The 144,179-nt window shown below is 45.1% G+C and overlaps 2 protein-coding genes and 1 pseudogene across 4 annotated transcripts in view; 1 reads left to right on the forward strand and 2 right to left on the reverse strand.

The window, feature by feature from the left end:
- Nucleotides 1-17,612: 17,612 nt before the first annotated feature.
- Nucleotides 17,613-91,822, reverse strand: LOC310781444 (hyccin 2-like; the record flags this gene model as incomplete). The annotated part of the gene is made up of 12 exons (XM_083642077.1): nt 91,747-91,822; nt 84,692-84,793; nt 64,286-64,465; nt 57,365-57,445; nt 47,076-47,191; nt 46,304-46,399; nt 39,594-39,710; nt 29,048-29,135; nt 24,538-24,694; nt 22,009-22,179; nt 18,509-18,726; nt 17,613-18,047 (listed from the first exon to the last, which is right to left on the reverse strand). Exons 1-12 carry the CDS (start codon nt 91,795-91,797, stop codon nt 17,613-17,615), a joined length of 1,812 nt encoding a protein of 603 aa, XP_083498203.1. The 5' UTR covers nt 91,798-91,822.
- On the reverse strand, nt 77,846-79,836 carry LOC310781445 (E3 ubiquitin-protein ligase TRIM39-like; annotated as a pseudogene). The gene has a single exon. The product of its transcript is annotated as an E3 ubiquitin-protein ligase TRIM39-like (transcript).
- A 44,251-nt stretch (nt 91,823-136,073) lies between the features above and the next one.
- The window catches only part of LOC310781516 (CASP8 and FADD-like apoptosis regulator), a 10,501-nt gene continuing 2,395 nt past the window's right edge, over nt 136,074-144,179 (forward strand). Inside the window, exons 1-10 of one of the 2 annotated variants that reach the window (XM_083642161.1) lie at nt 136,074-136,228; nt 136,490-136,817; nt 136,915-137,020; nt 137,547-137,682; nt 138,118-138,203; nt 138,775-138,844; nt 141,868-141,908; nt 142,023-142,101; nt 142,665-143,241; nt 143,393-144,179. The exon at nt 143,393-144,179 is cut by the window's right edge and continues 2,395 nt beyond it. In XM_083642161.1, the coding sequence (XP_083498287.1) occupies nt 136,525-136,817; nt 136,915-137,020; nt 137,547-137,682; nt 138,118-138,203; nt 138,775-138,844; nt 141,868-141,908; nt 142,023-142,101; nt 142,665-143,241; nt 143,393-143,522 (1,518 nt within the window). In that variant the 5' untranslated portion in view covers nt 136,074-136,228; nt 136,490-136,524 and the 3' untranslated portion in view covers nt 143,523-144,179. The remainder of the gene's footprint in view (nt 136,229-136,489; nt 136,818-136,914; nt 137,021-137,546; nt 137,683-138,117; nt 138,204-138,774; nt 138,845-141,867; nt 141,909-142,022; nt 142,102-142,664; nt 143,242-143,392) is intronic. The other variant, XM_083642162.1, reaches the window with a different exon arrangement.

Below are 144,179 nucleotides of genomic sequence, written 5' to 3' on the forward strand. Positions count from 1 at the left end.
CGTGGAACCAGGCCATGATGTTGCCCAGCAGGTTAGCGTTGGCCGCCGCCGCCGAGGACGGGTCGCGGCTGTCGCACGCGGTCCAGTCTGTGGTGTCGCTGGAGGACGAGAAGAGGCCCGTGGACGAGTTGCTGCCGCCCAGGGCCACCGGGATGGGCACGGAGCCGCCGTAGCTCCGCCGGTGACTCTCCGAGTGCCGAGACGCCACGGCGACACTGGCCGAGTACTGGCTGTTGATGTTGCCCAGCCTGGCCAGGTTATCTCCCAGCTCCAGCAGCTCTGAGCTGCTCAGCGAAGCTCTGGGGAGGACCTCCATGCCCAGAGCGCTCCGCTCCAGCCGGGAGGGCAGTGAGGTGCCGATGGCACCGAGCGACGCTTCGTTGGCGAGGAACTGGTGGCTGGTCCCACACGCCATCACAGAGTCCTGGAGTGATAGCTGGATGGCCAGGAGAATGTTAGGGTCATCGTCGTCTAAAGAACCAAGAGCCTGGAACAGGACAGAAAAAACCTGTTTAGCATTTATGCAACCAGGTGAAAAACAATCAAAACATCTGGAAGACTGACCGCAAAGGCGAGACCCTTTTACTTGATTATCATAGTTGTCGTTGTGCTTAGAATTGCACCAGTTTGACAACTATAGTGTCACTACTTTTTCAACCATTTTTTGTAAGGGAGGATGCCCATGGAAATGGCACTGAAAGAAACTAGGAAAGTACCTGTGCCCACACACCTAACACCCACATTCAGAGGAATCCTGTTAAGTGAGAAATGAAATGCAGACATTGCATAAAATAGGCACAGCTATGGCAACGTTTCACAGATGTTGCTCTTAAGCGGATTATCTGTAGTTTGCTGTAGCCCCATTCCCACTGTGTTTGGAACAATCAATTCAACTGTTTTTCTGTTGGCATGGTGCCCAAATAGCAGTACAAGGACATTGTTTTATAGATCTGTTAAAGAGAGAGAGAATTATGAAAATATTTCTCACCACAGCTTCCCGAGCCACTTAGTGCTGCAAGGACTTTTACAAGTGAATTCTAATTGATTTCTGAGGTGCTTTTTGTTTGACCTTATCTGAAAAGTTTTCCGATGATGTAAAGAAACGCATGCTGGAGTGGAAACTTTGGAGGCAACTCACCATCAGAGGACCTTGTCTGTGGCCATTCTGTCCATCTTTGTCAAAGAAAAGGAGAGAGAGGGGGGGGGGGAGCCCACAGTCAAAACTCCATTGTCATATTAAACAGAAGCTTTTACAGTTGCACTTGGATAGCAATTCAGCCGATTGCCAATCGCCACATTTAGGGAAATCATCCTCCTTTCAGTGAACGCTGCAGAATGAAGTATCAGCCACCTGACACAGGGGATTTTCAATGTGCCATTCAGCATTTGCCCAGAAAATACACTCAATATCTTCACCATCTGAAATTGATTCAGTTATTTTCCTGCCATCCACTAATCCTTCTTGGCACCAAAAAACCTATTACACTAGCTTGCTGGAAAACTGCAAACTCGATCTCGTCTTCCAACCCACAGCCAAAAGCAAAGTAAAGTCATGAACAGGACTTCAATAAATAACTTGACGCTGGCCTGTTGCTCATACACTTTGCCCCCGTAAAGTTTAGCTCAATAACCAAAGTTGGGTACATGTAAATGGGAAAATCAGAAATTCATTCCCAAATTATTCTGGTCTAAAGAGTGTCTTCAGAAACAGAGGAATGTTGAGATGATTACAGTAACAAAAGACTGAAAGAGAATTTTTAAACTCCATATTTCAAGCACAATTTCTCAAGTGACACCACTGATGACATCACAATCATGACTGACACCGCCACAGACACAAATTAGCCAATTTTAACTAAAGTTTTGTCTATAATTTCGTTAAAACTCCAATGCTGGGAGGGGGGGGGGCTAACGTGACTTGATTGTTGCAGCTAGCGCATTTCGCTGCAACAATCAAGTTGCAGCTTGAGTGAGTGCAGAACCTCCCAGCGTCAAAGTTTTAAGGAGCTGCAAGCTGCAACAATCAAGTCACATTAAACCGGACCTTGTACGCATAATTATTTGACAGCGGGGCATTCAAAAATAAGGTGGATAATCAAGGTTAGGTGGAAACCTAGCATATGGGCAGCGCGAAAAAACCTTGTTGAACCTGTCATTGGCAAAAGTAAATGGTAAATGGTAAATGGCCTGCATTTATATAGCGCTTTTATCCAAAGCGCTTTACAGTCAGTAGGTACATTCACCCATTCACACACCGATGGCGGCAGGTTACCACGCAGGGTGCTGGCACACCAACGGGAGCAATTTGGGGTTCAGTGTCTTGCCCAAGGACACTTTGACATGCAGACTGGAGGAGCCGGGAATTGAACCACCTAACTCTTTTATCCAAAGCGATTAGTGGACGACCCGCTCTACCTCCTGAGCTACAGCCGCCCCAAAGTATGATGAGCCCTTCTCCTAATGTCTCCCGCGGGTGGGGCTTGAGCAGAGCACACACACGCAGACACACTGACAAACATACATTTGCATAATGTCCCAAGATGCATTGTGTCATTCATAAGTTGACAAGGAAGCAACCAGATGAAGCTAAATAAGTGGTAGATGTATTTAAGAGTATTGTTAACTGGTGAGATGATGCAATGCATGTACCTGCACCTCATTAAGGCAGTGTGTTCAGTTCACTTCAGTGTGCCCCACATTTTAGTTCAGCTTGACCATGTTGCCGTTTAAACCTCCTTAGTTCGTCCTGTGTGTTCCAGTTTGTGACATTGGTTCTAGGATTGAATCCATGCTGTAAAGTGTCTGTTGTTGTTTTTATGTTAAATCTTGCCAGTTTCACCGTGTGTCTACGTGTGCTCAGCATGAGGAGAGATATTTCCGTTGCAATTGTCACAATGCTTATCTGGTAGCTAATTGACTGGAGTATTCAGTTTATTGTGATCTGTGCTTAAGTTGAAGTGTTTATTTCTGCTGCTGTAATTGTTAAGTAGATAGCATTCCTATGTATGGGGGGAATGTGTGCTCAACTCCATTGTGTGCGGACACCATTAGCAGTACCTTGTTTGGCCACAGGGCGTCGACATTGCCCTCCGTGATCTTATTAACCATACATAAGGTTAAATTGGTTTATTTCTGTTAAGAGTCGACTATAGTAACTTACTCGGCTGTATGCAGCTTTATGTTATGGTTAAAGGAGCATTACAATGCTTATTGTTATATTTTATGTTTACTGTAAATGGGTCTTGGTTTAATTTCGTAATATGGGGAAATATATAGCTTTAATTTCACTGTATTTTATATTCTGTAGCCCTGAAGATCTAAGTGCCTAATTGTGGTTTATTTGTGTTATTTCAGACTAATGATAATACTACATGTCACAACAATAAATACTGGATCGCAGTACTGTTCAACCAAGAAGTTATGTCTCCTCATCGTCATCCCATCCTGTTCACTGCTAAAACCTGAAAGAGCTAGCCCTACCTAATTAGCTCAGTAACAGTAGATAATAATGATATTTATTTTTACCACACCGTGCAATTGTGGAATATTTCAATGTTGGCCAAAATAAAAAAATACAATTTGACTATATGAATTAACACCCTAAGTCTAAAGCACATTTTTAGAAGGGGGGTATATATATATCTCACAACTAGAACGAGTTGTAAGCAGCGTTTAATACATTTTTCAAAGGAAATCATTTAAAATATTGTTATGGTGCAGCATCTCTTATCATCAGTAAATTAAAAACCATTCTTCAACAAACATCGAGTTCATGAAAGGTTAAACACTGGTGGTGAGATGTGGTGAAAAATGCAGTGAAATACCTAAGGTGCTCTCGCTAGGGTCATCAGGGTCAGGAGTGTTGCTACGCAGACTCGCCATGTCACCTCGCCTCCTTTGCCTGTGTCTCTGCCTGTACTGGAACTCTGCATACTCCTTTAAGCAACAAAATACCAAATTAAAAACAGAATTCACCAAAAACACTGATAATGGCAACTTCATAATCCTTCACTGTTGTTTTCATTGCAACAGATGGTCTTATGTCCCTTTTATTCACATTGCATAGACTTTTTTTTCTCAGGTTCAAATCTGAGTGTGTGACTTGTGCTAGCTAGCTAGAATTACGGTATATATACATATATACCATATATATATATATATATCGTAATTCTTCCAATAAGCGCCTGTATTCTAATTGCCACCGGTCTTCCATTTCCCGCCGGGGGTCCAAGTTGATTTAGCATAATACGCAGACTTGTATGTGTGCGCGCACACACACACACAGAATTCTAATCCAACCTATGTGTTGCATAACGTAATTTTGTAATCGTCTTTCCGTTTTAGACCCGGAAGTCTACGTAATAATTTTTAGACTTTCCAAAAAGCTGTTTTCAAGCAAAAGAACAAACTGTTTTAAAGTTTTAATATTTTTTCAGATGACAACGTAACATTCCAAATATGTGACCAGTTTATCAGAATAACGCCTATTTGGAAATATTTAACGAGCAGCGAGGACAGAGCGCTGGCTGTGTGACCAGTCGGACTAGCTAGTATCTGTCAACCTACTGTAAGCTACAGTAGAAAACACTGTCGACGTGCTTTTGTAACTAACGTTAAATGCCGACCGGGTACAGCCATCGGCACCTCGCAGCAGTAACGCTATGAACATGTAACTGAAGTTGGCTGCAGTGTAGCTTCTGAATGTTACCAAACTTAATTCATAGTTACATTGTTTTGAAATTGGCCGCCAACTAGCGCTGAACCAGAAGAACAAATACAATTGCGTCCAACACGGAAGAGAGAAAAAGTGGGCGTGGTGAATAAGGTGAATAGTCGAGGACAGGGGTTTTCCAAGTGTGGGAGAGTGGGCCTCCCCCCAGAGAACATACAGACAGCTGCGCCTACCCCCCCCAACCCCAATTATTATTGCCATTATTGTTGTATGCTCCTCTCGGGCATAACGACGAGTTCCAAGAATGTTGTAAACATCTTTATCAATATATGATAAAGATTTAAGATTTTAAAACTTCCTTTTTTCAATATCTTCTTTTAAACATTTTAAACATCTTTATCAACTCTGAAGGATTTTTTTAACCACATCTTTATTATAACTAGCGGGAAACCTGCCCCATGCAGTGTATCGAGTGAAATGTTGCATTCTCTGCATGTTCAACCCATTGACTATGGACTGTGTGCTGCCGGCTGGCCAGGACGAATAGCAGGGCCGTGCAGAGACCCTTAGAGGGGCAGGGGGCTCAGAATTTTAAAAAGGGCACAACACCACGGTGCGGGGCGGTTTCACTGTTGCTGATCCGCCAGTCAGTCGGAGCTGGGCAGTGGGCAGGATGGCGAAAGAATGACCCGCCCATCTCTGCCTCTGATTGGCGCAGGAGACGAGGAGAGACGCAGGATAGGATAGCCAAGCGAATGTGATTAGATCAACGTTTGATGCTATAGGCCAATCAGAGGCAGAGAAGGGCGGGTCATGCCTTCGCCATCCTGGGGAAAAAATATTGTGCACGTCACAGAGACGCAGACGATTACTTAACTTCCGGTTGAAAGGTCAACATGTGTAAACTGTCCAGACATTTTATTTATTGCTAAACTGTTATTTATTGTTATAAGTTCTTCTTGAAGGGTGCTGGGCATGCCTTCACTGTAAAAAATAAAAGGGGGGCCCTTTGGGCATAAGGGGGACAATGGGCAGGTGCTTGGGCACCCCTAGCACCTGCCTGGCGAATAGACAGTTCCCCAGTCCCATAAGGACAATCAGGCTCCATCTGGGCCCTTCTTGATCTAACTTCGTTCTCTCTCTTTCCTTATATTAAAAAAAAAAAAAAAAAAAAAACTAACCTTGTACCACTAACCTAAACTTGTACCACTGTTCCTTCAGAAGTTGTAGTTGTCATAGACTGTGCTCCATAGTTGATTGCTCTATTGCTGACAAAAAATGTGTTATTGTAAGTCGCTTTGGATAAAAGCGTCTGCCAAATGACGTAATGTAATGTAAATGTAAATAAATCTCGTAAAATTCATCGGAAAAAGCTCCCCAACAGATACAAAAACAAGAGCATGTGGTTGATGTACATACAAAGAACTGCCACGATCGGATTTGTGAAATACCCATTTAAATCTTGATTTCCTTCTCCCTGGTTTCTACTCTGACAGCATGAGCTCGCCTCAACAGAGGCAGCCAGACTGCGGGCAGTCCACCCCCAGTAGTCCAGTAGGAACAGGGCTCCCCATGCACCCCAAAGATATATTTTTCTAACAGGTTTTTGTACTCTTCAAGGTGTCTCTAATAAAACACATTTTGTTGTTACCCCGTTGAAATAGGGTCCCATGTTTGGCGGCCATCTTTGCGGGCATATTGAAATGTCTGATGAAAATGGATAAGGGGTCATAACTTTTGAACTAGACGGAGGTTGCCTGATTCCAGTAGAAGCTGGCCGGCAGCAGTGCCCAGTTGACATGCTGAATCAGTGCATCTTGGGTGGGAGGCAAGTTCTCGAGGGACTTGATACATTTGAAAAAAGCTGATGTCTGGCTTCATCTACTTGGCTGGAGCCACAGCTTTTGCTGTACATGACGACCCCAAGGTGAGGGCGATCAGGGTTTTGGGGTGAACTCCTCCTTTCTACCAAGAAGGATGTTATACTCTCCAACAGATCTGAATATGACATATAGTAAGTAACATATCTGCACTTCAGCCTTGTAACCATCCTGAAGCAGACACTACAGTAGAATGATTTATAGCACCTGGCACATGCTGCGGCCAGTAGCCATAGAAACTCAGAATCCATACGTCCGACAGTGATGTTGTAATACTTGCAATACGCTTCTTCTACACATTAGGCCTCACAGAGCACTGGATCGGCTTCACATGTGGAAAGTACATTTATGTTCACAAAATCTGCAATGTTCTTGGTCCCTAGAGATCACTGTCATTACATCTCTTCCATGTGCTAAAATGATGTGATACTACATCAGCCTTCCAGGGCTATGGGAAAAGGAGTGGATGGGCAGCTTGGGAAGCAACATCGGATCTCACTGAGACCGTGGACGCCTTCACCTTGGAGTCTGAACAGATCAACTCAGATGTCCATGTCCAAAGACTGGAAGCATTATGGTCGTCATGTACAGCAAGAGCTGTGTCTCCAGCCAAGTAGATGAAGCCAGACATCAGCTTTTCTCAAAAGTCCCTTGAGAACTTGCCTCCCACCCAAGATGCACTGATTCAGCATGTCAAATGGGCACTGCTGCAGACCAGCTTCTACTGGAATCAGGCAACCTCCGAGCAGCAAAAGATCCAGAGTTCAGTACGTGTTCACTACGGCTGTAGTGTGGCAATTTAGCCCCAACGAAGCAAAGGGGTTGAATACTAAATAGATTTCTCTGATCTTAGAATTTTTAAACTTCCACATCAATTTATAGAAATCATTTCACTTTGACATGATCAAATTATTTGCATAGAACTCAATACAAATCCTGTATATATGCATTCTAACTGGATAGCACAACAGAATATGCAGTATGAGTACTTTTCCAAGGCACTGTACATAGATACAGTATGTATTAGGGCCCGACAGATAGAACGCGCAGCCGATATTATCTGTTGATGCAGATAATAGGTGCACCATTATCGGCAGAAGTGCCGTCAATGAGGCCTCGATAGAAGTACCGTAATTTCCGTACTATAAGCCGCACCGGAGTATAAGCCGCAGCAGCAAAATTGCCTGTTTGTTACATATATAAGCCGCACCGGACTATAAGCCGCGGGTGTTTTAATGTTTTTTTTTTGTTTTTTTTATTGTGTTTTAATGTTTAATTACCATATGTAAGGGTTCGTGCACAGAGGGGATTGTCGGGAAAGAGATGGCTGTTTGAGGAAGCTCCCATTTATTAACATTTCAACAAAACAACATAACACAACACCACCTGTGTTTTTTTTTACAGTGCACACAGTGTCCGCGGTGTGGTGAAAAGAGGGCAAGAGAGGAAATTAAAACAGAAGTGGATTTATAGTTAGAAAGAGTGCTAAAGAAGAGAGAATTCCGTTTTATTTTTTATTTTTTTCTGAAAAAATCCATAGATAAGCCGCACCGTTATATAAGCCGCAGGGGCCAAAAAACGGGGGAAAAGCCGCGGCTTATAGTCCAAAATTTACGGTACTCTTTAGAAACCGCTAAATTAACGCAGAAACAGCTGTGGCAGGTCGGGACAGTAAGAGGCTGCTGGTCACTGTCAGCACTAGGGATGTTAATGATTAACCCACCAATTGCCGTTAAGATCTTCACTGATTAAAAATTTATTAATAACCGATTAAGCGAAAATGTGTTCCGTGCATCATTTCTGAGGTGGAGCTCACATACATGTAGTAGGCTATAACATTTATACCAGCAGAGGGCGTAATGTTACTTCACCCAAACTAGCGCTCACCATCCAATCCAACTTTATTTATAAAGTGCTTTCAGTGTTTCCCCTACCATTCTACAGGCCTGGGGGGCCCGCCAGCCGGCGCCAGGCCAATGGCGCCCCCGGCAGGCCAGAAAAAAGATTGTTTTGTTTTTTTAGATTTTTTTTCTGCTTCCCCCAAAATTTCAATAAACCTTTATGGCATATTATTACAATACAACAATACTGGTGTTGACAGGGGACAGTAATAGAAGATGCCAAATCATTCAAAACAATAAGCATTTTGCTTTTAGGAGCATTGTGCCAGCGTGCAGCGCTGTTCCAAAACGTGTCAACGGGTGTAATTCACATCGCATCCCATAATAGTATGAGGATACTGCGGGCCTCGGGACGATGTATGTTCTCCTCAGGACAACATTGCAAACAATTTGACGACATCTAATGTGTCATTGGCCTGTAGTCCAACAGTCGACAAAAGTGGTGAGGCAGTTCATCAGAAGATGAGCGACCTGGGAATAATGGACGAGATGCCGCCATGGGATTTTGCCACCGCCGACACTGAACTGTTCTCTAGTCCCAAGAGAGTGACCTCTGGTAGGGCAGCAGTGTTGGAGGAGCCTGCTGCTGCAATCACAGCTCAAACCTCTCCAGGTGTGGTGTCCTATATTCCTTCTTTCTACATGGTTGAGTGTTGATATGGATGCATTTTAGAGTTTATTTGCAGATATTTGATATGTAGTGATATTTTGGAGGGGGGGGGGTCACATATTTGTTGTTAGTGCTTAATTCTAAAAGGCATTTACTGTTTATTCTTTTGTGTTGTGTGTTGTAGCAGGAAGAGTCTTGGTATCACTGACCAGCACCATTACAACCCCAGTTAATGGAAGGCAAAGGACATGTGCTCAAATCAGTTACAAGGAACCGGCCATCAGCAGGTGAGGACCTCACTTAACTAGAAGTGCAGTGTGAATGGCATAGCCCTGGGCTTAGGTCACCCTGGGTTAACAAATGTCTGTGGGCTAAGAGCATGCAGTGTGAAAATCCCCAATGTAACCAACAGAGTCGTGTTGTTTTTTGTGTGTACCACCAATGATGATGCATTCATGGATTTTTTCTTTTCTTTTTTTGTAACAGTAAGCTGAGGCGTGGAGATAGGTTCACAGACACCGACTTCCTGAGGTCACCAATATACAAAGAAAAGAAGAAGAAACCAAAGGAGACCAGGCCAGACCTGCCCCCTGCTGCCTGGCCGAATTGCCAATTATTATTGTTGTTGTGTCAGTTCTTAGGGGCCTGTATGGTTGTTCTCATGTTATAATGTTCTCAAATGTGTTCTCCAGTTTTTTTTGCTTCTGCACATTGCATTTACATGTCTTTGTGTAGTCTCTATCTGTGTCTGTCAGTTCTTATTTAATTTATTTTATACCTAAATAAGTTTGGATTTGTATTTGTTGTTGTTTCTGGCTTCTGTCCTGCCCAATACTGCCATCTACTGGCCATAGAAATAGAAACATGATTGCAAAAGTGCAATTATTTTACCCCCAAGAATGGTTTAAATTAACAAACTGAAGGTCATTTCTTTTCTTAATCTTAAAGTAGGTACTGAAATGCTAGTTAACCAGACTTTGGACACAAAGCTCTCCAGTACTATCTTAAAGTTTAAGTAGGCTACTACAAATACACTGAGGAAAAACCACTAGGCCTATAATATTCCTAAAATGTCTTCTAGTGTGCCTATAGTAGTGAGTTTATGATGAGAATATCAATATTCCTATAGTATGCATACTGTGGTGATTCTAAAATGTTTTCAGATTCATTCTAATAGCCACAGTAAGGCCATGTTCAGCTAACTAGTATTAGCTAGTAACTAACTAGTATTAGCTAGCCTTAGCTAGTAACTAACTAGTATTAGCTAGCCAGTCTGTACAACACAGTATTGCATTTATGTATTGATTACCATTCACATATTTCAAGCGCTAAGCAAGCGGGTCCCTGACCTGAGCAGCTGCTTAGTTTGATATGCCTATGGCCAGGCCGGCCAGCAAGAAAACACTGCTTTCTCCCACACACTCACTCAGAAGGATCACTGACACAACACACACTTTATCCTAATACTCTTTAAGGAACTTGATTGTAAGTGCAAAGTTCAGGTGCACCAACTGAACAGTGACTTGTTTTACATTTTTACCACTAGATGTCAGAACACCACCATTTTATCCTGCAGTTATCCTCATCAATGCTGATTGTATGCCTTGCTGCAATTAATAACTCATTCTGGTATATTCAATTAGGCTGCATCTGATTGTTTTGGTTAAAGAAATGTAATAAGTGAAGGATAATGTAATCACATTTAAATAAAATATCTATCCCTCTAAATGTACATTTGAAAATGTTTGGAGGATTAGGGCCATGTGAAAAGTGTGTCTGAGTTCAGTCAAAATTCTGACTTGTAAAACTGTAAAAACCTATAAAAACCCTGTTAAAGTTGCTCAATAATGTAACAAAATTCATTAAATATTTTAACTATAACTACCGTAAATTCCGGACTATAAGCCGCGGCTTTTTTCCCGTTTTTTGGCCTTTTTTGGCCCCTGCGGCTTATATAACGGTGCGGCTTATCTATGGATTTTTTCAAAAAAAAAAAAAAAAAATCTCTCTTTTTTAGCACTCTTTCTAACTATAAATCCACTTCTGTTTTAATTTCCTCTCTTGCCCTCTTTTAACAACATAACATAACATAACACAACACAGGTAAGCAGAAAGAAAAAGACGAAGCAATCACCGCCATGAATGAGGAAATGACTCACCTGCTGGAGGCTGGAGATACACGGCTTGGGCTAAACTTTTACTCCGTGAAACACTATCGATTAAGTCCGACATCGCTCAGAGGTTTGAGCAGCTTGAAAACAAGTTTGAAAACGTGCAGAAGTCCATCCACTCACTCACTAAAGAAAATAAGGCAACCGTGAACAGAGTTTCTAATGCGGAAAAGCGCATCAGCGCACTGGAGGACAAAAACAACACAGTGAGTCCGAAAGTGGATAAAATGCAAAAACAAATCGAAACCCTGCACACGCAGGTTGATGACTTAATCAGCAGGAGTAAAAGAAATAACATTCGCCTGATCAATGTAAAAGAGGGAGCTGAGATTGGTGACATGGACGGTTTCGTGGCAAAATCCTGTGTTACATCCTGGACCTGAAGGAAGGCGAGAAACCACCAGAGGTGGACAGGGCACACCGGGCGCCTCGGCCACGTCCAGACCCCGGCCTGCCACCGAGGGCCATCTTCATCTGCCTACTCCGCTGGCCCGACCGTCAACTCATCCTCCAGGCTGCGGGGAAGAAGCCCCTCACCTGGGAGGGTACGCGCTTTTTCGTCCGGCAGGACCTCTCCGCGTTGGTGCAACAGAAACGCGCAACATACAACAGCATCATCGAAAAGGTTAAAGTCAATGGATATCGCTTTGGCGTACTGTACCCAGCGAGACTCGTCATAACCATTGATGGACAGCGGCGGAACAAGAGCTCAAAGTGAAACTGCCGAATATCTTTTGAGTTGGACTGGTCAATAGTACTGTGAGTAACTAAAATAAAAAAATAAAAAACGGAATTCTCTCTTCTTTAGCACTCTTTCTAACTATAAATCCACTTCTGTTTTAATTTCCTCTCTTGCCCTCTTTTCACCACACCGCGGACACTGTGTGCACTGTAAAAAAAAACAAAAAATACCATTAAAACACCCGCGGCTTATAGTCCGGTGCGGCTTATATAAGAAAAAAATAGTCAACTTTGAAGGTGCGGCTTATACACCGGTGCGCCTTATAGTCCGGAATTTACGGTAGTAATATGATGGTACGAGTTATTTGATTCTTTGATACTATTAACATTTGGTTAAACATTTTATTAGGCATAATTTTGAAATTGTATAGCAGAAAATGTTTCTGTCCAATTTGAGCAAAACAGTTTTTTTGTTGTGCATTGTGAAATTGAAATGCACAATCAATATATGGCGATGATGGTAAAGAAACTTCTGAGATATTTGTCTGGATATATTGGATAGTGAACATCTAGTCCTGCAGTGAAGAATGACAGCATCATATTTGTACAAATAACACAGAAGACAGGCAAACACTCATGTCCCTTACGGCACAATATTTATTCAACAATATACAGATTACTTTCTCTCTAGATGGTCATCAAGTTGTTTTTTTATATTTGTCTTGCTTTCATTCTTTTGTACATTTGTTATTTACAAGATTTAAAATAAGTCTTTCTCTCCATTTATACAACATCAACAGTACAGTGTTGTCACATCTTTCGCAGCTTCCCTCGCAGCCTCCAGATTCGATTCATCATTGATAATCGCTCTATATTTCATACACATCGACCTCTTTGAGCCACAGAGCAGCAGATAGACAGAAGGGCTCGACATGCACCATGAGTCCAGGTCTGGCTTCCTCACGGTCAGGGGCAGTCTGATGACCAATACGGAGCAGGGATATGGTCCTCGTGTGGCGGACTACCCACATGAGAGAGGTCCTTCTCTCTGCAGCACCACAACAGGGTGGACAAACAGAATCACATGGGATGCTGTTGAGGACTTGCACCTTAAAAAAAAACAGCTTCAATCCATCTGCCCCCCTCCCGCCCAACGAGGTTCAATGAAAAGCCCAAACAAAAACAACAAGAAAAAGAAACACAAACAAGTGTTGCATAGAATCAATTCTGACCTCAAAAACAGAAATGTTGGTGCTGCCATATTTAACATGTGGCTTTTTGACAGACATTAAAGTCCTGAGACCTTCCTGACCAGCTTGCCTTTGTTTTCAAAGAAAAAAAGCACTGTGTTGGATGTGACATCGCATAGAAGTACTACTTTCAAGAGACTAAAACCCTGCATTACACATTTGCACATCTCGATATATATATTTTTTCAATGACTAACTTGAGGAGAGAGGTGGATAAAGATTGGATTAAAGTGCATTATACTGTATGAAAACAAAGCCCACACTTATCACATGCAGGGCAGGAAATTCATAGTTTTTTCTTTTTGTCCACCGGCCACATGGCTGATCGATTCCAAAATTCACCAGCCAATATAATCCTTTTTTAAATATTTAGAATAGAATGGAAGAGCATGGTTGGTTGGTTAACCTGCCTAAATGGCCGGTAGACAAACTTTACCAGCCACAGTCAAAACCTACCAGCATTTGGCTGCTGGCTAGTGTTCATTTCCGCCCTGATCACATGCAATGTTAACACAAGACACTGAGGGATATTTGTCTATCCATTACACCAAGTCAACACACAGTACCAACATGGCGCTGGTAGCCTTGGTCACGGGCACTCATTAATGACACAGACACGTGACGTCACCAGTTTGAACAGCAAAAGGCGCCACTCAACTCACAGCAAAATACAGCAGACTGGGAACACGGTTCATTGTGAGCCAAACAGCATAGGGATGACGGTTATGAGACGGACCGGGTGTTACGAGACAGACCGGGGGTGAGTGTGAACTATAGCGTGGCTGCTTACCGTCAGTCACACAGAGGAGGGCCGTGTGACGGTGAGGCCACAGAACCGACAGGGCTTTTTAGGCCGTAATGTTGAAGTGCACACAGACAGGACTCACTCAGGAGGACTAGGAGCAGCAGTTGTAATGGATTCCAATATGGTGCATGAGTGCGTTTGAGGGCGTTTCACTGCAGATTGAACCGACTTTTATATACATTAAACGTCACCATTCACCCTCCTTTTATACAAGCACATGAGCTAACATCACCTGACGCCTACACACAAGCAGAATATACTCTGAATGTTTTTACACGTGAACGGGAAAGCTCTGTAATGATTGGTGAAAGTATATCGTACAACCCTATGAAGTTGCCTCATGAAAGGAATTACATACAAAAAGAAAAAAGGGCACATTTAGCCATGAATCCCTTTTCTGTCCCTTAGCTTTGATTTGAAATAAGACTAGTAAAGAGAAAAATAGGCAAAAAATAATAATAATCTGAACTTAAGACACGCATGCAAAAAGAAAAGCTTTTCATAAGTACAGGATGTGTATTGGCACAACTGGCAAAGACAACAAGACTGGGTTTGGCTTGCTGGCTGTTTCATGTTGCAGGGCGGGGAAGGTCATCTGAAACAGCAGTGCTTCGCAGGGTGCTAAACATGCAGACAAGCACGGCATGTCCAGTTCACTCAGCCTGGGGAGGGCGCACTACAGAAGGTTAGCTAGCGTTGTGCACAGATACAGGCAGCCTGGGGAGGGCGCACTACAGAAGGTTAGCTAGCGTTGTGCACAGATACAGGCAGCCTAGGGAGGGCGCACTACAGAAGGTTAGCTAGCGTTGTGCACAGATACAGACAGCCTGGGGAGGGCGCACTACAGAAGGGTTAGCTAGCGTTGTGCACAGATACAGGCAGCCATGGGGAGGGTGCACTACAGAAGGTTAGCTAGCGTTGTGCACAGATACAGGCAGCCTGGGGAGGGCGCACTACAGAAGGGTTAGCTAGCGTTGTGCACAGATACAGGCAGCCATGGGGAGGGCGCACTACAGAAGGTTAGCTAGCATTGTGCACAGATACAGGCAGCCTGGGGAGGGCGCACTACAGAAGGTTAGCTAGCGTTGTGCACAGATACAGACAGCCTGGGGAGGGCGCACTACAGAAGGGTAGCTAGCGTTGTGCACAGATACAGACAGCCTGGGGAGGGCGCACTACAGAAGGGTTAGCTAGCGTTGTGCACAGATACAGGCAGCCTGGGGAGGGCGCACTACAGAAGGGTTAGCTAGCGTTGTGCACAGATACAGACAGCCTGGGGAGGGCGCACTACAGAAGGGTTAGCTAGCGTTGTGCACAGATACAGACAGCCTGGGGAGGGCGCACTACAGAAGGGTTAGCTAGCGTTGTGTACAGATACAGGCAGCCTGGGGAGGAGGGCCTGGGGGGACTACAGAAGGTTAGCTAGCGTTGTGCACTACAGAAGGTTAGCTAGCATTGTGCACAGATACAGGCATTTAACAGCAGAAGAGATCCAAACTCAACTCCATGCACATGAGGGTAAAAAGAATTGCACTTCAAGAATCACTACATACAAAAGTAGGACATTTGAGGGAATTGTAAATAATCAGGTCATCCCACTGTTTGATGTTCACATCTGAGAGAGAAACACAAAACCTGAAGACAGATAGAGACAGAGACAGATCAGCCGTGTCACTTTGCAGCTAAATGTTGTGCATGGCGCCGGCGTGGTTCAACTGAAATGCGAGGCCAAGACCTTCAGTCACAACTCCTCACATGAACATGCACAGATTGTACAGAGTCCTTACAGCTGCAGTGTGTGAAACCACTGCTTATTCCAGACTGATCAAGTTCTCCACCTTCAGAACCACTGCTTATTCCAGACTGATCAAGTTCTCCACCTTCAGAACCAATGGGGACATTTGCCCCGCCTCTGACTGAATGGGATTGGAGACAGGTGTCTGTGTGGCAGGTGAATACACAATGAGGTAGAACAAAATGTTTCCTGTGCATCCAATCACAGCACACATGATCGTCACGGTGATGGACCGCTGAGGCGCAGTGACTACTATGAGCCTCCAGGGGGCAGTAATTCACTTGCTCAAAAACAAGGAAAATTTCACACATCCACACAGACTGTCAGACGGACGCACTAATAAGTGCTTTCAGATGGAAGAACCAATGAAATGGACCGAACCACAACCACCATCCAACTTGAAATACAGTCATCGTCCAGAAGTCCAGCATTGTCTTGAATGTTTTTTAGACAGCTCTCCTACAATATCTCCACTGGGAGCTTTAGGCTTAACATCAAGTCACTAGAGGACCTGGAAATACAGTAGATGAGATGTCATCCGGTCCTCTTATAGCTGCACCGTAGCGATGATTTGTCCATTTGAAAGAGCTCACAAGACAAAGCCTTTCCACATTCCAGTTTGACTTGACGACACCAGTGTCAAGTGGGATAATTACAGATCCAAATGAGAAAGAATCATTACAGAATTAAATGAAGCTCAAACAAAATCATTGTCACAAAGTTCAAGAAAAAAAGAGAAAAGAACAAATATTCTTTGGATTGTGATTTTTAAACAGACATTTAAAAGAAATGTGATTCATAAAACAATTTAATTTAAAATGAAGAACCGTCATTAAAAAGGAGATCGTCAGCAGGAAAGATTGCACGTGAGCCCGGGAATGAACAGGAAGGAATGAGACAAAGAACAATAATCCCCCACTCTTCTCCACATGAGCAACAGTTAAGTCTTATTGCTGATTCAATACGAAAACAGACTGATTCAGTCAGGAACTTCAACTCTCTGAAATGTCATAGATCCCCCTATAGCTTTCCCAATGCCTCCTTTTGCTCCAGCGTTTCTGTGTACTGTCACAGAGGTGGAATGCTCCGTTTGGTCAGAAGGGATGACGCAGTAACACGCTGTGGTCTTATAGACCAGCAGTGTGGTCACAGTAGTGGGGAGTTCTGTTCTATTGCCTGGCTCTTTCCATTTGTTGTTGTTCTCAGTGTCACCACCAGGGACTGCAGATGAAGACATTTTTGACTTTAGTGGAGGCTGAATTTGTGGAGAGCTAACCCTCTGAGATCTGAGATCACCACAAAGTCCCCTCCTACAGTATGCATGTGCACACACGCACGCACGCACACAGGCACGCACACACACACACACACACACACACACACACACACACACACGCACACACACGAATAGTCAACACAGATAGGTAGGCAGGAGCTGTCACGGTAGGGCTACGACGAGCCATAGAAAAAACCCAGCATGAGGAAGTGTATGTTACTGTATGAGTAGGGTTAGTAGAGTGGTGTGTGTGTGTGTGTGTGTGTGTGTGTGTGTGTGTGTGTGGGTGTGTGCGTGCATGAGTGAGTGTGTGTGTGTGCATGAGAGTGAGTGAGAGTGTGCGTGTGTGTGTGTGCATGAAAGAGAGTGAGTGAGTGTGTGTGTGTGTGCATGAGAGTGAGTGAGAGTGTGCGTGTGTGTGTGTGCATGAAAGAGAGTGAGTGTGTGTGTGTGTGTGTGCATGAGAGTGAGAGTGTGCGTGTGTGTGTGTGTGTGCATGAAAGAGAGTGAGTGAGAGTGTGTGTGTGTGTGTGTGTGTGTGTGTGTGGGCTTGTATCCTCCTCATCCCATATTACACCTGTGATATGATCTGCATGTTGAAGCTGGGGGAGCGTGACTGCCTGGTGAGGGGGGCTCCAGGAGACAGGCGGTCGTGGGCCTCCTCAGGCCTGACTAGGTGCTCCTCCTGCAGGCTGATAGTGGAGTGGCGGTGGGGGCCGCCGACCGGAAGCCCCCCTCCCCTGTCGGAGCCGCCCTCTGCTCCCCCCTTGCTGGCCCCGCCTCCGTTCAGGTTGAGGTTCATGCAGTCAAAAGACTTGCTGGACGAGGTGCTGCCAGTCCGAACCAGCGTGGGCACGACGGGGAAGCTCAGGTGCTTCTTGATGGGACTTAGCTCGATGGCGTCCAAGGCGATGCTGGCTGGGGGCGACTGCTGCCTCTGGTGGTGGTGCCTCCTCAGCGCGGCCTGGGGATCCACAGTCACATCCCGCAGCTTCTCCGCCTCCCTCTAAGGATGTAACAATACATGGCAAGGCGGTGAGAAATCCAGACAAATGTGTAAAGATTCATATTGGTGAGATTAAAAATTAATCGCAACCCCCCCCCCCACACACACACACACAGTTTTTCTTTTATAAAGAAAAGGAAATATGTATTCATTGTAAAGGTTGTGTTTTGCAGTTATACCCTGCCTCAGAAATAAAAAGGGGTTAATTAATTTGACAGACACATAAAATACAGTATTTTGTGGTTTTTGTCTGAGAAATAATTAAAGGAATCTTTTTCAGTCATAATTTATCTGCAATCGCTTTTTTCATCGTGAGAAAATCGTATTGTGAACTCAGTATCATGAATCGTGATTTGATTGTATCGTTGCATCCCTACCTCCCTCTCTCGTTCCTTCTCCCTCTCCCGTTCCTTCTCCTTCTCCCTCTCCCTCTCTCTCTCTCTCTCCCTCTCCCTCTCCCTCTCCCTCTCCCTCTCGCGCTCCTTGTCCCGGGACAGCCGGGCGGTCACGGCTTTCTTGATGCTGCTGCTGCTGCTCTTCAGGCTGCCTCCCCGCTGCCCTGCGCCCCCGCCTGTCTTGGTGCCGCTGGGCTGGCTGCTGTTGGACGCCCCCGATGAGAAGCCCTCGTCTGGGTCGTTCACGTTGAACGAATCCTCCCCACCGCTCATGCCGTCAGTGTCTGAACACGCGTGTATGCACACACACACACACACACACACACACACACACACACACACACACACACACACACACACACACATACATACACACACACACAAAAACACACACACACACACACACACACACACACAAACACAAACACACACACACACACACAAACACACACACACAAGAGAAAAACAATAACATGATAGACGAGGAGACATGTGAGAGGAGCAGAAATCGAGAGAATTCAATTTTGAATTTGAGACGAAGGTCAGAGAGTGACTGAGGGGGCTCGTCAAACATACAGTCAGGCATAATCTGAACAAGAGAGAAGTACTGTGTGGTACTGTGTGGTACTGTGTGACTATTGCAGACACTTTACCGCCAACATTGTGGACACAAAGTTGCTCAGTAATGGTGGAAAGGGTTTGTTTGTTCATTGTAATGTCAGCAGGCCTGAGACAAGCCCTGATTAAAACCAGTCATCATTTCCAAAGAGTGTTCATAAATAATGCCTCCTAGCTGCTCAGTGCTAACGCTAACGCTCATAACACATCACATCTGTTATTAGCTCTTTTCACTCATTATGTACCAACACGACTACAATCCAATATAGACTAGTGCTTTTTATAATCTGACATCTTTTGGATTGACTATTAAAGATGTCTTGCTTAATTTGTCTGGAACACATTGATCATGACCAAAAGACAATCTTTAGCCTGGTTGATAATAACAGAGAGAAGACTGTGGTTGGCAATATATATATATTCAATATATCAATGATTAGCAATATCTGGTGACTCTTTAGTAAAATTCAGGCACAAGACAGACTGACATAAATAGATCTAAACATAAAAGTTTATAATCCATCTATGGGTCCATTGTTTGAAAGCTAAAAGGGAAAACCATTATAAAAACTGAGTTAGAAAAAAAAAGAAATTATGAAATTATTGAATATTGAATTTATGCAAGGAGGAAAAGCCTGCTAAAGAGACGAGACTGTTATGTCTCAACCCTGTCTTCATCATGCTGTGTCTCAACCCTGTCTTCATCATGCAGTGTCTCAACCCTGTCTTCATCATGCTGTGTCTCAACCATGTCTTCATCATGCAGTGTCTCAACCCTGTCTTCATCATGCTGTGTCTCAACCCTGTCTTCATCATGCAGTGTCTCAACCCTGTCTTCATCATGCTGTGTCTCAACCCTGTCTTCATCATGCAGTGTCTCAACCCTGTCTTCATCATGCAGTGTTGGGACAAACTAAATGGGATGTGGGGGCTCTGCAGGCGGTTAGAGCACCAGAGAAACAAAGACAAAGAGGAAAAGGCCTGAGCTGACATGCACAAGACACGACAAGAAGACGCATGCTCTCCCGCATCATTCCTCCTTTCTCCTGCAGGTGGCGCTGGCTCAGCGGCCGCTCGCTTGGCTGGCCCCGAGGAGCCTGCCAACCTGGGGAGAGCACTGAGACCTCATAAGATCAATACTAGCACTCCAGTTAGAAGTGACAGACCAGCAGGCCAGACGGGCCTGTCTGCTAGCCAATCCCAAAGAAAGACCTGAAACTTTACACACAAGTTGAACAGGGTGACAATTAAGTTCCCATAAGTTGCAGCCATAACAATGCAGCCCCAGACTACAGTTTTATTTATGGGCAGTTAGTAACATTTCCAAAATGGAAAGACCAGTACAGTAGTTGTGCACACAGTCATACAGGAAATCAAAAGCACCACAGTTCTCTTGTAACTGGATGGCAGAGTTCTGTTCTAATGAAACTAAGCAGAGAAATATGATTTCTGCACAGAGAAAGAGCATGGGCAGAGGGTGGGATGGCAGGCGGACAAACGATGACAAGCTGATCTTCAGTCATGTCAAAGCATCTGACTGTAATGACCAATAAGCATATTATTGATACTCACAGTAAAATAGCTTTTGCACCATTGGATTTGCTCAACTATATTTCAATCTAAACTGTTGAGCAACATGAAAGTAATGTGTTCATTTGAAATGTGTCATGATGTTGAGCTTTGCATGCACATGCTTTGAGGCACGAGGAAGGGGCTGTTTCTCACTCACTGAGCTCACAGAGGACAAACATGTCACCTAGCAGAAACATTAGCGTACAAGCTAAGCTAGCTGCTGGACTGAGAAACAACAAGGACAGCCTCTCTCTGTTCAACAGCACCAGCAGATGGGCATTGCTGTCCGGATTGACCCAAAACGTATTGTGGCGCTGTCAAACACCACCAGGGGCAGTAGACAAATGCCAAGCAGTCCGGTCCTCTGAGCCACTTTTGTAAAATTGATATATTTTTCCTATTAAGACTGCAGAAAAAATAAATCCATGAAACCAATTATCCGACATGAAGAAGTGACCACCACTGCTATCTCAAAGCATCAGCTGCCAGGAGAAAGACAGAGTCAAAGGTCAAGTGGCATGCTCTGAGCAGCAGGCTCTGAGCAGCAGGCTCTGAGCAGCATGCTCCGAGCAGCATACTCCGAGCAGCATGCTCTGAGCAGCAGGCTCTGAGCAGCATGCTCTGAGCAGCAGACTCTGAGCAGCAGACTCTGAGCAGCAGGCTCTGAGCAGCATGCTCTGGGCAGCATGCTCTGAGCAGCATGCTCTGAGCAGCAGGCTCTGAGCAGCAGGCTCTGAGCAGCAGGCTCTGAGCAGCATGCTCTGAGCAGCATGCTCTGAGCAGCAGACTCTGAGCAGCAGGTTCTGAACAGCAGGCTCTGAGCAGCATGTTCTGGGCAGCATGCTCTGAGCAGCACGCTCTGAGCAGCATGCTCTGAGCAGCATGTTCTGGGCAGCAGGCTCTGAGCAGCATGCTCTGGGCAGCATGCTCTGAGCAGCATGCTCTGAGCAGCATGCTCTGCAGTAAGCATGCTCAGTGAGTGACAAGGGGAGCAACTCTAAAGTTACATGGCAAGGAGAAAGCGAGGACATGACATGATGATGATGACTGGCGCATGCAAAACGGCACACACTTCCTTCAAACCCAGAATAGTACTCTTCCACTCTTTGAGGAGAGGACAATAGTGGTGATCTGGCACTAGGGGGGGTTGTTGAGTAAGGGTCTTATAGACTGGAGGAGTTAGTATACTCTGGGGAAGCGAAGAGGCAGCCGGAACGAGAATGGCATAAGCGTCCAGTTAGCCCACCGAGTTGGGGAGGAGGGGGAGGAGGAGGAGGGGTGGGAGGATACAGGGTGAAGGGCACCTCCTCCTGAGACCCTCCCTGCTCTGACTTCCTCCCCTGTCCCCATACGGGACGTCCTCCCCTGTCCCCTACCCTCGAGTGTGATGGGGGGAACGATGCTGCCGCTGCTGCTGTGGTGGCTGTGAGCCCGCCCTCCTCTCTTCTCTTTGGCCGCCGGCTCCCAGGGAGTGTGCTGATGGTGGGTGTGGCTAGGAGGACTGACGGCGAGGCTGAACTCTGCATCGCTTGAGTAGTCAAAACAATCTGGGGGTCAACGACACAGACGGGGAAATGTGCTCCTTTAGTGGCAGCAAGCCTCAACCGATTCGGGACACTGTAGCCCAGTGTTTTCGGAGTCTGAAGCAGTCGCTAGATGAAACTCTTAAAGGGATAGTGCACTCAAATCTGAAAACTGTTTTTTGTTGGACTCTCATGTAAGTCAAACTGCAAAAGACTTAACACAGGTCAGTTGTCTATCAACTGATACCTAGATAACAAAATGCATGAAAAGGGAACTACTAACAAACAAACAAACAAACAAACAAAAGTGGGTGAACTGTCCCTTTCATCATCCATTTACTGGGTAAAATTGAGCAGTGAGTACAGTAGCAGCTAGAGGCATCATCTGTCCTGAGTTTCTCTCAAACTGGGCAACTGCAGAATTCCTTCTGAAGCGACTGTAACTAGTGATAGACAGTAGGGCTGTGGCGATTCACTTATCTCCCGATTCGATACTATCACGATTCTTGGGTGCCGATTCGATTTATATTGCGATTCTTAAGTATTGCGATTCTACGATTATTGCGATTCGATATTACGATTTATTGCGATTTTTGTTTATTTTTTTCTTTTATTTTTTCAGTTTGTTTGCTTTTTTACACTAGATTAGAACATGGGAAAAGTTGAATCATACACTAGAGACTGTATATTATATATCATGAGTAGGGCTGGGCGATATAGTTAAAAACAGGGGCGGACTGGGATCATAATTCAGGCCGGGCATTAGATACCAAGCAGGCCAGGCCGATATGGGCCAACGCGCGTGAAATTTGGTCCGTTTGAAGCCAGATTTGGGCCGTTTGAAGTCCAATTTTACAATGAGATGCACCCACTTTAACCCTGAAGTGTAATTATTACTTCAGACTAACTAATAAAGTAATAAAACCACTAGTAAACCAGTAGGCGGCGCCTGGCCTGGTGTTCAGTGAGTGGCCTGACTGCAAGCACCAAAAAAAAAAAAAAAATTTTTTTTTTTTTTTTAATTTGCGATTATCGATTCTGGAATAAAAGATCGATCCAAAAAATCGTGACATTAAAAATCGCGATACTTAGGTGAATCGATTTTTTCCCCCACCCCTAATAGACAGCACAGCACACATTCAAGAGAACAGCCAAGACAAGCAAAGAAAGAGCCGTGAGTGACACAAAGAGAGGTGACATGACCACAATTACATCTTTGACATGAAACACCATTTGGACACTGGACAGTGCTCTTGATGTGAGTGGATTCCACAAACACCACCAGATGTCTCTTACCAAATAGCCCACATTTGTGGCCTTAAAGGATAAGTTCACCCAAAAATGAAAATTCACTCGTATCATGCTCCATGCCAGTGGAAGGTCGAGTGAAGTTTTTTAGTCCACAAATCCTGGAGCTTCCCAGGGAAACAGCATTGCAGTATTCGCCTAAACAACTGAAGTGAATGCTGAATGGTGACCCAATTTCAAAATGTAATAAATAAATACAAATAAAAAGGCTCCATACTGCTCCTCACGTGTAATCCAAGTCTTCAAAAGCCCCGACATGCCAAGTTGACTTTAAAAGATGTAATTTACCTCCAACCTTTTAGCATAAATCCTGGCTGTATATCCAGGTAAGCCCAAGCCGTGTCCGTGTCCACCCCGTCTGAAGTGGGTGCACGAGCTCCAAGGTGCCTACATGCACCGCTAGAAATATTTCTGGTTTCCTTTCCTGCATTTTTGGACGTAATCCTCTTGTGAAAAGTGTTCGCTAATCGCTACACACCTGGACTGCATGGAGGGATTCAACGGAGGAGTTGAGATCCAGATGAAGAGCAAACGGGCAAACGTTTGAGCTCGTGCAAACATTTGAGACGCGGCTCGGAGCTACCTGGATACAGTGAGGAAGAGGTTGGGGTATCATCATCATCATCGTTCACCACCACCATTCCCTTCAGTTGTTAAGGAGAATACTGCAGCACTATTTCCCTGGGAAGCTCCTGGACTGTTTTGTGGACTAAAAAAAACTTCATTGACTTTCCACTGGCATCAGGGTGATTAGATGAGTGAATTTTCATTTTTGAGTGAAATTATCCTTTAAAGGAGAAAAAAAAATCAGTAAAAGCTCAGTTAGCTAATAAATATATATCGCTTAAATCATCAGTTAAAACTGTTTGGTTAAGTTTCTAGTCCAACCTGCTCAACTTAATGGGGAATACTGGGGCAAAATAAATGTACTGTATTGAATCTTATGTCTTATCAACTGAATCGTCAATCTCTCTCTCAAACACTGAGGATCGCTTCGCTGTCCATTCTGTGTTGCAGCCATGATGGGACACTCTCCCGTACGCTCCTCTGTGACACTGGGGGGCGCTGTCTTACCCTCTCTCTTCCAGCGGTGGCGCCGTATGGAGGCGGTGGTGATGGCCGAGATGGAGATGCGTCTGACGGTGGGCGTCACCTCCACCTGGAGCACCTTGCGCCCCCGCGGCTCATCGGGAGCGCTGTCTGGCAGAGAGTTCTTCATGGCATTCCCCAGCTGATAAACAAAGATGTATATTACCATACAACTCATTGTCTTAATTATATGTGCATACACTGACACATCACTCTATACAAGCCCACATAAACAAAGGCACATTGAAAGATTGTTTTTTTGAAACGTCAAAGCACACATAGTGGGGGGGGGATAGTGATAGAACATCACTATCCCCCCCTTGTGGCCAGGTGGGCTGCCTGCCACGGGCCAGCCAGAATGTCTGGTCGTCAGCACAGAGCCCCATCTACCCGCCTTCCCTCTCAACATCAATAAGCTGGACTCTGGCCCCAAACATATCAAGGCTGCTCTCCTCAATGTGAGGTCACTGTCAAACAAATCCTTGCTCGTCAGTGACTTGATTACAGACTACAATCTGGACATAATGCTTCTGACAGAGACCTGGCTGGATCAGGACACCAATATGGCTGTTCTTTCTGAATCAGCCCCACCGAACTTTAGTTTTATTGACACTCCCAGGCCTGACAAGAGGGGGGGCGGTGTAGCGATTATTTTCTCTGATAGATTCCAATGTAGGCAGGTAACATTTGGAGACTTTTCTTCCTTTGAATATCTCGCTGTCACCCTGAAGAGCTCCTCCACTGTCTTAATACTTATTATTTATCGACCACCAAAGTACTCAAGTAGCTTTTTTGACGAGTTTGCTGAACTATTGTCATTAATTTCCATAAAATATAACTGCATTTCTATTTCTGGAGATTTCAATTTTCACATTGACAATGCTAATGACAATTATGCTAAAGAACTGATCAATTTACTAGAGACATTTGAACTGTCCCAGCATGTCTCTGGCCCTACTCACAACAGAGGCCATACCCTGGACTTAGTCATCTCGAGGGGTTTTATATGTTCATCTATCTCCAAAATCGATGTTGCCCTGTCCGACCACCTCTGTATCTTCTTTGTAATGGAGATCTCCCCTGTAACCATTCCCAGATCACAAACCATCAAAAGACGTAACATTACTCCTAGCTCCAGTTCTCTGTTCATGGAAAATTTCTTCTCTCCTTTAACAACCTCCTCCTCTTCTACTCCTCCTACCTCTGTCAATGACATTCTTGTTATCTTCAATGCAACTGTCCTGAATGTTATTGATAGTGTGGCGCCTGTTAGAACAAAAATGTTATCTGGCAAGCTTAAAGCACCGTGGAGGAATGCTGCCTCTGTCAGGAATATGAAGAAAAACTGCAGGAAAGCTGAGCGTAAATGGCGCAAATCGAACCTGCATGTCCACCACACTATTTACAAAGATAGCCTTCACTCCTACAACCTTGAGCTAAAAAAATCGAGACAATCATACTTCTCTGACATCATTAACAAAAATGTAAACAATGCCCGTACCCTTTTTGCCACTGTTGATAGACTGATTAACCCCCCGCTATGTGTACCACCTGAATTCCTTTCCACTGATAAATGTAATGAGTTTGCTGCCTTTTTTAATGACAAAATCATCAAGATCAGACAAGCCATCAGTGGCTCCTCACTGAAAAATGATGCGAGTCCACCACCCCCCCCCCCGATCCTAACTAACTCAATAAGTCTGTCTCACTTTAGCGCAATTGATCCAAAAACTTTGGATGAAATTGTGCATGGCCTTAAGTCATCCACGTGTTGCCTGGACACCCTCCCAACTAGCTTTTTTAAAAGCATCTATAACTGCCTTTCATTTGACCTTGTACAAATAGTTAACTGCTCCCTCTTGACCGGCACTTTTCCTGAATCTCTCAAAACTGCAGTAATCAAACCCTTACTTAAAAAGCGTAGTCTTGACTCCTCATTACTTAATAACTATAGACCAATATCAAATCTCCCATTCATAAGCAAAATCATTGAAAAGGCTGTTTATCTTCAACTAAACAGATTTCTATCCACAAATAATCTACTAGATAAATTCCAATCAGGTTTCCGTCCCCATCACAGTACTGAGACCGCACTCACAAAGGTTCTCAACGACATTAGAATAAACTCAGATGCCGGAAAAAACTCAATTCTAGTATTATTGGACCTCAGCGCTGCGTTCGACACCGTCGATCACTCAATTCTATTAGACAGGTTAGAAAACTGGGTGGGGCTCTCTGGTACGGCCCTCCAGTGGTTTAAGACGTATCTCCAGGACAGAAAATACTTGGTATCCATTGGCAATTACACCTCCGACATAACTCAAATGATATGTGGGGTCCCTCAGGGATCCATCATGGGGCCTGTTCTATTTAACTTATACATGCTCCCTTTAGCTCTAATTATGCAAAGAAATCATATAGCCTACCATAACTATGCAGATGATACACAACTGTACATAACTCTTTCATCAGGCGATCATGCTCCCATTGACTCACTCTGTCAGTGCATTGATCAAATTAACGACTGGATGTGTAAAAACTTCCTCCAGCTAAATAAAGACAAAACTGAGGTGATCGTTTTTGGTCCGAAAGAACGACAACTTCAAATTGCAGCCTGCCTCGAGGTTCTTTCCTTTAAGCCAAAGGACCAAGTAAAAAACCTTGGAGTTACTATCGACTATCGACTATCGACTATCGACTCCGATTTCAGCTCACACATTAAGTCGGTCAGAAAATCTGCTTTTTATCATCTAAAAAATATTGCTCGGATTAGGGGCTTCATGTCCAGTCAGGACTTGGAAAAACTAATTCATGCCTTTATTTACAGTAGATTAGACTACTGTAACAGCCTTTTCTCAGGTTTGTCAAATAAAGAACTTTGACAACTCCAGCTCATTCAAAATGCTGCTGCTAGGGTCCTAACTAGGACTGGGAGGGCTAATCATATTACCCCTGTTCTTAAATCTTTACACTGGCTCCCTGTAGGTTACAGAATTAAATTTAAAATCCTTCTTTTAGCTTACAAATCACTCAACGGCCTAGGCCCACAATACTTAGCAGATCTCCTCCCTCGCTATGAACCAACTAGACCTCTCAGGTCAGCTGGGTCTGGCCTAATAGCTGTCCCAAGGATCCACTCAAACCAGGGCAGGGCCGCCTTTACACACTGTGCTGCTGTTAGCTGGAACAACCTGCCTGAGGCCCTCAGATTTTCCTCAACACTTCCGATTTTTAAAAACGGTCTAAAAACGTTTCTGTTTAGCACTGCTTTTAACTGCTGAAATGTCTATTTATCCTATTATTTTCCTGTATTGACCAAACGTGTAGCATCTTACTGCTTTTTGCTTTTTATTGTCTTTTTATCTTCTTTTATTCTCTTATGTCTGTAATGTCTTGTGAAGCACTTTGAATTGCTTTATGTATGAAATGTGCTATATAATTAAAATTGACTTGACTTGACTTGACACATCTTTAAATGTAAAAAATATTACATTTTCTGCATGAACATTTGTCAGACGATCAAGAGTGTGTGATAGTTATGCTTTTATTTTGAAGGCAAAACCTTCCTACCTCCGGTCTTGTTCTGGCTAATTATGTATAGCTTGACAAAATTGCGGATGCTACAATTGATTAGCTTATTAACCCGGAAAAACACTTTTCGCAGTGAGCAGGAAACTGATTCCACCATTGAAATCAGCGTGACCTGTCCATGTTAGTCAGCTAGAGTTTTAGTCACTCAGTGCGTTTTGAGAAATCGTTGTGATGTGAAAAGGTAGAATATACCGGTACATGGATAACAGACTTCCGGGGAGGTGTGTGCACCAGTATCCCACGCAGACTTACACACAAAAATACCCAGAAACAACTTAGATTTTGGACAATCGTCTTCATCAGTCCCTGCCTATGCCACTGCTCAATGTCCATGGTGCATGTGCACTTTCAGATCGACTGGTGAGAAGAGGTGGACCTAAATGCACAATGCTGTTGGTCTTACCAGCAGGGGCTGGGAGTAAAGTTCTTACCAGGAGGGGCTGGGAGTAAAGTTCTTACCAGGAGGGGCTGGGAGTAAAGTTCTTACCAGAGGGGCTGGGAGTAAAGTTCTTACCAGGAGGGGCTGGGAGTAAAGTTCTTACCAGGAGGGGCTGGGAGTAAAGTTCTTACCAGGAGGGGCTGGGAGTAAAGTTCTTACCAGGAGGGGCTGGGAGTAAAGTTCTTACCAGAGGGGCTGGGAGTAAAGTTCTTACCAGGAGGGGCTGGGAGTAAAGTTCTTACCAGGAGGGGCTGGGAGTAAAGTTCTTACCAGAGGGGCTGGGAGTAAAGTTCTTACCAGGAGGGGCTGGGAGTAAAGTTCTTACCAGGAGGGGCTGGGAGTAAAGTTCTTACCAGGAGGGGCTGGGAGTAGAGTTCTTACCAGGAGGGGCTGGGAGTAAAGTTCTTACCAGGAGGGGCTGGGAGTAAAGTTCTTACCAGGAGGGGCTGGGAGTAGAGTTCTTACCAGGAGGGGCTGGGAGTAGAGTTCCAGCTGGGCTCTGTACAGGACGTCCTCCAGTGCTTCGCGCCCCATCTCCCACTCTCCATTGTATCTACAACACATCACACACACACACACACACACACACACACACACGCACACACACACACACACACACACACACACATACATACATACATACATCACGAGGTCACATTGTGAGCTGGAGTAAATAGCAGTGTCTGTCTGACGAGGTGCCTTGATGCCTGAGTCACATCACCTGGACTATTATTACAGTGATGAAATAAGGCCAGGGCCTACAGGGCCTACAGGAAGTGATGAAATAAGGCCAGGGCCTACAGGGCCTACAGGAAGTGATGAAATAAGGCCAGGGCCTACAGGAAGTGATGAAATAAGACCAGGGCCTACAGGAAGTGATGAAATAAGACCCAGGGCCTACAGGAAGTGATGAAATAAGACCCAGGGCTACAGGAAGTGATGAAATAAGGCCAGGGCTACAGGAAGTGATGAAATAAGGCCAGGGCCTACAGGAAGTGATAAAATAAGGCCCATAAGACCAGGGCCTACAGGAAGTGATGAAATAAGGCCCATAAGACCAGGGCCTACAGGAAGTGATGAAATAAGACCAGGGCCTACAGGAAGTGATGAAATAAGACCCAGGGCCTACAGGAAGTGATGAAATAAGACCAGGGCCTACAGGAAGTGATGAAATAAGACCCAGGGCCTACAGGAAGTGATGAAATAAGACCCAGGGCCTACAGGAAGTGATGAAATAAGAGGCCAGGGCCTACAGGAAGTAATGAAATAAGAGGCCAGGGCCTACAGGAAGTGATGAAATAAGACCAGGGCCTACAGGAAGTGATGAAATAAGACCAGGGCCTACAGGAAGTGATGAAATAAGGCCAGGGCTACAGGAAGTGATGAAATAAGACCAGGGCCTACAGGAAGTGATGAAATAAGACCCAGGGCCTACAGGAAGTGATGAAATAAGGCCAGGGCCTACAGGAAGTGATTAAATAAGACCAGGGCCTACAGGAAGTGATGAAATAAGGCCCATAAGACCAGGGCCTACAGGAAGTGATGAAATAAGGCCAGGGCCTACAGGAAGTGATGAAATAAGACCAGGGCCTACAGGAAGTGATGAAATAAGGCCCATAAGACCAGGGCCTACAGGAAGTGATGAAATAAGGCCAGGGCCTACAGGAAGTGATGAAATAAGGCCAGGGCCTACAGGAAGTGATGAAATAAGACCCAGGGCTACAGGAAGTGATGAAATAAGACCAGGGCCTACAGGAAGTGATGAAATAAGACCAGGGCTACAGGAAGTGATGAAATAAGACCAGGGCCTACAGGAAGTGATGAAATACGACCAGGGCCTACAGGAAGTGATGAAATAAGACCCAGGGCCTACAGGAAGTGATTAAATAAGGCCAGGGCTACAGGAAGTGATGAAATAAGACCAGGGCCTACAGGAAGTGATGAAATAAGACCAGGGCCTACAGGAAGTGATGAAATAAGACCAGGGCCTACAGGAAGTGATGAAATAAGACCAGGGCCTACAGGAAGTGATGAAATAAGGCCAGGGCTACAGGAAGTGATGAAATAAGACCAGGGCCTACAGGAAGTGATGAAATAAGACCAGGGCCTACAGGAAGTGATGAAATAAGACCCAGGGCCTACAGGAAGTGATGAAATAAGACCCAGGGCTACAGGAAGTGATGAAATAAGGCCAGGGCCTACAGGAAGTGATGAAATAAGACCAGGGCCTACAGGAAGTGATGAAATAAGGCCCATAAGACCAGGGCCTACAGGAAGTGATGAAATAAGGCCAGGGCCTACAGGAAGTGATGAAATAAGACCAGGGCCTACAGGAAGTGATGAAATAAGGCCCATAAGACCAGGGCCTACAGGAAGTGATGAAATAAGGCCAGGGCCTACAGGAAGTGATGAAATAAGACCAGGGCCTACAGGAAGTGATGAAATAAGGCCCATAAGACCAGGGCCTACAGGAAGTGATGAAATAAGGCCAGGGCCTACAGGAAGTGATGAAATAAGGCCAGGGCCTACAGGAAGTGATGAAATAAGACCAGGGCCTACAGGAAGTGATGAAATAAGACCAGGGCCTACAGGAAGTGATGAAATAAGACCAGGGCTACAGGAAGTGATGAAATAAGACCAGGGCCTACAGGAAGTGATGAAATAAGACCAGGGCCTACAGGACGTGATGAAATAAGACCCAGGGCCTACAGGAAGTGATGAAATAAGGCCAGGGCTACAGGAAGTGATGAAATAAGACAAGGGCCTACAGGAAGTGATGAAATAAGACCAGGGCCTACAGGAAGTGATGAAATAAGACCCAGGGCCTACAGGAAGTGATGAAATAAGGCCAGGGCCTACAGGAAGTGATTAAATAAGACCAGGGCCTACAGGAAGTGATGAAATAAGGCCCATAAGACCAGGGCCTACAGGAAGTGATGAAATAAGGCCAGGGCCTACAGGAAGTGATGAAATAAGACCAGGGCCTACAGGAAGTGATGAAATAAGGCCCATAAGACCAGGGCCTACAGGAAGTGATGAAATAAGGCCAGGGCCTACAGGAAGTGATGAAATAAGGCCAGGGCCTACAGGAAGTGATGAAATAAGACCCAGGGCTACAGGAAGTGATGAAATAAGACCAGGGCCTACAGGAAGTGATGAAATAAGACCAGGGCTACAGGAAGTGATGAAATAAGACCAGGGCCTACAGGAAGTGATGAAATACGACCAGGGCCTACAGGAAGTGATGAAATAAGACCCAGGGCCTACAGGAAGTGATTAAATAAGGCCAGGGCTACAGGAAGTGATGAAATAAGACCAGGGCCTACAGGAAGTGATGAAATAAGACCAGGGCCTACAGGAAGTGATGAAATAAGACCAGGGCCTACAGGAAGTGATGAAATAAGACCAGGGCCTACAGGAAGTGATGAAATAAGGCCAGGGCTACAGGAAGTGATGAAATAAGACCAGGGACTACAGGAAGTGATGAAATAAGACCAGGGCCTACAGGAAGTGATGAAATAAGACCCAGGGCCTACAGGAAGTGATGAAATAAGACCCAGGGCTACAGGAAGTGATGAAATAAGGCCAGGGCCTACAGGAAGTGATGAAATAAGACCAGGGCCTACAGGAAGTGATGAAATAAGGCCCATAAGACCAGGGCCTACAGGAAGTGATGAAATAAGGCCAGGGCCTACAGGAAGTGATGAAATAAGACCAGGGCCTACAGGAAGTGATGAAATAAGGCCCATAAGACCAGGGCCTACAGGAAGTGATGAAATAAGGCCAGGGCCTACAGGAAGTGATGAAATAAGACCAGGGCCTACAGGAAGTGATGAAATAAGGCCCATAAGACCAGGGCCTACAGGAAGTGATGAAATAAGGCCAGGGCCTACAGGAAGTGATGAAATAAGGCCAGGGCCTACAGGAAGTGATGAAATAAGACCAGGGCCTACAGGAAGTGATGAAATAAGACCAGGGCCTACAGGAAGTGATGAAATAAGACCAGGGCTACAGGAAGTGATGAAATAAGACCAGGGCCTACAGGAAGTGATGAAATAAGACCAGGGCCTACAGGACGTGATGAAATAAGACCCAGGGCCTACAGGAAGTGATGAAATAAGGCCAGGGCTACAGGAAGTGATGAAATAAGACAAGGGCCTACAGGAAGTGATGAAATAAGACCAGGGCCTACAGGAAGTGATGAAATAAGACCAGGGCCTACAGGAAGTGATGAAATAAGACCAGGGCCTACAGGAAGTGATGAAATAAGACCAGGGCCTACAGGAAGTGATGAAATAAGACCCAGGGCTACAGGAAGTGATGAAATAAGGCGAGGGCTACAGGAAGTTATGAAATAAGGCCAGGGCCTACAGGAAGTGATGAAATAAGACCAGGGCCTACAGGAAGTGATGAAATAAGACCAGGGCCTACAGGAAGTGATGAAATAAGACCCAGGGCCTACAGGAAGTGATGAAATAAGACCAGGGCCTACAGGAAGTGATGAAATAAGACCCAGGGCCTACAGGAAGTGATGAAATAAGGCCAGGGCTACAGGAAGTGATGAAATAAGACCAGGGCCTACAGGAAGTGATGAAATAAGACCAGGGCCTACAGGAAGTGATGAAATAAGACCAGGGCCTACAGGAAGTGATGAAATAAGACCAGGGCCTACAGGAAGTGATGAAATAAGGCCCGGGCCTACAGGAAGTGATGAAATAAGACCAGGGCCTACAGGAAGTGATGAAATAAGACCCAGGGCCTACAGGAAGTGATGAAATAAGACCCAGGGCCTACAGGAAGTGATGAAATAAGAGGCCAGGGCCTACAGGAAGTGATGAAATAAGAGGCCAGGGCCTACAGGAAGTGATTAAATAAGACCAGGGCCTACAGGAAGTGATTAAATAAGACCAGGGCCTACAGGAAGTGATGAAATAAGGCCAGGGCTACAGGAAGTGATGAAATAAGACCAGGGCCTACAGGAAGTGATGAAATAAGACCCAGGGCCTACAGGAAGTGATGAAATAAGGCCAGGGCCTACAGGAAGTGATTAAATAAGACCAGGGCCTACAGGAAGTGATGAAATAAGGCCCATAAGACCAGGGCCTACAGGAAGTGATGAAATAAGGCCAGGGCCTACAGGAAGTGATGAAATAAGACCAGGGCCTACAGGAAGTGATGAAATAAGGCCCATAAGACCAGGGCCTACAGGAAGTGATGAAATAAGGCCAGGGCCTACAGGAAGTGATGAAATAAGGCCAGGGCCTACAGGAAGTGATGAAATAAGACCCAGGGCTACAGGAAGTGATGAAATAAGACCAGGGCCTACAGGAAGTGATGAAATAAGACCAGGGCCTACAGGAAGTGATGAAATAAGACCAGGGCTACAGGAAGTGATGAAATAAGACCAGGGCCTACAGGAAGTGATGAAATACGACCAGGGCCTACAGGAAGTGATGAAATAAGACCCAGGGCCTACAGGAAGTGATGAAATAAGGCCAGGGCTACAGGAAGTGATGAAATAAGACCAGGGCCTACAGGATAGGGTTGTAGCGGTACTAAATTTCTGTTTCGGTGCCGGTACCAATTTGTATTTCGATACTTTCGATACTTTTCGATACTTTTTGTAAAAAAAAAAAGTGAAACTGTCCAATGTCAAGATTTGGCTTTATTTTAAGAGTTTGGGAACAATTACACCAATAAATTGGTGTGGCATTTAAATGCTGAACAAAACAAACCTTTTGAGCAGTGAGAATACCGGTAAGTAAAATAAAGTAATGCCAGTGAAAATAAAATGACCATAAAACACTAGCCTATAGCAGCAAAAACTCAGAGAAACACCAATAACAACAATAAATAAATAATTGGTGGCATTTAAATTCTGTCTAACTTTTACTTGTCAAATAAGTACACACTCAGTAACATAACACAAATCTTTTGAACAGTGGGAAATGGGAATAAGTAAAATAAATAAAATAAATAATAATATAATAAAACACTATAGCAGCAGAAACTCAAATCTTTTTTTCTTCAACAAGCAGCATGGCTTCATATTCCCATTCTGTCCCCCAGCCTACTCAGCCTAAACCCTAGTTCTCCTATGGGTGGTAGACAGACTCACTGTTTGGCTGACTCTCAGTTTACTCACTCAGTCCCTCCCATCCCAATGTCTTCTTCAGGTTCCTAGCCAAGAAAACGAGGGTGTCAACATGTTCCTCGGTCAGTCTAGATCTTGTTGGACTGCAGATATTCCCAGAAGTACTGAAAACACGTTCAGATGCACAGCTTGATGCTGGAATACAGAGATATTGTCTAGCAAACTGAGCTAAGATGGGCAGGTCTGTCTGGTGTTGCTTCCACCATGCCAGGGGATCCTCTGCAGGGCTGATGTCTCTAAATTGTTTATACTCAGTAATCTCAACTTCCAGTTTAGCACTTCTTGTCATGGGTGGGGCATTCAGGCAGTATTACTCACAGTTTACATCTAACGTTATGTAGGCTACTTTCACGCATACTTCAGTCAGGGTTATCGACAGTCCATATTATTGCCTCTGCACGTTTCCCGACGCTACAGTGAGCGCTCGTTAACTAACGTTACTGCGGAGTCCGCTGTAACGTTAGTACAGCGGAGTCCGCTGTAACGTTAGTTAACGTTAGTTAACGAGCGCATTTTCTCACTGTAGCGTCGGGAAACGTGCAGAGGCAATAATATGGACTGTCGATAACCCTGACTGAAGTATGCGTGAAAGTAGCCTACATAACGTTAGATGTAAACTGTGAAAGGGCACAGCTGCTGCTACTAACTGGGCTGGGAGAGGCTTTGTGTTTAGCCATAGCCTACTTTGCTAGTTTGCTTTTAATGTGCGCGGGTCTGCTCAGTGCTCAGCTGCTTTTTTTCCTCAAACTCTTTTCCTCACCGCTTGACATGTGGATATGACGTCACTCACTCCAGCGCATTTCTTAAAGAGACAGGCTCATATTGACCATTATCAGTCATAGCAGTGGTCGGAAAAGTACCGGGTCTTTTTAAATCTTAGTATAGAACCTGTTCTACAGCAATAGTACCGCGGTTCGGGGGTAGTACCGGTAGTACCTACATCCCTACTACAGGAAGTGATGAAATAAGACCAGGGCCTACAGGAAGTGATGAAATAAGACCAGGGCCTACAGGAAGTGATGAAATAAGACCAGGGCCTACAGGAAGTGATGAAATAAGACCAGGGCCTACAGGAAGTGATGAAATAAGGCCAGGGCTACAGGAAGTGATGAAATAAGACCAGGGCCTACAGGAAGTGATGAAATAAGACCAGGGCCTACAGGAAGTGATGAAATAAGACCCAGGGCCTACAGGAAGTGATGAAATAAGACCCAGGGCTACAGGAAGTGATGAAATAAGGCCAGGGCCTACAGGAAGTGATGAAATAAGACCAGGGCCTACAGGAAGTGATGAAATAAGGCCCATAAGACCAGGGCCTACAGGAAGTGATGAAATAAGGCCAGGGCCTACAGGAAGTGATGAAATAAGACCAGGGCCTACAGGAAGTGATGAAATAAGGCCCATAAGACCAGGGCCTACAGGAAGTGATGAAATAAGGCCAGGGCCTACAGGAAGTGATGAAATAAGGCCAGGGCCTACAGGAAGTGATGAAATAAGACCAGGGCCTACAGGAAGTGATGAAATAAGACCAGGGCCTACAGGAAGTGATGAAATAAGACCAGGGCTACAGGAAGTGATGAAATAAGACCAGGGCCTACAGGAAGTGATGAAATAAGACCAGGGCCTACAGGAAGTGATGAAATAAGACCCAGGGCCTACAGGAAGTGATGAAATAAGGCCAGGGCTACAGGAAGTGATGAAATAAGACCAGGGCCTACAGGAAGTGATGAAATAAGACCAGGGCCTACAGGAAGTGATGAAATAAGACCCAGGGCCTACAGGAAGTGATGAAATAAGGCCAGGGCTACAGGAAGTGATGAAATAAGACCAGGGCCTACAAGAAGTGATGAAATAAGACCAGGGCCTACAGGAAGTGATGAAATAAGACCAGGGCCTACAGGAAGTGATGAAATAAGACCAGGGCCTACAGGAAGTGATGAAATAAGGCCAGGGCCTACAGGAAGTGATGAAATAAGGTCCAGGGCCTACAGGAAGTGATGAAATAAGGCCCATAAGGACAGGGCCTACAGGAAGTGATGAAATAAGGACAGGGCCTACAGGAAGTGATGAAATAAGACCAGGGCCTACAGGAAGTGATGAAATAAGACCAGGGCCTACAGGAAGTGATGAAATAAGACCAGGGCCTACAGGAAGTGATGAAATAAGACCAGGGCCTACAGGAAGTGATGAAATAAGGCCAGGGCCTACAGGAAGTGATGAAATAAGGCCAGGGCCTACAGGAAGTGATGAAATAAGACCAGGGCCTACAGGAAGTGATGAAATAAGACCAGGGCCTACAGGAAGTGATGAAATAAGACCAGGGCCTACAGGAAGTGATGAAATAAGGCCAGGGCCTACAGGAAGTGATGAAATAAGACCCGGGCCTACAGGAAGTGATTAAATAAGACCAGGGCCTACAGGAAGTGATGAAATAAGGCCCGGGCCTACAGGAAGTGATGAAATAAGACCAGGGCCTACAGGAAGTGATGAAATAAGACCAGGGCCTACAGGAAGTGATGAAATAAGGCCCGGGCCTACAGGAAGTGATGAAATAAGACCAGGGCCTACAGGAAGTGATGAAATAAGACCCGGGCCTACAGGAAGTGATGAAATAAGGCCAGGGGCTTAACGTGTGGCTTCACGTGTAAATGTGAGCCCTCAGGCTGCTAATGAATGATGCTGAGGTGACCTGTGGTAGGGATGACTAAAAGGCTGTTCCTCTCCCTCCCACACACACACACACACACACACACACACAGTGCCTCCTCTCCTCCAGCAGCGCTGACTCCTCCAATCTACTGAGTGCTGCCGTACTGTGTGTACCTTCATGGGGGCAATGTGACAGAGTGCATACTCACTCTCTTTGGTCCACTGGAACCTAACAGTGGTGGTTCCAGTGACGAACCAATCAGGAGATCCATCACTGAGGAGGAGGAGCTATCATCAACCCTAATCTGCTTTGCAACGACCGTCCTCATAGCGGATGAAATCACCTGCTCCCACAATGCACTGCTGATCGAATCAGTCTGTACAACGGAGAGTTTCTGTCCTCTGTAGTTTGACGGGCTAAGCTGTTCTCTGCAGTAAATCAGGCCAAACTAGAATAGAGGTTGCCCTCATTAGTGATGTTCTGAAATGGCAAAAGTTCAAAAGTTGTTTGTTATTGTGTTATTATTGTGTTATTTGTAAAAGCACCACCGCGGGAGACCCGGGTTCAATTCCCGGCCGTGGGACTTGCGGTTTGTTCAGACGTTCTTACAGACACAATTGGCTGTGTCTGCGGGTGGGGAGCCGGTGGGGGTATGAGCCCTGGTCCCTGCACTAGCGCCTCCAATGTCCTGCCGGAGAAAGTCCTCGCTGTCAGGTGGAAAGAGGCGGATGGCGACTGCACATGTATCGGAGCAAGCATGTGCTAGTCTCCAACTCTCCCCAGATCAGCAGAGTGGGTGCAGGAACGACCGGGAGAGCAGGAGGAAAAGTACAATTGGAGAGAAAATGAGAGGAAAATCCGGAAGAAAAACAACAACATTGTGTTAAAATGACTCAATGACTCAAATGTGCTCTATCACCCATTATCCTATTTTCCTATTATCTCTTTTCCCTGATTTATTTTATCCCCCATTACTGCAAATTTTAATTTATTTATCCTGGTTGCTGCTCCACCCTCTGCCGATCTGGGGAGAGCTGAAACTGGTCACGCTATTCCAACGAGTTCCCCTCCCTCCGAACAGGCGCCCTGAACGACCAGAGGAGGCACCACTTCAGCGACCAGGGTATTGCATGTTTTTGGTGAAGGGGGTTCCTATATGAAGGAAACCTCCAGGGGGCACGGGGAGAACATGCAAACTCCACACAGAAAGGCCCTTTTGACGACCCCACCCGGGCGGTGGGCACTCGAGGACATGCGGACGGGCACGCAAGGTGGCTGAACACCAGCAAGGTGGCTGAACACCAGCAAGGTGGCTGAACACCAGCAAGGTGGCTGAACACCAGCAAGGTGGCTTAACACCAGCAAGGTGGCTTAACACCAGCAAGGTGGCTTAACACCAGCGAGGTGGCTTAACACCAGCAAGGTGGCTTAACACCAGCAAGGTGGCTTAACACCAGCAAGGTGGCTTAACACCAGCAAGGTGGCTTAACACCAGCGAGGTGGCTGAACACCAGCGAGGTGGCTGAACACCAGCAAGGTGGCTGAACACCAGCGAGGTGGCTGAACACCAGCGAGGTGGCTTAACACCAGCAAGGTGGCTGAACACCAGCGAGGTGGCTTAACACCAGCAAGGTGGCTGAACACCAGCGAGGTGGCTTAACACCAGCGAGGTGGCTGAACACCAGCAAGGTGGCTTAACACCAGCAAGGTGGCTTAACACCAGCAAGGTGGCTTAACACCAGCGAGGTGGCTGAACACCAGCGAGGTGGCTGAACACCAGCGAGGTGGCTGAACACCAGCGAGGTGGCTTAACACCAGCGAGGTGGCTTAACACCACCAAGGTGGCTGAACACCAGCGAGGTGGCTGAACACCAGCAAGGTGGCTTAACACCAGCGAGGTGGCTTAACACCAGCGAGGTGGCTGAACACCAGCGAGGTGGCTGAACACCAGCAAGGTGGCTGAACACCAGCGAGGTGGCTGAACACCAGCGAGGTGGCTTAACACCAGCGAGGTGGCTTAACACCAGCAAGGTGGCTGAACACCAGCAAGGTGGCTTAACACCAGCAAGGTGGCTGAACACCAGCAAGGTGGCTGAACACCAGCAAGGTGGCTTAACACCACCAAGGTGGCTGAACACCAGCAAGGTGGCTGAACACCAGCAAGGGTGCAAAACTGACAGGGAGAGAAGGCAGCTGAAGATACGTACATGGCGTGATAGACGGCAGTCAGCATCTGGACCATGAACTCTGGGTCCAGCAGCACACGGTTACACGGCTCCCTCCAGACCTTCTGCTGCTGCCGCGGGAAGCCACATACACACAACCTGGGGGGGAACGCACACACAGAGACACACACACACACACACACACATACATACAACACACACAGACATGCACACCCAAGGTGAGTACGGTCATACTGAACTCAACAACAAAGGGCAATTTATGAGCAAACAAAGACAGAAGGTTCGGAGAGGTTTTTCGCAAGTTCCTACTACACACAGATAGTTCCTACTACACACAAGCCATTTTCCCACATGCATACCGGAAAATTACCTGTAAGTCAATATCGGACATTTCCCTTCACACTTCGGCTCGCGCATGTGGGAATCTATCAGCAAAATTGCCTGTATGTTGGGGGGCGGGGGGAGCTTGTATGTATGTAGAGAAAGCAAATGCACGAAGCGAAATGTGGAAGTAGTTTGCTTTGATGTGCGCGAATGATTAGATGATGCACTTTGAAGAAGTTGGGATCCGTGTCTGAGAAATAGTTGCTGGTTCGATGTTTATCCGTTCACCTGCGTCGCGTTGAAGCACTTTTTACAGACTGGCTTCGTTTGATGTGTCCGGGCTTGCCTTGCCTTCGGAAATCAGCACGCCCACACATGAAGCTGACATACCGCTCTTATTATCACAAGATCATTTCGCCAGTTTGCTTTAATGTGCGCAAATGATTAGATTATGCCCGCTGGAACATTAAGCAACGTGTGTAGGCTACACCTCGCCCATGAGAGAAGGACCGCTGTCGCGGAAAATGACTGGACCCGTTTCCCACTTGGTCTCCCTTAAGAGCATACCGCTCTTCTGGCTGGCTCGAAACTGGTGAAATCTCCACGACGACGGGGTCGCGCTTATACCGGCACAACGACTTTCCCACATGCAGGCATTAGACCACGTTCCGGTCATTTAGCGGTACAAAGCGCATGTGGGAAAACGATAGATGACTGAAGAGGAGGAACAACACAGGGAACATTAGTCACTTCCTGGATGACATAAACAAAGAGGAAACACGGTGAACACTGAGCAAAGGGGAGCACACATGTACATAGTATAGATCAGGGGCACTCAATTAAAATTCTAAGAGGTCCAGATAGAGAAAATGTCCTCAAGCGAAGGTCCGGAACATTGAGCTTGCGTTATGATTCAGTGCCATTGAACTTAGGCTACTTCAATGATTGCAGTAGCCTAATGGTACAATGTCTGTATGTAGTCAATGACTGACTGTTAAATCAAAATAAACATCAATAATGTTTATTTACAGTTTTCATATTTAACTGGATTAATTATAAATAACTAGCCTACACTAATAATAAATACATGTTCTTTTCTCATTTCAAGTAAAATAATGGCTGCATTTAGAAATAACACAACAGAGTGCTTTGGAAAAATTTGCATCTTAAAATATAGTGCTTTAATTTTAGAAAAATAAGTTCCCCCTTTTCTTCCTTTTCTTAACTCCATTTCACATTTTATCAGTCAGGCTCTCAGCCAACAAACCTCCTTTTCTCTTGATAGAAGTGAGCTCCCACTCTGTTTGTCTGTGCCTGCCTGCCTGCCTGCCTGTCTGTCTGTCTTTCTATCTATCGGTCGCTCGCAATGCAAACTTTGCATGCCGTTGGGCAGTGAATGTGTGTGCGCCCTGGATTTGAGTGTGTGTGTGCTCATGTGTGGCACTTCCATAGACAGCTGGTCAGGATCGCATCACACTTCACGAGACATACTGGTTTTGAACTGCTCGTGAGACCAATGAATGAACATGAGTCTGCCTGCTCTGGATTAAAACTAAAGCTTTGTTTTCACGGGCTACTCGTTTCTTTTGAGCACGCGATGTGAAATACTTCTCTCGCATTTCTCCGAGTCTCGCCTCTCCTCCGTCCGTGTGTCAACTCTCCCGCAGCAGCTAACCTCGCGTCACCAGGCTCTTCTCGGCCAGAAAGATAGCAGCAGCAGCAGCAGGCAGAATCGATTCGCTTGTTGATTGGCTGAGTAGCATCACGTGTGATGATTTACAGCGCATGCATTGGTCTGTGAGCTTCCTGACAGATAAACCAGTACCATAAAGGCTAGAAAAGCATGTGCCGGTTAAAATAGAAATGCTCCGTGAAAATGTAACTATTCAGTGATTTGTAGGTTATAGGGCTCGGTCCGGATAGGACGGCGTCTGGGTCCGGATGCGGACCGGAGTCCGGACTTTGAGGATCGCTGGTATAGATAGATAGACTGATAAAAAGGTCAGGTGGAGGGGGTGATGAAAAGGTCAGGTGGAGGGGGGTGATAAAAAGGTCAGGTGGCGGGGGTGATAAAAAGGTCAGGTGGAGGGGTGATAAAAAGGTCAGGTGGAGGGGGTGATAAAAAGGTCAGATGGAGGGGTGATAAAAAGGTCAGGTGGAGGGGGTGATAAAAAGGTCAGGTGGAGGGGTGATAAAAAGGTCAGGTGGAGGGGGTGATAAAAAGGTCAGGTGGAGGGGGTGATAAAAAGGTCAGGTGGAGGGGGTGATAAAAAGGTCAGGTGGAGGGGGGTGATAAAAAGTCAGGTGGAGGGGGTGATAAAAAAGTCAGGTGGAGGGGGTGATAAAAAGGTCAGGTGGCGGGGGTGATAAAAAGGTCAGGTGGAGGGGGTGATAAAAAGGTCAGGTGGAGAGGGTGATAAAAAGGTCAGGTGGAGGGGGTGATAAAAAGGTCAGGTGGAGGGGTGATAAAAAGGTCAGGTGGAGGGGGTGATAAAAAGATCAGGTGGAGGGGTGATAAAAAGGTCAGGTGGAGGAGGTGATAAAAAGGTCAGGTGGAGGAGGTGATAAAAAGGTCAGGTGGAGGGGTGATAAAAAGGTCAGGTGGAGGACGTGATAAAAAGGTCAGGTGGAGGGGTGATAAAAAGGTCAGGTGGAGGAAGTGATAAAAAGGTCAGGTGGAGGGGTGATAAAAAGGTCAGGTGGAGGGGTGATAAAAGGTCAGGTGGCGGGGGTGATAAAAAGGTCAGGTGGAGGGGTGATAAAAAGGTCAGGTGGAGGGGTGATAAAAAGGTCAGGTGGCGGGGGTGATAAAAAGGTCAGGTGGAGGGGGTGATAAAAAGGTCAGGTGGAGGGGTGATAAAAAGGTCAGGTGGAGGGGTGATAAAAAGGTCAGGTGGAGGGGGTGATAAAAAGGTCAGGTGGAGGGGTGATAAAAAGGTCAGGTGGAGGAGGTGATAAAAAGGTCAGGTGGAGGGGTGATAAAAAGGTCAGGTGGAGGGGTGATAAAAAGGTCAGGTGGCGGGGGTGATAAAAAGGTCAGGTGGAGGGGGTGATAAAAAGGTCAGGTGGAGGGGTGATAAAAAGGTCAGGTGGAGGGGTGATAAAAAGGTCAGGTGGAGGGGGTGATAAAAAGGTCAGGTGGAGGGGTGATAAAAAGGTCAGGTGGAGGGGTGATAAAAAGGTCAGGTGGAGGGGGTGATAAAAAGGTCAGGTGGAGGGGTGATAAAAAGGTCAGGTGGAGGGGTGATAAAAAGGTCAGGTGGAGGGGTGATAAAAAGGTCAGGTGGAGGGGTGATAAAAAGGTCAGGTGGAGGGGTGATAAAAAGGTCAGGTGGAGGGGGTGATCAAAAGGTCAGGTGGAGGGGGTGATCAAAAGGTCAGGTGGCGGGGGTGATAAAAAGGTCAGGTGGCGGGGGTGTGGGGAGTCTACAGAGATGGTGACGAGGCTAAATTGAAAGAGTGAGCATGGTTGTGGTGCTCTGCAGTCTTCGTAGCCACAGTGTGCCGCCTGTCTAGACAGAGCTGCTTCAGGCACCGTCTGTCTGCTCGCTCACAGCAGGGAACTGTTCAAACCCTGAGCTGTCTGCTCACGGTACGTGCACATCTACAATGGCAAATTCGCTTTTCCGCTGTGTCGCAGCGTTTTGTGGGCGTGGAAACCAGCTTCCAGCTTGGAGCTGTAGCCTGTAGAAACGTTCTCAGGTCGAGCTACACAGGAGGGTGGGGGGAGGAAATGTGTAGGAAGAGCTGTCATTGGGTAGCTTCAACGAAAGGTCCCGCCCTAGTCCCGCCCCGCGAGCGTGAAGCCGCTCGGAGACAAGCCGCCTCTAGTCTGCCACAGTGAAACGCTGTGGGCGGTTCCAGCGGCAGGGGGCGCGAGGCAAATTGACCAATCAGACACGGAAATAGAGCAAGACAGCCTATCAAGATGCAGCGTCAAAGCGGCTTCCACAGGAGGCAAGCCGCCGAGCGTTTCATGATGTGCACGTACCGTCACACACACACGGGGGGTTTGGGGGGGGGGGGTGGAGCTGTCTGCTCACACACACATGGGGGGTTTGGGGGGGGGGGCTGAGCTGTCTGCTCACACACACATGGGGGTTTGGGGGGGGGGGCTGAGCTGTCTGCTCACACACACACGGGGGGTTTGGGGGGGGGGGGGGGCTGAGCTGTCTGCTCACACACACATGGGGGGTTTGGGGGGGGGGGCTGAGCTGTCTGCTCACACACATGGGGGGTTTGGGGAGGGGGGGGGGCTGCAGCCTCACATTCTGAATTCCACATCGATCCTTCCTACTACGTCCAGCGCCTCTGGGTATTTCAAGGACAGACAGACTTGGACAGGTGGACAGGTATCCAACAGTGAGAATTTAATTTAGCCAACCATAGGGCACTTTCCACTAACAACAGCGCTATAATGGATTGTACTTATCAAATCCTCCTGCTTAGAGGACAGGTCAGTATTGAGGTGAGTAAATGGCTACAGGGTAGAGGGGAGACTCAGTCATGGAGGTGGAAGAGGAGAGGGTGCACACTAGTCACTGGCTACAGATGTATCATGTATATAGATATAGATGCTACAGATATGACATGTATCATGTACCGTAAATTCCGGACCATAAGGCGCACCGGTATATAAGCCGCAGCAGCAAAATTGACTGTTTTTTACATATATAAGCCGCACCGGACTATAAGCCGCGGGCGTTTTGATGTTTAATTACCATATGTAAGGGTTCGTACACAGAGGGGATTGTCGGGAAAGAGATGGCTGTTTGGGGAAGCTCCCATTTATTAACATTTCAACAAAACAAAATAAAAGTCAGGTCACTAATCCCCAGACAAAATCACACAACAATAGGCTATATGTGCAGCAAACGGCTGTAACCAGAGAAGTCAAGTCACTAATCCTCGTCTTCCTCTTCTTCCTGCGTACTGAAACCACCAAAGTCCTCATCAGCGCCAGCGTCATCCTCTTCATCCCGCAGCAGTCCAGCCTTTTGGAACCCGTTGGTGATTGTGGATGTTTTCACACTCCTATAATATTCCGTGATCTTCCTTTGTGTGAATTTGCCGAAGTTTGTGATTTTCTCCTGGTAGTCGGGAGGGAGTTGTTCAGTAGTTCTCGCCCGGACGGACAGTCCCTTTCGTCTCATGAATCGGAAGCACCAAGATGGGCCACCTATGAAATGTTCAATTTTCATTTCGGTGGCGACTGTTTTGGCCTTCAGTCGGATCTGCACCGTGGAAACGCCTCGGCCGTCTGCTCTCTGGGTCAACACCCAATCTTCAAGGGAATCTTCAAATTCGGGCCATCTGCTTTTATGACCTCTGAAGGACTTTTTGGTCTTCTTGCACTGAGACAGTTCCTCCTGCTGCACCTTCCAACGCCTCACCATTGACTCGTCGATGCCCAGGTTACGCGCTGCTGCTCTATTTCCCTCTTTTAATGCGAGATTGACTGCTTTCAACTTGAAAGCTGCGTCGTGTGAATTTCTGCGTACCTTCCCCATGGTAAGTGAGAGAGAGTTGCTTCTACTGCTCGTCTTGTTGTGATTCCGGGCTGCTGATGAACTTTGAACCGGTAGGAGTAACCGGTTGATTTCCGCCAATGATGTCAAGTCTTTCATACACAAAGGCAATTCAAGGTGCTTTACAAAAAAATAATCGAAAAAACAAGCAGCAAAGCAATGCACATAAAATGTGCTGATGAAGCTGTGTAACCTGTAAAATCCATCGATTTTGGAGGTCACCGAGTGGCCGTTTGCTTACCGTAATTACCATATGTAAGGGTTCACGCACAGAGGGGATTGTTGGCTGTTTGAGGAAGCTCCCATTTACCGTATTACCGTAACATTTCAACAAAACAACATAACACAACACCACCTTTGTTTATTTTTACAGTGCACACAGTGTCCGCGGTGTGGTGAAAAGAGGGCAAGAGAGGAAATTAAAACAGAAGTGGATTTATAGTTAGAAAGAGTGCTAAAAAAGAGAGATTTTATTTGTATTTTTTTTTTTTTTCTGAAAAAATCCATAGATAAGCCGCACCGTTATATAAGCCGCAGGGCCAAAAAACGGGGAAAAAGCCGCGGCTTATAGTCCGGAATTTACGGTATATAGATATGGATGCTACAGATATGACATGTATCATGTATATAGATGCTACAGATATGACATGTATCATGTATATAGATATAGATGCTACAGATATGACATGTATCATGTATATAGATATGGATGCTACATATATGACATGTATCATGTATATAGATATAGATGCTACAGATATATGTATCATGTATATAGATATGGATGCTACAGATAGCATAAAGGGGTTAAAACAGTAAAGAAATAAGACAAAATAAGACAAAGACAAAGAAATGAAGACATGTACGTGTGCTCCTCACCGTGAGCTCATTCTGCAGATGGACTGGTAGGAGGAAAGGGGCATGTAGACCACAGCCGAGTTGTAGCAGAGCATGAGGAAACACAGGACTTCAAACCTGGAGACACAACGATGAACAGCACAGTCAGAGACACACTGACAAAGAGATACACATAGAAATTGGACAATTGGAGCAGATGTCTGCAAAATGCTGCAAGTTGAGGGTATATTTTGTGCATGTGTGTTTTGGAGTCTCTTAAGGCTAATGTACACCGCCTCTGGAACAGATGCGGTACGGCTCTGGTACGACTCATGTCATCTGACAAAAATAGAACAGGTGCGTAATCTTTCCGTACCGCATGTATCACCCATCAATTAACATGGACGATAGTCGCTCCGGCAGTTTTGCCGGATCCGCATCGCAGCCATAACACATCTGGTGTACATTACCTGTTAGCGTGTTAGCTTGTGTTTGTGTGTGTTGATGGAGAGCAGCCAGGAGCACGACCTGTGTTTGTGTGTGTTGATGGAGAGCAGCCAGGAGCACGACCTGGAGAGTCCAGGCCATAACTGACTCCTGTGTGTGCACAGGGGGTAAACGGCCCGGCTGTATATCAGCAGGCGGAGTGAGCGAGCACTTGTCTCTTCATAAACACTACCTTGACCTCGCCACACAAATGGATTTCCAGACAAGCTGAGCTGTGTCCATCATAGCTGAGGGGCGCAGAGGGCGCACAGCTCTGGAAAAGTTCACGTGGAGCCCTGCAGTGTGTGTGTGTGTGTGTGTGTGGTACCTGTTCTGTGCAGTGAAGGTCTCTCTCTGAGGGTGGAGGCCGCTGTACACCACTCTGATCAGGTCATGTTGACAGAGAGCGCCCTCTGTCAGCGCCATGGACCCCAGGCTGGAAGGCTACACGCACGCATGCACGCACGCACGCACACACACACACACACACACACACACACACACACACACACACACACACACACACACACACACACACACACACGAGAAGCAGCACAAAACATTTTAATAGTTATTAACTTGAATATTTATTCATCCTCATCTATTCTTCCCCATACAACAGAATGAATGTAGATGAAAGGGTCATTAAGATTCTGCTCTCTGTTCTCCAGAGCAGTCAGTACAAAGACCAGTGAGTCTGTTCTCCAGAGCAGTCAGTACAAATACCAGTGAGTCTGTTCTCCAGAGCAGTCAGTACAAAGACCAGTGAGTCTGTTCTCCAGAGCAGTCAGTACAAAGACCAGTGAGTCTGTTCTCCAGAGCAGTCAGTACAAAGACCAGTGAGTCTGTTCTCCAGAGCAGTCAGTACAAAGACCAGTGAGTCTGTTCTCCAGAGCAGTCAGTACAAAGACCAGTGAGTCTGTTCTCCAGAGCAGTCGGTACAAAGACCAGTGAGTCTGTTCTCCAGAGCAGTCAGTACAAAGACCAGTGAGTCTGTTCTCCAGAGCAGTCAGTACAAATACCAGTGAGTCTGTTCTCCAGAGCAGTCAGTACAAAGACCAGTGAGTCTGTTCTCCAGAGCAGTCAGTACAAAGACCAGTGAGTCTGTTCTCCAGAGCAGTCAGTACAAAGACCAGTGAGTCTGTTCTCCAGAGCAGTCAATACAAAGACCAGTGAGTCTGTTCTCCAGAGCAGTCAGTACAAAGACCAGTGAGTCTGTTCTCCAGAGCAGTCAGTACAAAGACCAGTGAGTCTGTTCTCCAGAGCAGTCAGTACAAAGACCAGTGAGTCTGTTCTCCAGAGCAGTCAGTACAAAGACCAGTGAGTCTGTTCTCCAGAGCAGTCAGTACAAAGACCAGTGAGTCTGTTCTCCAGAGCAGTCAATACAAAGACCAGTGAGTCTGTTCTCCAGAGCAGTCAGTACAAAGACCAGTGAGTCTGTTCTCTAGAGCAGTCAGTACAAAGACCAGTGAGTCTGTTCTCTAGAGCAGTCAATACAAAGGGAGATTAGTGATCAGAACCTAAGAACAGTGACTTTGACATAATGTGTGTTTCTGCTGCCATGAAGACTGGAAAGTGGAACTTCATGATGCTCACAGGCATAAAGAAGAAGCTGTGTCCCACAAGAAACATTGTGCTGAAGCAATCTGGGAACCCAGAGTTTATTTCAGCACGTAAATAGACTCTGGGACAGTAAATAGACTCTGGGACAGCCGTAGCTTTTTTTTTTTGGCTTCCTGTACAGTGTGGATCTTCCGCCCGGGACTTCCACTTCTGCGCAGCGGTGCCTTTTAAAAACATACATTGCAATTTGCGTTGCTTTTATTTTGAATGCTAAACGTCACAATTGTTATTTAATCACTAGCGTTCAGGGCCGGGACTCTTCTATCCCGCGGTACAACAACAGAGCGGCACTGCACCTGTGCGGAGGCTGAAGATTAGTGCTGTAGCTTACAGGAAGCCTGAAAAAAAGGTAGGGTCTAGAGTCTACTTACGTGCTGAAATAAACTCTGGGTTGCCAGATTTCTGCTTAAGTGCCTTTTCTGCTATTGTTGAGTGACAAATTGGGGGTTTTGCTCACGTGGAGAATTGCTATGATTAGTCGTTACATTTCATTACAATGGGATCATATTAGTATATATTATTATAATATAATATATATATTATAATAAATATTATTACTGCTCTAAAACTGGATGATGTTACTGTCAGCAATGTGCTTCCTTCTGTTGGCCCCATTCATTTGTCTAGGCAAATTTGGGAGTCACCCTCTTTGATTTCACACGCACAGCTGCAAAAATATTATCGACCGCAATTTTGCCTTTGTCTTCTACAACATTCTTCACAGGTCCCTCTCACCAAGGCCCAGCCCCAGGTAGGGCTGCTCGATGAATCCATTTTGAATCGTAATCGAATGAATTAGTTAGGACGATGTAAAAAAAATTAAAATCATAAAATCTATTTATACTTTAACTAGGGTAATTACGTTACGGCGGGGCGGCTATCTCTCATGTACGCTTGCTGCTTACTCGTCCATTCTCCCCGCTGTAAAGTCTCTCTGGAGGCTGTGACCACTGCTGGCTACTAAAGACAGCAGCAATGAACTTATTTCAACGCCTCCAAAAAGCACAGTGTGTGAGCACTGAGCAGCGTGTTGCACTGCGGGCTGTGCAAGATAACGATTACCACAACACACACACACACACACACACAAACACATATGTTATCACGGGACGCTGAAATGCTGCCTTTATAGTTCACATAAGAACAAAACAACACATGAGGCCACCGAGTAGCTTCTGCTTCTTGGCTGTAACGTTACCAGTACTGACCGTGTCTGTCTGAATTTCCTCCTAACTGCTGCTATCGCAGTTCCCCGCATACCTGTTGTGACTTTGTGTTATTCTAGTGTCAAGTGACTGCCGGTTAGCAAGCAACAGCCAGGAAGTTAGGCATAGCAAGTTAGGCTAAAACAGGAAGTTGGGTTGTTCTGCCTTCAGAGTAAAGGCGTAAATTGTCACTTATGAAAACAATTGGGAAAAAAATAGCCCTGCAAGGCAAAAAAATGTTTAGAGAAGTATAATAGTATAAAAAAATCGAAATCGAAATCGAAAATCGAGTTTTGAGAGAAAAAATCGTCAATTTTATTTTTAGGCAAAATCGAACAGCCCTAGCCACAGGTCCCTCTCACCAAGGCCCAGCCACAGGTCATCCCTCTCACCCAGGCCCAGCCAGGTCATATTTCGGTGTGTGTCTCTCTGGAAGAGTGCTTAATGCTGTCAGGACCAAGACCTCTGCAGTTCATCACAGCACCTATCCTGAGGCAGTGTTGATGAACCTCTAAATCCATCAAGTTCATTAGCACTTTCATTGATTTGACCTATTTATTGATCGTCTTTCTTTTGAAACATGACATTTCTTGTACTTCTCTAGGTCTATTGACTGGTCTGGTCGGTTTGATTTGTGTATTTATTGCTGTCAGTGGTAACAGGTATTGCATGGGGGGTGCAAGTATGTGTACCTGTTATCCTGCCTTGTGTCACTCCTGAGCAAACTGAGACAAATTCATAGCAACCTCAGTTTTATGGCAATAATCCCCCCTTTCTTCTGAAGGTTAACAATCAAGAAGAAGAAAGAGGGAGAGGCACAGATAAGAGACAAATGAGGGTCTATGGGCGAGTGAGGTGTGATGTAAGGACACTTAGACATTGTGACGGTGTGCACAGCAGAGGTCTCCTAAATTAAATTGCTTTTCCAGTCAGTATCTTGAGCAGAGAGCCAGGAGGAGGGTGCTTCATTCTAAATGAGAGACAGTGTATGCTAATGCTAGCCGCCGGCCGCTAAGTGCCGTGCCATAGCCTCGGAACCTTGCTCTGATTCACGCACACACCCGCAGACACACACACACACCCGCAGACACACATGCACACACCCGCAGAAACACACACACGCACGCACGCGCACACACACACACACACACACACACACATGCACACGCACACACCCGCAGACACACACACACACACACAAACACACACACGCACACACACACCCGCAGACACACACACACACCCGCAGACACACACAGACACACACACGCACACCCGCAGACACACATGCACACACACGCACGCACGCACACACACACACACACACACACACACACACACACACAAACACACACACACACATTCCCATGCTTCTCTCATTCTCTCAACATGGAGAGAGGAACCTCTCAAGCTTGTAATTACAGCAATAAATGGCCCTCAGCACACGCGCTCATCAGCACTCATGTGATTCTGCTGGGCCAGGCAAACGGGCACGCAACACACACACGCACGCACGCACACACACACACACACACACACACACACACACACACACAGACACACACACACACACACACACACACACACACACACACACACACACACAGACACACACACACGTACTCTCCCACAAACTCATTCATGCTGTAGCTGCCATACACTCCTGGCTCTGGCTAGCTAAGACAGCAACACACTTTTCTCCTAGCTAAATGGTGCTAGATCAGTGTGTGCCATTAAACAGCTTGCTAATTAATTCCTGCTCAATACAGCGGTCAATAGATGCTCTTATTTAGCTTTGTGCTCTCGTTCAGTGGCTCCCAACCTTTTTGTCTTATGTATCCCTTGAGCTGTTTTGCCATGACAATAGTTACAGTAGTTCCCCCTCACTCATTAGGGGTGTCAAAAATAATTGATCATAAGATGCATCGCGATGCGGACGTGCACGATTCTGCATCGATTCACAAATGTCAAAAATCGATTATAAAAAAATATATATATATTAACTCATTGAGTGCCAATGACGACAATCGTCGTCAATTCGAATACTAACGTAGAGTGCCAATGACGACGATTGTCGTCAATTGCGTTTTTTGACGGTGGGACGTGGATCAAAGCCTATAACATATCCTGTAAAATTTTGGGGCATGTTGAATATGTATAACCTATTTTACCGACCCATTAGGTGGCGACAGTGCTCTCCAGATTAGAGAAAGTTGAGTAAAAAACAGAGAAGTCGTCGTTATGGAAACGGAAACGGCATCGGTATGCATCGATATGCATGAAGCATAACGTTAGCTGTGCCTGTGAACAGCAGTCAATCTGCTGCCACAATTGAGCCCCTCCGTCTCCGCTGCGATAGCCCCTCCATATGATTTAGTTGCCGACACCAGCGTCTTTCTGAAAAGTTACATTATTCTCAGCTGGGAGCCGGCGACACGCTGTGAAAAAGCGGGGTGCAGCGCACTTTTCAGTGCAGAGCAAACGCAGAGCAAACGCAGCAGAGCCACCAGAGACACTCCCACGGAGGAGGAGGAGGGGGGTGGGGCACGCAGGGCAGCATACAACCATTGACAGTAAACACAGACCCAGACAGCAGGCTCGATGGACAGAGACAGGCAAACAAGCTAGAATATCTGATGCCCACCAGCAGTAAATCAAGACCAGCAAGAAGATGTAGGGTCTGCGCACGCAGGGGCCAGCGCTGCTGGTTGCAGCTAAAAAATATTATTTGGCCAAACAAAATTCCTTTGTTTTCACTGTTTTATTGAAGGAAATTATTTTTGAGGTGTCATTACATCAGAAAATATTAGCTTCAGAGTCAGTGATGTGCTTGAAATGCTTCATTTCACAAAAGGCTCATTATCTCAGCTTCTAAATTGAAACGTGTGTTTTTGCTTAAATCCACCTATCTTCTCCGGCTGATAACTAAAGAACGGAAAATGATATCAATAAACTTTTTTTTGCTGATGATAGAAGAGAGTCTCATCGTTCTTTGGGCGTGTTTGGTGTTTACATAGTAATATCACACAATATTCTGTGGGCCTCGAGAAATCACTGAAAACGCTCTGAAACTCTGGCACTGGGAGCGTCCGTTCTCCAAAAGTGGCTGGCACTCAATGAGTTAACACGTTCACTGCCAATGACGTGTTTTTACGTCAAACAAAATCCAACCGTTCACTGCCAATGACGTGTTTTTACGTCAATTTTTTTTTTGTTTTGTTTGTTGATTTTGTTTTTTTGACGGTGGGATGTGCATCTAACCCTTTTACATCTCTTATATAAGTATTGGACGTGTACAACGTGTACAACCCATTCCACCGACCCACTAAGTGGCGACAGTGCTCTCCCAGACTAGAGGAAGGCAAGCAAAAAGCATGTGTGAGGAAGCCATTCTCATGAAAATGGCTGGGCGAAAACGCTTTCGTTTTCGCGCTGATTGCTGGCGGTGCGGGATTGCAAATTTGCATAATAGATTACGGGTGGAACACACTTTGAAACACGCAGCATAAATATGACCAGAATCGCAAAAGCTTCATCAAAGCTCTCAACCAAAACTCCAAGAAGCGAGCGAGTCCATCCAGACTTCCTCAAAGAGCGGCCGCGCAGACAGGCACAGCAGCAGCAAAGCAATGACACTGGTGACGCGAGGTTACAGCAGCAGAAACAAGCTTGTGACACGGCCGCTGCAGCCAAGAAGACACACACGGAGGGAGGAGTTGGAAGCAGAGGGGGGTTTCCTGCTGTTATGGAGGAAATTACTGTTCAAAACTATTGTTTAGATGTCTGACGTCTTACTGATGCCAAAAATGAATGGTTAAAGTGACTGTTCTATCGAATTTCACAAAAAGCCGTTTATCTCAGAATAATTTTTCTGACGCTGAAACCATGCTGTATTCAACTGCTAATGCTTACATAACTACTAAGTCTACAAACTAACTCTTTTAGACAGAGAAAGCACACATTCTATTAGTTCTTTTGAGATATTGTGTGTTCACAAAATCTTAGCAGAAAAGAATCCTCGGGTCTTGAAAGATGAGCCAGAATCCTCAAAAAAACCCTCTGGCAGAACCTACCTACAGTAAAAAAAAAAAAACGGCTGGCAGTGAATGTGTTAATAATCAAATAAAATATAATGGAAGTACATGCAGTTGTTTATTTTAATTATGGATCATAATACAATGCAATTCCAAATGCACTTTTATTTTAAAAGTAGCCACACAGTGAGAAAAAGAAAGTGAGAAAAAATAAATCATGTATTGCGGAAAAAAGTTATACATCGACTTAAGATGCATCGAGATGCATCGAGATGCATCGATGCTCGTAATCGAATCGAATCGTAGCCCTCTGAATTGTAATCGAATCGAATCGTGAGGCCAGTGAAGATTCACAGCCCTATCACTCATGTGTTAAATGATTCTCCTAAATGTGTTCAATTAAACTGATATTAAACTTTTAGTAACACGACTGATTATTAAATGTAAATCATTTGAATTACTCCCCTTTAAAAGGGACAGCTCACCCTAAAATCCAAAATACACATTTTCCCTCTCACCTGCAGTGCTATTTATCCATCTATATAGTTTTGTGTTAGTTGCCTGAGTTTTGGAGATATCGTCCGCAGAGTTTCTGCCTTCTCTTGAATACAATGAAACTGGATGACACTCGGCTTGTGGTGCTCAAAGTGCCAATAGAATACATTTGATAAACTCAACAGCAATGTGTGTTTCCAGAAATCATGACCCTGTTACTCAAGATAATGCACAGACTTTGTTGTGAGCAGTTTCATGTAGGAACTATTTGCTTTTAGCTCGCAGCTAGCGGGTGTAGTTCGGTCAAAAGGAAATAGTTCCTCCATGAAACTGCTCATAACGAGGTCTGTGGAAAGTTACACATTGTAGTATCGTGACAACCCTACCCCGGCGGCACCCAAAGATGATTCTGGCACACATTTTGGCTTCAACAAACATGATGCAGAAAAAAGCAAAATGTAAACACTGTCGACAGCTGTCACAAGAACATCACAAGCAATTTCTTTCACCACTCGAAATATAACCACCACCTTATCCAAGATGACGAGTTTATGCCAAAGCGGGGGGGGGGGGGGGCGAAGCTGAAACCAGCGTATTCATTTAGAAAATTCTCAAGAGATGTCAGCACATTTATTTTTAGCTACAGCCATGATGCTAGTGGTAAAGGTGATATTTATATTGAGCAGTGTTTCCCATACATAAAGGAATTTGTGGCGGGCCGCCACAAAAGGATTTTGACCGCCACAAAAAGATGTTGACCAAAAAAAAAAACGCAACATGCAAGATACCCGCTGAATAAGTGTCCAATAAATGTTCATGTCATTCTGGCCAATACTTCTGTTATAGCATTTCAGTATGGAATATGGAATATCTTTCAATAATCTATGATTTAGCTGCTAAATTGTCAAATACCGCAATCTGCTCGCTACCCAGGCACTTATGTATGTACTTAACCTACCGGTAACTAACTTAACCTAACTAACTATCCGGTGTGCACAACATTGTCAGCCTAAACTCCGGCTGACACCCCAAAAACCTACAATCCGCTACAGAAAAATGTATATTGTTTGTTTATTAACTGGCCCCTCGCCTTCTATCATTTCACGAAAGTGGCAAAGCAAGTTGAGTATCCCTGACCTATAGGGAGAAATTTAGTTTGTCATTGTAAACCCACAGCACAGTAATGATGACATGTTCTTCATAGATCTAGCCTTTTAATTTTGCTCTTAACTCATTCACCGCCAATGACGTCTTTGACGTGTTATCAGAAATAGCCCTCCCCGCCAATGACGTGTTTGACGTGTTTTTATTACTGCAGGGCGTAGTTTAAACACTTCCCCAGCCTGTCACATGGTATCAGGTCCCTATCATCTAAGACAACACGTGAACAAACACATACCGCAGCTGTTGTTTTGAAATTGAGCAGGAGGAAAAGCAGAAAACTGGTAACGCTTCCTTGTGCAGACAGGAGAAACGCCATTGAAACGCGCCTCGGCGCGCTGCACGAGCTGGAGTCGCCTTCCTCTGTGCCAGCCGGGAGAAAGTAATCAAGAGATGTGTTTGATCATCGGAGGAATGAGGAAATAATCGATCAGTTTGCGAGGGCGGTGAGGACGTGTTGAATAGCCGAGGGGAAAACGGGAACGATCAGATAGCAGGGGATATGACAGGGAGACATGGACGAGGAAGGGTGCAAAATAAACACACAACAGCAAGGCACAAGGCAGAAGCGGGAGTCAGAGCAGCCCGCTGTCCTTTCTCAAGAGCTATTCAGTTGGTTCATGTAATCGCTGGGCTGCGTGCCCTCCAGTGTTGCTCCTGGCCAATCCCAGCGCCACAGGGCGTGGTTATTGCTTAAAATATGTGGGGTTAGAAATCTAAAAGGGGGATCGTGTGTGTGTGTGTGTGTGTGTGTGTGTGTCTGTCTGTCTGTCTGTCTGTCTGTCTGTCTGTCTGTCTGTCGGTGTGTCTGTCTGTCTGTCTGTCTGTCTGTCTGTCTGTCTGCACACTCACTCACACCGAGTAAACTGTATTGTTGAATGTAAAAAAAAAAGCACTTCATGTGTATATATATATATATATATATTTTTTTTTTGTCATTTGTGTCCTAACGAATAATATTTACATGTCTGATGTCAATACAGTTCAAAATAAAAGAATTGAGAGCGAGTTCTGCATGAGATTGTGTGCATAAATACATAAATGCCATTTTCTGCAATTTCTTTTCTCAGAGAGACATTTTGGGGGAAAACAGGGTGTATATAAATGGCTATAAGTAGAGTACAGAACATGCTAAAAGTAGGGATGGGCATCGAATTTCGAATTTTCGAATAATCGTTGTTATTATCAAGGTCGACTTTTATTATTGAAATTCGAAATTCGAAAAATTTTTTTTTTTTTTTTTTTTGAGTGAAATGTTGCATTGTCTCCCCTGATTCTAAGTACCGGTATAGTCAAATCGCTATAAGCATTTTAAGCAAGGTTTATGGAAAAATGAATGGCGGATGAAATCCCATGAAGAGGGAGAGGGGGTGACTTTGGCACCCCTTTGGCACTCAGACCTGAGCCTACTAAATATTTAATGAACCACAACCACTCATGATTGTCAAAACTGTTTTTTATTTTCGAAAATGTCAATGTAAAAAAAATTAAAAATGTAAATTTTTTTTTTTTTTTTTTTTTTTTTACATTTTTTTATTTATTTTCGAAATTCGAATTAAATTCGAATTTGGCCAGCGAATTTCGAATAGTGTTTTTGCTAGAAATGCCCATCCCTAGCTAAAAGCTCACTTTTTTCCCCTGGTGAACCCAGAGACGTACATCTTCATTTTGAGGTATTGCAAATCACTCTGGTGCTAATAGATAATTTACTGTGGGTCTTGAAAGATGACCAACAATTATGAAAATCTTTGGCCTGTGCTAAATATTGGCAGTCCTAAACTGGCGGTGAATGAGTTAAGCTTTCTCAAAGTACACCAAATTCATGCATTTTACTTTAAAATGTAAAAAAAAAAATTGCGGGGGGGCATGAACCCGCACCCCCCTAGGGGGTCTGCGGTCCCCCACCACAAATACTCTAAATCCTGTGGGAAACACTGTTGAGATATAGATTTGAGGACTCATCATCAGGCCCGAGCATATAGTGCAAGAAAGGGAGAAAGGCTTTAAAAAGAGAGAGTGAAACAAGAAGAATAGAATAGCATGAGAGGACAGAAGTGCAGGGAAACACAGTAGATCTAGTAAGTAGAGAGGAGTCCCACCTCATGATACACCGATGGTTTGGACAGAGATGGGATTGTGAAGGACAGGAGCCTGCTGTTGCCATCTTTGTCCACGATCTCCTGCAAAACCAGAGAGAGGAAAGGAGGGAGGGAGGTAGAGAGGGAGATGAGAAGATGACGTTATTTGAGGGAATGGTGGAGCTTTGTTTTGAACAGTCTGCTGCGCAGTGCTCATGCATATTGATGGTTTGGAAATGTGAGTCTGCTTTGCTCACTGGCAAACTGGCATCGGCTGCAGAACGCTGCCTTCAGAACTGAACCCAGTTAGGACCTTCTCTGAACGCTGCCTTCAGAACTTAACCCAGTTAGGACCTTCTCTGAATGCTGCCTTCAGAACTTAACCCAGTTAGGACCTTCTCTGAACGCTGCCTTCAGAACTTAACCCAGTTAGGACCTTCTCTGAACGCTGCCTTCAGAACTTAACCCAGTTAGGACCTTGGGCCTTGTCTTAGCCTTCCCTGGCCTGGGCCTTGTCTTAGCCTTCCCTGGCCTGGGCCTTGTCCTAGCCTTCCCTGGCCCGGGCCTTGTCCTAGCCTTCCCTGGCCTGGGCCTTGTCCTAGCCTTCCCGGGCCTGGGCCTTGTCCTAGCCTTCCCTGGCCTGGGCCTTGTCTTAGCCTTCCCTGGCCTGGGCCTTGTCCTAGCCTTCCCTGGCCTGGGCCTTGTCCTAGCCTTCCCTGGCCCGGGCCTTGTCCTAGCCTTCCCTGGCCTGGGCCTTGTCCTAGCCTTCCCTGGCCCGGGCCTTGTCCTAGCCTTCCCTGGCCCGGGCCTTGTCCTAGCCTTCCCTGGCCTGGCCTTGTCCTAGCCTTCCCTGGCCCGGGCCTTGTCCTAGCCTTCCCTGGCCTGGCCTTGTCCTAGCCTTCCCTGGCCTGGGCCTTGTCTTAGCCTTCCCTGGCATGGGCCTTGTCCTAGCCTTCCCTGGCCTGGGCCTTGTCCTAGCCTTCCCTGGCCTGGGCCTTGTCTTAGCCTTGTCCTAGCCTTCCCTGGCCTGGCCTTGTCCTAGCCTTCCCTGGCCCGGGCCTTGTCCTAGCCTTCCCTGGCCCGGGCCTTGTCCTAGCCTTCCCTGGCCCTGTCTTAGCCTTCACTGGCTAGCAGTATATCTCTGAATATCTGATGGGACTGCTGAGTGCAAGGCTGTTTATCTGAGCTCAGTAGTCAATGACCACAGCCGAGAGAGGTCTGTGTCTTTGTGTCTGTGTGTCTGTGTGTGTGTGTGTGTGTGTGTGTGTGTGTGTGTGTGTCTGTGTGTGTGTGTGTGTGTGTGTGTGTGTGTGTGTGTGTGTGTGTGTGTGTGTGTGTGTGTGTGTGTGTGTGTGTAGGATGGTATAGATACGGAGTGATAAATTATGCATGGATCAGCCTCTTCCTGCGCTGGCAGCTCGTCCTACTGATATCTCGAGCTCTTAGCCTATTTCCCCAAGGGTGTTTCCTGGTGATGCTATGTATCTTGGGTCTATCCATTAACCACGGATTTCCCTCTACTATAGATTGTCTTTCACATTAACAGGCATACTGTCTGTGCCTCGCTGATGTATGACTGTACCTGTATCAGGGCCAAAAGATACGGCTCGACTAACCAGTGGGTTATTGTAAATACGGCTCTGTTTACAACTGGCTTAGTTGAGATGGTTTGCTAAAAGTTTAGAAGGCTACAAATAAATACTAATAACAATGTGACCTGACATGTTCCTAAGAGTAAAGCTGTGCTTCTGCAAAATACCATACATACTAGGGATGCACGATATGGATTTTTAGAGCCGATACAATAACCGATAAATATATGCTTCTCCTGGCCGATAACCGATACGATAAACCGATAATTATTTCACATTTTGGTGTTAAAAAAATAAGTTCTTAACCTGTATTTTATGCACACCTGGGGTAAAAAAAAATAAGAAAGGGCAGATGTAGTGAGCAAAGATGGATGATTTAATATTCCATAGCTCTGACCTAAGCAAATCTGACATCACTATTGTGAACACAAACAACACTTCTGATATAATATGATTGTTTTAGTAAAGTGTATCACGCAATAGTCAATACAAAAAATAAAGGCTTTTATAGAACCGAAAGCCTAGCTGCTTAGTCTGCAGATAAAACATAAAAGGCATAGTAATTTAGACTCTTATTGGCATGACGTTACTGGCAACATATGAGCTGTCTGAATTTTGCATTGGGGGCAGTTCTATAGTGAGGCATGGAAAGCCTCACTATACGCCATCATATCTGTGTCGTTTCACTTTTGACTGAAAAATGATGCCTCTAGATTAAAGAAAAGACTATGTGATGTTGACTTTTATGTAAATGTGCGCATTCGTTTTCCTTATTATTGGTAGATCATGACTGCCCCCCAGCTAGCTACGTTAGCTTCACGTTACCTTGCATGTAACATTAGCATTAGTTTAGCGCCCTTAGCTTTTGGAGACACAAACCCTGGACGTTTCATTTCGAGTAATGCATGAGGTTCTCTATGGTTTACGCCAGCTCTGGGAGTATGAAGTGCATTAAATGCGGGGATTTTGGTCACAAGAAGCTTGTGGACCGCTGCCTGCTGAACTACTAGGTAGGCCACAACCAGCTAGCTAACGTTAGCCACCACAACAGTGAACGTTAACGCCAAGCAAATCCGCTGCCTCCTCCCCACGTTTGGTTTAGCGTAACGCCAGCTCAGATTTTCCCCTAATCTCAGAAACCTTGCGGGACATGTATTGCAAATTGCAATAGTGGTTGTTTTGTTATCATTTGAAACTGTCCACAGCCACATGTTTCGCCAGCTGCTTGTGACGTCATGAGCATGCGACAACAATACTCCACTTTCAATGCAAAACAAAGCCAAGTTGGCGCCGTATTATCGGGGGCTATTTTATCGGCTAAAATGCCATTATTGGAATAATAAATAATAACGCAAAATGGCCATATCGGCAGATAATTTATCGGTCCGATAAATATCGTGCAACCCTAATATATACCAAGAATCATTCATATCTACCAATAGCAAATTCTCCTATGTCTACTATGACGCATCACCTCAATACGATGACTATAAGTGGGATGAGGCATTGTGGTCCTTGACAGTATTGTGCAAGTTCACACATCACAAGAGCTAGCTCTGAAAGTTCAGCTCACACAGTTTAAAATGAACTCGTTCACGTTCATAGTTCACAATTTTGAATTTTGAACTAAGCTCACAGCTCCAAAAAATGAACAGTTCACGTTAATTTCTTCCCTTTTTTTCTTCTCCTTTTTTTTGACCTACTCCAACCAAGCAATAGAATCACCAATGTTTGAAACAAAGGCCATGTTCACATTACAGGCAAATCTGATTTGCTGATAAAGTCATTAATCATCATTATCTTGATTGGTTTCCCAAATCTGATTTGGGAGTGTGTCCGCACTGCCACAAATCTGATTCTCAAGTCGGATCTGTGTGTCCAGACCTAAACAGCCTATCTGCATGGGTTGCTATGGTAATGACGTGGGCGTCAGTACATTTTGTTTTCCTGCGCAGAAGCATTTGATGACGAGTTGCGAGTGACGTTCAAATCAGATTTGGTGGATCTGCGCGTCCGCACTGAAGTCACATCAGTCGAAAGCAGATTGGAAACTACCTCCATATGTGGTTTGGGACAAGTGACAAAACTCAGACTTGGAGCGTCCAGACTCATAAAACCAATCTGGATAAAGTCATTAATAGGTCACTAAAGTTCACAAATCAGATTTGGCCTCCTAGTCTGAACATGGCCAAAGTCACGGCTCGATCAGGTTAATTGGCTCTCCTCTCTCTCACCGGAGCTGTGGAGTTTGGTTCTGAAACCTCAGACAGACATTGGCATCAACATTCGCGCACGAGTGTCAAGTCAGCCAGAATGTAAAATAGGTCTTCCGCTTTAGGGCTTTTCAAAAATAAAATCAGTATTGTAAGGTTAACTAAGTTTTCAGTAATACTTTACTGCCACAGTTTCACTCCATATGAAATCTTAACATCACAAGTATTTTGACACGATGTTTACTGCGAGCTGCAGAGATTCATTGTTTTGCTTTACCAAGTCAGATGCTTGCAGTCACAGGAGCTTGAACTCCTTTTTTCTCATTCTATGTTATGTATGTTATTATACGATTTATCATGGTATTTATGGTAACCGATCCTTTGCGTACTTTCATGTCACAGCTCCCATTTGGAGCCAATTTATATTTGCTATTTTGCATCCTTCCTAGGTAGCATCTAGTTTAACACATTCACTGCCAGCCATTTTTTTTTTTACTGTAGGTAGCTTCTGCCAGAGGTTTTTTTTGAGGATTCTGGCTCATCTTTCAAGACCCGAGGATTCTTTTCTGCTAAGATTTTGTGAACACAAAATATCTCAAAATAACTAATAGGGGTGTCACAATATATCGTCCCACGAAATTTCGCGATAGTAAAACGTCACGATATGTATCGTTGAGATGAAATCTCATATCGTGAAAAAAAAAAAAAAAAAAAAAAAAAATCCAAAAATAGACAAAGAAACGTCTTTGTTTGTTGAAGTTCAATGTGTGGAAAGTAGTTCAGTTGAACAAGTCTCTGAAGAGACACATGAGAAGTTATACAGGAGAGAAACCATTCAATTGAGTTTCTGGCAAAACTGTTTACTTGACAGGAAAAATTGAAGATGCATAAAAAATAGACTAAGAAAAGTCTTGTTGTTTGAGTTTGAAGAAAAACTGAAGATGCATAATGAGAATTTATACTGCTGAGAAACCTTTTAGTTCAAAGTAAATCTAAGTGACGGTGTAACTCATTCTATTTCAAGATAAGCCTTATCTCCAATCTCATGTTTTTTCTAGTTGTTATTGTAATAACAATTTCCCACAACAGCATGTTTTGTATTTGTGCATTTCAAATAAAATACTACTTTTCCAGTCATATATTGTCATTATTCAAGTTTAAAAAAATATTGTTAAAATCGTATCGTATCGTATCGTTATCGTGAACCCAGTATCGTGATACGTATCGTATCGTGAACTGAGTGTATCGTGACACCCCTAGAATGTGTGCTTTCTCTGTCTAAAAGAGTTAGTTTGTAGAGTTAGTAGTTATGTAGGCATTAGCACTTGAATACAGCATGGTTTCAGCGTCTGAAAATTTAAGCTGAGATAAATAGCTTTTTGTGAAATTCGATAGAACAGTCACTTTAACCATTCATTTTTGGCATCAGTAAGACGTCAGACATCTAAACAATAGTTTTGAACAGTAATTTCCTCCATAACAGCAGGAAACCCCCCTCTACTTCAAACTCCTCCCTCCGTGTGTGTTCTTCTTGGCTGGAGCGGGCGTGTCACAAGCTCGTTTCTGCTGCTGCTGCTGCTGCTGCTTCTGCTCCTGTCTGCTGGCGGCCGCTGGGCGAGGATGGGCGGGCTCGTTTCTTTTGCGATTCTGGTCTTATTTATGCTGCGTGTTTCAAAGTGTGTTGCACCCATAATCTATTATGCAAATTTGCAATCCCCCACCTCCAGCAATCAGCGCGAAAGCGAAAGCGCTTTCGCCAATCCATTTTACAGTATGAGAATGGTTTCATCGCGCGTTCCCCTGCAGTTTTGGCTCGGCTTTTTCTAGAATGGAGAGCACTGTCGCCACTTAGTGGGTCGGTGGAATGGGTTGTACACGTTCGGTGGCTTCAATATTTATATAAGAGATGTAAAAGGGTTAGATCAACGTCCCACAGTCAATTTTTTTTTTTTTTTTTTTTGACGTATTAACACGTCATTGGCAGTCAACCGTTGGATTTTTTTTTACGTATCAACACGTCATTGGCAGTGAACGTGTTAATTAAAATGGGGATGCAAAATGGCACAATAAAAACAACACACACACACACACACACACACATACACACACACACACACAAGCACCCCATAATTAATGTATTTAGGATTCACTGAGGCCAAACCTCTATCTTGTCATTATTTCCACCTTAACACGTTCACTGCCGTTGACGAGATATCTCGTCTTAAAAAAAAGAAAAAAAATTGACGGTGGGACGTCGATCAACCCCTTTTACATCTCATATTAAAATATGGGAGGTATTGAATGTGTATAATCTATTTTACCGACCCACTAAGTGGCGACAGTGCTCTCCAGACGAGAGAAAGCCAAGCAAAAACAGCCGCGTGAGGAAGCCATTCTCATGAAAATGGATTGGCGAAAACGCTTTCGCTTTCGCGCAGGGAGCTGGCGGTGGGGGATTGCAAATTTGCATAATAGATTACGGGTGGAACACACTTTGAAACACGCAGCATAAATAAGACCAGAATCGCAAAAGCTTCATCAAAGCTCTCAACCGAAACCCCAAGAAACGAGCGAGCCCATCCAGACTCGCCCAAAGAGCGGCCGCCAGCAGACAGGCACAGCAGCAACTCGCTTGTGACACGCCCGCTGCAGAGCCAGGGAGGCAGGAGGAGAACACACACGGAGGGAGGAGTTTAAAGGAGAGGGGGGTTTCCTGCTGTTATGGAGGAAATTACTGTTCAAAACTATTGTTTAGATGTCTGACGTCTTACTGATGCCAAAAATGAATGGTTAAAGTGACTGTTCTATCGAATTTCACAAAAAGGCATTTTTCTCAGCTTAAATTTTCAGACGCTGAAACCATGCTGTATTCAAGTGCTAATGCCTACATAACTACTAACTCTACAAACTAACTCTTTTAGACAGAGAAAGCACACATTCTATTAGTTCTTTTGAGATATTTTGTGTTCACAAAATCTTAGCAGAAAATAATCCTCGGCTGTTGAAAGATGAGCCAGAATCCTCAAAAAAACCCGTTGGCAGAAGCTACCTACAGTAAAAAAAAACGGCTGGCAGTGAATGTGTTAAACCCTTCTCGAAAAATGCCACCCCCATGGCCCTGGTGGCCCGGCACCCACCAGGTTATAGATGCCCAGGAGGAGGGCTTCGATGCAGCCGTTGCTCTGGCGGTCCCTGCTGGCTGTGATGCGCAGATAAACCCACACCAGCTCGGGCAGGAACTGCAGGGTGAAGCGTCGCAGGCGGTCTTCAGAGCTTCGGTACAGCTCAAACAGCTGGTGGCACACCGGCTCGAGCAGCTGGAGAGAGAGGCGGGGAGAGAGACAAAGACAAGAACATGCTCATCAGTATCGGTAAAAGAAATGCACTAAAAACGCAAAAGAATAAGGAATAAAAGTTTAAACATACTCAAATGGTGGGGGGGAGGGGGTGTAGTGACACTCCCACACAGACGCACAACTATGGATGAAACGATTATCATTTTAATGATAAACCGTGATACATTTCCTGATGGTTAGTATTGCTGTTTCAAATTTGATTTATCATTGAAACCGTGTTTTCTTAGAGCGCTTTGAAAAACACGGTAAATACAGTCCATCATCAACCAACGTTAGCAGCAACATCTTTGGGTCTGAGGTTTGAATATATAACCTGGTGAAATGACTTCAGTGAGTGTACAGTTACAGTATCAGTACTTTTTGGTTAATTTTCAGCTCATTTTAAATTAACACCACCATGCTAATAATGATAACCGTGACAATGTTGGTCACTATAATCGCGATATGAAATTTCCATAGCGTTTCATCTCTACGCACATCCCCATGTCTAATCGCTGCATCGGCTGCTTTGGTCTGAATGCACGCTGAGGCGATATCAGATTAGCCTTACTGTGTAGCAGGAATGCATTGAAACAATTTCTCCTGCTTTGCTGCTTTGCTGAGGACAGGACACAGCATCTTCATTGTAAGTGAGAGTGAATCTCATCTGACCCTGAAGTGATGGAGAGACAGAGAGAATGAGACAGAGGAGGAGCCTGAAGTGATGGAGAGACAGAGAGAATGAGACAGAGAGCAGGAGCCTGAAGTGACGGAGAGACAGAGAGAATGAGACAGAGAGGAGGAGCCTGAAGTGATGGAGAGACAGAGAGAATGAGACAGAGAGGAGGAGCCTGAAGTGATGGAGAGACAGAGAGAATGAGAGATAGAGGAGGAGCCTGAAGTGATGGAGAGACAGAGAGAATGAGACAGAGAGGAGGAGCCTGAAGTGATAGAGAGACAGAGAGAATGAGACAGAGAGGAGGAGCCTGAAGTGATGGAGAGACAGAGAGAATGAGACAGAGAGGAGGAGCCTGAAGTGATGGAGTGACAGAGAGAATGAGACAGAGAGGAGGAGCCTGAAGTGATGGAGAGACAGAGAGAATGAGACAGAGAGGAGGAGCCTGAAGTGATGGAGAGACAGAGAGAATGAGACAGAGAGGAGGAGCCTGAAGTGATGGAGAGACAGAGAGAATGAGACAGAGAGGAGGAGAAGATAAATCACTACAATGAAGGTGTAGTCAGGTCTAGTCTCACGGGACCCGGCCCAGGGAATGTGTTTACACTGTCCAGGGGTCAGCCAACTGAGTGCACACACTGCACTGCTTTGTGTGTGTGTGTGTGTGTGTGTGTGTGTGTCGGTGTGTGTGTGTGTGCCGGTGTGTGTGTGTGTGTCTGTGTGCCGGTGTGTGTGTGTTGTGTGTTGGTGTGTGTGCCGGTGTGTATGTGTGCACTGTGGCTCACCCTGCAATAAGTAAGCGTCTCATTATTGAATTTGGCAGGGCATTTGTTCCTCCATTCAATGAGTAAGACACACACAAACACACATGAGATATGCACCTTTGGCTCACACACTCACACACACACACACACACACACACACACACACACACACACACACACACACCTAGGAGGAAAGAGAGGGGGGGGGGGCAGTACGGGGCAACTGTATCATTAGAGTGAGAGGAAAGGCCCCCTGGTGGTTGAGTGCCTCAGGCTTTGGAGCAGAAATCGTGTCATTTTATTCCTTGTAGGGAAAAATAAGCTTCATCTGTTGTAGGTCCAAATTAATGAGCAAGAGTTCAAGAGTCTTCATGGATTCTTTATTCAGACATGTCTGGAGAGAAGAGCGTAAAGCCTCCCTCTAGTTTATTCAGACATATCTGGAGAGAAGAGCTTAAAGCCTCCATCTAGTTTATTTGGTCATTTTGAAGATATTTCATGTTGTTGCTGAGCCATGGCCTAGCCATGTTGATTAGCCACACTGTTCGCCACTGTATTTTTTAACAAATAACTTAATTTTGTGCTTAACCCATTGATACCTGATGCAGCATTTGTGTGTATCCCTTTAAGACCGCGAACCGCGTGATGCGGTTCGCGGTCTTAAAGGGATACACACACAAATGAGGGATATACACGCAAATGCTGCATCAGGTATCAATGGGTTAAGTTGAAAAAGTGATGTAGCAGAACTGTGCTCTGAGACGGATGCTATGGCCCTGAGCCAGACCCTCTTTTTGTGGGGCTGTCATTTCAGCAAACGCCAGCTAGTGTTGTGGAATCACTTCAGACATGTCTAACAATCTACATGTCAAATCTCATATGAATACATTCAAATGTCCAAATAGATTAGGAACGTGATTTTGATGAGAGAAAGCCATAGCGCGAGCTTGGGCGACGCTCGACAATAGATTGCTAACTGCTTTATTGACGTTAGCATGGAGCCAGGGTGTTCGAATCAGTGCAATGCTACCTTTGATAGTATCTGTTCTGTGACTCTGGTAAAGATCAATCTAAAGTGAATGATGAAAACAATAAAGCACTAGAAAGGTAAGAAGTTATACTTGAGTTTGACATCATTAAACTGGTTGTAAAGATGACGTGGTCATAACAGTAGCTAACTGTAGCTCTCTGACATGAGAAAAGTGTCTGTTTCAGGCCCCAGTTGAAATGGAAGGATGACTCAATGGAACGCTATTAGTTATAGTTATATAATATGACCTGAGGACAAGCTGGCATCTGGCTTGTTAACTGGCTAGCTAGCGGTTATCTACGTTAGCTTTTGGTCGCCACTAAGCGACCAAAAGTTTTGCTGTTAACCATTTCGAGTCGCGCTCTTTCCAATAGGAAATCAGCTTTGAAATTCATTGGCCGGTTGTTGAACTGTAAGCAATAAGCAGCTTGCAGCTAAGCTAAGCTAACGTTAGGGTGTTTCAGGCCTAACCTGAGCTGTGACGCAGACAGCTCAGAGTATTGAAGCTAAGCTAACGTTAGCGTGTTTCAGGCCTCACCTGAGCTGTCGCGCAGACAAAGAGTATTGAAGCTAAGCTAAGCTAACGTTAGGGTGTTTCAGGCCTAACCTGAGCTGTCACGCAGACAAAGAGTATTGAAGCTAAGCTAAGCTAACGTTAGGGTGTTTCAGGCCTAACCTGAGCTGTCGTGCAGACAAAGAGTATTGAAGCTAAGCTAAGCTAACGTTAGGGTGTTTCAGGCCTAACCTGAGCTGTCGTGCAGACAAAGAGTATTGAAGCTAAGCTAAGCTAACGTTAGCGTGTTTCAGGCCTAACCTGAGCTGTCACGCAGACAAAGAGTATTGAAGGAAAGAGATGAAGCCCTTGGGCTTTTTTCACCAGTTTTTGACAACAGCACAGCCGCCATGATGTCGTAGCAGAACAACCTATTACCCTTCGCTTCTAAAAAATCTAAGTTCTTTGGCGCAGAATCAGAGGACGCACAGCGAACTGCGGAATATTCTCTGAAATAGAGTAGAAATATAAGCTTCTTTATCCACTTCATGTATATTCATCCTTTTCTAACAAATCAATATATGATGGCTGATATGCAGTGCACACTTTAACGAGTAAAAACCAGTTCTACAATACACACGAACATAAAGGCTGCTCGTACATGATTATATGTAACAATAAACACTAGTCTGAGGGTTAAACGTCTATTATATGGAAGTCATAAATGCACTCATGACAGTTATATAACTGATCAGGACATGATCACATGAAGATCCTGTGAATACCACACTGTGATATTCAGGGCAAAAGGGCACAGTGTTCTATTCTATTTCCTACATCCTTTCAACAGAAAATACTAGTTAAGCCTTGCTGATATCAGAAACGCATGGGGTTAAAAAACAAAAACACAACACAACCTTATCAAATACAAAACAAACCTTAGAAAATACAAAACAAACCTTAGAAAAACATAGTATACATATATATAGTACAGTACATCTAGTAATGTATTGGCTTTGTAACCCAAACTGTGTACCTTTGTGTGTTTGCATGTGTACTTTTTACTGCGTGAGTAGCAGATGTTTGAGCCTGCCAGAGTGGTGTGTGTGTGCGCCTGCCTGTCTGTCTGTCTGTCTGTCTGTCTGTCTGTCTGTGTGTGTGTGTGTGAGTGTGAGTGTGAGTGTGAGTGTGAGTGTGAGTGTGAGTGTGAGTGTGTGTGTGTGTGAGTGTGTGTGTGTGTGTGTGTGTGAGTGTGTGTGTGTGTATGCGTGTAAGGGATACGTGAACATGGTGTGCAATCTCACAGGTAACGTGGCTGGCACTGCACTGTGCCTGTCCACCATACCCTCTCAGAACACAGCTTGCTTGTGTGTGTGTGTGTGTGTGTGTGTGTGTGTGTGTGTCTGTGTGTGTGTGTGTGTGTGTTAGTTAGTGTGAGAGCAAAATGATTGATTGATTGCTTATTATGTGTCAACACACCCTGAGAAAACTAAGTGTGTGAATGAAATGTTCTTTTGTTTGTTAGTAGAGTGAAGTAAGCTCTGCATTACGGAATACACATTGAATATCCACACTGGGTAGACTAGCCTCTATACCACTGGTGAAAGTGGGCCGGAACCGTCCGGTGCGCAGTTCCGGTAAGACTTTCGGTGCCTGAACGCCGTTGGGGGAAGACATCCAGCTGCCTGTCAATCAAAATCCGATTGTTGCAGAGTGCAGTCGATCCATAATTTCCAACAAGGAAATGCATGGCTGACGTTATGTCATTACTAATAAACAACAGTCTCTCTCATAAATTGCTTCTAAATTGTTGTTAGAACTGTTTTAGACCTGGCTGTCAGTGGTTTTTAATAGGGATGGGCATTTTAAGCAATTTAAATAGTCGAGTACTCTCCTTCTATTATGAACGAGTACTCGCGCGGGGGGGGGGGGGGGGGGGGGGGCTGTGTGATTACTATGGTAATGACGGAGCAGGGGTAATCTGCTGTGTATGGGGCTGTTCACACATAACGTTTGCATTTTTGCATGGAAAAAGCGCTACCTGGAGCATTTTTTGTCAGGAGAGGGACTGACTGTGATATTAGGTGACGCTAAGCTAACATCTAAAGCCTACCTTTAGGCTGGCTTTACACGGTGAAACTTGCACGCAACTTTAGTTGCATGCAACTTAGGTGAAACCAAGTTGCAAATGAATTGCATGGTATAAATCCTTCTGCAACTCACTTGAAACTTCTGTGAAACTCAGCCGCAACAGTTGCAAAGCGCTCAACTTTGTGGAACTAGTTTCATGCAACAGCCAATCAAAATGCTGAGAACCAGTCAGCTGATCACATAGGCTCTGGCTGTCTGAATCAGTGCGCAGTCTCAGAAGACATCTATATGTCAATATCCATTTATAGTCATAGCGCCCCCTACTGGCAACACAGAAAGTGGTTTGTAACTTGGCCGTACATGCTCACACGTGCACCAAACTTCACATGTTTGATGAGCATCCCAGCCTGAAGACATCTAGATGACCATTTAGAGTTATAGGCAGAGCGCCCCCTACTGGCAACACAGAAAGTGGTTTGTAACTTGGCCCTACATGCTCACACGTGCACCAAACTTCACATGTTTGATGAGCATCCCAGCCTGAAGACATCTAGATGACCATTTGGAGTTATAGGCAGAGCGCCCCCTACTGGCCACACAGGAAGTTGGAGTAACTTTATTGTAGATTGTCCAATCTGCTCCAAACGTGTCATGCATAAGTGTCCATGCCTGTAGACATCTATATGTCAATATCCATTTATAGTCATAGCGCCCCCTACTGGCAACACAGAAAGTGGTTTGTAACTTGGCCCTACATGCTCACACGTGCACCAAACTTCACATGTTTGATGAGCATCCCAGCCTGAAGACATCTAGATGACCATTTGGAGTTATAGGCAGAGCGCCCCCTACTGGCCACACAGGAAGTTGGAGTAACTTTATTGTAGATTGTCCAATCTGCTCCAAACGTGTCATGCATAAGTGTCCATGCCTGTAGACATCTGGTATATGTCAATATCCATTTATAGTCATAGCGCCCCCTACTGGCAACACAGAAAGTGGTTTGTAACTCGCCCCTACATGCTCACACGCGCACCAAACTTCACATGTTTGATGACCATCCCAGCCGGAACACATCTACATGACAATTTGGAGTGATAGGCAGATCGCCCCCTACTGGCCAGACAGAAAGCGGTTTGTAACTCGGCCGTACATGGTCACACCCGCAACGAACTTCAGATGTTTGATGAGCATCCCAGAGCATTGAATGTATTCTGATCCATGCGGAGCCAGGATCTACATGGGTTAAAAATAATAATATTAACATGTTGTGAAGTATAGGGATCACATAACTGTTCAATGCTATGCTATATATGTTTTAATGATAATCAGTTATCTATATATGAAGCTACAATTTCATACTGTTGTCACAAGGTGGCAACAACGAGCTATTTATTTATTTATTTTCCTTGAATCAATCAATAAATTTGAGAAAAATAATAACAATGCACTCACCGGAGGCTCATTGGATCAAGCTCCTTGAAAAGAGTGTGAAACGATCCACTGGTATGTCTTTTAAGTAGCCAGTCCTTCACCCACATACGTTTAACTTTTTTTTCATGTTGTGTTTTTTCCTCCTCCTCCTCCAACATATCCATGAGTATTAATGCACTAATGCACTAATAGCTCTCTTCCTATTCTCGGGGCCCGGGACAGCCATATTTTATCTAACAAAGTAGCTAGCTAGCTAGCCAACCAGCCAGCCAGTGCCAGAAGAAAAACCGATACAACACCTCCGAGTCCGAATTTATATTTTCCAGCGAGAAAACGATATGAAATACGATACAAAGATGCAGAATGACAATTCTCACTTGAAAAAAGAAGAAAACCATACAATAGATGAAAAATGACCAATCTAGCTAGCTAGTTTTGCTGGAAGAAACTGCCAAGTTGCACGAGACTTGATTATTTTTTAATTGCTTTGTGTAACTGTGAAGTTGCATGGAAATTGGGTTGCATGCAACTTGCAACCTGCAACTAGTTGCGTGCAAGTTTCACCGTGTAAAGCCAGCCTTAGACAGTATCTCCGATGGTTGGATTAACGCTTTGGAGCAGACAAGTTGTGAAACAAGCGAAGGCATTTGATTTCCAATACATGTCCATTGTTGCTGAATAGTGATCACCATGAAGCGATTGTCTCCCAAAAAGTGATTCTTTCTCCACATTTCTTGTGACTAACGTTATGGGAAACGACAGTGTAGTCAGTAAACTAGTGCAACGTTTTGAATTAGTTTTATCGGGCGTGCGCTATGAAGAAGCGTGCTTCTCATTCGGGAGAATGTCTCCAGGCACCATTTTCGGGAAGAGCTGGAAAACTTCCGGTTAAAACTTTCAAAATAATGTTACTTAAACAAAAGTAAATAGCTTATTGATGCACGTTGGAGGAGAAAATGTATTTCAACGAAGGAAGCAGCATCCTTCCTATCAAAATACTCGTTGTGATGTTAAATGGCATGAAACTGTGGCTGTAACGCATTACTCAAAATAAATAAGGTTACAATAAGCGTTTTATTTTTAAAGCAACAAAGCGGATGACGTAGTTGTACATTCTGGCTGACTTGACGCCCGGCCGTGCAGTTGCTGCTGGTTGCTGCCAGATCCACATGAGGATGCATGTGTAGATCCTCTAGACCATTTTTAACGGCGTGGGGAGTGGGGCGAGTACCCGAACAGCAGAAACGTTACTCGAATACTGACGTTATGAACGAGTGCTCGAGTACCCGAGTACTCGCGCCCATCCCTAGTTTTTAATCCGTGCTGTGTGTGTAGGCTGATTTGCGCTTCCAGCATGTAGCTCCTGAATGCCGCTGCTGCTGCCTGCACTGGGCTGTGTCAAGTCTAGTCTCGCTTGTGGCTTGCCTCCGCTCCGCAAACAAAAACAGTTCCACCAGGATTGCGCGAGTGTAGTTCCCACTGGTGAAAGTGGGCTGGAACCGTCCGGCCCACATAAATTCTGTGCCTGAACGGCGTTCCTGGAAGACACGCAGCTGTTGTCAATCAAAATCCGATTGCGCTGCTGCTCGGCTGTCTGTCCATACTGCGTTATTTCGAAACCCACATAGGTTAAGCCAAAACCACGCCCTGTGCCCGCCTACGCAGCAGTCAAGCGCCGGGATTGGCCAGGAGCAAGTCTTTTGTCCTCTTTTGACAGCTCGAATCTCCCACACCACAACCACTGCACAGCACGCAGCCCAGCGATTTCATGAACCAACTGAATTGCTCTTGAGAGCGGACATTGAAATGAATGATGGTCACATACCTTCCTTAGTATATTAACGCTATTGAAAACGTAATACAAGCTTTTAACACATTTCCCACACCACAAACACTGCGCCCAGCCCAGCGATTTTACTAGGCCTAACCAAATTGCTCTTGCGCAGACATTGAAAATAAATTACTGTAATATATTAACGCTAATGAAAACGTAGCACAAGCTTTTAACACACAAATGATTTTTAAACATATTTATTTCAAAACATCATTGTAAAATTCAGGGCTTTAGCCAAAGCTTCAATAACAGAGCTCAGCTGACAGTTGAACTTGCAAATGAAAAATATAAAAAAATATCAAATTAAAAATACAATAGGCTACAGCACATAGGCCTAGCTTCTTCTTTTTTTGGCACAGCTATTCATTCCCCCCAGTCCAGCAGTTTGTTCCAGGCCAGTGAAGTCCCAACAATCTACAAAAACATGCAATAATATAAAATCATAGATACAAAGTTGAATCATACACAATCAATAAAGCCAAAAGTAAATGGTTAGCCTTCCCAATGGCATCTGTTATTCTGGCCTCATAATAAGCACTGAGGCGGTGGTCAGAAAGTCAAATAACCGCAACAACACCAACAACTACAGCAAGGCTGCAATGAGGATATTATTATTGAAAGACAAAATCCTACATCGCACCAAAGCATACAATGTAGCCTACCGCGGTTATTCATAATAGTTCACACAGGAGAGAAACAATTTAATTGTTCAATGTGTGGTAAATGTTTTGGTCAAAAAGGAGAGTTGAAATCACACATGATAGCCCACATAGGATAGTCTGTTGTTGTAATGTTTAAACAGGCCTAAATAATTCACTATAGCCTACATATTGTCAAGTGTTTCTAATTTCTACACCATAGGCTACAGGCATTCAAAAAATTGATGTGTGTGTTCAGGGATGCATGAAGCTGGGGGCGGGAGGAGGACAATATGAAACGATGAAGGTTGGGGTAGTATAGTTCCTGTAAGAAATTCAAACCACTTTCACCCCTGCTCTATACCTAATATATACAATCAATGCTCTATACCAGGGGTGGGCAATTGTTTTTCATGGGGGGCCACATGAGAAACCCAGATTGTTGCCGGGGGCCGAACAAATATTGTCATGCCGTAACCCATGGATGGGTAACTTTGATGATAGAGAGGGCCACAAAAAATGTCCTCGCTACCAGGTTTTGCTGAGGGCCAAACGGCGCCAGCGCAAAAAATTTGGTGCATTTGAAGCCAGGTTTAGAGGAATAACTCATTTTAAATTAACAGTTGTGATGTCATTATTCAGTCTTAACCACCAATATTTCATCCTTTTCTCACTCACTCCTATGTCACCACCTGCTCTCAGGGCTTGAAATTAACTTTTTTGACCACCTGCCAATATGGCTGCTAGATTTTAAAGTTACCAGCCAATTAGAATTTCCACTAGCCGAAATGTTTTTCTTGAAATAAATCAGAATATGAGTGGGTTAATTTAAGCATAAGTATCAGTAAGTGGCCCGGGATGATCAAAGCCTGTGTTGAGGGTCACACGAACAAAAATGCAGTCTTGAAGCTAAATAAATCCAAAACCAATGAGTTAATTATTTAAATTTCTAATTCAATGTAGCCTTTTAGTCATACAGATTATTGAAAGATATTCCATATTCTAGACTGAAATGCTATAACAGAAGTGGAGTATTGGCCAGAATGACATGAACATTTGGACACTTATTGAGCGGGTATCTTGCATGTTGCGTTCAGGTGCACTGTGCAAAAAAAAAAAAAAAAAAATGTAATTCCATCGCAGGCCACACAGGTGGCGCCCGCGGGCCGGCTGTTTTTTGCCCATGTATGCTCTATACCACGGTCACCTATTAGGCTACATTGCCGCCTGCCCTCCTAATATGGTCGGACAACGGTACATGTCATGACGTGTCACAGAGCAGGACACATGGCACAAGGAACTTTCATCACTGCCTGAGACCACATATTTTGGGATTATTTTATCAAGTGGATTATGTCAATGTCAATTGCGTGGCGTCCGTGGACAATGCGTACACCTTGGGTGGCATTTGGCTTCAGGTTTGTCTTTCACTTTGGTGAATTGTAGCCAAGCTTTTGATCATTTAACGTGTTCAGCATCCTGTGGCTTCCTCCTGTGTCGACTGGTCTGTCACGCAAGTTCACAACCAAATGAAATGAATGATCAAATGAGCAGTGAACAGGGGGCGTGTCACGTCACGCGTGATGCACGTGATTCAATCCTTAATCGAATTAAAAGTGTGACAGTCACTCACGTCTGCACTCAGCACGGCAGCACACAGGCTTGAGTCAGTGACAGCCTCACGGCGCTTGACAGCGAATTCAGCGCACAGATCAGAGAGGAAAGACCGGCTGGGGGGAATTAATGACGAAAAGCAGCACCTGGCCCTCCAGGTTGGGGGTTGGGCATGGGGCTAGCAACCCCACCCTGTAAAACGCCATGCTAACCACCACCGGCATCAAGATGGATGGTAGAAGATTGTGTGGATGAACCTACAAAGTTGGTCAATGGAGAAGATCCTAGCTGGCAGTAGGGGTGGGAATCACCAGATGCCCACGATACGATACTAAAACGATACTTGAGTCACGATACGATAGTATTGCGATATTGCGATATGCTAGTATCTAGTATCTAGTATATATTGCTAGTATATATTGAATATTGCGATATTTCGATATGTCTAACCTTTTCCTACCTTTTCCTTGACCTCACCGGAAGTAAAACATGCAGTGTTTTCTTTTCTTTTTTGTCCCACATGTAGGCTACATTATTAAGCTTCTCTGGACTCAATACGCCCTGCAGGCGCGGACTGCAACATCGGGCGCTTCGGGCAGATGCAGGGCAATTTTTTCCCCCACCTCTAGCTGGCAGGCGGATTAACTAATTAGTAATGGTCAATGACAGGCCGCAACAAGACAAGTGAGATGTCACATGTGAGCAGTAGAAGAGACTGTGTAGTAGCAAGACAACTCTTCTAGCAGAAGGTAACTGGAAACAAATCCCTGTCCCTCCACAGCTAAGGGGGTTTTATCGTAGGGCTAATCACTCAGCATAAGGGTCAAGTTTTACTTCAGAAAACCAAACTGATTATGGAAAATGATGATAAATACGCAAATGGTGACCGATAACGTAATCTCATCCAAAGCCAGACTCTTCACCCCAGAAGAAAATGGACCTAAGTAAGTAAGTAAATCTGGACACATTTCCCTCTTAGGTTCATTCTTTATTGGTTTTAGAGGCAAAGTTATCCAACCGTAAATGGAAAATAATCACTAGGTAAATTATTACACTGCTAACAATAATCAGTAATTTACATTTTACATTTTGAGAAGTTAGCTGATTTTCTTACACAATGGAATTACAATGAGTGCAACATAGAAATCTTCAGAGAGATATTCATTGAGGTATAATGTAATTAGACCTCGACACACATTTGAATTAAATAGACAGAAAACAATGCAGTTTAGGATTCTTACTCTCTTTTTTTTCTATGGTAACGACCAATATACTGTAGGATCGGAAGTTGGGCACAACACCGAAGTGTTGTGTGCAATGTGCATATAGAGCCTATTCACAAATCACCAACATTATCTGTCTGTCTGCCCAAAATGAAATTTCCACCTTTTAACTCATTCTCCACCATTGGCGTCATAGAACGTAACGCGGTATTAAAGGGATACACACACAAATGAGGGATATACACGCAAATGCTGCATCAGGTATCAATGGGTTAAGAGACAACACTTCCCCACCATTGACGTCATCGGAAAGTGAAAGTGACGGTGAAAGTGTTTTCACCGTCATGTGACAGATGGTTTTCTTACTCACCTTGTGAAACATTACAGCATGTCTAAAGGTGTACACTACAGGATCGACCACGAGTGTCTAACAAAACCAGGCAGCAGAAAAAAGCAACAATCTCCCATCAGAAAAGGTCCATCCATAGCACAGCTCCATGGCACGGCTCAAACGCTGGTCCAGCAGCTTTTATCCATACAGGATTGGACTCCATTACAGCGTCGGGGGGCGGGCAGCCTGTCACTCAAACGTGAAGGATTTTGTTTTCACCACGCACCACGCAACCTGCACGCAACATGTCCACAAGTCACTTGTCCTCAGGAATTAGTAATCCAGTTCCTAAACTCTTGACGCCGTGTAAATTTCAGCCGGTAGATTGCTCCTGACATACAGTAGCCTATACAGACAACCAGTCGCCCCCCCCTGCCCCCCCCGTGCAAGACAAACTCGCGACCCAGGCTTCCCTCTCAATAGCGGGGTGAATCTTTCTCACACCGGTGTTACGGTAAATGCTGTGCCCACGGGCAAGTTTGACCGGAAGGGGAAACAAAATCATTATGGGGTTCATAGTTGAGTGTAACACCACCAGTAAAATATAAACTTTTCCACCAGGAAAATTAATGAAAATGATCAAAAACCCTGGCGGTGGCTAGTGACTTTTTCTGAAAAACTCTGGCGGCTAATGAGTTAAATTAAGTGACAAAATGATAAATAGTACAGAAATAAAATGATGGTACTCAAAGGACCATATATAACAGAAGTCTTTGAGGGACAAAAATAAAACTCTTTTACTTTGGGAAAAGAATATTTCAACTGAGCCTGCATGGCTCTGATTTAACTACAATGAGAAAGAAGACTTGTTACAGTGGAGAGAGACTCTAAGAACCTGGAATAAGGTTACTTCAAATAAACATTTTAACAACACATTTACTTGGTCTAAATATAGAGAAAATGCACTTTAACAAAGTAGAGCTTGTCTACTTTGAGGTAATGCAAAACATTTTTTTTTGGGATATTGTCAAATGTCAAAATGTATTGCTATTTTTACTTTTTTTGTGTTTACTTCACTTTATTGTATTCATCAATATTTCCTTCTTTACAGTATAGAGCTCAACAGGCACGTGACTTTTCGTGACGTAATTTGCCCCGGAAGTAAGTTCCGCGTACATTTTCTCCATAGACATTTAGATAAATCCAAATATAACGAGTTTTAAAGGTCGAACCAAGCCAACCCGTGATCCAGAGAATCTTGAGTGACCATAAAATATTCGGTTTAAGCGAGAACAAAAAATAACAACGTCCCCTCAAGCTTTGCCTGAGGGGAGGACCATAGTCTCAGACTTTGAAACCCCTTGATATAGACGGTTTTAACTTGACAACTTAAACATTCTAAATTGAACCGCAGCTCACTTCCTGTTGCAGTGTTTGCTAATACAATAGGACAGGAGTGACAGGACTGCTATTTCTGTGAACACCGTCTATATAATGTTTATATAACACATCTTTAAAACCTTACAGAAATGGATGGCTTGCATTCATGACATCGTCATCTCAATCACCCTCATCATCATCATCATCATCATCGACAACAACACGTCGCCGACTCCAACTGGACCAGCGCGGGTGCACTGTTAGAGACCTTCACTGGTCAAATCTTGGTAAAATATTCAGAAAGATTTCATCACGAAGGCCAAAGTATGGAAACAGTCTGTCAGTGAAGGTGTGTGTGAAGGTGTGTATGTGTGTGTTAGTATCAGGATCAGAGAATGACAGCTTTCCTCTCTTCCAGTCCAGACTCACTCTGATCCTCTGGAGCTTCTTCTTCACTGGGAGAACAATGTTTTTATCTGATGTGGAGTCTGTTCTGTATTCACCATCCTTGATCCCTATTTCCCAGAATGTAGACCATTTGTTTCCCTTCCTCTGGACAGGCTCTGCTATCACACCCAGTACCCAGCATTTACTGTCTCCAACCTCAACATCCCAGCTGTGAGTTCCTGAGTTAAAGCCCTCAGAGCCCAGGACAGACAACAACCTGTCAAACCTCTCTGGATTGTCAGGAAGCTGCTGTATCTCTCCATAGCTCACACTGGTCAGATCTTCAGACAGGGTGAGGCTTGCATGGGCAGTGTTTGGGTCCAGAAACACAGTCAGATGGTCTCCGTAGGAGACCATCTGACTGTGACATCTTCTTCATCTTGTGCCAGACTGTGAAGCTCAGGTTGCCCAGGTGGTTGGCCTCATCTATCAGAGCACCTGAGACCAGCTGTGGATCCTCCAGCAGGGAGCACTGGACTCGTTCCACTGTTGCCTTGTAGTTCTGCAGGAATGAGACGTCTTCAGCTCTCAGCTCCTTCTCTATGGCTCTGACTGTGTCTGAAAGAGCTGCTATCTCTCTGCTCAGACCTTCAATCTTCTCCTTCATCATCTGCCTCTTCTGCTTCTCTTCTTGCTTTAGTCTAGCGATCCTGGATACCTCTTCCTCTTGGAGAAATTCATGAAGCTTCTTGAACTCCTTCTTAATCTGCCTCTCTGTGCGTTGGGCCTGGACCATAATGTGTTTTGCTGTTTGATCACAGTTTTCTTTAACTTTATTAAAGAGCTTCAGTTTCTCCTGTAATGGCTTCAGTGACTTCTGAAGTTCCTTCTTGTGAGGCCGTGCAGCTTCATAGATGGGTCTGAATCTGTGGTCGGTGTGTATTTCTGAATCTCGACAGATGAGACACACTAGCTGCTGATGGTCCAGACAGAAGAGCTTGAGTTTCTCAGAGTGCAGACTGCAGAGAAGCTCAGATCCTGCTGAAGCTCTCTGATCTCTCTCCACTAAGAAAGCCTCACACAGGTTCTTTAACGCCAAGTTACGAGGTGGTTCACTCTGGAAAGATATTTCCCTACAAATTGGACACTCTTGTATTAGTTTCTCCGTCCACCATCTCTTCAGACACGCTTTACAGAAGCTGTGGCTGCATGACAGTATGACAGGATCTTTAAAGATGTCACTGCAGACAATACAGGAGAGATCATCATCCGATTTGGAAGCCATTTTGTCTCTGAGTGAAGCTGAAAACAAAAAGGGCAGACTGCTCAAACAGGAAATCAGTCAGTTGTGCACCACTCCCTGCTCTAGAATGTTAACTGAAAGTTACTTTGGCATTGAGTCGAGGTTTTCCTCTTCAGTGTGAGGAGTCAGCAGCAGGTTCAAGTGTCCCAGTAGTATTCCAGTATTCCCTCCTGTAGTTGTCCTCCCTCAGTGGAAGTCGTACGGTCTGAAGTTGAATCTAATCGTCTGTCTCAGTGTGTGTGTGTGTGTGTGTCTTCTCAGTGAGGAGTGAAGAATAACAACCTCTGTTTCCTGGTTTGTCTTAGGTGAGTCAGTTAAGGGGCGGAGCTTTGTAATGCCCAAGGCATGATTAGCACTGCCAGTGCTGAAGCTCCCAGCCCCATAACATGCACTCGGACCAAAAACAATTGTCAGAGTAAAATGTTATAGTCTCTCCTGATTCTAAATATAACTGCTTTGTTTGACAAAGTAAAACTAATTTTATAAGCATGTAACAAAATTGCCTAGGCAGGCGGGCGATGTCTGTCTGCCTGCCAGTCAGTCACGTTTTGTGTCACGACAACCAATACCACCCCCCCCCCCCCCCCTTTCCCGACACACACAGACTCGGCATATAGTGCCACCTACTAGAAAACATGAAAAGCGGTTTATCTCGAGAACCATTCATTGGATCGACTTCAAACTCGGGGAGCACGCTTAGGGGGACCTGACTTCGTTCAGTGCTGAATTCTGTTTGATTCAGCATAGCACCACCTACTGGCAAACATAAAAAGTGGTTTATCTTGATGATCGTTCGTCCGACCGACTTCAACCTTGGGGACTGCGCTTAGGGGCACCTGATGGATTGCAGTGGCGAATTTCATGCAATTCAGCATAGCGCCATCTACTGGCAACACAAAAAGTGGTTTATCTCGAGAACCATTCATCGGATCGACTTCAAACTCGGGGAGTGCGCTTAGGGGCACCTGATGGAGTTCAGTGCAGAATTTCGTGCAATTCGGCACAGCGCCACCTATTGGCCACACAAAAAGTGGTTTATCTTGAGAACTGTTCGTCCGCTTAGGGGGACTCAAGGAAGTGCATGGAGCTGAATTCCATGCAAGTTGGCATAGCGCCACCTACTGGCAACACAAAAGGCGCTTTATCTCCATAGCCATTCATCTGATCGACTTCAAACTTCAAACTCGGGGAGTGCGCTTAGGGGGACTCAACGGAGTGCAGGGAGCTGAATTCCGTGCAATTTGGCATAGCGCCACCTACTGACAACACAAAAAGCTGTTTATTTTGATAGCCATTCATCTGATCGACTTCAAACTTGGGGAGTGTGTTGCTGGGAACCTGACATAGAGCAGTGCCGAGTTTTGTGCAATTCTGCACAGCGCCACCTATTGGCAACACAAAAAGTAGTTTATCTTGAGAACCGTTCATCTGATTGACTTCAAACTTGGGGAGTGTGCTCCTGGGAACTCGAAGTAGTGCGGTGCCGCATTTCATACAATTTGGACTTATTCCAGGACTGTCTGTATGCCTGCGCTTCGCGTATCTTGAGAACCATTTGTCGGATCGACTTCAAACTTGCGCTTAGGGGGACCTGACAGAGTGCAGTGTGTGTGCCGGGGGCAGAACCTACCTACAGTAAAAAAAAAACAGCTGGCAGTGAATGTGTTAACACTTTCAGTGCCACGGCCCTTGGGCAAAAGGTTGCTTGCTGTGCCACATAGGCCGCAATACATTTTAAAACAGTCATATCATTTTTTTAATAATTACTATGTAAACACTGAACACGCACAAATAACGATGAGACTCTCTTCTATCACCTGCAAAAAAAAGTTTATTGATCCCATTTTCCGTTCTTTAGTTATGAGCCGGAGAAGATAGCCTGATTGAACGAAAAACATACCTTTTTTTCTACGAGCTGAGATAACGAGCCTTTTGTGAAATTAAACATTTCAAGCACATCTCTGACTCTGAAGCTAATTTTCTGATGTCTGGGTCTGTCTGGGTGAAGTGTATGCTGCTCTGCTGCTCTCCGTGCTCCCCCCCCCCCCCCCCCTCAACTGCACACGCCTCCTGGGTGTGTCTTATGTGTCTGGTGGCTCTCAGTCTCTGCTGAGTTTGCTGCGCACACACAGTGAATGGTGCGCGATATTCAGCTTTTTGGTTCCGCGTGTGTTTGTCACGGGCTGGCATGCTTCCAGTTCGGAATAATAATGCTGATTATGTGAATGTGCTGTTTGCAGCGTACATGAAGGTGCTCAGTTGTGACAGCGGATGCTGCTGCTCTGGGCACAGCTGGCGTTGTGCTCGTTGTGCTTCTGCACGTCGATGCATACGGACGGATGCGATGCGATTTCCTCCTTTTTCCCAGTGACTATTTCTGTGTGTTTGGCTCCTTTTTCTCTGATCAGGAGAGTGCTGTCGCCACCTAATGGGTTTGTAAAATAGGTTATCGACCTCCAATAGCTACAATATTGTTAGAGGCGACGTAAGAAGCTTAGATCGACACCCCCCCGTCAAAAAAACAATTTGGAGTTATGACGCCATTTGGCGTCGCTGGCACTGTACGGTAAATTTCTAATGACGCCATATGGCGTCGCTGGCACTGAACGTGTTAAGAAAATCAAAATCTGTTTTTATCTTACTGAACAAAATATTGCGCGGTTCACTGTAAAAAGGACAATAAAAAACGAAATGTGTGTGTGTGTGTGTGTGTGTGTGTGTGTGTGGCTGTGCAGGCACAGTCGTGTGTCAGCTGCCTTCTCCCTGCCAAATGAAGCTCTGCCATATGAGTCATAAGCAACACATTTCCCTGAGCTAAAACAGTGCTACTTGGGAAGCCAATGAAAAGCAACTTGGCATTTGCACATAGTAGTATGTGTGTGTGTGTGTGTGTGTGTGTGTGTGTGTGTGTGTGTGTGTGTGTGTGTGTGTGTGTGTGTGTGTATGTGCATGCGTGCGTGTGTGTGTGTGTGTATGTGTGTGTGTATCAGTGGTGGCCGGTGAGCTTGGAAACAGGGGAGGAATTTGGGCTTTTTTCGTGTGCGCGCATGTGTGTGTGTGTATTTGCCATGTTTCCCATGCTGTCAAGCCTCTTAGCTTTCCACCCAGTGAGGAGCATTGCATTAGCACCCAGTGAGAGGACTAAAGGACGGAACAGCACCTGGCACCTGAGGCGGTCCCAGGGAAAATATGACGTCTGCTCTGCTGCTGATACTCTCACCCACAAGCAGTTTTTGCCCAAAATGCCCAAATCTCATTTTAAATTAGCATTAGGATTAGACTGTTGTGATGTCATTATTCAGTTTTAACCATCAATAATTGTTCCTTTTCTCATTATTTCATTTCTCAGAGTAAATACTGTATATTTATTTCGAGATTTTTGTCAATTATTTGTGCTGTTATGGTTATAATTAGCCTAGTTACTCACTTCTACACTATCTTAGATTGTGTTACTTATGGATGGCGTGGAATTATAGTGAAAATAGATTATCCCCCCTTTTTGCTGGGGACCCCACTTTGAAAACCACTGGCTTAGGCTAGAACTGTTGCGAGAAGGTTTCAGGATGTATCTCTATGCATTAGGCTGTGATTACTATTTATATAAATCTATTTATTCACATAGATTCATGATATATTATGGTATACAGCCTACCTGTGACATCAATGTTTTGATTAATCTGCGCCAGTACCGAAAATGTAGCCTATTACTGCATGACTCATCCTATGATGTCTCACACTCAGGTGTGCTTTCACAAGACAGGTGTTGTCCATTCAATCAGCTAACCTGTCTTTATAATGGCTGTCTTGCACTGTTTGTATGATACTTGACAAAGTCTATGGCCGAAACTGTTGTCAAATAGCGTTAAATTACACTTAATTGCATCTGGAACGAGAGTGTGTCTTCCTGTGCTGCACTACTCGTTTAGTTATCAACTTTGGAGCGTTATTTACCCCCCCTTCCCGACATCCTAGGTTGACATGCTTCATCCCAATCGATTCCTTATTTCTTCTACTTTCATATGATATAAAGATCACCACTCAAGCTTTAAAATTAAGCCTGCTGTCAGCTATCGATTTACAGGCCAAATTCAGTTAAAAAATGTGTGAATTTAAGGTTTGCGGGTTTTAGTATAAGAAATTACAGGATGAAACTTCAATACGACAAAAATAGCGCTGCTCGGTGAACCATTTCCACGCCGAATTTAATAGAAGGTTCGGATAACTTGAAATCAATTGACTTACTTGAATATCCGTGCTGTCTGTAGGGGAAACGCTGCAGTCGAGACGTTTAAATATTCCAGTTTTCTGACATTGCAAAAAGCCCGTATCGCGCAGCTCAAGTCTCCCCGCAACTCGAAACTCGTTTTGGTGGTAATCCAATATCAACGACTGTCTGGTTTGTGAACACTTACTGATTGATAAAAAAGTAAATAAAAATAAGAGGGAAATATGATATGCTGCTACTGTCTGTCAGATTGAGCTGGAAGTGCTTACTTCCAGCTCAATCTGATTGGTTGGAAAACACATCACTCTCACGGTTCTCCGTGAATTGCAAGTGTTTTTCAACCAATCATATTTTTCATTAGATAAATTACCAAATAAATAAACGCCCACAGGGCGAATGTTTTTTAATCTCCTACTCCATGCCGGGACCAGGGCCAGAGTGACTCGTCTGCATGGGGAGCTATAATGAATGAAAAAATGAGCGTCTGCACATAAGAAAAAACACATTTGATTGATATTTTATTATTAAAAAAAATATGAAAAATGAAAAATGAAAAATATAAAAATAAAAATAATTTTTTTTTTTTTTTTTTTTTTTTTTTTTTTTATATAAAATCCCCAATCTAATAGAGGAGGACCATCCTCCTATGCCTCACTGGAAAAACCTCCTCTGGTGTGTATGTGTGTGTGTGTGCGTGCGTGTGTGTGCGTGTGTGTGCGCGTGTGTATGTGTGTGTGCGTGCGTGTGTGCATGCGTGTGCGTGCATAAGCGCGCGCGTGCGTCACCTCATTGTTGGGGTCCTGGATGACTCTGTAGAGTGCTGGCACCAGGGACTTCTTCAGATGAAGGCTGCCTGCGTAGCTGGGGATGTGGGTTTCTGGTAACGTCTGGGGAGAGAAGACATGGGAGGAAGATTTGCTGAGCAATGACACGTGCGTTACACGTGCGTTACACGTGCGACATTTAGTTACAAGCCTATTCTCCTCCAGCTAAAGAGAAATGTCTGTCTCCTGGCTTCAGTCCTAAATGTTTACCCTCCATGGAGATCATCCCCCAATACAGCCTTTGCATCTATCCAAATACAGTCAATTTATGATACAGGGAGAAATCATCAATGACAGGAGACTGACAGTCGCTTCAATAGACCAGAATGCAATGCAGCCACAAGACATGTTCGGCCCATATCTTACGCCCAAGCAGTGTAGGCAAAAATGCCCCAAGAAATCTCAGAATGGCCCTACAAACCATGATCCTACAAAACATGACCCTACAAACCATGATCCTACAAACCATGACCCTACAAACCATGATCCTACAAACCATGACCCTACAAACCATGATCCTACAAACCATGACTCTACAAACCATAACCCTACAAACCATGACTCTACAAACCATGATCCTACAAACCATGACTCTACAAACCATGACCCTACAAACCATGACCCTACAAAACATGACCCTACAAACCATGATCCTACAAACCATGACCCTACAAACCATGACTCTACAAACCATAACCCTACAAACCATGACTCTACAAACCATGACCCTACAAACCATGACCCTACAAAACATGACCCTACAAACCATGATCCTACAAACCATGACCCTACAAACCATGACTCTACAAACCATGACTCTACAAACCATGACCCTACAAACCATGACCCTACAAAACATGACCCTACAAAACATGACCCTACAAACCATGACTCTACAAACCATGACCCTACAAACCATGACCCTACAAAACATGACCCTACAAAACATGACCCTACAAACCATAACCCTACAAACCATGACCCTACAAACCATGACCCTACAAAACATGACCCTACAAAACATGACCCTACAAACCATGACTCTACAAACCATGACCCTACAAACCATAACCCTACAAACCATAACCCTACAAACCATGACCCTACAAACCATGACCCTACAAAACATGACCCTACAAAACATGACCCTACAAACCATGACTCTACAAACCATGACCCTACAAACCATAACCCTACAAACCATGATCCTACAAACCATGACTCTACAAACCATGACCCTACAAACCATAACCCTACAAACCATGATCCTACAAACCATGACTCTACAAACCATGACCCTACAAAACATGACCCTACAAAACATGACCCTACAAACCATGACTCTACAAACCATGACTCTACAAACCATAACCCTACAAACCATGATCCTACAAACCATGACTCTACAAACCATGACCCTACAAACCATAACCCTACAAACCATGATCCTACAAACCATGACTCTACAAACCATGACCCTACAAAACATGACCCTACAAAACATGACCCTACAAACCATGACTCTACAAACCATGACCCTACAAACCATAACCCTACAAACCATAATCCTACAAACCATAACCCTACAAACCATGATCCTACAAACCATGACCCTACAAACCATGACCCTACAAACCATGACTCTACAAACCATGACCCTACAAACCATAACCCTACAAACCATGACTCTACAAACCATGACCCTACAAACCATAACCCTACAAACCATGACTCTACAAAACATGACCCTACAAACCATGACTCTACAAACCATGACTCTACAAACCATGATCCTACAAACCATAACCCTACAAACCATGATCCTACAAACCATGACCCTACAAAACATGACCCTACAAACCATGACTCTACAAACCATGATCCTACAAAACATGACCCTACAAAACATGACTCTACAAACCATGACCCTACAAACCATGACCCTACAAACCATGACCCTACAAAACATGACCCTACAAACCATGACTCTACAAACCATGATCCTACAAAACATGACCCTACAAAACATGACTCTACAAACCATGACCCTACAAAACATGACCCTACAAAACATGACCCTACAAAACATGACCCTACAAAACATGACCCTACAAAACATGACTCTACAAACCATGACCCTACAAAACATGACCCTACAAAACATGACCCTACAAAACATGACTCTACAAACCATGACTCTACAAACCATGATCCTACAAAACATGACCCTACAAAACATGACTCTACAAACCATGACCCTACAAAACATGACCCTACAAAACATGACCCTACAAAACATGACCCTACAAAACATGACCCTACAAAACATGACTCTACAAACCATGATCCTACAAAACATGACCCTACAAAACATGACTCTACAAACCATGACCCTATAAACCATGACCCTATAAACCATGACCCTACAAACCATGATCCTACAAAACATGACCCTACAAAACATGATCCTACAAACCATGACTCTACAAACCATGATCCTACAAACCATGATCCTACAAAACATGACCCTACAAACCATGATCCTACAAACCATGACCCTACAAACCATGACCCTACAAACCATGACCCTACAAACCATGACCCTACAAACCATAACCCTACAAACCATAACCCTACAAACCATGACTCTACAAACCATAACCCTACAAACCATGACCCTACAAACCATGACCCTACAAACCATAACCCTACAAACCATGACTCTACAAACCATGACCCTACAAACCATGACCCTATAAACCATGATCCTACAAACCATGACTCTACAAACCATGATCCTACAAAACATGACCCTACAAAACATGACTCTACAAACCATGACCCTACAAACCATGACCCTACAAACCATGACCCTACAAACCATGACCCTACAAAACATGACCCTACAAACCATGACTCTACAAACCATGACCCTACAAAACATGACCCTACAAACCATGACTCTACAAACCATGATCCTACAAAACATGACCCTACAAAACATGACTCTACAAACCATGACCCTACAAAACATGACCCTACAAAACATGACCCTACAAAACATGACTCTACAAACCATGATCCTACAAAACATGACCCTACAAACCATGATCCTACAAACCATGATCCTACAAACCATGACTCTACAAACCATGACCCCCCCCCACACACACACACACACACACACACACACACACACACACACACTTGAGCAACTTCAGGGTTGCCACTGTTTTGTACATTTCAAGCAATAAAGCCAGGGGGGGGGGGATAGATTCAAACAAAAATGTCTCCACCACAGGTTACCTAGGCAACCAGCCTGATATTTGAGCTCAGAACACCTACGAAAGAGCCAATGACAGCTCAGCAACCAGCAAATCACTGAATACTTACGCGGAGAGTGACACAGTAGATAGGAAGAAAGCTTGGTGCAGCACTACTAACTGATGACATAAAAAATATATATATCATAGGTGAATTTTGAGATGACAGAGCGCTCAAAGGCTCAAACTCAGAGATTCTGGTATATGTCCCCTGGTGTATGTCTCAAATGTATTATTATTACTATTATGATTTTCCTTCTGTACAGTATTATGAATATTACTTACAAATAAGTTTAACTATGTATACATATTTTGTTTACACTGCATGTCCATGTATGTTTTGACTTTTGGAGAAAAAATGCACTAAACTTACTATAAACTGACAGTTGAATTGAACACACGTGCCGTGGGACAGGATCTGTAACGTTACTCGCTTTTGCACCATTCAATATTGGTAGTGATACTGCTTTAGTCATATTCACGCCCGCTGGTGTTTGCCTCTCATGCAGAGCTGTCCTTCTGTTGCTTAATGTAAAGGCCCAGACACACCGGGCCAACAAGCTAGCAGGAACCAAGGCCGACAGTCAACTAGCACGTCCAGTATGTTCTGTGCCTGCATGAGACCTGCACATATACAAAGCAGATACCTGAAACAAACCACTCTCGCTAACCACTTCAACGGTTTCATAATAAGCTACATCTCATGGAGAATATGTCTGTCCTACTGGCGTTGTCTGGTCTTTTGGTTGTGGAAGAAGAGAGGAAGAGAGGTAAAAATAAGGGGTGATGATGTCATACAGCGACAGGCTCAACAGGCTTTTCCTGAAGGCCACATCTTGGTGAAAATATCTGTGTGTTGGAATGATCAGATGAGATGAAGTTGAAAAATGAGAAGAACATGTGTGCATGTGTCTCTTCTCGTGCACTGCTTCGCTTAACCAACTGACCAGCCAATCACAGCAAGAATGTCTCTCACAGACGGGCCAATCACAGCAATGTCTCTCACAGACGGGCCGACGCCCATGTACAATCGACAGATAAAGCCGCTGACAAGGCATTACATTACATTACATTATATTACATTAGGTCATTTGGCAGACGCTTTTATCCAAAGCGACTTACAATAACACATTTTTGTCAGCAATAGAGCAATCAACTATGCAACACAGTCTATGACAGCTACAACAAGACCGACTAGACCCCGCAGAGACTCGGGCGACAGATGCTCACCAACAGCCCAGACATTTACCGATGGCTGATGGTACTGTGCATTGCGCCGAGGGCTGCCTGCACCGAGGGCTGCCTGCACCGAGGGCTGCCTGCACCGCGGCTGGCGAGCCTGTCGGCGCAGCTGGCGTGCAGCTCCTCGAAAATGTGACTCAACACAGCTGTAGCAAACAGCACAAGTATAATATAATGTAGATGTGGAGATAACAGGACAGAGTGAAACCTATGACCAAGTATCTGCACTACATTCTCTGCTTGGGCGAACTTCAACTTCTACTCATTGAAATCCTGGTGAAATCACACAATTTACTCATTTTGCTGCGGGCTCCCCTGTGACCTCTCGTCAAGCTGACGTTGGAGTATAGGACTAGCTGTATAGGACTAGCTGTATAGGACTAACTGTATAGGACTAGCTGTATAGGACTAGCTGTCACCGGCAAGGCTCCAAGTTGAGGCTGACGCACAAGCATGTTTCCCTCTTTAATCTCCCTTCACAGGCTTCTGCCTTGGCTTCAACCCTCCTACCTTCAGCCCTCCTACCTTCAGCCCTCCTACCTTCAGCCCTCCTACCTTCAGTCCTCCTACCTTCAGCCCTCCTACCTTCAGCCCTCCTACCTTCAGCCCTCCTACCTTCAACCCTCCTACCTTCAGCTCTCCTACCTTCAACCCTCCTACCTTCAACCCTCCTACCTTCAGCCCTCCTACCTTCCCTCCTACCTTCAGCCCTCCTACCTTCCCTCCTACCTTCAGCCCTCCTACCTTCCCTCCTACCTTCAGCCCTCCTACCTTCCCTCCTACCTTCAGCCCTCCTACCTTCCCTCCTACATTCAGTCCTCCTACCTTCAGCTCTCCTACCTTCAGCCCTCCTACCTTCCCTCCTACCTTCAGCCCTCCTACCTTCCCTCCTACATTCAGCCCTCCTACCTTCAGCTCTCCTACCTTCAGCCCTCCTACCGTTCCCTTTGTACTTCCTACATCTGACACCGACAACTTTAAATATCGTTGTAGGCTTCACAGGCTTCTGCCTTGGCTTCAACCCTCCTACCTTCAGCCCTCCTACCTTCAGCCCTCCTACCTTCAGCCCTCCTACCTTCAGTCCTCCTACCTTCAGCCCTCCTACCTTCAGCCCTCCTACCTTCAGCCCTCCTACCTTCAACCCTCCTACCTTCAGCTCTCCTACCTTCAACCCTCCTACCTTCAACCCTCCTACCTTCAGCCCTCCTACCTTCCCTCCTACCTTCAGCCCTCCTACCTTCCCTCCTACCTTCAGCCCTCCTACCTTCCCTCCTACCTTCAGCCCTCCTACCTTCCCTCCTACCTTCAGCCCTCCTACCTTCCCTCCTACATTCAGTCCTCCTACCTTCAGCTCTCCTACCTTCAGCCCTCCTACCTTCCCTCCTACCTTCAGCCCTCCTACCTTCCCTCCTACATTCAGCCCTCCTACCTTCAGCTCTCCTACCTTCAGCCCTCCTACCGTTCCCTTTGTACTTCCTACATCTGACACCGACAACTTTAAATATCGTTGTAGAAAAGGGCCCATAATGGCCCACCGTCAGGCCTGTTCTTGGGGCAGTCGATGCCCACCAGCCGGCGCGCCACGACGTAATGATGATGACATCATCAACGATGACAATGATGACCTATCTCCATCTCCGTGATTCTGACCGATTACAGCGCGTGAGCCCTCATACACAATCCAGCACACTTCACGAGGCAAGCGCACAAGCTTCGCTACAATTTGGTCCTTCGAGCCGGTAGCGAAGCTTGTGTGCTTGCTGGGGGCAAAGCTTCTGGGCTTGCCTCGTGATAGGGACGGAGATGTCGGTCCTGGGACGCGGTTGAATTACCACTGTTGACCTGTCTGGGTGTAAGGGAGTCTGTCACCAGGGCCTGGCTGGTTGTAAGACAGCAGGGGTTCAATTCGGGTTCGGGATTAGTTGTGCTAATGGTTGACATTATTAGGGAGTAAGAATACCTGAAGAAGTATGGAAGTCGAAGGAATCTCGAAGGATCAAGCATAGCGTCACAGAACACCTTGTTTATATGCCCGCATTTTGGTGTATGACATCACGTCATTGGTGATGTCACAACGTTCAAGGGAGCTATGACATCATCGGTGTTATGTCTGACATCGCCGATGACCTCACAGGTGAACTCTATGCTATGACATCATTGTCATCGTTGATGATGTCATCATCATTACGTCGTGGCGCGCCGGCTGGTGGGCATCGACTGCCCCAAGAACAGGCCTGATGGTGGGCCATTATGGGCCCTTTTCTACAATCGTGTTTGCACCCAGTGAATTCAATTATATTTCACAGTGGATACCGAGGTGACATGAACGGCCCTCAGCTCTTACGCCCACAGTCCGTCTGCGGCTTCTCTGGATGAACGCCTCCCAAGGTCAACGTCAGGAGAGCATTTCAGTGTCGTGAGTCACGCGGAGAGCAGAGGAAGGCTTTTTACCTTGAATTCTGAGAGCCATTCCTCCACGACACCACGCTCCGAACCAGGCATCTTCCTCAGAGACCCCCCACCTCGGCTGCCTGGCAGACAGAGAGAGAGAGAGACAGCAGGGTGTGAGACAGGAGGAGACACAGTGGGGAAGGAGGACAGCAAGAGGACAAGCATGGGAGTGGAAGAGACAGCTAAGTGGACAGAGAGTGTATAAGGCAGGGATGGACAACTTTGAGGAAAGAGGACCTCAGTATCAGAGGGCCAGATTGTGACCGTGCACTTCCACCAGTAGAATACTGTATCTCCCCATCACTCAATTACCCAATTATAGTTACTAATTTGATGAAAAGAATGAAATAAATACTGGTAATCAAAGTTTATCATACCAACATCTATCATTTTCACATTAAATTTCATTTAGTGAGGTTTGGGCTACCCTATGGAAAAATGCTACCTTATCTGAACCAATAGGGAGCACCCATAGAATGCATTCTCATTTAGATATCTTGAGGTGAGAGGTCAAGGGACCCCTTTAAAAATGGCCATGCCAATTTTTCCAGGGCCAAAATCTATTCCAAATGTGGAGCGTTATTTAGCCCCCTTCCTGATCAGCTAGCACAAGATGATTGGTACCAGAGCAATTTAAAGAGAGTGGCGTCAGCGGAGGACCAAAATGCGTGACTCATTAGCCAATGAACAGCCAGGAAGGGTCTCGCGCTACTTTTGAATGCTAAAATAAAGCTGATAATGTACAAATTGATAAAAAAAAAAAAAAAAAAACTTTCAAAGTACAACACAAACTGTCCATTTTGCTGCACCTCGACAGCGCTGCTTAATCCAGGACCTTACTTCCTGGAACTCTTGAGAGTAAAAAACTGGGCATTCCCTTGTTGCACAGATCTTCTAGCCGGTTTATATTCTGTATTTTTTTGTGCACCTTTCTCCACTATCTTGTTTGTGTGTATTGTTTTTATCCTGTGTATTTATTGTTATCCCTTGTGCATTTTTATTATATTGCTTTGATCCTGTAGTTTTATCTTGTAGTTTTTAGTTCTCCATGTCCAGAGGACTGCGGGTGAAAACTAGCTTCGGCTAATCCCGGCACATTTACTGTTGTCACGTATGGATGATTCTGTATGTGTAAACTGTTTTATTAATGTGCACCGTCCTGTCTAACTAAACAATGAAGTAAAGTAAAGTAAAGGTCCATTGGAGAGAATGGAGATGTAGCGACTCTTCTATATACACGGCTCTGGTTGGTACCGTTGTCTATGAGAAGAGAAAAAAGGAGCTTCTTGGATACTTGGAGACAAATTTAATTACGAAGTAAAGTACATGTCTACAGCAACAGTTAAACAAACAACGTAAAATAAAATAAATAATTGTACCAATGTCTGACTTAGGTCTTCTAGTTTCATGATAACTAGATAATGACATAATGACACGAAGACAAATTCCTGTATGTAATCTTGCATACTGTCTGTGGCAATAAAAGTGATTGTGATTGTGAGAACAGAAACTTTGCTCTGGCTTTCAAACTGAGCCGGCTGCAGCCATTAGATTTGTATCACTATGGAGTTGGGAGATGAACAGGAGGAATGACCAATCAGGAGCACAGCGGGACAAAGGGTTAAAAATAGAGATGGTGGAGCGGACATGGGGAGTGTTGGCAGGTGTGTTCTCCTCCTCACCCCCTGTGGTGCGAGGAGGAGAGAGCAGTGAGTGTGTTATTCAACCATCTGTCCTGTCCATGATGACACATGGTGTGGCCACGTCATTACATATAAGGAGTCTATATACTGTATGTATGTATGTATATATATATTTAGAACACGGCTCTCTCGAATACTCGATTCTGATTGGTCAATCAACAATATTCACCGGTCATTATTTCTCGACAACCGACCGCTGCTCTGCCACACCTGGATTAATCAGTTGGTAAGAGCATTTTGTCCGCAGACGCTACTAATTAGGCCAACCAGTTGCAGCTGTGGTGTCTTGTGTGCCAATTACGAATGAAACCGCTTTGTGTTGAAAACGCTATTAAAAAATCTATTTGAATAATTATTTTTGTCAGATTATTGAATGATTTAGTTGTAGGCCGTGTTCTAAGCGGGATAATGTATACTGAGCCGGTGATTACTGGAAATAATGACCTTCAGGTGAATGATTGAGCCCTCCGCTGCGCGTCGGGCTCAATCATTCACCTGTCGGTCATTATTTCCACAGTAATCACCGGCTCAGTATACATTATCCCTTACATATATCCCTCCCCTGATTTTCTCCCCAATTGTACTTGGCAAATTTCCCCTCCTGCTGCCCTGGTCGCTGCTCCACCATCTGCTGATCTGGGGAGAGCCAAGACTAGCACCATGCTTCCTCCGACACGTGCGCACTAGCACCATGCTTCCATCGACACGTGCGCACTAGCACCATGCTTCCTCCGACACGTGCGCACTAGCACCATGCTTCCATCGACACGTGCGCACTAGCACCATGCTTCCATCGACACGTGCGCACTAGCACCATGCTTCCATCGACACGTGTGCACTAGCACCATGCTTCCATCGACACGTGCGCACTAGCACCATGCTTCCTCCGACACGTGCGCACTAGCACCATGCTTCCTCCGACACGTGCGCACTAGCACCATGCTTCCATCGACACGTGCGCACTAGCACCATGCTTCCATCGACACGTGTGCACTAGCACCATGCTTCCATCGACACGTGCGCACTAGCACCATGCTTCCTCCGACACGTGTGCACTAGCACCATGCTTCCATTGACACGTGCGCACTAGCACCATGCTTCCTCCGACACGTGCGCACTAGCACCATGCTTCCATCGACACGTGCGCACTAGCACCATGCTTCCTCCGACACGTGTGCACTAGCACCATGCTTCCATTGACACGTGCGCACTAGCACCATGCTTCCTCCGACACGTGCGCACTAGCACCATGCTTCCTCCGACACGTGTGCACTAGCACCATGCTTCCATCGACACGTGTGCACTAGCACCATGCTTCCATCGACACGTGCGCACTAGCACCATGCTTCAATCGACACGTGCGCACTAGCACCATGCTTCCATCGACACGTGCGCACTAGCACCATGCTTCCTCCAACACGTGCGCACTAGCACCATGCTTCCTCCGACACGTGCGCACTAGCACCATGCTTCCTCCGACACGTGCGCACTAGCACCATGCTTCCTCCGACACGTGCGCACTAGCACCATGCTTCCATCGACACGTGCACACTAGCACCATGCTTCCATCGACACGTGCGCACTAGCACCATGCTTCCATCGACACGTGCGCACTAGCACCATGCTTCCATCGACACGTGCGCACTAGCACCATGCTTCCATCGACACGTGCGCACTAGCACCATGTTTCCTCCGACACGTGCGCACTAGCACCATCACTTCCATCGACACGTGCGCACTAGCACCATGCTTCCATCGACACGTGCGCACTAGCACCATGCTTCCATCGACACGTGCGCACTAGCACCATGCTTCCTCCAACACGTGCGCACTAGCACCATGCTTCCTCCGACACGTGCGCACTAGCACCATGCTTCCATCGACACTGCGCACTAGCACCATGCTTCCATCGACACGTGCGCACTAGCACCATGCTTCCTCCAACACGTGTGCACTAGCACCATGCTTCCTCCGACACGTGTGCACTAGCACCATGCTTCCTCCGACACGTGTGCACTAGCACCATGCTTCCTCCGACACGTGTGCACTAGCACCATGCTTCCTCCAACACGTGTGCACTAGCACCATGCTTCCTCCGACACGTGTGCACTAGCACCATGCTTCCTCCAACACGTGCGCAGGTGCCTGACGCTTCTTCACACCTGGGGGAGCTTCACCGGTGGGATGTAGCGTGTGGGAGGATCACGCTCGTCCCACCAGCTACTCTTATGAAATGTTGACACCACACTTGTTATGGACAAAGCCTGCCGAAAACCCAAGGAAAGCCCCGCCCCCCACAGAGGCAATGAAAAAGACAGTTAGTCCCTAAAGACAGTTAGTCCCTAAAGACAGTTAGTCCCTAAAGACAGTTAGTCCCGAGCTTCTTCAAACTAAACATTGTCTATTTGGGCTGCGGGCCGGGCGGCACATTTGTCTCTGTGGTCTGATTCTGATTCTGTATCCAGGAGCTAAAATTAACCAGAGTGAACTGCCCAAAATAACAAGCCATTGCTCCTTCAGACTTCATCACATGGAAAATATATCCTCATTAATTATCCCATAAAAAGGCTGGCTGTGAACGAGGCATGTGTCTCTGTGCATGTGAGAGAGACCGACTGGGAGGGAGAACAGTGTGTGTGTGTGTGTGTGTGTGTGTCTGTGCATGTGAGAGAGACCGACTGGGAGGGAGAACAGTGTGTGTGTGTGTGTGTGTGTGTGTGTGTGTGTGTGTGTGTATGTGTCTCTGTGCATGTGAGAGACACAGACTGGGAGGGAGAACAGTGTGTGTGTGTGTGTGTGTGTGTGTGTGTGTGTGTGTGTGTGTGTGTGTGTGTCTGTGCATGTGAGAGAGACAGACTGGGAGGGAGAACAGTGTGTGTGTGTGTGTGTGTGTGTGTGTGTGTGTGTGTCTGTGCATGTGAGAGAGACCGACTGGGAGGGAGAACAGTGTGTGTGTGTGTGTGTCTGTGCATGTGTGAGAGACCGACTGGGAGGGAGAACAGTGTGTGTGTGTGTGTGTGTGTGTGTGTGTCTGTGCATGTGAGAGAGACAGACTGGGAGGGAGAACAGTGTGTGTGTGTGTGTGTGTGTGTGTGTGTGTGTGTGTGTGTGTGTGTGTGTGTGTGTCTGTGCATGTGAGAGAGACAGACTCGGAGGGAGAACAGTGTGTGTGTGTGTGTGTGTGTGTGTGTGTGTGTGTGTCTGTGCATGTGAGAGAGACCGACTGGGAGGGAGAACAGTGTGTGTGTGTGTGTCTGTGCATGTGAGAGAGACCGACTGGGAGGGAGAACAGTGTGTGTGTGTGTGTGTGTGTGTGTGTGTCTGTGCATGTGAGAGAGACAGACTGGGAGGGAGAACAGTGTGTGTGTGTGTGTGTGTGTGTGTGTGTGTGTGTGTGTGTGTGTGTGTGTGTGTGTGTGTGTGTGTGTGTGTGTGTGTGTCTGTGCATGTGAGAGAGACAGACTCGGAGGGAGAACAGTGTGTGTGTGTGTGTGTGTGTGTGTGTGTGTGTGTGTGTGTGTGAACCCTTCCACACAATCTAACATCCCCACAGTATCATCATAAGGCTGTGCCATTATCAATTATCAAAAAGGCAAAAGCATAAAACAACATCAACTAGTGTAGGCCTCTTATCTGTAATAACACAAGACAGGAAATTACATTTTTTTTTTATATCTTTTTTTAATTAATCCTAACACACTGTTCAGTAAAACAAGTAGCCAGCTACTTTGACTGAATTAACCCGTCAACTATTACCTTTCTGATTGGATGGGAGATTAGACAACTTAATAAGAGATTAAATTGAGTTTAGCAGCTGGTGTTTGGTATTCATTTCCCATGCACTGTGACAGCAAATAGGCTGTGAACCTGTGGTCAAAACCAATGTGAAATAAGTGGCATAACATCATGGTTACAAATCCCCTCCGTTTCTGACAAGCCCTAAAATCTCAATAACACTCAATCTAAGCTCAATAACAACAAGGCCCCATGCTGCTGAGTGAGTCGTGCTCACACTGACTGGAGCCTTTCTGAAAACACTGAGCCAACAATCAAGATAACATGCTGGATGCCTTATCTTCTGAAAAACATCTCAAAGTTTGTGCCGTTCCTCCACGTCATTCCAAGGGCATCATCCCACTTTCTAAATTAAAATAGTCTGGGGCGTGCGGGTAGTGTAGCGGTAGATTCCCTGCCTACCAACGCGAGGGGCGCAGGTTCGCGTCCTCGTGTTACGGCTCCATACAGGCACGTTTGGGCCGGATTGAGGGTATATTGCTTCACCACCTGGTACAGGAACTGTACCACCATGGACCGCAGGGCGCCACGGAGAGTGAGACGCGCGGCCCAGCATGTAACAGGAGACGAGTTGCCAGAACTGCATGAACTGTATAAACAGCGGTGCCTAAGGAGGTCCCTGAAGATCATCAAAGACACAAACCATCCCCACAACAGCCTGTTCTCCCTGCTACCCTCAGGCAGGAGATACAGGGTTCCAAAAGCACGCACAAATCGCTTGAGGAACAGTTTCTTCCCGCAGGCCACGAGACTCCTTAACATACACAAATAGTGTAGTAGCTGTACTGTACCGTACTGTAGCTGCTACCATTACGTATGTCTAATGTTTAATTGTATGTTTAATAAGGAATATGCTATTTGCACCTGTATGTCAAATACGCCGAATTTAAAACGCCGAGTTTAATTGTATGTTTAATAAGGAATATGCTATTTGCACCTGTATGTCAAATACGCCGAATTTAAAATGTTTAAGCACGTCTAAAGTATGCACATGACATGTGCACCTATGTGCAGTGAATATGCCACTGTCTCTGACTTGTCTTATCACTATACTGCCTTATTGCTTGTTGTGTCTCTTGTTGTTTTTGCACTCATATGCCCTGTTATATTTGCACTATGTTGTAAACGGAGTCCACAGCACAAGAATTTCACACGTGATACTTGTACCATGGAGTAACAATAAAAATCTTGAATCTTGAATCTTGAATCTTGAATTTGTCCTGGTCGCTGCACTAGCGCCTTCTCTGGTCGGTCAGGGCGCCTGTTCGGGGTGGAAGGGAACTAGTGGGAATAGCGTGATCCTCCCACGTGCTACGTCCTACCGGTGAAGCTCCCTGCTGTCAGGTGAAAAGAAGTGGCTGGCAACTGCATATGTCTCGGAGGAAGCATGGTGCTAGTCTGCGGCTCTCCCCAGATCGGCACAGGGTGGAGCAGTGACCGGGGCAGCAGGGGGAACATTGGCCAAGTACAATTGGTAATTTGTTTTCCAGACACGGGGTTGGTTCCTTACTTAAGTTGCCTTAACCCTTCATCTTGCTCAACAGCTTGCTGTGTTTGTTTTTGACTTGATAGGATTAAGACTAACTGCAAATATTATCATTTCAATGGAGGAGGAATATAGTTTCCGGCAATAGCTTCTGTCAAATTAGTCAGCTGCATGTTGTTGTTTTTTCTTTTTGACCTTTATTTATACAGGGGGAGTCTCACTGAGAGCAATGCTCTCTTTTTCAGGAGTGCCCTGTTCACATTCACACACACATGTAAGAGTGCCCTGTTCACATTCACACAGACACATGTAAGGTAGTCTTACTTGTGTTGATTGTGTTAGCCGCTCCTGCATGCTTCAACACAACATACTGTATAAGTATACAGTATATTGCTAATGAGAGCCATGTGAAACCGTGCCACTTATTTGAGGCCACATCCATGGTACTGCACAGATGTCATTGTTATATTGTACTGTAGGCATACATTTGTATGATGGATTTATACTGCCAGAGACTCTAAAGGTCTGTTTGTTTTCGTATGCGTTTTTTTTTTAATCCGTCGCCTGAAAACACAGACGGGTCCCAGCTCACAAAAAGCTACCGACTGATGCGAAAAAGGCAGAAAATCGAACCTGTTCCCAAAACTTTAATGACGGACAAAAGTTTCGGAGTCAGTGTGTAAACACGAGTGACTAAAGGTGGTATTTATTTTAAAACGTGTGACAATTTCGGACGAACAATACAGACTCGGTGTCGCAAAAGCATTTACTGTAAGTTCTGGCGCTAAGATCTGAACAATTCACTGATCTTACAGCCCTGCGTCCTTGGCTAGAATATTCTGCTGCTTATTAATGGGATTATGGTGACAGTTCAATGAAAGCATCTTACATGGTTCCCCTGTAATGTGGGTTTGATACCATAGTTGGGTTAATGTGTTCACAGAGGGATCAGATGTGACACATTGACATCTACTGTAGCCTGCAGCCATATGATTTCCATAGCCTGTCACCATATTGTGCTTTGTTTGGGCCTTCATTGTTTTTCATGTTTGTGTTACAGACTTTTTATTATTGTCAGTGTTCGCTGAAAGCAGAAGACGCCATCATGTAGTGTGTGTCATGTGACACGTGGGTTTGCGTGTGTGTGCATGTGACACGTGGGTTTGTGTGTGTGTGTGCATGTGACACGTGGGTTTGTGTGTGTGTGTGTGTGTGTGTGTGTGCATGTGACACGTGGGTTTGTGTAAGCAAACGCACTGCAGCTGAGTCAAGAGTAAAAATCTGTGTATGCACAAAATTAGAAACATGCATACGCAGTCATCTTCTCAGATTTATTTAAACTCTGCTTACGCATGTTCACGCATTGTTCTATTTTATAAATCTCAAGTCATTGTGAAACTGCACTAAGGCCCACTCCCATAATTAGCCATAAACTAGTGCAGTGCCCGTTCCCCCCATGCACCACCCAGTGGGCGCGTCCCACCACACTGCACTCCATCAGGTCCGCTTAAGCACTCTCCCCTGAAGGATATACAGAAGTCGATCGGACGGACAGTCCTGGAGATACGTGAAAGCTGCGATCTTATTGGTTGAATTGCCCAAAGTTTACCACTGGGATTTCTCTGGTTCCTAGCAACACACCCGCCAAGTTTGAAGTCGATCGGACGAATGGTTCTCGAAATAAACCACTTTTTGTTGCTAGTAGGTCCAAACGGTTCTCAAGATAAACTGCTTTTTGTGTTGCCAGTAGGTGGTGCTGTGCCAAATTGCACAAATTCACCACTGCTCTATGTCGGGTCCCAGCAGCGCACTCCCCAAATTTGAAGTCGATCGGACGAACGGTTCTTGAGATAAACAGCATTTTTTTTTGCCAGTAGGTGGCGTTATGCCGAATTGCATGAAAATAGAGCACTGTACTCCATCAGGTCCCCCTCCTTAGCACACTCCCAAAGGTTGAAGTCGATCCGACCTACGGTTCTCGAGATACGTGAAGGACAGAGAGAGAGACAGAGACACAGAGGGACAGACACTCCTGTCAGGCTGTCATTATAGTGTAGATGGATGTGGGATTGTGGACACACCCTAACCCTTTAAAAAGTACAGACTCACTCTCTGCTGTCTTGCATTGGCAATGTCCTCTAACAGTGCCGAAGCAGCCACTGTATCATTACACCCATTATGCACTGAGGGGTGTTCGATTCGGCCTAAAAATAAAATCTCAGATTTTTTTTAATCTCAAAATTAAATTTTCAATTGGATTTTTTTTATACTATTATACTTCTCTAACTATTTCAAAAATATATTTTTTTTCTCATACCATATATGACAACTGCTATAGTCTGAGTATCATTTGACTTCTGTTTTGAATTATAGAATTTAAATTTCTAAGCTTTCAAATTGTGAAAATCTCCATGGCTTTTCCGCAACCCACTGTCTATACAAAACCAGTTTTGTTATATTTTTTTAAACTCATACAAGGAAATAGTAGTTTTAATTATAGTTGCCACATTTAATTGACAGCTTGTTGGCCTTTTCTCAGACCTCCGAATCCACCAGTCTGTCTAGACTGTCTCAAGTGAAGACTGCATGTAACAGTCTGCATCCAATGAATGTTAACTAATGTAGTACGACCTATCAGATTCCGTCACACCACAACATTCCTGATAAGAGAGCTTAGAGGTTACCCATCTTGAACTAATCCAACATAAAAGGACACATGACTCAGAATTGTGTAGATAAGCCTGAGAATGTTACGAAACAGGCTTAGAGGAGCAAGATGACCGATTTGCTCTGAGACGGGAGGAGACTCACAGCACATGGAGATCTGAACCTGTCAGTGTCAGATCGTTTGGTATGAGCAGACAGCTTGTTGAGCTCTTCATGAGTGGACGCATAGCTTTCCTTTGCCTTGTCAAGCTGTCAAAGACTCAGTGAAGGAACTTCAGATGGCAGGGAAGGATGATCAGTTACCATGGGAACTGTAGCCACGTGACACTTGGGGCAGTGCCAAATCTTCAGCAACAAGACCACGTTCGCGAGGGATGCAACGGACGATTATTTTCATTATCGATTAATCTGACGATTATTCTCTCGATTAATTGATTAGTTGTTTGGTCTATAGAATGTCAGAAAAATGGTGAAAAAAGTCGACCAGTGTTTCGCAAAGCCCAAGATGACGTCCTCAAATGTCTTGTTTTGTCCACAACCCAAAGATATTCAGTTTACTGTCATAGAGTAGTAAGGAAACCAGTAAATATTCATATTTAAGAAGCTGGCATCAGATAATTTTGACTCTTTTTTTTTTTCAAAAAAGAAATTACTCAAAACGATTCATCGTTTATCAAAATAGTTGTCGATTCATTTTGTTGATTGATTAATCGATTAATTGTCGCAGCTCTAACTTTTTAAAATCTACCGGTACTTGGATACTCATGTCAGAACTGCATCTTATAAGAAGCTGCTGAAAGTGGCAGGTAGGGCAGGGATAAGGCAAGAAATACACCATCACAAGTCAAATCTAAGATGTTCACATGAAAAACCTGTGTAATTTTTCACATGTGGCACCATCATGCGTTGGGCCAGGGTCTTATCATGTTCAGCACAGCTGTAGTTTTATGTTATGAAACATAAAGTGAAGTGATAGAAACGGGGATAAAATGGGAGGACAAAAAATGACTACTTTGTTCAGGTGAGAGAAAACCCTGGGAAGAGTCAAACAAAAAGTAAGTAAGGAAATACAGCAGCATAGACAGTCTAAACGAGAATAAAACCCAACCTGGTTGAAAATGTTAGAACAGCATGGATAAAATGAGGGAAATAACATAACATTTAAGAAGCCTCAAAGAAAGAAAATGAAATAACTGGGGGGTATGATGATCCCAAAAACAGAGGATGAGTTCAGTAACCATCAATAAGATGTTTGAGAGGCAGGTTGGTGACCCGTCCCGTGTCCCGTCTGCTTACCTCACTGTCCCACAAGTCAGATCTCCACTGGGAGAGGCAGAAGGTTCTCCACGCTGTCACACATGATGTCACTCGCTGAGGGTCACCTGCACAACAAGAGCCAACAAATCACCTGTCACTCAGCCTGTCAGGTGAACACAGTGATCATGGTGGCATTTAAAGCAATGTTTAAAGTGAAATGTGTTGAGCTGGGGGAGGTCCACCTGGAATTAACTAGACCTGTTACGCATTTATTTCTAAGGACCAGTGAAACAACATCGACAAACAAGCACAGTCGCCAAATAGAAAAGTCAGAAAGCAGGTTAATAATGACAATAATTTGTGAGGGATTTGTGATTTTTGGTCACCCACTGTTGCAAAAGTCTGGTGTGAAAATCTCCTTTTTTTGATAGTGTCCATCGGGATATTTGAGTTGGTAATTTTGACAATGTGTCAGCTGGGAAAAAAGTAATTGGAAGGCAGGTAACAATTACATTACAGAGATGTCCATTTGAACTGGATTGTGATTATCTGAAGAGTCGTCCATTTGCCAGTAAAAGGTACCTTGCCAGTTAGCAGACTTGTTGTTGCTATGTGATGCATGCATCACATAGCAACAGCCAGTTAGCAGACTTGTTGTTATGTGTGCTGCATGCAACACATAGCAACAGCCAGTTAGCAGACTTGTTGTTACAGTATGTGGTGCATGCATCACATAGCAACAGCCAGTTAGCAGACTTGTTGTTGCTATGTGCTGCATGCATCACATAGCAACAGCCAGTTGGCAGACTTGTTGTTACTATGTGATGCATGCATCACATAGTAACAGCCAGTTGGCAGACTTGTTGTTGTTACAGTATGTGGTGCATGCATCACATAGCAACAGCCAGTTGGCAGACTTGTTGTTGTTATGTGATGCATGCATCACATAGTAACAGCCAGTTGGCAGACTTGTTGTTGTTATGTGATGCATGCATCACATAGTCAACTGGCTGTTACTATGTGATGGCAGTTGGCAGACTTGTTGTTGTTATGTGATGCATGCATCACATAGTCAACTGGCTGTTGCTATGTGATGCATGCATCACATAGCAACAGCCAGTTGGCAGACTTGTTGTTGTTATGTGCTGCATGCATCACATAGCAACAGCCAGTTGGCAGACTTGTTGTTGTTATGTGCTGCATGCATCACATAACAACAGCCAGTTGGCAGACTTGTTGTTGTTATGTGCTGCATGCATCACATAGCAACAGCCAGTTGGCAGACTTGTTGTTGTTATGTGCTGCATGCATCACATAGCAACAGCCAGTTGGCAGACTTGTTGTTGTTATGTGCTGCATGCATCACATAACAACAGCCAGTTGGCAGACTTGTTGTTACTATGTGATGCATGCATCACATAGCAACAGCCAGTTGGCAGACTTGTTGTTGTTATGTGATGCATGCATCACATAGCAACAGCCAGTTGGCAGACTTGTTGTTACTATGTGATGCATGCATCACATAACAACAGCCAGTTGGCAGACTTGTTGTTGTTATGTGCTGCATGCATCACATAACAACAGCCAGTTGGCAGACTTGTTGTTACTATGTGATGCATGCATCACATAGCAACAGCCAGTTGGCAGACTTGTTGTTGTTATGTGATGCATGCATCACATAGCAACAGCCAGTTAGCAGACTTGTTGTTGCTATGTGATGCATGCATCACATAGTAACAGCCAGTTGGCAGAGTTGTTGTTACTATGTGATGCATGCATCACATAGTAACAGCCAGTTAGCAGACTTGTTGTTGTTACAGTATGTGGTGCATGCATCACATAGCAACAGCCAGTTGGCAGACTTGTTGTTACTATGTGATGCATGCATCACATAGCAACAGCCAGTTGGCAGACTTGTTGTTACTATGTGATGCATGCATCACATAGCAACAGCCAGTTGGCAGACTTGTTGTTACTATGTGATGCATGCATCACATAGCAACAGCCAGTTGGCAGACTTGTTGTTACTATGTGATGCATGCATCACATAGCAACAGCCAGTTGGCAGACTTGTTGTTACTATGTGATGCATGCATCACATAGCAACAGCCAGTTAGCAGACTTGTTGTTACTATGTGATGCATGCATCACATAGCAACAGCCAGTTGGCAGACTTGTTGTTACTATGTGATGCATGCATCACATAGCAACAGCCAGTTGGCAGACTTGTTGTTACTATGTGATGCATGCATCACATAGCAACAGCCAGTTGGCAGACTTGTTGTTGCTATGTGATGCATGCATCACATAGCAACAGCCAGTTAGCAGACTTGTTGTTGCTATGTGATGCATGCATCACATAGTAACAGCCAGTTAGCAGACTTGTTGTTGCTATGTGCTGCATGCATCACATAGCAACAGCCAGTTGGCAGACTTGTTGTTGCTATGTGATGCATGCATCACATAGCAACAGCCAGTTGGCAGACTTGTTGTTACTATGTGATGCATGCATCACATAGCAACAGCCAGTTGGCAGACTTGTTGTTACTATGTGATGCATGCATCACATAGCAACAGCCAGTTGGCAGACTTGTTGTTACTATGTGATGCATGCATCACATAGCAACAGCCAGTTAGCAGACTTGTTGTTGTTACAGTATGTGGTGCATGCATCACATAGCAACAGCCAGTTGGCAGACTTGTTGTTTTCGCCTGCTAAAAGTGCATCTGGATCTGGATCCACACCCACTGTCTATTTTTGGAAATTCTTTATTAGGGAAAAACCCCTGAGATGTACCACCTATTTTTCAAGGGGTCCTCAATGACAAAAAAAAATCCATATAAAACACAATTTGTTTTTTTATACTTTTTTCCTGCAATTATTTTCAGATATGCAGCTCAGCTGCTTCCAAAGTTACAATTAATGATTGAGATTTGTAATAAATAAAAAAACACAGTTAGACAATTTTTTTAAACAAAAATAACAAGATATTAACTCATTGAGTGCCAATGACGACTTTAGTCGTCAATTCAAATAGTGACGTAGAGTGCCAAAGACGACTAAAGTCGTCAATTGCGTTTTTTGACGGGGGGATGTCGATCTAAGCCTCTTACATCGCCTCTTACAATATGGGAGCTATTGAATGTGTCTAACCTATTTTACAGAACCCTTAGGTGGCGACAGTGCTCTCCAGATAACAGAAAGGCAAGGAAAAAACAAAGAAGAAGTCGTTGGGGAAACGGAAATCGCATCGCATCCGTATGCATCGATATGCATGAAGCATAACGTTACTGTAGCTGTGCCTGCAGCAGCCAATCTGCTGCCACAATTGAGCCGCTCCGTGTCCGTTGCGACAGCACATCCGCATGATCAGCCGTGGAGTTGTTATTATTCTCAACTGGAAGCATGGTTGCCGGTGACAAACACATGCGGAACGCTGTAAAAAAGCTGGATGTCGCGCACCCTTCACTGTGCACAGCAAACTCAGCAGAGAGCCACCAGAGACACTCCCATACGGAGGAGGAGTGTGCAGTTGAGGGGGGGGGGGGGGGGGGGGGGGCACCCAGAGCAGCACACAACACCCAGACAGACCCAGACAGCAGGACAGGATTGGCAAACGCAAGCCAGAATATCCGATGCCCACCAGCAGCAAATCAAGACCAGCAAGAAGCTGCAACCAGCAGCGCATGCAGGGGCCAGCGCTGCTGGTTGCAGCTAAAAAATATTATTCTGCCAAACAAAATTCCCTGGCCTTCACTGTTTTATTGAAGGAAATTATTTTTGAGGTGTGACTACATTAGAAAATATTAGCTTCAGAGTCAGTGATGTGCTTGAAATGTTTAATAAAAAGGCTCATTATCTCAGCTTCTAGAAAAAAATTGCTGTTTTTGGTTAAATCAAGCTATCTTCTCCGGCTCATAACTAAAGAACGGAAAATGGGATCAATAAACTTTTTTTTGCAGATGATAGAAGAGAGTCTCATCGTTCTTTGTGCGTGTTCAGTGTTTACATAGTAATATCACACAATATTCTGTGGGCCTCGAGAAATCACTGAAAACGCTCTGAAACTCTGGCACTGGGAGCGTCCGTTCTCCAAAAGTGGCTGGCACTCAATGAGTTAAATGATACCAAATGTGATGGAAAAAACCCACAATACAATAAATATCAAATAATAAGACTCAGAGAAGAATCACGAGATCACACTCTGAGCAGAGCATGAAAATGGATCATTCATTCATAAATTATAGAAAAGTATGAATTAAAAGTATTAATGTCAGTAATAAGCCTATAAAGCATAATTCTAGAGGTGTTATTATGGACAAATGACTTGGCAGGGCGAATCAACAGCAGGGCTACAGTGACACATAAGAAGAGGCAGAACAGAGTCCGCTCCGAGCCGCTGCCTCTCTCTGACATCCTTTACTGCTCCACTCGATGTTAAGCATTTCAAACATAGCATTGTGTTTATCTGAAGGACTCCTACATTAGCAATCCATCACAGAGTCAAGTGAATTATCATGCGGAACTCCCACCTGTCGAGATTAGGTACAGTGCACCCGCTCTATGGAAAGCTCTAGAAGAGATCTATTTTCCTTTGTCAGATAAAACACTCATTTGGTTTGACTCACCAAGGCTGAGGTGAATAGTGACTCTAGGTCAGGTGAGGAAAGCATAGGAAGGAACAAGTGATGAATAATGCAACGTAAACAAACCCAGTTGGCAAACTTCTGCGTATGGATTAGATAACAAAAGTGACGGAATCATGCAATTTGCACCCAAGGCCTGATGGGGGCGACATTGTGGGTTCACCAATTCATAGGCACAATATATCTGAGCCTCCATTAAATGAGATCAACTTCCTTCAGTAATATCCTATAATAAGAATGTGAAGTCTCTGTGAGTGTGTCAGCAGAAGTGTGTTTGGCCACAGGCACAGCTATGACATCACAGGCACAGCTATGACATCACAGGCACAGCGATGACATTTTATGTGCGATCAGGCTGAATCTTTCGGGAAGTGTAAAGAGCACGCCTGCAGGTGACGTAACGGAGCCGGATTTTTTAATTAGGTAATTGGGGCCAATTAATGGCCGAATGCACAGGTTAATGGCCGAAATTGGCCATCCTGAACAATGGTGCGCGAATCAGCCAGGGGCGGGGCGTGGGCACTGGCTGCCTGTTGATGTGAGTCTGCTCACCTAGGAGGTAGAGCAGATCCTGAAGCCACGCCCCAGAGAGAACATTAATAAAGCGGACATATTTTGGATAGATAGAGCGATGGTTGAAAAGCAGCAAAGTGTTACTTTAAAAACCAGGCCGAGGCTCCTTATAGCTGTGTCCACTGCTGGCTGCAAAAGATGGGCATCAGTTTGACATAGTAAAGTGAAGGAGATCTATTTTCCACAGGGTTTCTTACACCTTTTTTACATCAAAAGCCCCACTAGTACACATGTTTTTGTTAGCCAGGAAAGCAGCAGGGGGCAGCAGCATCGCCTTTTAAACTTTTATATCACACTCTCAATCTGTGTTTCTCCACCGCTGCCGGCTGTCTCTCTTCCCTCCCTTTTCCCTTCTTCTCTCACGGTGCTGTGTCAGGCCACCCAAAACAAAATGGAAACTTCCGGGTAGAAATTTCAAACTAATATCATTTAAACAAGTAAACAGCCTGACTGATGCACGTTGGAGGAGAGAAAGGTGTTTCAACAAACCAAGCAGCAAATATTGTATCAAAATACTCATTGTGATGTTAAGATTACATTAATGGCTGTAAAGCATGATTCAAAATGTTTAACGTTACGATGAGGGTTTTATTTTTGAAAGAGCTAAAGCGGACAACCTACTTACATTCTGGCTGACTTGACGCAGTCTGCACCTGGGCTGTGGGGTGCACTCGTGGATGAGAGATGCTTTTTTTTCTCGGCATATTCCGTCAATGTAAAGTAATTAATTGTTAAGAAAGTCGAATTTCAGCCTGTGGGAATCACTGAATCTCACTGACTCATGCTGGAAAAGGGGCGGCAACTCAGGAGGAGAAGCAAGGTTGGAAATTCCCGGGTTGGACCACCGCCAAGATTTATATTGCCAGCCGGAGCAGAGCCGCTGCGTTAAAAGCGTAAAAACCCACTTCACTTTCAGGGTTGCTCAATCGGCTAAACCGCCCGGCTTGGAAACTTTTAGACTGAAGAAAATGCCACTAGTTTGTGGGATTTTTGGCCAGTCTAAAAGGGGCTTTATTGATCATACCCATTTTTGTCTAACAATCAATATAGAAAATATTGTCATATATCTCCTGCAGTCATGTGTTAGTAGTAGTGCAAGTTTTGAACCCTATGTCACCAGTTACCACATCAATGTTTTCCAGTTTACAGCAATATCTCTTTTGGCACACATGCAGGTAAAGGAAATCAGCTTTTTGTGGCATTTTGTCCAAAGCCTTCTCATCCACGTGGCTGAGAATATTTACACTTTTGTCTCTAAAAGGCACTTATGTTTTAGTAGGGATGTCACAATATATCAACCCACGATATATATCGCGATATCAAAATGTGGCAATATGTATCGTTGATGACAGATGACATCTCATATCGCGAGAAAAAGAAGCTGAATATGGTGGCACTGATCTGCATCTGATTGCATGTTCGCTCTCCTTTTCATTGCTTTGTTTGAACAGACGAGGGACATTACAGACACAGAGGATGAAAATGGTGAAATTACTCAAATTAGCGTGGAGGATGCCCCCTCAACTTACAAATCGATCGCAAAAAAATATTGTTAAAATATCGTATTGTATCATTATCGTGAACCCAATATCGTATATCGTATCGTGAACTGAAGTGTATCGTGACACCCCTATGTTTTAGTGATAGTGGAAGCTGTTTTAGGGGCCCTTTACAGGAGGACAGTTTCTGAAAGAAACAACACAATAGTGTTTCCTTCACACCTTTTCCTTCACACCTTCTCCCTGTTTACATGAGCGCTGTTGAATTTTTAAAACGCCGTAATGTACATGCCAGATCGCTAGGTGGCAGTGTGATCACCTTATTCTTTGCCCATACAAGGACGCTTCTGCATGACGTAATTTCGTAATCGTCTTTCCGGTTTTAAAACGCGGAAGTAGAGTCCGCTTTCCGCAGTCATTTAGACTTGCCAAAAAGCTTTTTTCAAGCTAAAAAAAAGACCCAAACTGTTTTAAAGTTTTAATATTTGTCGGGTGAGAATGTAACATATATGTGACCAGTTTATCAGAATAACGCCTATTGGAAATCTTTAACGAGCAGCGAGGACCGGGAGTGCTGAGTGTGCTATCTGTCAAACCCTACTGTCGTTAGGCTACTGGCAGTGAGAAAACACTGTTGATGTGCTTTTGTAACTAACGTTAAATGCCGACCGGGTACAGCCATCGGCTCCTCGCAGCAGTAACGTTATGAACATGTAACTGAATTTGGCCGCAGTGTAGCTTAATTCTGAATGTTGCCCAACTTCATTCATACTGACGTTTTATTTGGTTGCCAACTCGCGCACGACTATGGCGTAATCGCTTGTGTCGCCTGTGCAGGCACGTCAGAGTTTTCTGAAATGTGCCGTTCCAAAGCGATTACATGGAGCCCTCAGCGGGAAGCGTATCAAACAATTCCACTCTCAAGGGTGGTTTCAAAATGTGTCGTTTCCTAAGCGCGAATTCGCCGTCGCCGTCTAAAAGGGAGGCACTAACGATAAAATAATTCCCCGTTTCCGTAGGAAACCATCCTCGTGTAAAGTGCCCCTTAATGACAGTGGGCCAATGTCTTGGGCCAATTCCATACCATGCGAATAAATCCATGTCGATATTAACTTTTACAACGGCAATCTGTGCCTGGAATGGAATAATACATTAGTCTGGAGTTTCTTGACGGTTATGTTACTTCATTGATTGTATACATTAAGTGTTTGTATAAATTGTCTCATTCTGTTTACTAAAACAAAGTAAGTTCTCCACATTTTCTGACATGCTTCTAAACTTTCACCATGCTGCAACAGCACGGCAATTACTGTAGATTGATATCAATTCTCCAAAAACGTGTAATTTGTCTAAATACAACTTAGACTTATACTAATTGATATTTGTTTCCACTTCAGTTAGTCCTCTGAGCCTTTTCCTGTCCATATGATCTATAATTTGCATAGAACTAGATTAGAGATTGTTTTGTACACAAAATGTATATTTTATTTCCCAATTCGTCCACAAAGAATGGATCGGATATCTTTGATAGGCCTTTGAATTTACAGTCTTTACTCAGTGTTCAACAACCCCCAAGGTAGAGCAGAACATCTCTGAACACTACTCAGAGTCCCCCAAGGAGGAAGTGTAGAGCAGAACACCTCTGAACACTACTCAGAGTCCCCCAAGGAGGAGGTGTAGAGCAGAACACCTCTGAGGTGTAGAGCAGAACACCTCTGAGGTGTAGAGCAGAACATCTCTGAGGTGTAGAGCAGAACACCTCTGAGGTGTAGAGCAGAACATCTCTGAACACTACTCAGAGAGTGCAGGGCAACTCAAAGTGGCTGACAAGAGCTGCAGTGGACTGGTCTGTGCGTTTCTGCACACGTCATATGACATTCCATAGATAGCTTGGATTATTATGACTGGTGAGTTCTACAATGCTTTGAGATTAAAGGACATGGACGTTGTCCAAATGTCAGTCTTACCAAAAGAGCGTTTGCCTGAAGTCGAGGCTCTGGGTAGCGCTCACTCATTATACAGACCGGATACACTGGGTTATAAGCAAGTCGAGATAACAGACAAGACACCAATAACTGCTTCATAGTCAGAACCGTAGTGCAGCTCGTAGGCTTACATAATAATTATAAAGTATATATTATTATTCAAGTTACAAAATCAAAATGACCTTCAACAACATGAGCGAGTCAGCGAGAACATCCTCATCATCATCATCCTCATCACCACTAAGAACACCAAACGACAGCATCAAGGAAATGAAGAAAAGCAAAGCAAACAGACATCCATTACATTCCATACCTCAGGCCATCTAGAGTAGAGCTCTTAGTTTGAGTGTGACTGAGGGGACAGAAAATGAAAACACAAATGTTAATTGAATAAATTGTCTTTTCCAGGCTTTTGAGATTAAATTAGCACACTTTAACAATTCGATTCTCCCTTCCGATTACAACAGTGAATATTATAATTAGCTGGAACTGTACTTGGGGACTATAATGTAATTCTCCCTCCCCAACCTGCATGTCTTCTCAGTGTTTGTGTGTCCCGTGACCACAGCGTTCCCCAGCCGGCACCTAAAGACTGAGGCCTGGCCAGTGACAATAAGCAAACGTTCCTTCAGGGCCACTCTTCCTCCAGACCTTCCCTGCTCATTGTCCTGGGCTGGAGCTCCAGAGGGAATAGGAGGGTGCCAAGCCATCCTGTTTACGCCACTTCAAACACCACAACACAATGACATGGCTCAACACTCTGAAACGCTCGTTATGCTTGTAATGAGGCCAACAATTGTATTCAGTTACTTTGGATACAGAGAGGAGTCAGTGAGTCTACAGAGATATTAAGTCCCTGCATTAGCCTGATATCAGACTGACTTGTCAACTCGTTACACTCCATTTCCTGTTCTTCAGTCTGACATTGCCTCCCTCCACTGCAGCCGATTTCCACCGGGGAAACCCCCCCAGGGGAATTCCATTCCCTACAGAATCACTAGAGACCAGCGTACCTGCCCAAATAGAATCAGCAGGGAGAACGAAAAAACATCTGGTACTTTTAATCTATTTAAAAACAGCCTCGATAGCAATCTGTCTATCTTGTCGAACACAACAGGCACTACAGTGACAACACCAACCCCTAAGCCAGGGAAGCCTGAACTAGAGAGGTACGTAGGCTTATTTTCAGCTAACTGATGGTTCTATGGGCGTGGCGAGACATTATCAGATATATTAAATCATGATCAAATGCTGTATCTGCAGGGCTACTAATCAAAACAAACCTGATTCAGTTCATTGCAGGTCAGAACACGAGGAAATGGATGAATATGAGCAAAGATCAGAGTGCTTTTCCAACCATGAGTAGCTGTTGAATACTAGATGTCAACATCCGTCTAGTCTACACCTTCAAACAGGCCCACTCCGGGTGCCACCTGAGTTCAAACAGCATCTTTCTAGTGTGTGTGAGTGTGTGTGTGTGTGTGTGTGTGTGTGTGTGTGTGTGTGTGTGTGTGTGTGTGTGTGTGTGTGTGTGTGTGTGTGTGTGTGTGTGTGTGTGTGTGTGAGAGAGTGTGTGTGTCTGTGTGTGTGTGTGTGTGTGTGTGTGTGTGTCTGTGTGAGTGTGAGTGTGAGTGTGTGTGTGTCTCAACTTCTCTCTGGCCTAAATGAGCAGTGCCAGGTTTCAACAGTCCAGCGTTGGGGCGGGGCTATGTCCAGGTCAGCGTAGCTCAGTCAGCCAATGAATGATTGAACTTTGGCCACGCCCCCTCTGTCCATCTGTGCTCTGTCTCTCTTCTTCCTCCATCTGTGCTCTGTCTCTCTCTAGACACACACACTGACTCTGACCATCAGCATTACTCACAATTAGGGCTGTCAAACGATTCATTTTATTAATCGCGATTAATCGTGCGATTAACTATAGGTAATCGCATCTTTGTATCGCATGTTTAAAATGCCATTATTTTGCATTTCAAAGCATTTTTAATTAGATATTAATCATTCTTACCAGTGTGTCGTGATTGGGAATCAAATGAATACAAATAAATGTACTTTGTGATCTTGAATTTTAGATTTGGAATGTAGACAGGAGGTAACAAATGTCTACAAAATACTACTTCCGGCGGCGGCGCTGTGGAGCAGTCGAAACCCAAAATGACACAGCCGAAGAAGGCTGTGTCTGAGCTAAAAACTTTGGCACGTCCATGTGAATAATGGCTCGGTATTGGAAACTGTGTATTGATAACGATAAGTGGTTAGAGGACCCGCGCATCCGAGACTCTGAAGGAAGAATGAGTGATGAGTCTCGCGCTAGCTAGCTGGCTGCTAGCTACTTTCAGGTGATCGCTCGCCTCAAACTCAATGTACTTCGGTGATATTTTAATTCCGTTTTACACAAGGTGCAAACTACGGCTCTTGACTTGTCCACTGTGCCATTTGGGGAGTTTTTTTTAAAGTAAAACGAGCCATTTAAAAGCGTATTGCTGTCGTTCTCTTCCATGCCTCCTGCACAAGCAGGAGACAGGAAACCGAATGGCGCCGCTTGACTACAAGTACGGGTGCGACGAAGGGACAAAATAGCGGCATGCGATAATCGCATGCCGCTATTTTGTCCCTTCGCGATAAAATAAAAAAAGCGCTATGATCGGCGCGCGATTAACGCGTTAACGCTGACAGCCCTACTCTCATAATACACTTTACTGGCCCTAGTAGTGAAAGTCTGGGGGTCAGCTAGGAAGGGATTTGGTGCCTTGCTCAATGGCCCTTCAGCAGGGCAGATAGTTGCTGTGAAAGGAGCTTGAACCCGTGGGCTCTTGTCTTGGGTGTTTTCAATGTGTTGCTGCTGTCAGATTGTGACCATTTCCCAGTGGGATGAACAGAATGAGGATATGACTGAAGGGAGAACAGGGCTGAACACCAACAGAATGTGGGTCAAGTCAAGTCAAGTCACCTGAGTCTTGTTTCACTCTACTGCTGATTCACTCAGCAACACAGAGCTCCGCCTCCCTCAACACAGAGCCCCACCTCCCTCAACACAGAGCCCAGACGCACACACGCACACACACACACACACACACGTACACACACACACACACACACACACACACACACACACACTTCCCCTAGGTGGAGGGATTAATTGTAATACCTGGCCCATGCTGAACCAGTCTACTGTAATCTCCATCTCATCTGCCTATCTCACAGCTAACAACAAGCAGCCACTCACCACACTGCCTGCAACACACACACCGCCTGCAAAACACATACACACACACACACACACACACACACACACAGCCACACACAGCCTGCAAAACACACACACACACACACAAAGGGCTGCTCGATTATTTTGACTGATATTGAGATCGCGATAATTTAACGCAATTTCTCAGACATCAGACATTTATTGAACTTGAAAAAACTGTCTTTTTAATACAGTTTTAATACAGTACTGGATTTCAACTTTAAACATAATTGAACTGAAAAACAAAGAGATACATGGAAATAAAGGTAAAAATATAAATAGGCAAACTAAAATAAATATCTCCAAAATAATTGTTTTATCTCGATTATCTTGTTTTCAAAATTGTGGGAAGCCAAGATTAGCCCTAACACACACACACACCACACTGCCTGCAAAACACACACACACACACACACACACACACACACACACACACACACACACACAGCACAGGATTAGAGTGGAGTTTATTAATAGTCAATAGAGCACACCAGGAAACAAAGATAAACACCTCAGAGCTAGCCTACGGACATAGAGAAGAGAGAGAGGCAAGCACATGGACACACACACACACACAGCTAACCAAATACACACACACACACTAGGGATGGGCGCGAGTACTCGGGTACTCGAGCACTCGTTCATAACGTCAGTATTCGAGTAACGTTTCTGCTGTTCGGGTACTCGCCCCACTCCCCACCCCTTTAAAAATGGTCTAAGATCTACGCACGCATCGTCATGTGGATCTGGCAGCATGAACTGCACGGGCATCAAGTCAGCCAGAATGTACAAGTACATCATCCGCTTTGTTGCTTTCAAAATAAAACGCTTATTGTGACGTAACCTTATTTATTTTGAGTAATGCGTTACAGCCACAGTTTCACGCCATATAACATCACAACGAGTATTTTGATACAAGGTTTGCTGCTTCATTCGTTGAAATACCTTTTCTCCTCCAACGTGCATCAATAAGCTATTTACTTTTGTTTAAGTAACATTATTTTGAAAGTTTTAACCGGAAGTTTTCCAGCTCATCCCGAAAATGGTGGCTGGAGATATTCCCCCAAATGAGAAGCACGCTTCTTCATAGCGCACGCCCGATAAAACTCATTCAAAACGTTGCACTAGTTTACTGACTACACTGTTGTTTCCCATAACGTTAGTCACAAGAAATGTGGAGAAAGAATCACTTTTTGGGAGACAATCGCTTCATGGTGATCACTATTCAGCTGCAGCTGTAACGTTAATCACACTGGTCAGTTTTCACTTTTTGGCAGAACACCGGACCTTGTAATCCGTGGATTTACATTAGTGTAACAGTGATCATAAAGTGAAATGGATGATACTGGACAATAACCTGACATTGCTGGACAATGGACATGGAAATGCCTTCGCTTGTTTCACAACGTGTCTGCTCCAAAGCGCTAATGCCATCCATCCAACCATCGGAGATAGGCTACTGTCTGAGGTAGGCTTTAGATGTTAGCTTAGCGTCACCCAATATCAGTCAGTTCCTCTCCTGACAAAAAATGCTCCAGGTAGCGCTTTTTCCATGCAAAAATGCAAACGTAATGTGTGAACAGCCCCATATACAGCAAATTAGCCCTGCTCAGTCATTACCATAGTAATTACACAGACCCCCCCCGCGCGCGCGCGCGCGCGCGCGCGCGCGAGTGCTCGAGCACTCGTTCATAATAGAAGGAGAGTACTCGAGTATTTAAATTGCTTAAAATGCCCATCCCTAACACACACACAGCTAACCAAATAAACACAGACACAGACACAGACACAGACACAGACTAGGGGTGGGAATCGCTGAGTAGCTCACGATACGATATCGTCACGATACTTGGCCCTCGATAACGATATATCACGATACTGCGATACTGCGATATATTGGAAGACGATACATCACGATACCTGTGTAACAAGTGAAAAAAATACCTCTGAAGGCAAAAAATCATGTATTATGCATTTATTAGCAGAATTGACATGAACTCTCTGAGTTCACTCACTCACTCATACCATTTTCGATACCACGGAGGAAAAGTTACACATTAAGTCTTTTTATTATTACTATTAAAACAAGAAAACCTATATAACCTACCTACCTACCTATATAATTTCTAAAAGTAGATATTAATGATCAAACATTTCCATTCATGTAGCCTACAGTAGTTATGTTTTTGTTTCAACTACAAACATAAATAAAGTCAACTTGAAACTATGTTTCAACTACCACACACAGCATAATATTTTAGCATGTTTATTAAAAAAAAAAAAAAAAAAAAAAAAAAAAAAAAAAATTAATTAATAAACATATCGATACTTGGCGCCAGTGTATCGATAACGTATCGCGGGTGGAAATATCGCGATAACGTGGGTATCGATATTTTGTCCCACCCCTAACACAGACACACACACACACACACACACACACACACACACACACACACACACACACACACACAAACAGAGCTAACCAAATATACACACACACACACACACACACACACACAGACAGACACACACACACACACAGACAAACAGAGCTAACCAAATATACACACACACAGCAAGAAGCTAACAGGTAGAGACAGGATCTTGGATGAGAAGGTCATCATCATCAGACCATGCCATGGTCAATATTCTCATGTGGAAATCATAGTGCTGCTGTCCTCTAGATACATTCAGAGACACATGTGCGCTAGATCTTCTGACACAAAATACATGACTGGTCTCCAGGCACAGTGAGGGAGGCATAGAGAGAAATATGGGGTTATCCACCTTATTTTTGAATGCCGCACTGTAAAAAATAATTGTGCGTACAAGGTCCGGTTTAACGTGACTCATTGTTGCAGCTTGCCATTTCCTAATGTATTCTACTTGATTTGAAAAGATGGCCACCTACACTCAGTCTCTTGTACCCTGGCTGAATTGAACATAACTTGGTCAATAAGTATGTAACATACAAAATAAAACAACCCGTAATATCTTAATTTTATGTAGAATGCAGAGGACATGTAATTGTTAAGTTAAACTCGCGTTCCAGGAATATTGTATTCACTGCGCTGCTCTAAAATAACGTTAGTGGCGCGAGGCTCAGAGAGACTGTTTCGTCCTGAAACCCACTCGCTTTGCACCAGAAGACAATCGATTTGGGGGTGGAACACGCCAGGATTGGCCAACGCCAACGCCAGTGCCCAGAACTGTCGAATCAAATCATCGACAGAGATGCTATGGCCCGCCTCCCAGTATTCTCAGTGTGCAGAGATAGATAGAACGTTAGAAATATAGCCAGCCACGTTATAAACAACTAACCAATGCTGATGGGTCCGTATGGAAACGGTTGTGCCCGAAAGGGTTAAAAGTTATATCAATTTGGTCATTCAGTGGTGTTTTACTGCCATGTAACATAACTAACTAGCGGCTAATATTAGCCACGATTACCCATGAATCAATGCACTGCGCTCTTAAAGGGATATTTATCGACGAGATTTTTGCCAAGCTGGACCTGATTAGTGATTTGCTCCGTTCGCCCAGACGGGTGTCAAGCTGTTAGCAACAAGGCTGGGAGGATCACACCGGAAGAAGCACCCATCAGCTAGATCAGGCAAAAATGGCCGCCAAAAATAAGGTGGATAGAGTGATTAAAGAATGAGAGAGAGACCCAGAGAATGCAGGAGAGAGAGAGAGAGAGAGAGAGAGAGAGAGAGAGAGAGAGAGAGTCAGAAATGGGCTTCTATCTCCTCCTCTCTCATAGGCCAGACTAGGGAACTGAGGCGTACGCACATCCCAGGCTAAAATTAGCTCTGCTGCAGCTGCAGGGCCAGACATGGTGGGATGGGCCAGGGTTCGTTGCAGCTAACACACACACACACACACACACACACACACACACACACACACACACACACAGCAGCATCATCATCAGCCTCCTTCCTCTCTGCCTGACAGGAGGCACCCAAGCTCAGCCCATGCAAATGTTGTGTGTACACACACACACACACACACACACACACACACACACACACACACGTTGTGTGTGTGTAAACACACACACACACACACACACACACATGTTGTGTGTACACACACAGTCCACCCACATGGCCACATCCAGGACAGTCCAACACACATCAACATATTGGCTCCATTGAGACACACCAAAGTCCTCAACATGTCCCCACTCATAAAGGCTGATGACATTTTGGACATTAAGCTTATGTTCTTATCCAGAGTGACTGATGAGTTCAATTATAAGTTTCAATTCCTCAATCATAACTAAGACTGACTGTGTGCTGTGTGGGGGGGCTAACTAAGACTGACTGTGTGTGCTGTGTGGGGGGCTAACTAAGACTGACTGTGTGCTGTGTGGGGGGCTAACTAAGACTGACTGTGTGCTGTGTGGGGGGCTAACTAAGACTGACTGTGTGCTGTGTGGGGGGCTAACTAAGACTGACTGTGTGCTGTGTGGGGGGCTAACTAAGACTGACTGTGTGCTGTGTGGGGGGCTAACTAAGACTGACTGTGTGCTGTGTGGGGAGCTAACTAAGACTGACTGTGTGCTGTGTGGGGAGCTAACTAAGACTGACTGTGTGCTGTGTGGGGGGCTAACTAAGACTGACTGTGTGCTGTGTGGGGGGCTAACTAAGACTGACTGTGTGTGCTGTGTGGGGGGCTAACTAAGACTGACTGTGTGCTGTGTGGGGGGGCTAACTAAGACTGACTGTGTGTGCTGTGTGGGGGGCTAACTAAGACTGACTGTGTGTGCTGTGTGGGGGGCTAACTAAGACTGACTGTGCTGTGTGGGGGGGCTAACTAAGACTGACTGTGTGCTGTGTGGGGGGGCTAACTAAGACTGACTGTGTGCTGTGTGTGGGGCTAACTAAGACTGACTGTGCTGTGTGGGGGGCTAACTAAGACTGACTGTGCTGTGTGGGGGGCTAACTAAGACTGACTGTGTGCTGTGTGGGGGGGCTAACTAAGACTGACTGTGTGTGCTGTGTGGGGGGGCTAACTAAGACTGACTGTGTGCTGTGTGGGGGGGCTAACAAAGACTGACTGTGTGCTGTGTGGGGGGCTAACTAAGACTGACTGTGTGTGCTGTGTGGGGGGCTAACTAAGACTGACTGTGTGTGCTGTGTGGGGGGCTAACTAAGACTGACTGTGTGTGCTGTGTGGGGGGGCTAACTAAGACTGACTGTGTGTGCTGTGTGGGGGGGCTAACTAAGACTGACTGTGTGTGCTGTGTGGGGAGCTAACTAAGACTGACTGTGTGCTGTGTGGGGGGGCTAACAAAGACTGACTGTGTGCTGTGTGGGGGGCTAACTAAGACTGACTGTGTGTGCTGTGTGGGGGGCTAACTAAGACTGACTGTGTGTGCTGTGTGGGGGGCTAACTAAGACTGACTGTGTGTGCTGTGTGGGGGGCTAACTAAGACTGACTGTGTGCTGTGTGGGGAGCTAACTAAGACTGACTGTGTGTGCTGTGTGGGGGGCTAAGACTGACTGTGTGTGCTGTGTGGGAGGCTAACTAAGACTGACTGTGTGCTGTGTGGGGGGCTAACTAAGACTGACTGTGTGCTCTGTGGGAGGCTAACTAAGACTGACTGTGTGCTGTGTGGGGGGCTAACTAAGACTTACTGTGTGCTGTGTGGGGGGCTAACTAAGACTTACTGTGTGCTGTGTGGGAGGCTAACTAAGACTGACTGTGTGTGCTGTGTGGGAGGCTAACAGACTGACTGTGTGTGCTGTGTGGGGGGCTAACTAAGACTGACTGTGTGTGCTGTGTGGGAGGCTAACAGACTGACTGTGTGTGCTGTGTGGGAGGCTAACATACTGACTGTGTGTGCTGTGTGGGAGGCTAACTAAGACTGACTGTGTGTGCTGTGTGGGAGGCTAACAGACTGACTGTGTGCTGTGTGGGGAGCTAACTAAGACTGACTGTGTGCTGTGTGGGAGGCTAACTAAGACTGACTGTGTGCTGTGTGGGAGGCTAACTAAGACTGACTGTGTGCTGTGTGGGAGGCTAACTAAGACTGACTGTGTGCTGTGTGGGGGGCTAACTAAGACTGACTGTGTGCTGTGTGGGGGGCTAACTAAGACTGACTGTGTGCTGTGTGGGAGGCTAACTAAGACTGACTGTGTGCTGTGTGGGAGGCTAACTAAGACTGACTGTGTGCTGTGTGGGGGGCTAACTAAGACTGACTGTGTGCTGTGTGGGAGGCTAACTAAGACTGACTGTGTGCTGTGTGGGGGGCTAACTAAGACTGACTGTGTGCTGTGTGGGGGGCTAACTAAGACTGACTGTGTGCTGTGTGGGGGGCTAACTAAGCGTTTCACTTGACTCTGGAGGAAAATGCTGCACTGCCACATAAGCCGCTCAGCAGTCTTCTAACAATGGGCCACCTTGAGCTTTCGTTGGTGACACGCTTGAGGCCTCTGACCTAAGCTCCAGGCCTGCATGACAGAGGGGTTAGCCAGAGGGATTAGCCAGGGGCAAGCAGAGGAGAGTGGCCATGTTACTACACTGCCAGCCCATATGCCAGAGAGTGTGCAAGAACCAACAAAAACAAGCCAAAAACACAGCTTGGCCCCCACAACCTCCCCCACCTCAGCCACTCAGAACAGTTATTAAATCTAATTAAAGTTTCCTACACTTTGAAAAAGAACAATATACATCTTGGCTTGGTCTATCTCGCTGCAGCAGACAATATAGAAATGAAGCTAGCGCTGGACAAGGGCAGCGCAGCTGCTGGCAACTTGCAAGCACAGTCCAGCTCATAAGCATTAGCTACCTACTGTAGCATTAGCTACCTACTGTAGCTTTCTGCTCTGCCTATTAGGGTCTCAGTCACTCAATCAGCAGACCAACGTATTTTTTATGACCTGAGGTCACCTGACCACCTACAAAGAACATGTGAAAATATGCATGCGACATATTTTTGATTCTGTGCATTTAGGCATTTCAAAGCATTTCAATAGTTGATTTGTTCCATAAGGGACAGTGTTTACAGATTCTTCTCTGATCCCAATGCAAAAGAACAAACACAACTCCATTCAATACACTGACTGAGTGCCACTCAGTCAGTGTATTGAGTTATTGTGTATTGAGTTATTGTATTTGTTTGGTGGCATTAGCACCTAAACCTAGAGTAGCTCTCCAGTAAACATCCTTCAAATAACTGGCGATAATTCATGGCATCTGTTCATTTTCAGGGAGTTGTGACTGGCCCGCAGAGCAGGAAGTGAGTCGTGACTGGCCGGCAGAGCAGGAAGTGAGTCGTGACTGGCCCGCAGAGCAGGAAGTGAGTCGTGACTGGCCGGCAGAGCAGGAAGTGAGTCGTGACTGGCCTGCAGAGCAGGAAGTGAGTCGTGACTGGCCCGCAGAGCAGGAAGTGAGTCGTGACTGGCCCGCAGAGCAGGAAGTGAGTCGTGACTGGCCAGCAGAGCAGGAAGTGGGTCGTGACTGGCCCGCAGAGCAGGAAGTGAGTCGTGACTGGCCCGTAGAGCAGGAAGTGAGTCGTGACTGGCCCGCAGAGCAGGAAGTGAGTCGTGACTGGCCCGCAGAGGAGGAAGTGAGTCGTGACTGGCCCGCAGAGCAGGAAGTGAGTCGTGACTGGCCCGCAGAGCAGGAAGTGAGTCGTGACTGGCCCGCAGAGCAGGAAGTGAGTCGTGACTGGCCGCAGAGCAGGAAGTGAGTCGTGACTGGCCCGCAGAGCAGGAAGTGAGTCGTGACTGGCCCGCAGAGCAGGAAGTGAGTCGTGACTGGCCCGCAGAGCAGGAAGTGAGTCGTGACTGGCCCGCAGAGCAGGAAGTGAGTCGTGACTGGCCGCAGAGCAGGAAGTGAGTCGTGACTGGCCCGCAGAGCAGGAAGTGAGTCGTGACTGGCCCGCAGAGCAGGAAGTGAGTCGTGACTGGCCCGCAGAGCAGGAAGTGAGTCGTGACTGGCCCGCAGAGCAGGAAGTGAGTCGTGACTGGCCCGCAGAGCAGGAAGTGAGTCGTGACTGGCCCGCAGAGCAGGAAGTGAGTCGTGACTGGCCCGCAGAGCAGGAAGTGAGTCGTGGCTGGCCTGCAGAGCAGGAAGTGAGTCGTGACTGGCCTGTAGAGCAGGAAGTGAGTCGTGACTGGCCTGTAGAGCAGGAAGTGAGTCGTGACTGGCCCGCAGAGCAGGAAGTGAGTCGTGACTGGCCCGCAGAGCAGGAAGTGAGTCGTGACTGGCCTGCAGAGCAGGAAGTGAGTCGTGACTGGCCCGCAGAGCAGGAAGTGAGTCGTGACTGGCCCGCAGAGCAGGAGAGGAGAGAGCTGACCGACCGGACGCTAAAGCCCAGAGAGAGCGATGATGACCCATTATCTCTGCTTAAACTCAACGGCATAATAATCTAGTTCCTGCCTGGTGTATCATTAACTCATTGAGTGCCAGCCACTTTTGGAGAACGGACGCTCCCAGTGCCAGAGTTTCAGAGCGTTTTCAGTGATTTCTCGAGGCCCACAGAATATTGTGTGATATTACTATATTACTATATTATGTAAACACCGAACACGCACAAAGACGATGAGACTCTATTGTATCAGCAGCAAAAAAAGGTTTATTGATATCATTTTCCGTTCTTTAGTTATCAGCCGGAGAAGATAGGTCAAAAACAGAAAAAATTGGCGTTTCCATCTAGAAGCTGAGATATTGAGCCTTTTGTAAAATATAGCATTTCAAGCAAATCATTGACTCTGAAGCTAATATTTTTCTGACCTGAAACATCTGAACAGTAATTTCCTTCAATATAACAGCACCCCCACCACCCTCTACTGCAAACTCCTCCTCCGTGGGTGTGTCTCTGGTGGCTCTGCTCGCTCTGAGTGCTGCTTGTGTCAGGCGAGTCTCTGCTGCCTGGATGGCGGCCGCTCGTCGCGGCAGTCTGGATCGGGCTCGCTCGTTTCTGGGGTTCGGTTGTGAGCTGGGATGAAGCTGCGTCTGATTCTGGGCTTTCTGCTGCCCTGCGTGCCCCACCCCCCTCCTCCTCCTCCGTGGGAGTGTCTCTGGGGCTCTGCTGCGTTTGCTCTCGCTCTGCTTTTGCTCCGTCTGCACTGAAAAGTGCGCTGCATCCCCCCGCTTTTTCACAGCCTGTCGCCGGCTCCCAGCTGAGAATAATGTAACTTTTCAGAAAGACACTGGTGTCGGCAACTAAATCATATGGAGGGGCTATCGCAGCTATCGCAGACGGAGGGGCTCAATTGTGGCAGCAGATGGACTGCTGTTCACAGGCACAGCTAACGTTATGCTTCATGCATATCGATGCGATTTCCGTTTCCTCATGACTTCTTCTCTCTTTTCTCCTGGCCTTTCTCTAATCTGGAGAGCACTGTCGCCACCTAATGGGTCGGTAAAATAGGTTATACACATTCAACATGCCCCAAAATTTTACAGGAGATGGATCTGGCTTTGATCCACGTCCCACCGTCAAAAAACGCAATTGACGACTTTAGTCGTCATTGGCACTCAACGTTACTAAAGCAATTGACGACTAAAGTCGTCATTGGCACTCAATAAAGTCGAGCTGAACCCAAAAATGACTTTTCTTTTATTTTAGTTCAAATACCTGGGTATGCAGTGCACCTATTTAATAATGTATGCAAAACAAATAACAAAAATCTAATTTCTTTAGTTTTTCACACTTTTTCACATCAAAAGTTCATTTCTCAAAATGTCATTGATAACAGTAATCTACAGTTTGCTGACGTCACATAGTACTAGGCATGGGTCGATTTCCGGTTTTACCGGTTCGGTTCGGTGTACGAGCCCAAACCGGTTTGATCACGTGCGAACCGAAAAAACCTAAAAAAAAAGTTTTTGCCAGTCCATTCTGATTGCACTATTGTTCGTATTAGCCTCTTCTCAAGTTGGACTAGTATGCAAAAGTCTTATTTTGTTTATTATGTTGATGTTTGAAGAAAAGTTAAGCTGAATAGTTATGAGAAATAAATACAGGGTGTGTTTGTTACACAGGTGTCCTGCTTCTTTTTATTCAGTATCATTGCTGGTTGACAATACCAGCTTAGAGGTGTATTATCGCTATCAGATGGACTGAAGTTGCACTACAGACAGTTATGGGCCACACTCGGGAGCCCTGCTTAAAAAAAAAAAAAAAATTACAAAAAATCTGTATACCGATTCGATCCGGTTTAGACGGCAATATCGAACCGGTTTTAAATTTTTCAAACCGACCCAGCCCTACATAGTACTATCAAATTTCTACCCCATTTCAACCAATCATATCACGACATGGCAGCTGTCAATCAAATCTTCATTTCAGGATAATTTCCTCTTCCAAATGAAGGAGAAAATGGAGCCTAGTGCCTGTCATCTGGCAGAATTTCTAGCCCATAAACTAACTTACTAACTTGGCCAATTGTATGTAACATACAACATAAAGCAAACGGTAATGTCTAAGAATGCAAAGAAATGTTAACTGGCTCTTAAACTTGCATTCCAGGAATGCTGTATTTACCGCAATAGCGTAAGTGGCGCGCGCCTCAGAGAGCCTGGTTGTCAGGGGTTGCCCCTCGGAGATTCCAGGCCGACGTGCTGCACTCTCTGCCCCGCAACACAAAGGCAGCTGGCTGCCTGCGGCTCGCTGAGCTCCACTCAGCCACTAACCTCACGTCAGTCAGCAGGCTCTTCCCAAGGAGAGCGCCACAACACCAGGCCCGTATCTAGCCTGCCACTCTAGGGTGGGCTGGTAGGGGGCAACTTTGGCGGTAGGTTGCCAGAGTTTATGGGTTCGGGGATGGGGATTAAATTGCATTATATTCAGTGGTGCTGGAAGTACTTTTAGGTAGGAATGGACTCTCGGTGCTGCCTGTAAGGGCAGCGGCGAAGAAAATTTGACGTTTTTTGGACTTTCATCCAAGAATATTTAATTTTAAATTAACATTAGGATTATACTGTTGTGATGTCATTATTCAGTATCTTCTCCTTTTCTCACTCACTTTCATGTAACTATCTGCTCTCTCTTTAGTTGTTTTACACTACAACAGACAGCAACACAGGCATAAACACTGAACCAAATTGTTCCAGTAGGAGTCACCATTCTGTTTTGGGTCACCAAACTGTAAGTAGGAACTTTCACTCAGGTGACAGGCCAGTGTTTACATTATTATTGTCAAAACTATTAGCAAACTATGTACAAACTAACTATTTACAAAACTATTGCTATATTTCCAAGACGTTTAGTCTTATTCAAATTCAAACTGAAAAGTGACAAAGAAAACTACTTTGAAAGCAGATTGACTTACCCTAAAAATAAATAAAAATACTTCATCCAGTTTAAAATAATCAACTCCATAACATTTCTTTTCATTGGATGATCTTATTTCTCAAATCAAATTAAAGACTAGTGCAGTGAGACTTAACCATAGCTAAAAACTATTTGCCATTTAGCCTTCAAACCTATATTTACAAGACTTTTAGTCTTATTCAAACTAGGGATGTCAATTTTCGGTTAATTTCACTTTCGATTAACCGACGCTAATAATCGATTAACCTATCGGTTAATTCATAATTTTTTAATATTAAAAAAAAAAAAAAAAAAAAAATGTTTTTTTTTTTTTTTTTTTTTTTTGTGTGTCTATTTACTCAATGAACTCATGCCCAAACAAGGCGTGTCTATTTAGATGCTGAAATGTTAATGCTTTTTGTGTTAGAATTTCTAACACAAAAAGCATTAACAAGCATTAACAAAAAGCATCAACATTTCAACACAAATTCTTTTTGTGTTAGAATTTCTAACACAAAAAGCATTAACATTTCAGCATCTAAATAGACACGCCTTGTTTGGGCATGAGCTCATTGAGTAAATAGACAAAAAAAAAAAAAAAAAAAAAAAAATATTAACTGATAGACCGACAGCAATAACCGAACAACGACGTTAGCGACGGTTAATCGATTAACGGTTAACCGTTGACATCCCTAATTCAAACTCAAACTGAAATTAAAACTTTGAAAGCAGATTGACTTTGTTACCCTAACAAATAAATAACAATCCTTCATCCATAGTTTAAAATAATCAACTCCATAATATTCTTTGCATTGGATGAGCTTATTTCTCAAATCAAATTAAAGCTATAACTACTGTTAGGTGCCCTAAACTAACTAACCCAGTGGTCTCCAACCTTCGGGTCGCGCTGGAATTCAAAAAGGGAGATACAATTTTTTTTTTTTTTTTGGGTGGGCAAGATTAATTTTTGGGTGGGCATAGCCCACCCCTGCCCCCCCCTAGAATCGGCCCTGCACAACACGCTGAATCCCACTCGATTTGGAGGCGGAACACGCCAGGATTGGCCAGAGCCCAATCCAGTCCCCAGAATTGTCAAATCAAATCATCGACATGCTACTATGACCCGCCTCTCAAGCTGTCATCTCAGACAAGTTATGTTTTCAGTCTGAAACGGACTCTGACCCACGCGCCACTTGGGCTCCGTTGGGTTCATCTCGACTGTAAGCTGCACGGTGACATCTAACTAGACTAGAGGAACGCTCAGCTGCTTCTCAGGCTCAGAGTGTGCGTCTGTCTAACTTTATTTGTATGCCTCTTGATGTGTTGTCATCCCCCCCTTCCCCTGGTATCGAAAATGGTATTGAGTATCGATATTTTCCTGGGTATCGGTATCAAAGTAGAACTTCTGGTATCGTGACATCCCTATATTAGAAAGACTGAAACATAACCGGGCTTTTGTGGGCAAAAAACAAGTCAGTTAAAAATATCTATATATCACTGTGTCTGAGCAAGAGCATCTCCTAGCAGATCCAAATATAGCTTCAAAATCAATGTTCTCTCCACAGGGTCCTCCAAAAAAAGAAACACAGACAGCCAGGCCAGGATGAGCTGTGGGACTGTACTGTACTGTACCAACCTGTCACACACACCTGGACCACTAACAAGCCACAGGGTTGGTGAACTTGTGACGTTGTGCTGCTTCTGTGACACACATCTAGGCACCTGGTGGACTTCTGCATACTGTACACAGACACATGGGTTTCCATTAAGCGCTATGCTGGCTTTTTGCTGGTAAAGAAATACAAAGTTGTCTGATACGTGAAAATATGACAGATAGATGTATCGTCCAGACTTCTCCAAAACAACTAAAGTGGCCGGGGGGCAGGGCTTTATCCTTTAGTTAGATTTGCATAAAATGACTCCAAACAGCTTGAGTAGAATAATCCAAGTGTTCTGAAGCCAAGGGATTTGTACTGTGGGTCCAAAAGTCCAGTACTGACCTCATGATCTCCTACAAGTTCAGTGCCACACAGCCGCTACACGAGCAAGCAGATGCTGCCTGCCACAAACAGACATGTTGTAATTACGGGTAGAACATCAGCATACCTGAACATGGTAGGTGGTAGAACATCAGCATACCTGAACATGGTAGGTGGTAGAACATCAGCATACCTGAACATGGTAGGTGGTAGAACATCAGCATACCTGAACATGGTAGGTGGTAGAACATGCCTGACTCAATAAAGTGGTAAACGAGGATTGTTGTCATTTAAATGATTCCTAAGATGCAAAGGTGAGACAGTCTCACTCTTTGTGTCACACATAAGCTCATTAGGCTGCCTACAACTTTTAGCCAACAACCTTAATACATCAATCAATGACAACATTGACGGGAAGGAATATAGTCTTGTAACACTTGCCACTGACCAGCTCAGTGGCCTTGTGGTCTGAGTGTCCGCCCTGAGACTGGGAGGTTGTGAGTTCGATCCCCGGCCGAGTCATACCAAAGACTATAAAAATGGGACCCATTTGCCTCCCTGCTTGGCACTCAGCATCAAAGGGTTGGAATTAGGGGGTTAAATCACCATGTGATTCCAGAGCGCGGCGCACGCTGCTGCTCACCGCTCCCCCAGGGGATGGGTCAAATGCGGAGAACAAATTTTACACATTGTGTGACAATCAGTGGGACTTTACCTTTACTTACCATTGATTTTGAATAATTTAGCTTCTTCTTCTTTCCTTTTTTAATTGCTGCCTTTTCAGTTACTAGTAATAAGTCATGGCCCTGTTTTATGGCCTTAGAATAGAAATATATGTAACTTTATTTTTCTATCACAAGTTGTTCATACAGACAAGACAACCATAATGGCCGCAATAAATAAAGATGTCCTTTTACTTGACATAACTATTAATACAATCCACTTGACATAACTATTAATACAATCCACTTGACATAACTATTAATACAATCCACTTGACATAACTATTAATACAATCCATTTGTTCAATCATTGCAGTTGGTTTGTAAATTCTAGCCTGGCCTGCGTGTACGTGTGTGTGTGTGTGTGTGTGTGTGTGTGTGTGTGTGTGTGTGTGTGTGTGTGTATGTGTGTGTGCGTGTGTGTGTGTGTGTGTGTGTGTGTGTATGTGTGTGTGCGTGTGTGTGTGTGTGTGTGTATGTGTGTGTGTGTGTGTGTGTGTGTGTGTGTGTGTGTGTGTCTGTGTGTGTGTGTGTGTGTGTGTGTGTGTGTGTGTGTGTGTGTGTGTATGTGTGTAGGGTAAATGTTGCACCAACAGGGTCTAACAGAGACTTTAAGCACAAACAAAAGTCGAGCAGCACATCCAGTCCACGTTGCAGGACAAGACGATCAATAGGCCCTTTTCACAGTGGCCATTTTGTGTCGAAAAGGCAGGGTAAACACAGCAATACCTTAATGAGGGTTTCCAATTTCCAATCAGGGAAGTTGGAAACCCTCATTAAGGTTTTGTTGCACCTGTGCTTAACCTGCCTTTTCGACACAAAATGGCCACTGTGAAAAGGGCCTATAGCCGGTTAAAAAAGTAGAGTCCACACACACACACACACACACACACACACACAGCATTGTAGACTTTACTCCCAGTTTATTTGTTGAGGAGCATTGACATGTGACCGTGACCGAAACGTCAATTCTCCTCAACAAATAAACTGCGAGTTAAGTCTACAATGCTGTGTGTGTGTGTGTGTGTGTGTGTGTGTGTGTGTGTGTGTGTGTGTGTGGACTTTGGACTACTGCCACACTTGCCTCATAGTAATATAAAATAACGTAGCCCAAAAGCCTGCAGGAGATGCAAATGTCATCATAGCTGCATCAACTTACAGCCTCAAGCTGGAACTCTCAAACTCACATGAATGATCCGAACGACAGCCAACTCATCGCCTAAGGTACCACACACACACACACACACACACACACACACACACACACACACACACACACACACACACACACACACACGGTAACGTGTTGGATGGAAAAAACAACAACATTGATCACAGTCAGTCCACTCGAGGGTCCAATGGAAAGTGAAGGCGGTGTTGGGTGGGGAGAGGCCTGTGTGTGTGTGTGTGTGTGTGTGTGTGTGTGTGGGGGGTGTGTGTGCGTGTGTGGTGTCTGTGTGTGTGTGTGTGGGGGGGGGGGGGGTGCGTGTGTGTGTGTGTGTGTGTGTGTGTGTGTGCGCGTGTGTGTGTGTGTTGTCAGTCTGCCCTGCAGCAGAGGTCAATAACAGATCATACTCAGTCAACTGTAAAGTGGTGCTCTGAGCTTCTCTTTCCTCGATTCAATCAAACGACAGAACAACCAGGCTTCATTCTTTTCCCAATCCAATATCCATCACTCACATTGTAACTGAACATGCTACATGCTACATGCTACATGCTACAGTATGTTCCCTGCTGTTAGGCACCTTCTATTTAGAAGTGACTGGTTTAAAAACAAACAACAAGTGTAGAGACAGAAGTCAGTGTCTTTTAACTGCATTAATGATTACACAGCTCAATGTCAGCTAAAATAACTGTTGGGTGAAGTGTGGGTTAGCCGTTCACTGTGTCCACTCCAGGAGAGTGGATTAAAAGGTTAACCACTTGACCCGCCAACACCACACGTTCACACTCACACAGCACTCTGAGTGTGACTGAGACAAGCTGTCACTCACACAGCACTCTGAGTGTGACTGAGACAAGCTGTCACTCACACAGCACTCTGAGTGTGACTGAAACAAGCTGTCACTCACACAGCACTCTGAGTGTGAGACAAGCTGTCACTCACACAGCACTCTGAGTGTGAGACAAGCTGTCACTCACACAGCACTCTGAGTGTGAGACAAACTGTCACTCACACAGCACTCTGAGTGTGACTGAGACAAGCTGTCACTCACACAGCACTCTGAGTGTGACTGAGACAAGCTGTCACTCACACAGCACTCTGAGTGTGAAACAAGCTGTCACTCACACAGCACTCTGAGTGTGAAACAAGCTGTCACTCACACAGCACTCTGAGTGTGACTGAGACAAGCTGTCACTCACACAGCACTCTGAGTGTGAAACAAGCTGTCACTCACACAGCACTCTGAGTGTGAGACAAGCTGTCACTCACACAGCACTCTGAGTGTGAGACAAGCTGTCACTCACACAGCACTCTGAGTGTGACTGAGACAAGCTGTCACTCACACAGCACTCTGAGTGTGACTGAAACAAGCTGTCACTCACACAGCACTCTGAGTGTGACTGAAACAAGCTGTCACTCACACAGCACTCTGAGTGTGACTGAGACAAGCTGTCACTCACACAGCACTCTGAGTGTGACTGAGACAAGCTGTCACTCACACAGCACTCTGAGTGTGACTGAGACAAGCTGTCACTCACACAGCACTCTGAGTGTGACTGAGACAAGCTGTCACTCACACAGCACTCTGAGTGTGACTGAGACAAGCTGTCACTGAAGGGGGTGGAGTCTATGGCACACTGAAGTAGCCTGTGTGGCTGATCAGACTGGCTGAATGAGAACAACAGAAACTTTCACCACAGACACGTTTCACAAACACCCAGCAAGACCAACACATTAAGACGACGGCATAGCCTTAAGTCAGGGATGGGCAACTTTGATGACAGAGAGGGCCACACAAAAAATGTCCTCGCTACCAGAGGGCCAGATTTTGACCGTGCACTTCCACCTGTAGCCTACTGTAACACCATCACGCCCAAATACAGCTACTAATTTGATGAAAAGGACTGGTAATCAAAGTTTATTATACCAACATTTATATTTTTCATATTAAAATTTAGTAATTCTTCCATTCAGATGACACCAGAAACTTGGCTCTAGCTTGTGATATTATTCAGATTAGTAATGTTGTATGTGCAATGTGCATCCTGGATATAGTTTGTTACAATAGCGTTAGCTCAAATGCTAATGTTAAACACTATGTGGATGGACAATGCTAATGCCATTACCGCCATGTTCTGGCTTGTACAGTAAAATAAAAACACAGATTTTGGTGTCGTGGTCTAACCTAACCTAACCTAACCTAAACTAACCTAACGTCCGCCTTGTAAAAAAACAAAAACAACAACAACAAAATTGACCCAGGGGCCACACTGAGTGAGGTCGGGGGCCGCCAGTTGAAATCGAGCACAACAGCCAATAAGAGCTCAGCGATCAGCAAATCGCTGTATACTTGTAGCCTATGCGGAGAGTGATACCCCCGTTCACACAGGACGCCGAAGCAACGCTCAACCTAAGCTCAACCTAAACTCTACCTAAGCTCAACCTAAGCTCAACCTAAACTCTACCTAAACTCTACCTAAGCTCAACCTAAGCTCTACCTAAGATCTACCTAAGCTCTACCTAAGCTCAACCTAAGCTCAACCTAAGCTCAACCTACACTGAACCCACAAGTTTCCTTTAGGCGTCCTTGTTAACAGGCAAGGCCATTCACACCACCTGCGCGCGTCATGCTGAAGCCTCGCCGAAGCCATATAGTGGGGGAGGAGAGATCAGGAAAGGGAGGATGTGGGGAGGGTGCAGGGGAGGGAGAGCAGGGGGGATGTGAGAGAGGAGAGAGCAGGAAAGTGATGAGGTGGGGAGGGAATGGGAAATGTTGGGGAGGAGAGGAGGTGGGGAAGGAGCAGGGGAAAGAGGAGATAGCAGGAGAGGGGAGGGGGAGGGAGAGCGGGGGGATGTGGGGGAGGAGAGAGCAGGGAAAGGGAGGAGGTGGGGAGGGAATGGGAAATGTGCGGGAGGAGAGAACAGGGAAGGAGAGGTGGGTGGGGAAGGAGCAGGGGAAGGGGGAAAGAGAAAGATAATTGGTGCCATGCTTTAGAATAGAATGGATGCCATGCTTTAGAATAGTGGGGGGGGGGGGGGTTCAGGAAGGGGAAGAGGTGGGGAGGGAGAGCAGGGGGAGTATGTGGAGAGAACAGGGAAAGGAGGGCTAGCTGACACAACAGTAGCAAATTACAGTAGTAATAATAACACATTGAACAATCACATGTTCTGATGATAGCCTCGTCCCAAAACACATGGAGGAGGTGAGGGGAGGGAGGAGGATGGTGATTGAGAAAGAGCAGCAGATGGCCTGGAATGATCTGGACATCTTCGAATGATATCATTATTTGAGAGGCAGATTTCTTTTCATGGCCGATGTATTGCTGCTCCCCCATCAAAAACACAACTTAGCACAGTCGAGCCAGAATAGCACATTTGTGACAGCAGGGTTTTTTATTGATTGATGTCAAGTGTTTAAAATAGCAGCATGTAGCCTACACTGTATAAGATCTACTGGAATGAGCGTGGCCAAAGCTAAACTGGCTTAGCTGTGGGGCTGAATGAATGGTGTTGCTGTAAATTGTTTCGTTTTCGGTCACTTTGGACAGCAAGCTAGTAAGCTACTCACTGACGGGACTAAATACAACACTGTTCAGTTAAAGCAAGCACTGTTTTTTTAAGTAGGGTTGGGGGTGGCAGGGTGGTCTATTCCAAATGATGCAGGTTCTATTCCAAATGATGCAGGTTCAAGCCCTGTGTTAGAAAATGCTCTGACCTGCTAAAGTGTCCTTGAGCAAGTCACTGATCCCTACCAGATGATCCCAGGCTCCTCTCTGGAGGGGGCAAGTGAAAGGAGCATTTCCCTACAGGGCTCAATCAAGTATTGCATGTATTTCTCTGTGTCAGTGCTAATCAAGCAGAAACAAATAGAAATGTGTAAACAATATCTATTGAAATGAACATGGCAAAATCAAAACTTGCCTCGGGACGGTGATTCTCATCCATTTTCATATCAAGGAGGACCCGTAGTTTAGTCCACAGGACCCCCATTTGATGGAATTGTGTCTCTCAAACACAAATTTGAGAATATTTTTATAAAATTTTGCCGAGAATTCTTTCATGTAGGTAGCGATAAACAGTCATTCGATCCCCTACATTCTCTAACTTCATGTAAATGAAATGTTGCTGGGGACGCTGGTGGTCCCCGGACATCATGTTGAGAACTGCTTAGGAGAGATGAATGAAATATGTTCCTGTAAACAGTTTTGCTACTTTGAGCACCAAACTAGTACCGCAGAAAGTCCCTCATCACTGACAGCAGGTCTACTAAACCATCACGACTCTAACCAGAGTCACGACCTGGCCTCTCAGGCTTGCTAGCTACCTGGCAATGTCAATGTAAGTGTTAGCAGCATGGTTAGCAGGGGCTATTCAGTCATTTCAAAGTCACTCCAGCTCGACTGCTTCACGTGACAGTCTGGCTCTGTTGTGATGTGCTGGAACACATCAACACACAGAAGCAACGCAAACTATTCGCGTTCCTGCTGCCAGTTCAACGTTATTACTTGCTGCTTTTCGCAACACCGGCATCAAGCCTGTAATAATAATAAATAAATAAATAAAACTTCCGCTCCTCATTTTCAAAATAAACCCCTTATTGAACAAACATGTAACGTTAGCAATGTTATTTTGAGTAGCCTACTACAACGTAATATCACAGTGTAAATAAAGACTGAATGAAGAATGTGTTGGTTGTAAGTTAACGGAAAGTAGAGTTGTTGCCCCTGCTCCCCCAACCCCATCCCCCGTGATATTCTGCCCATCTCTGGGTGGCTTGACGCAGCTGTTAGCTACAACACTGCCACGAAACAAGCCTGACACGTACGTTAGCTCGACAGACGCTAGCTTGCATGGCGTCGCTTGTTCCAGTCAGCTTCAGCAGGAGCCGGGGCATCATCCGATTTTCACCAGTCGTGAACGGGCCGAAACCAGGACATAGCTGGCTCCTGGCCTCTGATGTAGGCTACAAGTGCCAGCCGACACACTGACCAGACGAGCCCGCTAAAAAGCTTAACTAACCCCGGGTACCCATCCACATCCACACACATCTGATCTGATGATGGTCACCATGCAGCCGCTGACTGCGACTACCTGGAAAATCCTTTGGTAGCGGAGAGGCAATGAAACACTCACCCGAATGAAAAGGCTGGTTATAGCGGTGTCATGCGGTGACTGTATCGGGAAGGTAGGGTGGTGTTTGGCCAAAGCGGACAGCCAGGTCGAATATCCTCAAAATCCCTCAGCGAGCAGCACCTTCCGATCTCCCCACACTGCAATGGTGCTACTATTGGCCAGACTGAGGGGAACTCTCAATGCGCTTCGGTTAGGGAGAATGGCTGTCCAGCAGGGGGCGCCAAACACATCAACACGCTGCTTTACATAGGGGAGGGGGGATACAAATAATGCTACCTTCAATTGCTGTCGGAAATCTCACAACTACCACTTGAACAACCAAACAACAAAGATGAATGCTTTAGGACAGTGGCACTCGCAAGATCATTTGGGGGAATTGTGCGATGATTTATGGGAATTGCAGATTATTAACGCTATGTATTTTTTCCTATTTTTTCCCCTTGTGAAATACTGAATAGTTTTAAGCCTCTATATTGTAACTATGATCATTCATAAAATAAAACAACCTGAAAAGACGACATATTTGTTTTAACTGCATGCTGTCTGTAATGGGGCCACGAGACAATTTGATTAGCTACTATATAAAAATGATAGATTTGTTATGAATTATTAGCTGAGATGATGTTTCCTGTTTCGTTGTTTATGAGCATGCATGTTCTTTAATGATTGATTTAAGATTGTAATGTCTCATGATTGTAATATTGTCTAAATGAATGCTACTTAAATACTTAGCACAGGTGTAAGGCCTTAGTGAGATCTATCTAGTTTGAAGGCTGATTTTAATGTAAATCCAAACAGGGGCCTTGAACTATTGGGTCAGATAACCAAATTAGTTTAGTTTGCTACAACCAAACTTGTCTGTCTGATAAATAGGCTACATTCTCTTCATCAGCTACCAAAAACTGGACTACTTTCGTTGTATAGGATCAATTTTATTTCATACAAAAAGCGAAAGTTATTTCATACCAAGTCTCAGCAGCACTAGGTATTTGAAGGCACAGCACAGAACTCAAGAGGCGTGGCCTCCCTTGAAACAATTAATTTGTTTCGCTTTCACTGTAGGCTACTACGAAGCATGGGGCAAAATACTTTTATTATAGACTTAAACATTGTAACAATTTGGATATTTCGCATCTAAAGGAGTGCGGTCAGTCAGCACTGCACTGACTCTGTGTGTGTGCATCTGGACCACTTGTGGGGCGGTAGAATGCAAAGCAACTTCCCCGAAGTAGCATCACAAGTTTCTATTCCTATGTGCGTAGGCGACGATGATCAATACGCAGATTACGCACTCTTCAAAAATTCATATTTAGCCCAAATGCAGCGCCCGTCTCCGCTGACTTCGAAGCAATAAGGTAGGCTATTTCAACAGACATAAAAACAAATACTAGCCTATAGCCTACTGAGATCATCATGTTTAACTTTCCAGATAATAATGCGGCTCAAATACGGAAATAAGCTCACGCGTAATAATGCTTCACAACCAACTGAACTTTGTATGTTTACATTATATCGTTGTGTACCGCGCTACTAGCCCTGATAGGCTCATTGCCATCATTGGGCGATTTAATTGTTTGCCCTTCAACCGTTTAACCTTTGTTTCCCTGCACTTCCAGCGACCAGGTACAACGTCCATACCACTCTGAACTCCATGGCAAACGCGCACCACCAGCTTCAGATGATAAATGAGATAGCTGGCTGTCTGAGCTCCGGGGAGTGCAGGAGGCTGTCCTACCTGTGTGGCAGCGGGGACACGGACAGCAGCGCGGCCGGTGTGAGACAGATGCTTCAAGCTCAGCTGATGAGGCGTCAGATGGACGAGCTGTTTCTGCTCGAACTCATGTTTGCGTTGGGACGTTTTGACATCCTGAGGAAGGTCATGGGAAGCAGCAGGGACGAGGTGGAGAGGACTCTAGGGCAGAGACATGTTCTGTCAAAGTACAGGTGAGGGAGATGATAGTTAAGAAGACAGAAATATGTGATCCATGAGAGTTATGTGGTTGTTTTGAATAATTGTAGCCTGTGTTTTTCCTTGTCACAGAGTTCTGATGGCTGATGTGAGCGAGGATATGGCCAATGAAGATTTGAAAAATGTGAAATTCTTGTTAAGCGGTACATTACGCCGAGACAAGATGGACGAAGCTAAGGTGAAAGAATAAAGTTTGATTTCACTGTGACAGCTTGAGAAACCAAAACGTTGTGGGGATCAGTGATTCCCACCACAAGGTTTTGGTTTCGTCACATGATTAAAGTCGTTGCTGTGTGGGTGGGGGGATATTTGGGGCTCCCCGGGGCTCCCCACGGAGGGGGGGTGGGGCTCCCCACGGCCACAGGGGTGCTCCGAACAGTTTCAGGGGCAGCTCAGTGAATGCAAGTGAAAAAATATGACATTACTTATTAAAGTTAGTTTGGTATCACACACATAAATATGTGTGATTTTGTCCATGAATCCAGGAATTGAGCCAAACTACGATATACAACTAGTCTAAGAGGAAGGAGGCCCACAGTCTCAGACTTTAAAAACCCTGTACTAGGCTATTTGTAATCTATGTCACTTCTAACTAAATTGTGGGAACACCCAGTTCCTCTTATTTCTGCCTGCGTAGGCCTACTCCAGAACGTTTGAACTTCCATTCTGAACAATGTGTTCTTCTTCTTGTTCTCTTCTCATAGAATTTCCTCGATGTGGTTGTTGAACTGGAGAAGTTGGATAAAGTTTCACCTGAAAGGCTGGACTTTGTAGAGCAATGCTTGAGAAACATTGGTAGGATTGACCTAGCCAAAAAGGTTCATGTCTACCAGAGGACAGGTGAGAGTGTATTTTACTTTTTGCCTACTACTTATTTAATACTGAATGGTTGACATTTTTAGACGGCTTATTGCTACCAAATAAGTAAATGCCCCTTGACAAAATATGAATTGAAAGTGATGGTAGCTAGGGGCCAACAAGAAACTGTTAAGTTACAAACATGTTTTTCACTTTATGTAGATGGGGAAGTGGAGAGGGGAAGTGATATACTTTAGAGCTATTCATACAGGTGTACACAAACTCAAAAAGCGAACCTGAAAGTACAGTAAAGGTAGCCTGGGTAAACCCAGCCTCCACGTGACCTCTATCTACAGTATGTGCTATCATAGATAGAGGTCACATGGAGGCTGGGTTTACCCAGGCTACAGTAAAGGTATGGTGAATATTTTACACACTGTAAATAACTGTATTTCTCTCAATGTGCATCTTTCATAGGTGGAGCAGCTCAACAACAGACACTTGTACATCATCAAGTCATTCCGCAGCAACAGCAAAGGCCCAGAGCTCCTGTGAGTAAGATGGTTTGTAAAACAACAAAGTGAACATTCATGTCAGTCCTGCTCTGCTTCTTCTTTTTCCTTTTCCTGTCCATAGAGACACTGCGTAACGCGTCATCATTCAGAAGCCACGCCCAAAACGGGGGAAAACACAAACCCCCCCTCCAATCCTGGCGTGCTCCTATGTGCATGGTTGCGTGTTGCACAAAAATATCGTATATACGGAAGTTGAACACTCCAACTTACTTCCTTGACAGCTAGATCCACATTTTTCTTCTCGCCAATTCTCAATGGCTTCCTTGTTTTGCTCAGGAGCACGAAAAAACTTTAACTGGCGATTTTTTTTACATTTGTTGTCTGCGCAGCCCCACCACACAACAGCTTTTAGCTACGTTTAATTCAAGGAAAATGACGCTGGTGTGTGGAAATGAACGGAGCTTTTCCCCCGTGATGGGCGTGGCCTATTTCATGCAGTGTCTATAGCAAACTGCAACAGGAAGTGAGCTGGGGTTCAATTTAGAATGTTTTTGTTGTCAAGTTAAAACCGTCTATAGCTCTTCATAACACTAATTTCTCAAACATGTCTGCTCTTCAGTTTTCATCTCCCACCTCAAACTGTTCCTATCCTCTACACCAGCCAAGACAAGCACAGCCCCAGCAAACTGGTAAGTTATTGAACATTTGTGTCCCTAAAAGATTGTGTCCCCCTTTATTAGATAGTTACAAGTTGAGAGAGGCAGCCAGGAAAGACTGGTGATGACATGTGACAAAGGTTGTGGGCGGGATCTGAACCCAGGACAGGACTTCACATTGACATGTTATGCACCTTAGTCCTCTGATTCACCAGCATGCCTCCAAAGTATCAGATAACTCAGTATCAAATAACATCACACAGGGCTTCACCTAGCTCAGGGGTTTTCACAGTGGGAGGCGGGCCTTCCAGTCCCTAGGGGGCCTCCAAGCGGTTTCAGGGGAGGTTCAGTGAATGGAAGTGAAAAATATGACATTCGTTATTGCATCAAAAGGTTATCACATAGAATAGCCTGTGTGATAGTTCAGAGATACAGTATTGTGGAATTTTAACATTTCCCCCACTTTTCAGAAGTCAGAAGCAAATAAATGCCTTCAGACAGACTTTTCTTGATGTATTTGGTGAACTCTGAAGTATGTCACACAACCACATGCTATGCTGGCACAATTGTTGAGTGTCTATGGGATCAAATAACTAATCATTGAAAACTCCTGACCTAGGGGGACTTTACACGAGGACGGTTTCCTGTGGAAACGGGGAATTATTTTATCGTTAGTGCCTCCCTTTTAGACGGCGACGGCCAAAACGACACATTTTGGAACCACCCTCCAGAGTGGAATTGTTAAAGACGCTTCCCGCTGAGCGGGGCTGAGGGCTCCATGTACCGTAAATTCCGGACTATAAGACGCACCGGTCTATAAGCCGCGGGACCAAAATTGACTATTTTTTTCTTCTATAAGCCGCACCGGTCTATAAGCCGCGGGTGTTTTGATGTTTAATTACCATATGAAAGGGTTCGTGCACAGAGAGGAATGTCGGGAAAGCGATGGCTGTTTGGGGAAGCTCCCATTTATTAACATTTCAACAAAACAAAACAAAAGTCAGGTCACTAATCCCCAGACAAAATCACACAACAATAGGCTATATGTGCAGCAAACCTGTAACCAGAGAAGTCAAGTCACTGATCCTCGTCTTCCTCTTCTTCCTGCGTACTGAAACCACCAAAGTCCTCATCTTCAGTGTCGGAAACGAACAGGTTCAGGGTGGCTTCGTCAACCACTCTCCTCTCTCCTTCATTGTCACTCAAAACCAACGAACTCCTCTTCATCACTGTCGGCATCGAACAGCCTCTGAAGCCTCTGACGGCCCTCAGCGCCAGCTGTGGCGGCGTCATCCTCTTCATCCCGCAGCAGTCCAGCGTTTTGGAACCCGTTGGTGATTGTGGATGTTTTCACACTCCTATAATATTCCGTGCTGAGACAGTTCCTCCTGCTGCACCGTCCAACGCCTCACCATTGACTCATCGATGCCCAGGTTACGCGCGGCTGCTCTGTTTCCCTCTTTTAATGCGAGATTGACTGCTTTCAACTTGAAAGCTGCGTCGTGTGAATTTCTGCGTACCTTCCCCATGGTAAGTGAGAGTGTTGCTTCTACTGCTCGTTCTCATGCTGTCGAGAACGAGCAAAGCTTTTTTTTGGTGAAAGAATCCTCCAGGGCGCTTCTTGTTAACAGTCCGAGTGAGTGGCAGGTCGAACGTCAAAGGCACTTCATCCATATTTATGATCTGCTCCGGTTCGATGGAATATTCCTTGATCTTCCTTTGTGTGAATTCGCCGAAGTTTGTGATTTTCTCCTGGTAGTCGGGGGAGGGAGTTGATGGCCGAGTGGCCGTTTGCTTACCGTAATTACCATATGTAAGTGGTCACGCACAGAGGGGATTGTGGGGAAAGAGATGGCTGTTTGAGGAAGCTCCCATTTACCGTATTACCGTAACATTTCAACAAAACAACATAACACAACACCACCGTTGTTTATTTTTACAGTGCACACAGTGTCCGCGGTGTGGTGAAAAGAGGGCAAGAGAGGAAATTAAAACAGAAGTGGATTTATAGTTAGAAAGAGTGCTAAAAAAGAGAGATTTTATTTGTATTTTTTTTTTTTTTTCTGAAAAAATCCATAGATAAGACGCACCGTTATATAAGCCGCAGGGGCCAAAAAACGGGAAAAAAGCCGCGGCTTATAGTCCGGAATTTACGGTAATCGCTTTGGAACGGCACATTTCAGAAAACTCTGACGTGCCTGCACACGCGACACAAGCGATTACGCCATAGCCGTGCGCGAGTTGGCAACCAAATAAAACGTCAGTATGAATGAAGTTTGGCAACATTCAGAATTAAGCTACACTGCGGCCAACTTCAGTTACATGTTCAGAACGTTACTGCTGCGAGGAGCCGATGGCTGTACCCGGTCGGCATTTAACGTTAGTTACAAAAGCACATCGACAGTGTTTTCTCACTGCCAGTAGCCTAACTACAGTAGGGTTTGACAGATCACAGTCAGCGCTCCCGGTCATCGCTGCTCGTTAAAGATTTCCAATAGGCGTTATTCTGATAAACTGGTCACATATATGTTACATTCTCACCCGACAAATATTAAAACTTTAAAACAGTTTGGTTTTTTTTTTTTGCTTGAAAAAAAGCTTTTTGGCAAGTCTAAATGACTGCTGAAGGCGGACTCTACTTCCGTGTTTAAAAACCGGAAAGACGATTACGAAATTACGTCATGCAGAAGCGTCCTTGTATGGGCAAAGAATAAGGTGATCACACTGCCACCTAGTGACCTGGCATGTACATTACGGCGTTTTAAAAATTCAACAGCGCTCATGTAAACAGGGAGAAGGTGTGAAGGAAAAGGTGTGAAGGAAAAGGTGTGAAGGAAACGCTATTGTGTCGTTTCTTCCAGAAATTGTCCTCGTGTAAAGGGCCCCTAAAAACAGCCTGAAAGTCTCAACACAATGGGAACAGTCATTTTTCATCTCTTCACTCTACCAATTTACATGTAGATACAGTTACTAGTATGAGTCTAGCAAAAACTCTGCCTGAAACTGTTAAAAAACACTGTACATTTCAGCTTGGTATCTTTTCTATGAATCCCCAGAGAACGTCCCTGTGTCTGTAAGAAGAAAGCAGAACTGCCAGGTAAGGTTTGCACTTCCTACATTGGTTTATAACTTTGCTCCATGCTGTCTTTTTCTCAGCATGGCCATGTGTAATCTGTATGGTGCCATCATGAAACTGTTCCCTCTGTTGCAGAGTCCACTGGATCGCTACAAACTCAACGCTGATCCCAGAGGAGTTTGTGTGATCATAGACTGCGTTGGCAGTGATGGAGGTGAGACACAACATGCTTTGTGTCAGACTGGATTAGGGCTGGGCGATATTAAATATTATATCGATATCGTGATATGAAACTAGAGATCGTCTTAGATTTTGGATATCGTAAGATGGCATACTGTCAGTTACAGTAAAGTGGTGTAATTTTCTGAACTTACCAGACTGTTGTAGCTGTTCTATTATTTGCCTTTACCCACTTAGTCATTATATCCACATTACTGATGATTATTTATCAAAAATCTCATTGAGTAAATATTTTGTGAAAGCACCAATAGTAAGTCGTTTCATTTTGATCACAGTCTCGTGAGATCTCACATGTGCTTATGACTAACAACATTAGGCCCACTTTATAGAAAATACAGAGATATATTGAGATATATATTGTGTATCGCCATTCAGCCTAAAAATACTGAGATCATGATTTTTGTTCCATATCGTCCAGTCTGCATGCTGTTTTTGAATGATAGAGCTTTTTAGTCAGCACTCACCAGTTGTCTGCATCTATTCATGTTTATAACAAACCTATATTTAATATTATTACATCTTTACTTACTCTGTCAGACATGTTGGAAGACATGTTCAAGAGCCTCCATTTCACGGTGGTCCTCCACAAGTGGCTGGGTGTGGGCGACACCCTCTCCGCCCTCCGGGGGGTTTTTAGACAGCGAGAGAACCAGGAAGCCAGTGCCTTCGTCTGTTGCCTCATTAGCCGGGGGACAGCAAGCGATCTCCTGGCTACAGACGCGCACGGTGATGGCCTGCGCCTGGAGGCAGTGAGGCAGCTCTTCACTGCTGAGGCCTGCCCCATGCTGGCAGGCAAGCCCAAGCTCTTCTTCATCCAGAGGTACAGCGTCCCCAAGCTGCAGACGTCTGCAGCCGTGGCTTACAGGGATGAAGATCTGGAGACGGATGGTCGCGACGGGCTGTCCACCAGGGAGTATGTCCCCACCAGGGAGTGTGTCCCCACCAGGGAGTGTGTCCCCACCAGGGAGTATGTCCCCACCAGGGAGTATGTCCCCACCGACGCAGACGTGTTCTGGAGTCACTGCTGGACGGATGAGCGTCAACTGCAGCAAGGTGATCATCGCTCTGTATACCTGCAGGCCCTGACAGATGCCCTACACACAGGCCAAAGGAGGTAGAGAAAAACACACCCTCACATGAATATTTGTATTTATTTTGTGAGCTAAATACAGCTTCTGTAGAGCACTGACTGTAAGAAGCTGGAGTTTGATGTGCTATTCAGGTGCAGGACTACACAAAACTGTTATCTTTTTGTGTTCTGACAGGAAAGAGCATCTTGTTGATATTCATACAGAGGTGAATGGGAGGATCTACGATCACAACAAGAGGAATCCTGGAGCAAGATACCACATTGATCTGAAGCATACTCTCAGAAAGAATCTGTACTTCCAATAGAGACACTGCATAACGCGTCATCATTCAGAAGCCACGCCCAAGACGGGGGAAAACAGAAACCCCCCCTCCAATCCTGGCGTTCCCCTATGTCGCGTACATGGTTGCGTGTTGCACAAAAATATCGTATATACGGAAGGTGAACACTCCAACTTACTTCCTTGACAGCTAGATCCACATTTTTCTACTCGCCAATTCTCTTGGCTTCCTTGTTTTGCTCAGGAGTACAAAAAAACTTTAACTGGCGATTTTTTACATTTGTTGTCTGCGCAGCCCCACCACACAACAGCTTTTAGCTATGTTTAATTCAAGGAAAATGACGCTGGTGTGTGGAAATGAACGGAGCTTCTCCCCCGTGATGGGCGTGGCCTATTTCATGCAGTGTCTCTATCGGAGGCTTCCATCACTGACTCAGTCCTGGGGCCTGTACTACGAATGTTCTATAAGAAGATCCAGGATCTGTCCCTTGACCTGGTTTGTCTAAACCAGATCAGCTCGATTGTAGTTAACTTGTACTACGAACCTCGTTTGCCACTGGTTTAGTGGAACCAGGTTTTTCTAATCAAGCTGAGAGCGCGTGCACATGAAAATGCCCGTGCACAGGAGCTCGTGCCTGCAAAAGAGGCGTGGTTTTTAACAACTAGCCAATCACAATGCAAT

The sequence above is a fragment of the Poromitra crassiceps genome (genome assembly GCF_964638095.1).
Source record: "Poromitra crassiceps genome assembly, chromosome: 8".
NCBI lineage: Eukaryota > Metazoa > Chordata > Actinopteri > Beryciformes > Melamphaidae > Poromitra > Poromitra crassiceps.